Genomic DNA, 110048 nt, shown 5'->3' on the forward strand with positions numbered 1-110048 from the left:
CTTCCCCACCATTGATGTCAGGCTAACTTGTCTGTAATTCTCACTTTTCCTCCTTTTTCAATAATGGGGTTACATTTGCCACCCTCTGATCTGTAGGAACTGCTCCAGAGTTTATAGAATTTTGGAAGATGACCACCAATGCATCCAATATTCTCAGAACCACAATATGGAAAATGACCTGACCATAACAATGAAATGTAGCACCGGTAGATTTAAAATGTGCAGTTCAAACATTATCAGCATGTATATAATGTGCCAGTGGAGGAGTTAGTTTATCTTATTGTTCCTATGTCTATCTGTGCTGGAGGCAAAACAAAACTTCATACCCATGAAGGAATTTTAGCTTTTTATTAATAAAAAGTGTAAAAAGCGTACAAAAATCAGTAAAAATTGTACAATATGATCACACATCCTCAAAGATATTTACAAATGTTCAGAGCAATAGAGTCCGGTGGAATATTGAAATATTCTGATGCTGGTTATTGCCAGTGACACCTATATCAAATCTGAAACTTTTCTGCTCAATGATTTAAAATCTGTGCATGTAAGGGGTGTGTTTCTCCAGATGATGAGCTGGGGAAGTAACATGACATTAGCTTTCAAGTTCTCTACACCAAATCTGTAACACTTCCTACACCCTTATGACTGAGCTTTAAGAGACCTAATACGATATTGGTGTCATTCACAATTGCCATGGTGCCTCAGATTAGAAATGGACAAATTCCACGCAGCAAGCACCTTTTCTAATCATCTCAGTGCAGTTGGTTGGTTTGCTCCTCAGCTGGTGAACAGTGAGATTTGCAACTGAGGAAAAGTTGAAGTTTATTTATTAGTCACTAGTAGGCTCACATTAACACTGAAATGAAGTTACTGTGAAAATCCTCTAGTCACCACACTCCAGCACCTGTTTGGGTACACAGAGAATTTAGCATGGCCAATGCACTGAACCAACAAATCTTTTGGATTGTGGGAGGAAACCCACGCAGACACGGGGAGAATGTGCAAACTCCCCACAGTCACCCAGAGCTGGAATTGAACCTGGGTCCCTGGTGCTGTGAAGCAGCAGTACTAACCAATATGCCACCCTGCTGCACCAAGGAAATAAATCTGTGAAAAATGGGTAAAATTAAAGTTTAGAACAAATCAGCAAAAGAATTTTGTGCTGTGGACTGAATTTTTTGTGGTGTATTCCTTCCACCCCCCCCCCTCCCCAGAAATGCTGGTTAATACCTCAATAAAGAAACTAATGTTGAAATGTTGTCCTTTTCCCTCTAACATACAAACAAAAAGATTTGGAGTTTTCCTATTCTGCTTACTTTCTCTCAATTTCACCAGGAGTCATGTTTCCTACTACTCCATGATAAATAATTTCGGGTACAAACATTGTATCTCTGACCTGCACTGTGGGTCTTCAGGTTCCAGATTTAGACCAAGCAATTCATTTAAAACTGATCATTGCAGTCAGCAGTAAAGAAAAACTGCCAGGGTTTTGATTGACAATTTTCAGTTCCCATTAAAACTCAATGTCAAAGTTGTTTTTAACAATGCGCAGAACATATTTTGATGGAACAATTATTTCAATCAGTTGAGTATGATATTGCTAAGACAATATGAATGGTTTCGTTATTCACCAACTATTTCCCCATGAATCTCTCAAATGAAAACTGGAAACACTACCACGTGCAGCTGAATCTGAACCTGAACCAGTACAGTGTGAGGTAATGTCTTCTGAGTTTGAATAAACTTAGTGGTGAGTTTGAAGCAAGGTGCAAAAATTGACATTTAAAGCCCACAGTTGAAGTGGGTCATGTACTCTGTCAGTCCACAAACATATTTATCATGGAGTATTAGAAGAGCAAGCCACACATTTTCCTCATTTCAGCCATGTCCTGGAGCCAACAGGTACTAATTGTGGAGGTTCCTTTCCTTATGATGAAAAAATGATCAATGTTGCGCTCACTGACTAAATTGCTTCATATTTTTCTCTTTTAAAACTATAGGCTGTCGGTGCCTCTTCGCTAGAGCATTAAACAAGAAAGAAGCCCAAAGAAAAGGTTGAATCAAAACCACTGTAGTCTTTTGACATTTTGTGGTGTTGTACATGAGTCGAAGGTGTAAATTAGGCAGTTTATGTCCAGTTGCTTTCCAGTGACTGATGTTGTAAAGTATATAAATGACTAATGAGGATAAGATTAAGCTCCGCTGTCCACACAGTTAAGTAGCTCACTAGTACTTGGCACCTAACCTAATGCAGCAAGCAAGGCTACTTGAGCAAAATAACAGAGAGCCACCCTTTCCCATACAATCACACCGCAACAAGAATCACTGCCCGCAGAAAAGGAGAAAAGAAAATGGAAGGAGGGGAAAGCTAACTTGGTGTATTTTACTTGTAATTAAGGTTGGGATCATACTTAAATTCTCTCTTTCGTTTGCGACAACAAATGGCAATGGCTGCTGCACCTTTCCCTTTTCCTGAACAGATTACCATGCATGCATTATTCACAATGTATGCCCCATGAGTGTGAGAACCATGGGAATATGCACTGCACCCAGTCAGTGTCCACTCTTCTTCACATGACACCATCACCTGGAAATTAAAACACAGGTCAGTCAAACAACAAACTATTCAACTCAATCTATCTGGAAAATGTACAACTTGCATATGCCTGCCTGACAGAACCAACTGCCTTAGGTGCAGTGGCCCATTTCCAGTGGGTCACTGAAAATGGGTTAGACTAAACCAAATTTCACTGGGTTGCAGCAAATGTTCACTTAGATGTTTTACTAATACATTAAAAGCAAGAGAATAGCTAAGGGAATGATGGGGCCTATTCAAGATGTACATGGTAACTTGTGAGCTGACCCAGAAGATGTGAGCAAGATTCTCGGTGAGTACTTCATCTCTGCCTTCGCTAAGGAGAGGAATGACTCAGACATTCTAGTTAAAAAGGAGTGTTATTAAATACAATAAGCATAGTGAGAGAGGAAATACTGGAAGACTGGCATCCTTAAAGGTGGATAACTCACCAGGGCCAGATGAGTATACAGTGAAAAGTATTGTTTCTTGCGCACTATACAAACAAAGCATATTGTACATAGAGAAGGAAAGGAGAGTGTGTAGAATGTAATGTTACAGTCATAGCTAGGGTGTAGAGAAAGATCAACTTAATTGTATCCCAAGCTCTGGCAGATGGAGTATAATGTTAACAAATGCGAGGTTATTCACTTTGGAAGAAGTAATAGCAAATTGGATTATTATCTAAATGGAAAGAAATTACAACATGCTGCTGTGCAGAGGGACCTGGGGGTCCTTGTGCATGAGACGCAAAAACCCAGTCTGCAGGTGCAACAGGTGATCAAGAAGGCAAATGGGATGTTGGCCTATATCGCAAGGGGGATAGAATATAAAAGCAGAGATGTCTTGCTGCATCTGTACAGGGCATTGGTGAGGCCGCAGCTGGAATACTGTGTGCAGTATTGGTCCCCTTATTTGCAGAAGGATATATTGGCCTTGGAGGGAGTGCAGAGAAGGTTCACCAGGTTGTTACCAGAGATGAGGGGTGTTGATTATGAGGAGAGACTGAGCAGATTGGGTTTGTATTCGTTGGAATTTAGAAGGCTGAGGGGGGATCTTATAGAGACCTATAAGATAATGAAGGGGCTGGATAGGGTAGAGATGGAGAGATTCTTTCCACTTAGAAAGGAAACTAGAACCAGAGGGCACAGCCTCAAAATAAAGGGGGGGTCAGTTTAGGACAGAGTTGAGGAGGAACTTCTTCTCTCAGAGGGTGGTGAATCTCTGGAATTCTCTGCCCACTGAAGTGGTGGAGGCTACCTCATTGAATATGTTTAAGTCACAGATAGATGGATTCCTGATCGGTAAGGGAATTAGGGGTATAGGGATCAGGCGGGTAAGTGGAACTGATCCACTTCAGATCAGCCATGATCTTATTGAATGGCGGGGCAGGCTCGAGGGGCTAGATGGCCTACTCCTGCTCCTATTTCCTATGTTCTTGAAGGAAGCCAGGAATGAAATAGCCAATGCTCTGACAATTGTTTTCCAATCTTCACCAGATACAGGTGAGGTACTAGAGACCTGAGATCTGCGAACACTGCACCATTATTTATAAGGAGTGCAAGGGATAGGCCAGAAAACTATAAGCTGGTCAGTCTGATTTTCAATGGTGGGCAAGTTATTGGAAACAATTTTGAGACAGGATAAACTCACATTTAGGCACGGATTGATCGGGAATAGTTGGTATTGTTTTGTTAGAAGATCATGTCTTACTGACTTAGTAGAACTTTTTGAGGAAGTAATGAGGATTGATGAGGGTAGTGCAGTGAATATTGCATACATGGATTTCAGGAAGGCATTTGACAAGATCCCACATGGCAGACTGGTCAGAAAAATGAGATCTCATGGGATACATAAAATGTTGGAGCCAAAATTGTTCAGTGGCAGGAAACAAGAGGTAATGGTTCATAGCTGTTTTTGTGAATGGAGAACGATTTCCAGTGGTGTTCCAGAGGGCTCAGTGGGGCCCCTGCTGTTTGTTGTATATATTAATAATTTTGCCTTAAATGTAGGTGGCATGATTGGTAAATTTGCTGATGACAAAAATTGGCTGTGTAGTTGATGGTGAAGAGGATAGTTGTTGACTGCAGAATAATATCAATGGTTTAGTAGAGTGGACAGAGAAGTGGCAAATGGAATTCAATCCATAGAAGTGTGAGGTAATCCCTTTCGGGAGGGAAAACAAAGGAATATTCAATAAATTGAGTTCAATATTGAGAAGGCTTGAGGAAATGCACTCCTTATAAATGGTGCAGTGTTCGCAGATCTCAGTTCTCTGGTACCTCACCTCTATCTAGTGAAGATTGGAAAAAAATTGTCAGAGCATTCACTATTTCATCCCTGGCTTCCTTCAACAGCTTGGGATACAATTAAGTTGATCTTTCTCTACACCCTAGCTATGACTGTAACATTACATTCTAAACACGCCTCCTCCTCTATGTACGGTATACTATGTATAATGCCCAAGAAACCATACTTTTCACTGTATACTAATACATGTGACAATAAATTATATCAAACAATTCATCTGGCCCTGGTGAGTTATCCACCTTTAAGGATGCCAGTCTTCCAATATTTCCTCTTTATGCTTATTGTATTTAATAACCTTTTTAACTAGAATGTCTGAGTCATTCCTCTCAGTGAAGGCAGAGATGAAGTACTCACTGGGAATCTTGCTCACATCTTCTGGATCAACTCGCAAGTTACCATGTACATGTACCTTTGAGCGCATGTCCACAGATTCTTGAAGGTAGCAGGACCGGTGGTCAAAGTATATATGGAATGCTTTCCTTTATTGGGTGAAGTATTGAATACAAAAGCAGGGATGTAATGATCGAACTGTATAAAATGCTGGTTAGGCCACAGCTGGGGTTTTGATCACCACATTACAGGAAGACACGATTGCTCAGAGAGTACAGAAGAGATTTACAAGAATGTTGCTAGGACTTGAAAATTGTGGCTATGATGACAGATTGGATAGGCTAGGGTTGTTTTCCTTGGAACGGTGGCAGCTAAGGGGTGACCTAATTGAGGTATACAAAGTTACAAGGGGCCTAGATACGGTACATAGGAAAGACTTCCCCTGGCTGAGGGGTCAATTACCAAGGGCCATAGATATAATGTGATTGGTAAAAGGATTAAAGGAGACACGAGGAAAGGTTTTTGGGCATCTGGAATTCACTGCCTAAGTTGGTAGTTGAGGTTGCAACGCTCAACTCATTTAGAAAAGGTACCTGGATCTGCATCTGAAATGCTGTAACCTGCAAGGCTACGGATCAGGTGCTGGAAAATGTGATTAAAATGAGTGGATAGTTTATTTTTCTTTTTTTCGGCTGGTGCAGACACAATGGGCTGAATGGCCTCTTTCTGCACTAACGTTTCTATGGTTTCCTTAAAGGTCAGCATTATTAAAATTACAGGATGGCCCACCCAAACTAGTACAAACCAAACAAAAACAAATCAAAACAAAATTCCAAATCTTATTTGAAGTTGGGTTAAAATTGTAGGAACCATCCTTTCCCACTTTATAGGAAGATGGGAGTTGTAATAAAATAATGACAGGAATCTATTTGCTCTGCTGCCAAGCACTTCTGTTTCTCCAATGGATGGCTGAGTTGCTTATTCAGCTTTCAGAGGAACCTCAAATCCAACCCAGAGTAAGAATCCTTTGCAAAATATTTGAGGCATCTTCATGCCAGTTGCTTATTATGAGAGCTCATATTGCCCAGTTAAAAGTGGTTTGCCTAGTGTACAAAATATCTTGTGGCTTACCAAGGAGATGCAAGCTGCGAACACTGTAGAAGCAATACCGGTAAAAGTAATGTTTCGTTTTAAAGATTTCTCGCCTCCCAAAAACTAGCTTTGCTTGAGCGGTATCAATGATACATTGACATCAATCTTCTACTATACCCTTACTACACCTGACTCTATTTGCTCACCAAATAAATTGTGTTGTGATAAATGTATCTACTGTAAAAGTTTGACAATTGTATGGTAGGTGCTGATCTCATAAATCTAATACTAATTATATCTGATTTTATTATTTTACAGAAGTAGTTAAGGATAGACGTAAACTGATGAACGATCAGTCAGACTCAACTTCTGTTCTCTCTCCACAGATGCAGTCGGACCTGCTGAGATTTTCCAGCATTTTCTGTTTTTGTAAACTCACTAAGATTAGGACTACAATACTGGAATCCGGCATGGTACTCTGCTTGGGAATTGAAAATGTTACATTGTTTGTATCGTCTAATAGGGTGCACTGAGGTAGAATTAAGGAAAAGTACTGGAACGTGACAAACATGGAATGCAGCTGTTGTATATTGTATATGTTGTATGTAGGCGGCACGGTGGTTAGCACTGCTGCCTCTCAGTGCCAGGGACCCAGGTTCAATTCTGGCCACGGGCCACTGTCTGCGTGGGTTTCCTCCGGGTGCTCCAGTTTCCTCCCACAGTCCAAAGATGTGCGGGTAAGGTTGATTGGCTATGCTAAATCTACCCTAAAGTCAGGGGGATTAGCAGGGTAAATGTGTGGGGTTACAGGAATAGGGCCTGGGTGGGGTTGTGATCGGTACAGACTCGATGTGCCGAATAGTGGCCTCCTGTACTGCAGGGATTCTATATTGGAGAATCAACTGTTGAATGTTTGATGCAAGTGAAATTAAGGGCTGTTGATTATTTGCCTGTTTTCTTCATGAATCAATCAGGCAGTGTTCAGAAAATTACCAGTAGTGAAGATTTGTTACCCTGCAAATGTAAACATGGATGCTATAGTTTGACTTCAGTAAAACTAACTTTAACATCGGAATTTGGAATCTTCCAGATTTACCTATTGCTCTTCCAGTCATTTTACTTTGGCCAACACCTCAAGTAGCCCTCAAGCTTAACCTTTAAATAAAATCACCCAATATTTAGAATATAATTTCACCTTTTCCATGAAACCTGTGGAGCTCTCTTCCTTCACTTTACACTCAAGACTTGGTGCTTGGCAACAGGTGGCATGCGAGGTTGTCTCCATTTGTCCGGTACACTGCTTGTTTGCTCGAGGCATCACTGTATCGCTGAATTTTGTGTAAGAGTGTGAGCTGCAGCCTGCAAGAAAAAATTGACGGTTTATTTCTTACTGGGTTTTTTTCAATTCACACACACGCTTATGGAAAGTAGGTCAAGTGGAATCTGTCTGCATCAATTGCCTTTCCTAGCTTGAAGCAGTCTTTATAAATAAGCAGTATTATAACATTTGCACCAATTTTTAGATTGTCTGAACCTCTGCCATGTGTGCATCAGAGGTTTTATATGGACTGTAGAATTCTGATACTTATGGAGTCTATCAGGTCCTCCCACGATTGGCAATTCTAGAGAACTTCAGGAACTCTGTGCATGGGTAGCATTTCCCCCCAATGTACAGATCCATAGATAAGTGGTCTCCGAATTATATAAGTTCAGGTATGATTCATGCTGGTGCCAAATGGTCCCCTATTCTTAATTCTCCTATACTTTAACAATGTTGTTCATAACTGCAGGACATTCCGAATGGGGAAGGTGAACAGCTAGAGGTCATGGTTCATATCGGTACCAACGACATTGGTATAAAAAGGGATGGGGTACTGCTACGAAATAAATTAAAAGCAGGACCCCAAAGGTGGTCATTTCAGAATTACCCCCATGTGCTGGTGAGATCAGGAATAGGAGAATAGACCCCATGAATGCGTGGCCGGAGGGAGGTATTTGGATTCCTGAGGCATTGGGACCCATTCTGGGGGAGATGGAATCTGTAGAGTTGAACAGGTAGCATCCCAGCAGGATTGATTTGATTTATTGTCACATGTATTAGCATACAGTGAAAAGTATTGTTTCTTGCACGCTATACAGACAAAGCATACCGTTCATAGAGAAGGAAACGAAAGAGTGGAAAATGTAGTGTTACAGTCATAGCTAGAGAAAGATCAACTTAATGCAAGGTAGGTCGATTCAAAAGTCTGATGGCAGCAGGGAAGAAGCTGTTCTTGAGTCGGTTGGTATGTGACCTCAGACTTTTGTATCTTTTTCCCGATGGAAGAAGGTGGAAGAGAGAATGTCCAGGCTGCATGGGGTCCTTAATTATGCTGGCTGCTTTTCTGGGGCAGCAGGAAGTGTAGACAGTCAATAGGTGGGAGGCTGGTTTGTGTGATGGATTAGGCTACATTCACGACCTTTTATAGTTTCTTGGGCAGAGCAAGAGCCATACCAAGCTGTGATACAACCAGAAAGAATGCTTTCTGTGGTGCATCTGTAAAAGTTGGTGAAAGTCATAGCTGACATGCCAAATTTCCTTAGTCTTCTGTGGAGACATTGGTGGGCTTTCTTTACTATAGTGTCAGCATGGGGAGACCAGGACAGGTTGTTGGTGATCTGGACACCTAAAAATTGAAGCTCTTGACCCTTTCTACTTCATATCCTCGCAGGGGCACTTGCTGGTACTGTGGGGGAGGGTTTGAACTAGAATAACAGGAGGATGGGAATCTGAGCAGGGAGACACGAGAGGGAAACAAAGATAGAAATGAAAGATAACAAAGTAGAAAGCAAAAGTGGAAGGCGGAGGAAACTAGGGCTAATAGCAAATAAGGCCATAGTACAAGATGTTAAGATAAATCTAAAGGCACTGTATCTGAGTGCACAGAGCATTTGCAATAAGGTAGATGAATTAACGGGGCAAGTTGTTGTAAACAGGTACGATATGATTGTGATTACAGAGACATGGCTGCAAGATGACCAAGGCTGAGAACTAAAGTTTTATTTTAAGTTTATTTATTTATTCATCACAAGTAGGCTTACATTCACAGTGCAATCAAGTTACTGTGAAAATCCCCTAGTTGCCACACTCCAGTGCCTGTTCGGGTACACTGCACCTAACTGGCTCATCTCTGGACTATGGGAGGAAACCGGAGCACCCAGAGGAAACCCACGCAGGCACAGGGAGAATATGCAGACCCCACAGAGACAGTGACCCAAGCCAGGATTCGAACTTGGGTCCCTGGCACTGAGGCAGCAGTGCTAACTACTGTGCCACTCTTTATATATCCAATTGTGTTCAATATTTAGAAAGGATAGACAAAAAGAAAAAGGAAGTGACCTTCACCTGAACTTGAGCAGTGAGTATTCACAGCAGTATAATCATACAGCAAGCCATAATGGTCAAAGTGGACCTATATCTTGGGCCAGGTATACACAATCCTGCCCTTCCAGCAGGGATCACTCAAGAATTAGAAGTAGCAATCAGTTTCTGGGTCTAGAAGCATAGGAACAGGAGTAGGCCATTCAGGCTGTCAAACATGCTCCACCGTTTAATATGGCTGATCAGACACTTGAATGCCTTTTACACCCACTATCCCCATAACCCTTTACGTTATTGTTAATCTCAAATCTATCAATCTCTACTTTAAACATACTCAGTGACTGAGCTTCCAAAGCCCCCTCGGGCAGAGAATTCCAAAGCTTCACAACCCTCTCTTTAAAGAAATTTTTCCGCACTTTCATCCTAAGTGGCATCCCCCTTATTTTGAAATTCTGCCCCGATTCTAGATTCCCCTACCAAGGAAAACATCTTACCTGCATCTATCCTGTCTATTCCGTTAAGTATTTTTTAGGTTTCAATGAGATCACATTCTTCAAAGGTTCAGAGAATACAGGAGAGGATAATTAGCATGCTCCCATCACTGCAATGGCTGGAATTGCCTTGATGCAGATTAAGAATGTAAGCCTACTTGTGATGAATAAATAAAACTTTAATTCCCAGCCTTGGTCATCCTGCAGCCATGTCTCCGTAATCACAATCATATCGTACCTGTTTACAACAACTTGCCCCGTTAATTCATCTACCTTATTGCAAATGCTTTGTGCACTCAGATACAGTGCCTTTAGATTTATCTTAACATCTTGTACTATGGCCTTATTTGCTATTAGCCCTAGTTTCCTCTGCCTTCCACTTTTGCACATTATTTGGTCCGATTATCCACGCAAGCTGCTTGTAATCCAGATAAGAAATAGTAACATTTATTCCATGTAAGTAGACTATTTAGAAGCTCATTCAATGCCATTTAGGTGCTCCGACATTCTGTTACTACCAGTCAGTCCATGTCTAACGTTCTGACGACATTGCTTACCAGTAAGGAGGTAGTCCTTATGTGGACAGCCTGCCATTTGCATAGTGCCATCATCAGCCACCGAGCTGCTATTAACAACACATTCAGTTCTTGGCCAAGTGCAGCACCTAGCAATTGCATAAACTCCCTGGCTGTCGACGGCATTGTGAGCTATACATTTCTTCACCCCTCGGGTTTCCTAGGATGCAAATAATAAAAAGAATTAGATTTAAAATGTAATGACTAGGGCAATGTGAAGGTGAAATTGCAGGTCTTCGTAGAACCCCTACAGGACAGAAGGAGGCCATTCAGCCCATCGAGCCTGCACCAACAATAATCCCACCCAGGCCCCCTCCCCATAACCCCATGTATTTACCCTGCTAGTCCCCCTTACACTAAGGGGAAATTTAGCATTCCCAAACAACCTCGCCCTCATTTTTGGTGTTGCAAAAAATATTTTTTAATCTCTGCTGTAACAAAAGGAAAACCAGTTTTGTGCCATGCGTTTGCCATGAGAACAGCACAAACAATAAACATACTCCCACAGCAATCATCTTTCAACTCCAAACTATGCCTACCCAAGACTGCACAATAAGACATTACCCCTCTATTCATTGTTACTCCACTCTTAATCTATTTGTAGAATTGTGTCCATTTCTCTCCAAATAAGTCCAACAGTCAAAGTAGACTCAATACTTTAGCTTCAATACAATATTAAGCATGAGCCATAAAGAGACGTGTCAGTGCGCCTAATCTTAAGTGCAGAATTTCTATCCTCATCTCTTGGTTTCCTGATGGATAAACTGGGCATCTCTCAGGCAGCATGTGGATGCCATGTTGAAGCCCGCTTCATCAGGAAGATGGACTGGAAAATTGTGTGGAATCTATGACATACATTGTGCTGTCTGTCCAATCGTAAACTCGCTAACATTTTCCTTGCTGGAAAATCCAAAACACCATAAATCACACCCATCTCTGAATCTACAATTAAAATGATAATGCATGCTAAGAGTAATGTGTTCCCAGATTGTTTTCAGGAAAGGAAGCTGTTGCCTCTTATTTTTACAACGTACCAATTATATATGCAGGTAATTGACAATTCCTTGTCTAATTTCTCTTGCTCAATCCTTTCAATGATGCATTTTGATTTTCTTTCCTGTTGTACATTTTTGAACAGATCTGTTGTTGTTCTGATTATATTAATGTAAGTATTATCCCTGAACCTCATCTCTACTGTCCTCTATATCCTAATGAGCCTTTTACAAATATGGCTCCTGCCCTTTATTGTTCCAGTTTAATTGTAGTCCTAATCTATTGAAACCATTATAAACACGCTTCATCTCTTACCTCTATATGTTCACCCCTTCTTTTCCCATTCTTGGAAAAACTTGAACAGCTGAACATTTCCTCATTCTCATTGCAGTGTGCTGTGGCTTTAGCTGAGTGTGCGAGCCCAGACCTCTTAGACCATACTGTCCGGCACAGCAGCTGGTTCTCTGTGTAAAAATGATTCACAATGATTGAAGTTTAACCATCTTAGTATATTTTCCCCTTTCCCTATGCCTTGGGTGCGGCTGAGAAATGTTTCTATGAAGCAATGATACATACCATGTTTTAAAATGTTACTCCATAGTAAGCTCTGGTGACCCGAGCTGATATATTAATATAGTGTTGAATTGTTGTGGCAGCTACATTCGCATTTTATTAAGAATGAGATCTTGGTATGAGGGTTCTGAGAAACAGCACTGCAGGCCGGGATGTCATGTGGCAGAGGGATAATGCCATGGTGATGGCTAGAATTGTAAAGTCCCCGTGCTCTCCGAATCGGTCTTGATTAGTCATTTTGAAGGTGGCAAAAAAGATTTTAAAACTGTTATTAAAGGTCATACAGACACTGCCACTTTCCCTGAATGGAATCTGTTGGTACATTGAACCATGCTCCCAGTGGCAGCCATCTTGTGTTGCCTTGTCATAGCTGCATAAAGGACTGCCAAACTTTCCAATGGGCAATATAAAGTAATGGACCATTAGTGTTAACAAGTTTACTAGTTTGTTGGTTAGTTTTATTTTTAAATGGCAGGCAGCTTGCTGATTTGTGCCCACCCGACTTCCTTATTAGACACCGCCACCAGATTTCTTTCTCTCCCACCTTCTTCCAGGAAAAGGATAAAGTCTGAGATCACATACCAACCAACTCAAGAACAGCTTCCCTGCTGCTGTCAGAATTTGAATATATCATCATATGATAATATGACTATCATATTAAGCTGATCTTTCTCTTCACCCTACCTATAGCTACATTCTGCACCCTCTCCTTTCCCTTTTACCCGATGTACTTCATGAGTGGTATGTTTTGCCTGTATGCAAGAAAAAAATGCTTTTCACTGTATCCCAGTACCTGCAACCATAAAATCAAATCAGATCTATGCAAATATGGAGGGATCAGTTCCCTTGATTTCCAAACGCAAAATTCGCCTCCACAAATTTTCTCTGCCCCGGAGTTAAATTCAAAAAATCCTAACTAGCTGATTAAAGTGGCTAAGACCCCACCGTCATTTTATCTGGTGCTAATCCTTAGAATAAAATACCTACAGTGCAGAAGGAGGCCATTCTGCCCATGGAACCTGCACTGACAACAATCCCTATCCCCATAACCCCACATATTTACCCTACTAATCCCCTGACATCAAGGAGCAATTTAGCATGGCCAATCAACCTAACCTGCACATTTTTGGACTGTGGGAGGAAACCTGAGGAAATCCATGCAAACACGGAGAACGTGCAAACTCCACACAGTCTCCCAAGCTGGGAATCGAACCCTGGTTCCTGGCACTGAGAGGCAGCAATGCTAACCACTGTGCCACCCCTTTCAATCACCCAATTCAATAGAATTTGAGCTCAATCTCTGGCTTGTTAGGCCAACTCCATATCCATTCGGTTACCACACATTGTGTGATTGTTACAAAATATAGCAGGGCAGGACTTTTCATATATTATTAGCAGAGGTATTTTCTTCTTCATCTCAACACATCCAGCTGAATTAATAAACAAACTGGCTGATAATCATTGATTTGAATCTGCAACCAAATGGTAGCTGGGTGAAATACATATACATTGAAAGATTGGTTTGTGTTGTCTGTTCCTGCTTTTATGCACCGTGTGTGTGTTACATCAGTGATGGGTAACCTGCAGTCCATCCAAGTGGGGCGCACGAGACAATTTTGTTGACCGTTGCCCATGTACAGGGTTGTCACATTAGGTTTCCCATCACTGTGTTATATCCACATTGTGTACACTTTGAGCAGAAACACATCTAAATGCTAGAATATCCTGCAGCAATAGATTGCTAACAAATGCTTTTAGGATTTAAAAAATATTATAATGCTATCTTGGATTCTATACATTTTGAAACAAAAATACTACCATTTCAATCTATTAAAATAGATGGGGTGGCACAGTGGTTAGCACTGTTGCCTCACAGCACCAGGGACCCTGGTTCAATTCCAGCCTTGGGTGACTGTCCTGTGTGGAATTTTCACATTGTCCACGTGGGTTTCCTCTGGGTGCTCTGGTTTCCTCCCACAATCCAAAGATGTGCAGGTTAAGTGGATTGGCCATACTAAATTGTCCCTTAGTGTCCCAAGATGTGTAGGTTAGGGGGATTAGAGGGGTAAATATGTGGGGTTACGGGGATGAGGCGGGGTGGTGGGCCTGGGTAAGATGCTCTGTCAGAGTCGGTGCAGACTCGATGGGCTGAATGGTGCCCTTCTGCACTGTAGGGATTCTATGATTAAATTTGGGAATTACAGACTGATTCGATGCCAGCCACCGACTTACCTGTTAGTACAGGAGACGCCAATTGTGCAATTCTGTTGGGTGTGATGAGTCGTTGTTCCTCGGGAAACCACATGTCATTAATCGCATTCTTTGTGGAGTAATGAATTAGTTTCTGACGTAATTCAGATACAGTTATATTGGGATCCGCATTCATTAGCATTGCTGCAATGCCTGTCAAGGATAAAGTAAGTCAAAAAACAATCTTATATACAATGACGAGATATTAAAATGCCCATTTATCAATTGGCTTAGGAATAAAAAAAAAAATTGCAGCGATCTCATTTGTGTTACCATGTAGTAAAGGCAGGCTGATTTGAAAGGGGTGTTTAACTTCCTTGTGGATTTGGATAAACAGTGGTGCTCATGTCAAAGAAGTGGTGAAATTTTTTTGAGTATCCACAAGATGGTTTTTTTTTTGCAAGTGTCCCTGAACCAATATAAGAAATAGAAGCATGAGTAGGCCATTTGGCCCTTTTGAGCTGCTCTGTCTTTCATCAAAATCATGGCTGATTATCTATCTTAATCCCACCTTCTCGCACTCTCCCACAATCCCCTAATTTCCTGAGTACCCACAATCTATCAATATCTGTTTGGGTTATGCTCAAAGACCAAGAATTCTTTCCTTTCTGGAGTAGAGAATTCCAAATATTCACTGAATATTTTTTTCCTCATCTGTTATAAATGGTCAATCTCTTACTCTTCGACTATGCCCCAGTATTCTTCAAATATTCCAGTCAGGGGATTATATTCTCAGCATCTACCCAATCAAGCCTTAAGAATTTTATGTTCAATTAGATCACCTCTCATTCTTCTAAACTCCAGCGAATATAACCCAGTCTACTCTAATCTCTCCTGTAACAATCCTTCACCCCAGGAACCACTCCAATGAATCTTTGTTGCATTCCCTCTAGGGAAAATATGTCCTATCTTAAATAGAGTCAGAGAGGTTTACAGCATGGAAACAGGCCCTTCAGCTCAACTTGTCCATGCTGCCCTTTTAAACCCCAAAGCTAGTACCAATTGCCCGCATTTGGCCCATATCCCTCTATACCCATCTTACTGTCTAAATGCTTTATAAAAGACAAAATTGTACCCGCCTCTACTACTACCTCTGGCAGCTTGTTCCAGACACTCAACACCCTCTGAAAAAATTGCCCCTCTGGACACCTTTGTATCTCTCCCCTCTCACCTTAAACCTATGCCCTCTAGTTTTAGACTCCCCCACCTTTGGGAAAAGATATTGACTATCTAACTGATCTGTGCCCCTCATTATTTTGTAGACCTCTGTAAGATCACCCCTCAGCCTTCTATGCCCCAGAGAAAAAAGTCCCAGTCTATCCAGCCTCTCATAACTCAAACTATCAAGTCCCGGTAGTATCCTAGTAAAACTTTTCTGCACTCTTTCTAGTTTAATATCCTTTCTATAATAGGGTGACCAGAACTCTACACAGTATTCCAAGTGTGGCCTTACCAATGCCTTGTACAACTTCAACAAGACGTCCCAACTCCTGTATTCAATGTTCTGACCGATGAAACCAAGCATGCTGAATGCCCTCTTCACCACTGTCCACCTGTGACTCTACTTTCAGGGAGCTATGAACATGTAGCCCTAAATCCCTTTGTTCTGTAACTCTCCCCAATGCCCTACCATTAACTGAGCAAGTCCTGCCCTGGTTCAATCTACCAAAATGCATCACCTCTCATTTATCTAAATTTATCTCCATCTGCCATTCGTCAGCCCACTGGACCAATCGATCAAGATCCCGTTGCAATCCAAGATAACTCTCTTCACTGTTCACTATGCCACCAATCTTGGTGACATCTGCAAACTTACTAACGATGTCTCCTATATTCTCATCCAAATCATTCATATAAATGACAAATAACAGCGGACCCAGCACTGATCCCTGAGGCACACCGCTGGTCTCAGGCCTCCAGTTTAAAAAACAACCCTCTACAACCACCCTCTGGCTTTTGTCATCAAGCCAATTTTGTATCCATTTAGCTACCTCACCCTGGATTCCGTGAGATTTAACCTTATGCAACAACCTACCATGCAGTCGGAAAACAAAACTACACACACTAATCCAGGTATGGCCTCGCCAATTCCTATGATTGTAGTAAGATTTCTCGGCTCTTATGCTCCAATGCCTTTGTAATAAAGCCTTAACATGCCATTTGCTTTCCTAACTGCTTGCTGTACCTGCATGTTAACTTTCTGTAATTCATGCATGAAGACTCCCAGGTCCCTCTGAATGCAAACATTTCTCAGATATTCGTGATTCAAAAATATTCAGTTACATTCTCAAAAAAAACCCCAAGATTTGTCAAATACTATTTCTCTTTCATAAATTTGTGTTGACTCTGGTTGTTAATATTATGATTGTAAGTGTTTTGTTACCATGTCCCTAGCAAGAGATTTTAGCAATTTACCTGCTACTGATATTTTAATTAGGCGACACATTCACCATTTTCTCTCCTCCCTCCATTCTTAAATACTGGTGTTCTATTTACTACCTTCTAATCCCTGGGAATTGTTCTTAGAATTTAAGGAATTCTGGAAGATTAAAAGAAATCCATCCATTATCTCTGCAGGTAGCCCTTTTAAAATCCAAAGATGTAGGTTGTCAGCTCCAAGAATTTTGTTAACACTTAATCCTCTTAATTTCTCTTGTACTTTAAAAAAAATGATTTGGGTTCCACCTCTCTCTTCTAGATCCTTAATGCCCATTATTTCTGAAATGTTCCTGTGTCTTCTACCCTGAAGACGTATGAAAAAATATTTGTTTAATCTCTTTGCCATTTCCTTATTTCCATTAAAGTTTCTACCATTAATGGGCCCACCTTTACTTTCACTAATCCTTTCCCATTTACATACCTATAGAAATTTCTATAATCTGCTTTTGTGACTCTTGCTGGTCTACTCTCATTCTCTTTTATCTTATCAATCTCTTGGTCCTCCTTTGCAGAATTCTAATTTACCTCCAATTCCCAGGCTCACAACTTTGTTTTGATGGAATGCGGGCATCACTGACAGGGCCAGGATTTGTTGCTGGGCCATTTCGGAGGACAATTGAGAGTCAGCCACACTGCTGTCGGTCTGAAATCACTTGCAGGTCAGGCCGGGTAAGAACAGGAAGTTTCCTTTTCTAAAGAACCTCAGTGAACAAGATAGGTTTTTACGACAATCTACGATAGTTTAATGGTCACCATTACCGAGACTAACTTTGAATTCTGATTTTTAAAAATTAATTTAATTTGTTAATTAAGTGAATTTAAATTCCACCAGCTGTCGTGGTAGGATGTATATGATGTCCCTAGAGCAAGAGTTTGCGACTCTAGATTACTGGTCTAGTGATATTACCACTATGCCACCATCTCAGTTTTTGACAACGTAAGTCTCTTCGTTTGATCTAATATTCTCTCTAAGTCCACTTGTTAACCACTGTTGGATGGCTTTTCAATTTTGTGCCTTAAAATAATGCATATTTTCAACAAATTATGTATTACTTAAATGCTAGTCTTCGCTTGTCTCTTGCTTTATCTTAGTGTGGTTTCCTACTCTACCTTAGCTAATATGTTGCTGACACCTACATAGTTTGCCTTGTTTAGATTTAAGATCCTAGTTTCAGACTTTATATTGAGTTTGAAAATGATTTAGTAAACATCTATCATTTTGCTGTAAAGAGAGACATGCAGTCAAAGCTCTTCATAAACTCATCAGGACAGAAAGAAGAATGCCAAATTTCAAAGGGAACAACAATTTATATTGCAAGAAGTGCTGATTGGTATGTGCCAGTGTAATGCCAGGTATGTAGACCATACGTCCCAATGACTAGAGAGTGCATCAAACAGCATTTTGGCTGTTTGCAATAGGAAAAGTACCGACTGTACTTAACCAATCCATACTTGCAAAACTCTGATTCTGCAATTGGGCAGCACTTGCTGAACAATTCCGAGTATGCTAGGAATTAGATCAGTCAGGCTCGCAATGTGGCTCACTTAGACATGCTAGAAGCAATAGCCAATAGGACTATGTTTGACATTTCACCTTTGTGTCTGAATACACAAAAACAGGGGCAATAGCTCCCTAGTGGGTTGTCCAGGCAAATACCTTGGCCAATAAGAGCTGATGTACAAGACTAACAGTAAAGTAGGACGTAATGGTGCTGGAAAATGATAAATCCCCAGAATCAGATGGTTTTCACTTCCGGGTTTATAAGAAATAGCTGAGTACATTGCAAATGCCCAAACTATGATCTTCCAAAGTTCTCAATACAGGAATCATTCCTTTAATGTGGAAAATTGCATGTCACTCCATTAAGAAATGTGAAAGGAAATTATAGACCAATTAGTCTAACATTTGTTTGGAAATTATGTGAGTCGATAATTAATGATGAAGTGACTAAACATCTTAGCATTTCAACCGATCAGCACCAACTTGCACAGGATAGGTTAGGTCTGGAGAGACTAACCAAGATTTTTGAACAGGTGACTAAAGTAGCGGACAGGACTGTCAATGGATGTTATTTACATGAATTTCCAGAAATCATTGAATATAAATTTCTGATAATAGCTAAAGTAGAAGCCCGCGACCTGATTAATGGCTGAGTGGTGGGAAATAGAGAGCAAGGATAATGTGCAGGATATGACCAGTGATAACCCACAGGGATCTGTGTTGGAGCTTTAATGTATTTATTGATAGCTTAGAAAGTAGGATAGAGAACTAGGTTGGCATCACTAAGCTGCGCAAGTGAGAGAATAAAATTACAGATTAAATGAATGGGAAAAACTGTGGCAATTTGAATTCATTGAGGAAAAATGTGAGGTCTGCCTCTTTGAACCTAAAAATGATGGTACAGGATACTTTCTCAATGGTGAAAAGCTAGTCCAAGTAAGCTTGGGTATCCAGATACACTGATCACCAAAAGTCATGGACAGGCACAAAAAAAAAATCATCAAAAAGCTAATGGATTGCTGGTCTTTATATCTAGAGATCCAGATTACAAGAAGTTAGATGCCATACAAAGCCATTTTAAACCATACTAGAATATTATATTCAGATCTGCAGACCACACCTTAAGGTTAAATTAATCTTGGAGAGAGTGCGGTGTAGATTTACTGGAATAAGACTCCAAGGGTTAAAGGAGAGGTTACATAAGCTAGGGTTGTATTCCCTGGAATTTAAAAGACAGAGGGAAGAAAGAAACTATTTCCACAGGTTGAGGAATCTAGGATCAAGAAACATAGCCCAAAGGTTTGAGTCAGACATTTCCAATGTGAAGTTAGAAAACACTGACACACACAGGGTGGTGGAAATTTGGAACTTTATTCTGCAAACAGCAATTGATGCTAGATCAATGGTTAAATTTTAAATCTGAGATTTAAACCTGTTTAAGTTTTAGTGTCACAAGAAGGCTTACATTAACACTGCAATGAAGTTACAATGAAAATCCTCTAGTTGCCACACTCCAGCACCTGTTTGGGTACATTGAGGGAGAATTTAGCATGGCCAATGAACCTAACCAGCACATCTTTCGGACTGTGGGAGGAAACTGGAGCACCTGGAGGAAACCCACGCAGACACGGAGAACGTGCAGACTCTGCACAGACAGTAACCCAGGCCCCTTGAGCTGTGAGGCAGCAGTGTGAGCCACTGTGCCGCCCCCTCAGTTTTTGTCAAACAAAAGTTTTAAGGGATATGGGCAAAGGTGGGAATGAGAGGTTAAGTCATAGATCTGTCATATTCCAATGAATGGTGGGTGGAATAAGGGGTTAAATGGCCTATTTCTATATCAATACAACTGAAATTGGCAATTTGCTTGGAAGCTGAAAACTATGATCCAATGCCACGCCCCAAAATGCTATGCCAAATTCTTTGGACCAGGTTTTTAGTTCCATTTTGCCATTGTTGCTAAATCTCATTCTTACTCTGTACCTGCCACATGAGCTGCTGCCTGTGACGTTCCACTCCTGGAGGTGAAACAGGTGAGGCAGTCGCTGGAAGCACTAATGATGTCATCACCAGGAGCAAAAAGGTCAACGCAACGACCAAAATTAGTTCCCATGTTTCCAGTGATGCTTGGCTGGTCGTTATTATCAGTGGCACCAACAGTGATAACCTAAAAGTTTAGTGTGGAATGTGAAGGGAAAACAAACTGGTTATCAGATGTTTACATGTTATCTTTTACCCCATATTTTGTTCTGTTGTTTCCTCCCATTCTAGGTTGCCCTGATGTGACACATACACCCCTTACCTACAATGACGGAAGAGCCAAATCCAAATCAGTCTGAACTGACTTAATATGCATTGTTTTTGAGTCATCCCCTCTTCTGAACCTCATCACAAATGTTTCTTGGAATCCCCACTAGTACCTCAGTGTAGGTTGTGAATTGGAATGACGAATGTACCTCTGGTTCTGAAGCAGGTGAATAGAAGCAGGCATCATCCTTGTAGTTACCAGCGGCTGCAATTAATGCCACACCTGTTTGTGTCAGTAGTCTGCATGCTGTGTTCAAGATGTGACTGAAGCCCCCTACAAAGGGCAGCAGCACAATCAAAGGTTGGTAGGGCTGAAGAATTAGAGTTTTCCTGATGAACTCCAAACCTGAATAACAGAGGAACGGAAACAGTGTCTGTGAGGGTCTCCCATTCTTCTCTTTCTGCTCTATCATTTCACCCGTTTGTATCAATCTTTATTCTTTTGTCTTTGGGACACTCCCTCTTAAAAAGGAAGAATCCATACTAATATTTAACAAACATAAATGTAGCACTTCCCCTTTCAGTCTGACATATTTGTTGCTACATACTAGAAATAAATCCCAAACCAGATACACACACGTGTTTAAACATTTTAGATGAAATAAGTTATTTTTAAAGATGCAGGGCGATCCATAACAAAAGGCGATCATTGTAGAGGCGGCAGATGTGAAAATGCAAAATAAAAATGACGATATTCAGAAAAATGAGTAACTACATGTTCAGTTTTAGGCTTCAGGCAAGTTATTTATGAGTTTTGATCATATAATTTACTTAAACATAAATGTGTCAGAGAAGTATGCATCCCTTAACACACGTATGCAATGTGTTACGATGATGAAGCAAAACCTTGGAATTGTACATGGAAAAAGGACCCGAGTTGTATATTTTTCAAAATGGACTTGGATGAGAATGATGACTGTGAACGTGCAACGAGTCACTGATAGGAATGGCTGCAGGGGGTTCTCTGGAGGGACAGTGGGACACCTGTGTGTTTCCAGACAAGATACGTGTAAAATCATCCAAAGACTGATTACCATCTTTGGTAAAGACAAAGAAACATAAGTACCCTGGGTATAATGGCTTAGAAGGGCTAGTACATTCCAGTCCCCTTGAAATACACATCCGAGGATTAAAAACCTGCTTCCTATCAGCCTGCTGGGCTATCTGTCTATATGTGCTGAGAAACAGCAGCTGAAAGAATGTCATACTGAAAAGGATACAGTAACCGAGGCAGGGCCCCTGTAAAATAGCTAGTTTTGCAGGACCGTCGAAAACTCTGAAAATCGATAAGCCAGCGGAAGGATCATGGCTGGAAAAAGAACTGAAATCTCTACCAAGCTACAGCTCACTTGAACTGAAGAATCAAGTACTCGCCAGCACAAACCAACAATACTGAAAAGAATCGTATCGACCACAACTTTCGACAAGCATTTTTCTGTATATTAATATATATATTTACTTACTATTGGACTTGATTTTTATTGATAATCCACATGAATGTAGATGTATATGCATTTCTCCTTTTTTAATAATCTTACTCTATCTTAACTCAAGAAAGACTAAACTGCCTCCTTTTCAAACATAGCTATTGGATCTGGAAAAGGTATCTGAGGGAAAGGGAACCTTTGTTAGATTAAATGTTTTTTGTGACCGCAGAGGGTGGGTTGAATAAAGATACAGTAAGAAGTCTCACAACACCAGGTTGAAGTCCAACAAAAACCTGTTGGATTTCAACCTGGTGTTGAGAGACTTCTTACTGTGTTCACCCCAGTCCAACGCCGGCATCTCCACATCTGGAATAAAGATACACAGCCGGTTATCCGGGTTTGTTACAATTTGGGGATATCCCAGTCGGATGGTGACAAATCAAGGGGTCTTGCAAGGATCAATAACTTTTGGGGAGCCCCATTTAGGGCTGGTCATAAATATTTATTGGGTGGGATTTTCAACCCCACCCATGTATTGTGGCGATACAGGTAGCCCACATTTGGCTGATGGTGGGATCTTCCAGTCCCGCCGCTGTTAGTGGGGTTTCTGAATGTTCACACCCTCTGGAGGGAACCTGTTTGGGGGGGGGGGTGCTGCTGTTGGCAGGACTGAAAATCCTGATGATTGTGTTTTTTTTAAAATCACCGAAACCTTTGCATTCTAAAGTATGCTCACATGTAATGCAATCAAAGTCCACCTTTTAAAAAATAAATAGAACTAATCCAAAAAATACCTGCACCATAGTGAAAATAATTCCGCAAAATTCATCCCAAATTATAAACATACATGACAACATGCTGCCACTCGGTCATTCTGGCAGTTTGGTCCACATTAAATTAGGTTACAAAAAAATACACCTAGCCAAGGCTTCCTTGGTCAACAAGAAAAATCATATTGATTATTTGTACCAAGCCTCAGGCCACAATTTTAATTGCTCGAGATATTTAAAAATTCAGTTTTCACTTGTCTCCTCATATTTCAATGTTCTGATCCCTCAGTGTTCTTTTAAGATTATTCTCATTTAGACTCCAATTATCGATACCCTGTGTGTTTTCTGCTTGATATAGTTTTCCATCTTTCTCTTAAGCTCCCCTATTTTGTGCACCACATCCCTACTAAGTTGGTGAGCATGCAAACTATCCCTAGAACTGTGCAATAGCTGGACAATTTTTAAAAAATGTGCAAAGGACCTGTGTAGCTCACCCTGTTTTTGTCCCTGCTTGTGGCAAAGTGCCCACCACCACTACCCACCTCCTCAAAGCTAGCAATTCAATCTGGTTTAAGATTAAAGATGTCACTCACCAGCCAATGCTCCACTTACAGTGCCCCTACCCTGACAGTTGAGAATTTTCACACTGCGAACATTTGCTCCTTTTGCTACCCCAGAGTCACGCCCATTCACTATTCCTGCAATGTGCGTTCCATGACTGTCACACTTATTAGCCTAGAAGGGACGAAGAGCAAAACAATTTGCATGTTAGAAAAGACCATCAGTAAGCACTGCGTAGCACACTTTCTTACAGCTCCACTCTCGCAATTATTTATTACAATTAACTTCCAGACTTCAGTAATTGAACATTTTCTTGGTTTTTTACTTCTATCTTTCTGCAGCAGGAAATAGTACCAAACATATCATGCAAAAAATTAATTTTGTCTCTAGAAAGAAGTCTATACCCACACACACACGTCAATAGTGATGGTTCTGGCAGTGTGTCTGAAACAGGATAGAACCATTGAAAATTACAGCTCAGAAACAGGCCTTTTGGCCCTTCTTGTCTGTGCCGAACCATTTTTTGCCTAGTCCCACTGACCTGCACTTGGACCATATCCCTCCACACCCCTCTCATCCATGAACCCGTCCAAGTTTTTCTTCAATGTTATTTAAATAGACCACTTTACCACTTTTTTACCACTTTTCCAAATTTACCACTTTATCCGGCAGCTCATTCCACACTCCCACCACTCTCTGCGTGAAGAAGCCCCCCCTAATATTCCCTTTAAACTTTTCTCCTTTCACCCTTAGCCCATGCCCTCTGGTTTTTTTTCCTCCCCTAGCCTCAGCGGAAAAAGCCTGCTTGCATTCACTCTATCTATACCCATCAAAATCTTATACACCTCTATCAAATCTCCCCTCAATCCTCTACGCTCCAGGGAATAAAGTCCCAACGTATTCAATCTCTCTCTAACTCAGCTTCTCAAGTCCTGGCAACATCCTTGTGAACCTTCTCTGCACTCTTTCAACCTTATTTACATCCTTCCTGTAACTAGGTGACCAAAACTGTAATTCGGCCTGACCAATGCCTTATATAACCTTACCATAACACTCCAACTTTTATGCTCGATACTCCGATTTATAAAGGCCAATGTACCAAAGGCACTCTTTACGACCCTATCCACCTGTGACGTCACTTTTAGGGAATTCTGTACCTGTATTCCCAGATCCCTCTGTTCAACTACACTCTTCAGAGTCCTACCATTTACCCTGTACATTCTACTTTGGTTCGTCCTTCCAAAGTGCAATATCTCGCACTTGTCTGCGTTAAATTCCATTTGCCATTTTTCAGCCCATTTTTCTGGTTGGTCCAAATCCCTCTGCAAGCTTTGAAAACCTTCCTCACTATCCACTACACCTCCAATCTTTGTATCATCAGCAAATTTGCTGATCCAATTTACCACATTATCATCCAGATCATTGATATAGATGACAAACAACAATGGACCCAACACTGATCCCTGCAGCACTCCACTAGTCACAGGCCTCCAGGATATTGAAGGTTGTCATACCTCTCCCATATCACAGACTGGCTTTTCTCTGGACTCTAATAGCCAGATATCCAAATAATTCTAGAAGCTAATCTATCAATGAGATATATAAAAGAGGCATTCAATGGCAATAACATAATTGAGCACTTCCAAGCCACTCATCAATTGGGTCCATAGTCTCCAGAGTTTAGAAGAATACAAGGTGATCTCACTGAAGCGTATCAGGTTGTGAAGTGGATTGACAGTGTAGACACAGAGCTTGCTTCCCCTGGCTGGAGAATCTAGAACACGGGCACAGCCTCAGAGGAAATATTTCTTCACTCAAAAGGTTGTGAATCTTTAGAATTCTCTACCCTGGAGGTTGTGACTGCTCCATTGCTGATTGGAGAGACCGATTCTCAGGGAATCAAGGGATATGAGGAGTGGGTGGGAAAGTGGAGTTGAAGACAAAGTTCACCGATGAGCATATAGAATGATGGAGCACGCTAGATGGGCTGTATAATCATGCAGTCATAGAGTCAGAGGTTTACAGCATGGAAGCAGGCCCTTTGGCTCAACTTGTCCATGCTGCCCTTTTTTTCTAAAACCCCTAGGCTAATCCCAATTGCCCGTATTTGACCCATATCCCTCGATACCCATCTTACCCATGTAACTGTCTAAACGCTTTTTAAAAGACAAAATTGTACCCGTCTCTACTACTACCTCTGGCAGCTTGTTCCAGACACTCACCATCCTCGGTGTGAAAATATTGCTCCTCTGGACACTTTTATATCTCTCCCCTCTCACCTTACACCAATGCCCTCTAGTTTTAGACTCCCCTACCTTTGGGAAAAGATATTGACTGTCTAGCTGATTTATGCCCCTCATTATTTTATAGACCTCTAAGATCACCCCTCAGCCTTCTACGCGCCAGAGAAAAAGTCCCAGTCTATCCAGCCTCTTCTTATAACTCAAACCATCAAGTCCCGGTAGCATCCTAGTAAATCTCTTCTGCATTCTTTCTAGTTTAATAATATCCTTTCTATAATAGGGTGATCAGAACTGTACACAGTATTCCAAGTGTGGCCTTAGCAATGTCTTATACAACTTCAACAAGATGTCCTAACTCCTGTATTCAATGTTCTGACCAATGAAACCAAGCATGCCGAATGCCTTCATCACCACTCTGTCCACTTGTGACTCCACTTTCAAGGAGCTATGAACCTGTACCCCTAGATCTCTTTGTTCTGTAACTCTTCCCAATGCCCTACCATTAACTGAGTAAGTCCTGCCCTGGTTCAATCTACCAAAATGCATCACGTCGCATTTATCTAAATTAAACTCCATCTGCCATTCAGGAGTCCACTGGCCCAATTGATCAAGGTCCCATTGGAATCGGAGATAACCTTCTTCACTGTCCACTATGCAAACTTAGTATACATACAATATTCCTTATGCTCATGACTTGCATATATATAGCAACTATTTTCCATTGTCATTCGGTCAAAGTTCTGGAGCTCCTTATGCAGCGGTGCTGTTGAGTACTTTTAAGACCATAAGACCATAAGACATAGGAGCGGAAGTAAGGCCATTCGGCCCATCGAGTCCACTCCACCATTCAATCATGGTTGATTTCAACTCCATTTACCCGCTCTCTCCCCATAGCCCTTAATTCCTCGAGAAATCAAGAATTTATCAATTTCTGTCTTGAAGACGCTCAACGTCTCGGCCTCCACAGCCCTCTGTGGCAATGAATTCCACAGACCCACCACTCTCTGGCTGAAGAAATTTCTCCTCATCTCTGTTCTAAAGTGACTCCCTTTTATTCTAAGGCTGTGCCCCCGCGTCCTAGTCTCCCCTGTTAATGGAAACAACTTCCCTACGTCCATCCTATCTAAGCCGTTCATTATCTTGTAAGTTTCTATCAGATCTCCCCTCAACCTCCTAAACTCCAATGAATATAATCCCACGATCCTCAGACGTTCATCGTATGTCAGGCCTACCATTCCTGGGATCATCCGTGTGAATCTCCGCTGGACCCGCTCCAGTGCCAGTATGTCCTTCCTGAGGTGTGGGGCCCAAAATTGCTCACAGTACTCCAAATGGGGCCTAACCAGTGCTTTATAAAGCCTCAGAAGTACATCCCTGCTTTTGTATTCCAAGCCTCTTGAGATAAATGACAACATTACATTTGCTTTCCTAATTACGGACTCAACCTGCAAGTTTACCTTTAGAGAATCCTGGACTAGGACTCCCAAGTCCCTTTGCACTTTAGCATTATGAATTTTGTCACCGTTTAGAAAATAGTCCATGCCTCTATTCTTTTTTCCAAAGTGTACGACCTCGCACTTGCCCACGTTGAATTTCATCAGCCACTTCTTGGACCACTCTCCTAAACTGTCTAAATCTTTCTGCAGCCTCCCCACCTCCTCAATACTACCTGCCCCTCCACCTATCTTTGTATCATCGGCAAACTTGGCCAGAATGCTCCCAGTCCCGTCATCTAGATCGTTAATATATAAAGAGAACAGCTGTGGCCCCAACACTGAACCCTGCGGGACACCACTTGTCACCGGTTGCCATTCTGACCACATGGACTGCAGCCACTCGAGAAGGCAGCTCACTCCCATCTTCTCACAGGCAACTAGAAATGCACAATAAATGGTGGCCTTGGTGGCAAGGCCCATAACCCAAGAATGAATTATTTAAAAGTTAGAATCTTAAAGGTGATGCATTTTTGAGAGCTTGCTCTGTAAACACTGCTATATTATTGATTCATAGACATCTTCTTAAGCACCTCACTATTTATTTCCTCTATTGTCAATCTTACAACATGAGTGACTTCTGGACCAAACCTTAAAGGGAATCAAATGTCAAAGCAATATGATCCAAAAGTAATTTCCCTAATTCTTCACTCCAAAATCCTGATCCAACCAACATCAATAAATTAATATAAAAGCAAAATACTATGGATGTTGGAAATCTGAAATAAAAACAGAAAACGCTAGAAAAACTCAGCGGGTCTGGTAGTATCTGAGGAGAGAGAGAACTAGAGTTAACATTGAGTGCATATGACGCTGTTTCTAGATAAATTAATACGTCTGCAAATGGAAATTTCTAAGCTATTTCTGAGTCAGTGACAGTTGAATTACCTGACGGTAGAATCGAGTGCCATCTTCCTCTGGGACATTCTCAAACTCTGTAACTAAGACTTTCCCTTCAATCTCTCGATGGTTTCTCTGCACACTAGTGTCAAGCAAATAAACTTCCACCAGATCACCATTATCTAACAAAACATTAGAAGAATAACAGTCGATATATTGTTCATGTTCCAATCAATTACAATTTAGTGGGTGAAGAGTGCAAAAAAAATGTTTTTTTTCCATCATAAGTGAAATTAGTTTAGGTTTCTACAAATTGCCACCACAGTATCACACACACAAGCCAGATAGGTGGGAGAAATGATAAAGCATGTTGCAGTATAGGCTGTTCTGAAATTACAGTAAATTTACATTGTTAGGAAGAGCAGAGGGATCTTAACCCTGCATTTGATGTTGATACTAAACTCAAAAGTGAAAATTGTATTCCATTAACACCTTAATGAGTCCAAATCAAACAGTAAACAATAAAACATGCAAATAATTTTAAATCTAATTATTGAAACTGTTTTGAATGCCAAGATGCAAAAGGAACTTACTTGGAGGGTTATATTGTTCCACTCTCTGACCTGACGGAGCAATCCGATTTAGGTTCCAGGGAATAGTCTGAGCAAACAAGGATGAGTCCTCTTCGATATATTCAACATGAGGTAATCTCAGAGCCTATGCAAAAATTTCACAAAGTACGCTTATAGACATGTTTGCTACACAGAGGCTATTTACATAAAAATAAAAGACTTGCATCTATATAGCGCCTTTCATGGACATCAGATATCCCAGAGCACTTTTGAAATGTAGTCACTATTGTAATGTTGGAAATGCAGTAAGCAATCTGTGCAAAACAAACTCCTACAAACAATGATATGATAATGGCCAGATGTCATTGATTGAGAGAGAATTATTGGTCAGGACACCAGGGATAATCCCCCTGCTCTTCTTCAGGATAGATTTTTGTACATTTGCCCAACAGGGCAAATGGGGCCTTGATTTACTCTGACAGAGCAGCATTCCCTCAGTATTGCACTGGAGTATCAGCCTTGACTTTCATGTTCCCTGGAGCAGGACTTGGAATAATAATCTCCCAACTCAAAGTAAGAAGTCTCACAACACCAGGTTAAATTCCAACAGGTTTATTTGGAATCACGAGCGTTCGGAGCGCTGATGAAGGAGCAGCGCTGTTGGACTTTAACCTGGTGTTGAGACTTCTTACTGTGCCCATCCCAGTCTAACACCAGCATCTCCACATCATCCCGACTCAAAGGTGAGAGTTCCATCAACTAAGCCATGGCTGACACCTAAAAAAAAGACATTTATATAGTGCCTTTCACAACCTCAGGACAGTCCCAGATTGCTTCACAATCAATGAAGGCCAGTGAGTCAGGCTTTGAAAAAGCTTTTCTGTTTTCACCCACCAGATGGACTAGCCCAGGTACTCGAAGCAGTTTTAAGTGGACTGCCCTCTTTCAAGACCAAACATTAACAACTGACGCACATTGGTAGGTAAAGCTTGGTCCCATTGCTTTCTCACTTATATATTTACATTGAACACATTGCTCTCTCTCTCATATTTAACAACCTCACTCCGTCTCACATTTAACACAAGACTGGCTCTTACCATGTCTAACAGATCGCTGCTCATTTTGATGACAAAGCCCCTGAAGACCTCATGGAAAACAAGAACAAGTTCTGTCATATAGCCATGCTTGGCTGCTTTAGTGCGGAGTCTGTGCATGGTGCGCTCGGTCTGGGATTTGTGAGCGTTTCCTTTCAACACCACTATGTATTGACCAGGCAATCTCCAAGCATCCTGGAAATACATTAAGAAAGACTTGCAGTTTAGTCAAAGTGAGATATGGTTTTTAAGCTGAATTGTAAATCATAACATTGATCAACCGGTCACATTCAATCATCACTCAGTGAGCAGCTAGGCTGCTTTCTCTAATTCATCAAACTGTCCTCTAATAATGCTCAAAAATTGGGTCCTGATTGCAAGAAACTAAAAAGGTTGTGAATGTAGCCCAATCCATACAGAAGTCTGAGGTCACGTACCAACCAATCCAAGACCAGCTTCTTCCCTGTTGCCATCAAACTTCTGAATGGACCTACTTGGCATTAAGTTGATCTTTCTCTACATCCTAGCTATGACTGTAATACTACATTCTGCACTCTCTCATTTCCTTCTCTATGAAGAGTATGCTTTGTCTGTATTGCATGCAAGAAACAATACTTTTCACTGTATACTAATCATGTGACAATAATAAATCAAATCAACTTCACTGCAGCAAGTGAGATTTTACTTCTCCAGGGATTCATTTTATTACTGAGAGGAAGCTGTATCCCCTTACAAAACTTGTAGCAAGTTTAATATCGTAACAAAATTGCAAGACAACTCACAGGAACCTGATCAAACAAAATTTAGCACTGAGCCACACAAGGAAATATAACATGAAGTGACCAAAAACTTTGTCAAAGAGGTAGGTTTTACGGAGAGGCTTAAAAGAGGTGATGGAAACAGAGAGATGGAGAAGTTTTGGGAGGGAATTCCAGAGCTTAAGGTCCAGGTAACATCTAATGTGAGGTGATAAAAATCAGGGCACACAATAGGTCTTGGTTGGACAAAGATCCACTGGGTTGCAGACAATATTCCCTTTAAAATTTGGTTGCTGTGTATGGTCCTTTTAATTTTGTTTTTTGCTTGGCCACACAATTGCATTATTTATCCCAATGCCCGCACATACTTGTTCTATCATCCTTTTTGTCACTTAATCATTCCTGCGCTTCCTTCATCCATTAGACCTTCCCCTTTTTCATTTCAGACTTCCACCTTTCCCTAGCTGTGTACCAATTTAAAACCTGTTCATTGTCAAGTCCTGAAACGCTAACTCTATCTCTCTCTGCCCTGAACATTTCCAGCACAATCTCTTTATTTTAGATTTCCAGCATCCAGTGTTTTGCATATATCAGCAGGTATCGGGAACTTGAATCAGAGGTACAAATCCCTACGGTGGAATTGGTTGGGGGTGGGTGCTGAATCGTGCTCCTGTGAGCTAAACTCAAATCTCGGATTCAACATAAAACACAGCAGGAAATTATGCGTAGATCATACAGAAATGCATATATCCTATACATATTTTATAAACATCTTCTGCAATTAATCCATTACAACTATAATGCAGACGTTTTTATTTTAAAAATGGCAGGAATTATTTGCACCAAAATTGCCAGGGTGTAGGTGATGTCACACTAATTCAAGGATTTATTTTTAAAATGAGACAGCAAGCAGGATGCCCGGGGGGACTCAATCCTGTAATCAACCCTGATTCACCCCTATGATCTATCATAGTGCTGGGCATTTCTCTAAGATCATTTTTTACAAACACACATTGAACGTATCTTTTTTTTGTTATGGTACAGCACACCCGTTTGCTCTGTCAAGTTTAGATGACCTCAGGCACAACTTGTTCTGGAATCCTCACAACATTCAGCTCGAAATAAAATATTATCTCTTTCAAATTCAAAATAAGAACCCACCACAATAAAAAAAATGGGACATAACGTTCCTTTTCTAGAGTGGCAGCTTGCATTCTTTAAAATGCTAAATTTTACACAGTGAGTTTACACAATGAGCAAAGAACAAAACAAAAAACAGCTTGTAATTCCAACCATGTGAATAGAAATGGTAGTATTTACAAAACAAGTAAAACTCAAATCAGCTTACAAGGTCCAAGGGGACAGGTTACACAGCGGAATGAACTGAAAGCAAGTTCCATGCTGAATGATGCATTTTCTTAAAAGGTAGTTGCTTACGATATTGGAGTGGTGGAAGAGAGAAGGCTTCTTCTGGTTCTGGCTCCATGTCTCAGAATCTTGAAGGGACTTCTCATTGAAGCCTAAGGACAGATCGATTTTCTCTGCTCTTTCCAGCTCTGATGTGAAAGATAGAAAACAGGAGAGGATCAGTAACTTCGCCCAGAGTGTGAGATCACCCATGGTGTATGGTGCTGGTGGAGACAGAGCTTCAGTGAGGGTGAGGAGCCCGGAATCTCTCCCTTTCCTCCGCCGCTCTCTTAGTGCCGGTGGCTCCTCCAGTGAACGGAGCAGAAACACTTCTCAGTCACTGGCTTTCTGGCACATGTGGCTCTTTTAAATACCTGTTCAGACAGGTGTGTGGTTACCGCCCTGACATCACGAGGGTCCCTGGTCTGAGGATCACGCCACTGATTTCACATCGGACCATCCATTCATATTAATCGTTACCTGCCTGCGGAAAGCCCACAGCGATCAAATTACAAGCCAAAAGTTGAGAAAGACAGCCCCTTTCCAATCAATGCTCAACCCAAACTCTTCCAACGGAAAGAAAACCTTTTATCACAGTGTATGAACAAAAAAAAAATCCCATGTACAGATTGTGCATCATCCTGCTGCCCAAGGTTCCCACAACCAATGTCTATAATTATTGCATTAAGTGAACGCTCGGTTATTCAAGTGAAACGTTATTCCGCACTGTATATTTAGAGAGAATATATTTGTATGAATTTTATTTTCCTAAAGTGAGGTTTGTCAGTGCTTTGGGATAGATTTTCTTTGTAACATCCCTGTTAGGGTGAACTCCCTCCAGCTGAATTCTAGTCTGGGGAAGCTTTTTGCCCTGGCTCAGTTTGTAAGAACTCTTCTAAACTCACCAGGTTTTGGGATTCCAGTCCTACTCTAATCAGGGCTGGCATGCCAGTGCTGGCGTGCCAGTGCCAGTATTGAGGGAGTGCTGAACTGCTGAAGCTGCCGTCTTCCAGATGAGACCAATTAAGCTCCATCTGCATGTTCAGCTACATGTCTATCCCACCGCATTGTTTCTAATGAGAGCTCTCCACATCTCAAAAAGCAGGTGATCTGATTATTATCACATTGGTGAGAGTGTAAAGTTTATTTATTAGTCACAAGTAAGACTTACATTAACACTGTAATGAAATTACTGTGAAATTCCCCTAGTCGCCACACTCCGGCGCCTGTTCGGGTCAATGCACCTAACCAGCACGTCTTTCAGACTGTGGGAGGAAACCGGAGCACCCGGAGGAAACCCACGCAGACACGGGGAGAACGTGCAGACTCCAAACAGACAGTGACCCAAGCCGGGAATCGAGGCAGCAGTGCGAACCACTGTGTTGTGTGTAACATCACCTCCTGTGTTTTCCACATTTTAAAAAATGACTACACTTCAACAATACTTTGTTGGTGTATGGTGCTTTGAGATGTCTGCCAGTTGGGAAATGTGCTATGTAAATTTCTTTTTCTGTCTCAAAACTGTCCCTTCAATTCCAATTTCCAACCAGCTGTTATTGTAGCCTGGAGCCAGCAGTTTCCATTCTGCCGATTTCAATTACCTTTTAAAAAGAGGAACTGAGTGTGTCATAACAGTCTTATACTTGATTATAGAATACCTACAATGCAGAAGGAGGCCATTCAGCCCATCTAGTCTGCATTGACTCTCTGACAGATTATTTTACCCAGGCCCTCTCCCCCGCCCTATCCTGATAACCCCATGCATTTACCATGGCCAATCCACCTAACCTGCACATCTGTTGAGGAACAGAGGGACTTAGGATTACAAGTACGTAGTTCATTGAGAATGGCCTCACAGATAAACAGGGTGGTGAAGAAGGCATTTAGCACACTGGCCTTCATCAGTCAGGACAATGAGTATAGGAGGTGGGACATTATGGGCAGGATTTTACGGTCTCACTTGAGCAAGACCGGAAATTCCCACCTGACGTCAATGGAAGTTTCCAGTGTCTGCCCCTCACCCTCTCCAATTCTGTGGCGGGTGGGACAGTAAAATTCCGATATATGTTATAGTTGTATAAGTCATTGGTGAGGCTGCACTTGTGTAAAGTTTTGGCCACCCTGTTATAGGAAAGACATCAGTAAACTGGAAAGAGTGCAAAGGTTTACAAGAATGCTGCCAGGACTAGTGGGCCTGAGTTATAGGGTGCGGTCGGCCAGGCTAAGACTCTTGGAGTGTAGGAGAATGAGGGGTGGCCTTATTGAGATGTACACAATCATGACAGGCATAGATAGGATGAACACACACAGTCTTTTTCCCAGGGAAGGGGAATTGAAAACTAGAGGGCAGAGGTTTAAGGTGAGGGGGGAAAGATTTAAAAGGGACCTGAGGGGCAACTTCTTCACACAGCGGGTTGTCCGTACATAGAATGAGCTGCCAGTGAAAGTGGCTGAGGCAGGCACAATGCAACATTTAAAAAACATTTGGATAAGTATATGGATGGGAAAGGATTAGAGGGATATGGGCCAAATGCAAGCAATTGGGACTAGCAGGGAGGGCACCAGGGTTGACATGGACCGGTTGGGCCGAAGGGCCTGTTTCCGTGCTGTATTGCTCTATGACTCTATCTTTGGACTGTGGGAGGAAACTGGAGCACCTGGAGGAAACCCACGCAGACACAGGGAGAATGTGGACATTTACAGTGCCAGGGACCCGGGTTCAATTCTGGCCTCGGATGACTGTGTGGAGTTTAGACGTTCCCCCCATGTCTGCATGGGCTTCCTCCGGGTGCTCTGGATTCCTCCCTCAGGCCGAAGATGTGCGAGTTAAGTTGATTGGCCATGGAATATTGCCCCATAGTGTCAGGGGGACTGGCAGGGTAAATACATGGGGTTAAGGGGATAGGGCCGGGGTGGGATTGTGGTCAGAGCAGCCTCGATGGGCTGAATGGCCTCCTTCTGCACTGTAGGGATTCTATGATTCTATGGAAACTCCACACAAGACAGTAACCCAAGGCCGTAATTGAACCTGGGTCCCTGGTGCTCTGGGACAGCAGTGCTAACCACTGTGCCACCCCATGCCACCGTGCCACCTTGTGCAAGCTTTTCCAGAAATTGCAATGAGGAAGGCATAGTTGGGGCACATTTCCTATTGGTTCCAAATACTGTACAGCCTCTGTATAAGGATCCCAATGAATCCCAACATGAGAAAAGTAACTGGGATTCTTCCTTACTGAGCACAATGAGCAGAATCAGATGAGCTCTGTGGAGGTGAGGGTTGGAGGTGGGACTGGGAGGGAAAACAGAATGGTTCATGACATACTGATTGACTCCCTATTCCTGTCTCTGAGCAACCTTGCCATTGGGAGGGTGAGATCAGCATCAGCTGCCCACCACCGCCAGGCTGATGGCTACAGCTGCAATTAGGTGCCCACTTAAAGATAAATTGGTAATGCAGAGATGTGCACCAGTGAGGCTGGAGTCTGGCAGGTGACTAGGCCCAAGTGGGGCCTCCCCCACTTCCCACCCCAAAGCCACAGCTTTGAGAGGGCCACCGCTGCAGACGTCACCTCCACCACAGGGGCCTGGCAGTTGTATCCACAGTTTATTTTATGTTTTTATTCCATTTTCAGACTCCATCTTGAGGTGGTCTCGATGTCTCCCACCTGCAGTACCAGTTTCCACCTCTTCTCGAGGCACTGCTGTCCCCCCAGAACCTCAGGCTGTCCCATTGACCCTCCCGGCTTCCATAATGACCCACCGTCCTTTATTGGATGGTAAACACAGAAGCAACCTGGTGGTTCGCCGCTCCAAGAACTTCTCCCCTGGCAGCGTGCCACAAGGTCAAGACCTAGAAATACTTCCAACACATGAAGCTTTTATTAATGAAGAAGGTTCTGCCCAATGTTTCATTTCACTGGTGTGACAACTGATTAAATGTCCTCAGTTGAAGATTATTTATTAGTATTACAAGTAGGCTTACATTCATACCGCAACGAAGTGCAAAGATGTGCAGGTTAGGTTGGTCGGCTATGCTAAATTGTCCTTTAGTGTCCCGGGATGCGTAGCTTAGAAGGATTAGCAGGGTAGATATATGGGGTTATGGGGATAGGGCCTGGGTGGGATTGTGGTCAGTGCAGACTCGATGGGCCGAATGGCCTCCTTCTGCACTGTAAGGATTCTATGATTCCTGGTGTGAACTTCCACGAAAAAGACCAGCGTGAATTACTCGTTTTCCCGCAAATTTGAAACTTCAAATGTTTTGGGAGAATCATAGAAATCATAGAAACCCGACAGTGCAGAAGGAGGCCATTCGGCCCATCGAGTCTGCACCAACCACAATCCCACCCAGGCCCTACCCCCACATATTTTACCCGCTAATCCCTCGAACCTACGCATCTTAGGATTCTGAGGGGCAATTTTTAACCCGGCCAATCAACCTAACCCGCACATCTTTGGACTGTGGGAGGAAACCGGAGCACCCGGAGGAAACCCACGCAGACACGAGGAGAATGTGCAAACTCCACACAGACAGTGACCCGAGCCGGGAATCAAACCCGGGACCCTGGAGCTGTGAAGCAGCAGTGCTAACCACTGCGCTACCGTGCCGCCCTCGTTCACCCCTGTTCTTGATTTGGTTGGTACGTGACCTCAGACTTTTGTATTTTTTTCCTGACGGAAGAAGGTGGAAGAGAGAATGTCCGGGGTGCGTGGGGTCCTTAATTATGCTGGCTGCTTTTCCGAGACAGTGGGAAGTGTAGACAGAGTCAATGGATGGGAGGCTGGTTTGAGTGATGGACTGGGCTTCGTTCTCGACCCATTGTAGTTTCTTTTTATAGTGGCTGAACAATGGCTGAAGTATGGCAAAAACAGATTAGCCATATATCACCTGTAATCTCTGACAACTGTTCTTTAGATATCACAAGTGCATTGTTTTGTAGGAACAAATCAAATCGAATTTCATTTCATGCAGTTCTAGAATCGTTAACTGCGTTCCAGGGATTGAATTCTGTCAGTATACTAATTTATAACTAGGTTCCTGATTTATAATGTTAGAATAAATTAAATTTTATTTCTATTACTATTTCTATTATTTAGGGTGGCACGGTGGCTTGGTGATTAGCACTGCTCTCCACGGCGCCAGGAACCCGGGTTCAACTTCAGCCTTGGGTTACTGTGTGTAGTCTGCATATTCTCCCCATGTCTGCATGGATTTTCTCCGGGTTCTCCAGTTTCCTCCCATAGTCCCAAGATATGTAGGTTAGATGGATAAGCCATTGTAAATGTGTGGGGTTACACGGATAGGGCAGGAGGGAGGGCCTGGGTAAGATACTCTGTCAGACAGTCAATGCAAATTTGATGGGCCAAATGGCCTCCCTCGACACTGTATGGATTCTATGATCACATGTAATGGAAGGTTTTCTGGGATGTTAGGGTATTTTGAGGATAGCATTCTGCAGCTCTAATTTTCTCTCAGTAATTAGCATTGTGCATAGTGTTATGTAAATAGGATAATGTTATGTGTACAAAAGCAGTGTTAATTTGCTCTTGTATAGAGACTTGATTGTGGGAAAATATTCTGAGGGAATCCAAATCCTAAATTAGAGAGGAATGGAAGTTCTACGGTCAGCAGTTTAATGGAACAAGTGCACCAATTGACCAATTCCAAAAGGAATGCATCGTTGGCCCACAACCTGCGATTTCTCGTGGCGTAAACACTAAGTATGATCCTATTCAATGGATGTATAGGCTTTAAAGACTGAATGGTCTATTCATGCTCCTTCCTTCTGTTCTGAGTGCAGTGCCCCACTGGGAGCGTGGGATCATGGAATAGATATTTACATATTGTCCCCAAACATTAGACAGAATGAAGTTATTTACATTCATTGAAAAAACTAGAAAATGCTTATTGTATGAAATCTTGGATTTAAATCCATCAAAATGCATTGTTCGGGCTAAATATATACAGTGCAATCTTCCCCCAAAGATTCTAAGGGTGCAATCTTACAAAAAGAATTCTAAGTGACGAACAAGCAAAAGAAGGGAGAGAATCGCGCCGGTTATTTGGGTGAGCTGCGAGTCGCAATCTTATGTGCCAGGATGTGATGCTCGGCGGGGGGTGGAGATGGCGGAGCCAGAGCTTGTCAGTGAAGCCAGCTGCAGAGTTCTTGGGTGCCTTTATGCAGGGCGCCCTGATCTGACAGTGAACTGGGAGACCTCATCCCATCCCCCCCCACAGACTTCAGATTCCCCCCTCCCCCGAACATCATCAGCAGTATTGTCACCCTCTCCAGCATCGGGGAACCAACACCCTCCCAATGAGTCACTTTGCAGACCCCCAAGGTGCTGCCCCCCATGTCTTCCCTCTTGCATAACCCCCCTTGCATTGCCCCGCCTGCATAGTCTCCCCTTGCATAGCCCCGCTTGCACGACCCTGCCTTGCATAGCCCCCTTTGCATAGGCCTGTCTTGCATAGCCCCCCTCCATAACCTCCCTTGCATAGGTCCCCTTGCATGCCCCACCCTGCATGGCCCCACTTGCACAGCCCCCCCCTTGCACAGCCCCCCCCTTGCACAGCCCCCCCCTTGCACAGCCCCCCCCTTGCACAGCCCCCCCCTTGCACAGCCCCCCCTTGCACAGCCCCCCCCTTGCACAGCCCCCCCCTTGCACAGCACCCCCTTGCACAGCACCCCCTTGCACAGCACCCCCCTTGCACAGCCCCCCACCTTGCACCGACCCCCCCCTTGCACCGACCCCCCCCTTGCACCGACCCCCCCCTTGCACCGACCCCCCCCCTTGCACCGACCCCCCCCCTTGCACCGACCCCCCCCTGCACCGACCCCCCCTTGCACCGACCCCCTCTTGCACCGACCCCCCCTCGCACCGACCCCCCCCTTGCACCGACCCCCCCCTTGCACCGACCCCCCCCCCTGCATGAGCCCCTCCTTGCTGAGCGCCCCAGTGCCGACCACTCCCTTGCAGAGCTTCCCCTGAATGCCCCCCCCCCCGTGCATAGCCCCCGTCGACCAACACCCTTGCAGAGTTCCCCCCTGCATAAGCCCCCCGCGTCATCGTGCATGTGCACTCCCCATCATAGCCCCAGCCCCACTCAGGCCCCACCACCACTCAGGCCACACCACCACTCAGGCCACACCCCTTTGGCACTGCCCCAGCACACTTTTGGTGGTCAACTGGGCACTGCCAGGGTGCCAGGTGGGCACTGCCAGGCTGGCATTGCCAGACTTGCACTGCCCGATGGGCACTGTCCGATGAGCACTGCCCGGCCATGACCCCAATGATCCGGAGGCTTCAATGGCTTCCGAAACACCCAGTGTGGCCAGGTCATCTGGTCTCCACTGGTGAGGACCAGTAGTGATACTTGCTGGTGTGATATCGTACCAGTGATTCCGGAAGGCGGGAAGAAGCTGTGCTGAAGCAGGTAGGTGGTTTTAATTTGGTTACTTTTATGTTAATCGGCCCTTTCTGGCAGCGATGCTGATTTCACTGACAATACAGGAGGATATGAGACCAATACCAGCCGTGAATAGTTTTTTTATCCTCACTCATTATCTTCCCGGCTCATCACGCTGATCGACCGGCGTGGCGAGCTGGTAAGAACGCACCCATAAAGTTAAATAAATCATATCCATGTTTGAATTATTTAGAGTGTACCAATTAATTATTATCTATGTGAACCTTTAAAAGTAGCAAAAGGATAGTATATCTCACTGTTCAAAGCAATTAAGACATCAATTGTCAATTATAATGAGTAATATAATAATTCATAGACTCTGAAGGCAAGTGACTTGGACAGGCTTTTGTAAACTACATGAAGAAAGATGGTGGCATAGTGGTAATGTCATAGAATCATACAGAAGGAGGCCATTCTGCCCATCTAGTCTGCACCAACCACAATCCCACCCAGGCCCTATCCCCATAACCCCATTCATTTACCCTAGCTAGTCCCCCTGACACTAAGGGGCAATTTAGCATGGCCAATCCACCTAACATGCACATCTTTGGACTGTGGGAGGAAAACGGAGTGCCCGGAGGAAACCCACGCAGACACGGGAATAACGTGCAAATTCCACACAGACAGTGACCCAAGCCGGGAATCGAACCCAGGTCCCTGGTGCTTTGAGGCAGTAGTGCTAATCACGCCACCGTTACTAGTTTTCCAGAGGCTAATGCTGTGGGGATATCGATTTAAATCCCACCATAGTAGAATTTGAATTTAGTTGTTAATTCTGGAATTGAAAATTAGTCTCAATAACAGTGACCATGAAACCACCATTGATTGTTGTAAAAGCCCATTTGGTTTACTAATGTACGTTAGGGAAGGAAATCTACCAACCTTACATGGCCTGTCCTACATGTGACTGCAGATCTACAGTAATAGAACATAGAACAGTACAGCACAGTACAGGCCTTTCGACCCTCGATGTTGTGCCGAGCTTTGTCCGAAACCATGATCAAGCTATCCCACTCCCTATCATCCTGGTGTGCTCCATGTGCCTATCCAATAACCGCTTGAAAGTTCCTAAAGTGTCCGACTCCACTATCACTGCAGGCAGTCCATTCCACACCCCAACCACTCTGAGTAAAAAATCTACCTCGGACATCCCTCCTATATCCCCCACCATGAACGTTATAGTTATTGCCCCTAGTAACAGCTACATCCACCCGAGGAAATAGTCTCTGAACGTCCACTCTATCTATCCCCCTCATCATCTTATAAACCTCTATTAAGTCGCCTCTCAACCTCCTCCGCTCTAAAGAGAACAGCCCTAGCTCCCTCAACTTCTCCTCATAAGACCTACCCTCCAAACCAGGCAGCATCCTGGTAAATCTCCTCTGCACTCCCTCCAATGCTTCCACATCCTTCCCATAGTGAGGCGACCAGAACTGCACACAATATTCCAAATGTGTGCTTGACTCTCAACTGCCCTCATTTATGGATGAGTAACAAATGCTGGCCTTGCCAGTGGCACCCATGTCCCATGAAAGAATTTATTTAAAAGGTGAGTTCCTTGTCCATCGAGGCCGCATTTGATAAATTAGAGAAATACATTTTGATGTACTATGTCACACAACACCAATTATCAGATATGATCAGAACCAAGACTCTCTGATAGAACTCTAGAGTGTAAGCTTTTTTTGTCTGTCATTATTGGGTTTTGCTGAATTGTCGATTTAATATTGAGAAATGACTTGAATTAAGATTTTAGAATGCATAATTTTCAAAATATTTTAAAATATGGCATGCATCATTTTGGTTCCATAATCTTTAAATTAAGAGCCTATTCGGAGTTTGCAGAAGGTCAAATAGTGATTCAATGAAGCAAATGATAGAATCCATAGAATTCCTACAGTGCAGAAGGAGGCCATTCAGCCCATCGAGTCTGCACCAACCGAAGGTGTCCAAAGATGTGCGAGTTAGGTTGATTGGCCATGGTAAATTCACCCTAGTGTTAGGGGATTAGCAGGGTAAATATATGGGGTGACGGGATAGGGCCTGGGTGGGATTGTGGTCGGTGCAGACTCGATGGGCCGAATGGCCTCCTTCTGCACTGTAGGGATTCTATGATTCTATGAACCACAATCCCACCCAGGCCCTATTCCAGTAACCCTATATATTTACCTTGCTAATCCCCCTGACACGAAGGGGCAATTTAGCATGGCCAACCAACCTAACCCGCACATCTTTGGACTCTAAAACACAGGCATACTCTGTGTTCTGCCTTACCATTTTCCAACAAACACAAGAAAGGTTAAAAAATGGGAATGGGGCACAAATTAAGGATTATTCATTCAATTTAGATAAGAATTCCTTTCCTTGTTCTAATTTGAATGAAATTAAATCAACAAACTAGATACTAAAATAGAGTTGTGATACTGCTTTAGATTTCACTGTTGGGATAATTGACATGTTTAATTTATAAACTTATTGGATGTGTGTTTTGGGTCTATCCTTTATTCATATTGTCCAATCCATTAGCCACTCACTATATGTAGCAAATTGGGAATCCAGAGGTAGCTAATTACATTTCTAATTAATAAATAAAAACAAATAAAAGTCCCCGTTGTAGAGCTGTAATCTCCATCCTGTGTGCCATGTGTCTGCGTACTTTAACCTTTCTTTGTGTTTGTTGGCAAAGCGGTAAGGCAGAACACAGAGTATGCCTGTGTTTTTAGATTGATGTGATTGCTCTACTTACTTCAATACTGAATAGAGGCAGGTAAGTAAATATACAGATATGAAGTATAATCACCTGTATTGAGTGAGTGTATGTAAGGCGTTTTCTACTGAAATTAGTGGCTGAAACTGTATCACTGATAACCACACCTGTAACTAGTCGGCAATTTCTATTCGACAACACTACCACTTGATATGAAATAAAAAGTATACGATGCATTTTTCCACCACTGTTGAGTCACATCATCACCTTCATTGTCATAGCACGTTGAGAAATAGATGCTTAAAGAAACAGGCTTAAGGGGTCATCATTGGTTTTATTTTATTTATTAGTCACAAGTAAGGCTTACATTAACGCTACAATCAAGTTACTGTGAAATTCCCTAGTCACCACACTCCAGCGCCTGTTCAGGTCAATGCACCTAACCAGCATGTCTTTCAGACTGTGGGAGGAAACTGGAGCACCCAGAATGTGCAAATTCCACACAGACAGTGACCCAAGCCGGGAATTGAACCCTGGTCCCTGGCACTGTGAGGCAGCAGTGCTAACCACTGTGCCGCCCACAATTGTAAAGGATTTACAATTTGTGTACATTTCCACTGCAGTTTCTATAGAGAGATATGTCAAAATGTTAATATTATTTAATAACACATATTGATTATAATTATTATTCAACCTAAATAAATAACAGCCCTAACAATACATCCGTAGTACCAAATTCACAATTTAATTTCTTTCTATAATTTATAACATAAAATGTTTTTTTCTTTTGGACATAACACTCTCAAAGGCTAACCATATACTATGGAGGATTAATTCTGTAAAAAGTAGAAAAAGGTTAAATACTAATTGACATACTTATCTCAAAAACAACTTAGCAAGCACACCCATGAGTGCTGTGTGTCACTGAGCATTGACTCAATGATATAACCTGATCAGAATAGCCCTGCTGCCATCAGACCTTTGAATGGACCTCCCTCGCACTAAGTTGATCTTTCTCTGCACACTAGCTGTGACTGTAACACTCTCTCCTTTCCTTCTCTATGAACGGTATGCTTTGTCTGTATAGCGTGCAAGAAACAATACTTTTCACTGAATATACATGTGACAATAATAAATCAAATCAAATCAAACCTAGTATCATCACCATCAGTCAAATGATCCTTCCTTTACTGAATGCATTCTAGAACTTACCTGAGAGTGTCCCTATCTCACAGGCTAAATTCTCAAAGGCACAACTTATTTTGAAGAGTTATTAGGCATGTTGGATCAAGAAGTTATGATTTTGACATGAACATAAGAGACAAGATGGATAGGAACATCATATTAGCCAAGTTAATTCCTTGTAACATGTAAGAATCAGGTTAGGTTGATTGGCCATGCTGAATTGCCCCTTAGTGTCCCGGGATGTGTAGGTTAGGGGGATTAGTGGGGTAAATGTGTGGGGATGTGGCGATAGGGTCTGGGGTGGGATTGTTGTCAGTGCAGACTCGATGGGCCGAATGGCCTCCTTCTGCATTGTAGGATTCTATGATTCTAGCCCTTTTAAAACCAAACAAAAGCAAAAGACTGAGGATGTTGGAAAACTGAAATATAAACAGAAAATGCTGGAAAAACCCCAGCTCTGGCAGCACCTGTGGAGAGAGGACAGAGTTAATGTTTCAAGTCTATATGACTTCTTCAGAGCTAAAGAGAGGGAGAGATGAGATTTGATTTGATTTATTATTGTCACATGCATTAACATATAGTGAAAAGTATTTTTTCTTGTGCACTATACAGATAGAGCATATCATTCATAGAGAAGGAAATGAGAGAGTGCAGAGTATAGTGTTACAATAGTAGCTAGGGTGTAGAGAAAGATCAACTTAATGCAAGGTAAGTCCATTCAAACGTCTGATGGCAGCAGGGAAGAAGCTGTTCTTGAGTCGGTTGGTACATGACCTCAGACTTTTGTATCTTTTTCCCGACGGAAGAAGGTGGAAGAGAGAATGTCTGGGGTGCGTGGGGTCCTTAATTATGCTGGCTGCTTTTCTGAGGCAGCGGGAAGTGTAGACAGATTCAATGGATGGGAGGTTGGTTTGCATGATGGGGTTGGGCTACATTCACAACCTTTGTAGTTTCTTGCGGTCTTGGGCAGAGCAGGAGCTATACCAAGCTGTGATACAACCAGAAAGAATGCTTTGTATGGTGCATCTATAAAAGTTGGTGAGAGTCGTAGGGGACATGCCAAATTTCCTTAGTCTTCTGAGAAAATAAATGGATTAGATGCAATGCATCGCAATGCAAACTGGAGCAGCAGCAGCTCATCTTTCGATTAGGCTTGTTACAGTCCTTGGCACTCAACACTGAGTTCAGCAGCTTTAGACTGTGAGCGTTCTCCTCCATCTTGACCCATTTTTAAAATCCAAAATACTTTTTTGTCCCAACACAATACCACCCCTCTCCCCTTGGCCCCACACTGGGCTATCTGCAATTATACAGGGTCTTGATGAGGCCACAGCTGGAATATTGTGTGCAGTTTTGGCCTCCTTATCTGAGGAAGAATGTTCTTGCTATGCAGAGAGTGCTGCAAAGGTTTGCCAGACTGATTCGAGGGATGGATGGGTTGGTGTATGACGAAAGATCAGTTAGGATTATATTCGCTGGAGTTCAGAAGAATGAGGGGGGAATCTCATAGAAACCCATAAAAGTCTAACAGGACTAGACAGGGTAGGTGCAAGAAGGGTGTTCCCAATGGTGGGGATGTTCAGAACCAGGGGTCACAGTCTAAGGATATGGGGTAAACCATTTAGGACTGAGATGAGGATAAATTTCTTCACCCAGAGAGTGGTCAGCCTGTAGAATTAACCACCACAAAAAGCAGTTGAAGCCAAAACATTGCATGTTTTCAAGAAGGAATTAGATATAGCTCTTGGGGAGAAGGAGATCAAAGGATAAGGGGGGGGGGAAGGTGGAATCAGGCTATTGAGTTGGATGATCAGCCATGATCATAATGAATGGTGGAGCAGGCTCAAAAGACCAAATGGTCATTCCTGCTCCTATTTTTTTATGTGTCTATGTCACTTTTACTTTAATTTTGCTTGCATTGAGTACTGACCTTTGTTCTCCCGTGAACACATTCTGCTATCTTACTTTTATGCCACTACCAGCACAATCGACAGTCCTTCACACTGCCGTCAACGCTTCCCCTATCTCATGCCTTACACATATTTGCTACCATCTCTCCAAGCTCCCACCAATCACTGACCTTCTACTCTGCTCCAGTTGCTCCACCCCATCCCCTTATACAGGCTAAAATCCATCACATTTCTCTCTCTCCTTAACTCTGAAGAAGGGTTATGTGGATTCAAAATGTTAATGCTATTTCTTTCTCTGTCAGACCTGCTGAGATTTTCCACTATTTTCTGTTTTTGTCACAGAAGTTATTGCTTGCTTGTAAGCCATCATTCAAAAGATCTTTATGTTGTCCTATGTTGAATAAAGCTTGGGATAGTTAACTTGGTGCGGCTTTTGTGTTGCTGCCTGAAGGAAAGATTTGTTTCTCAAGGCATGTTTGATGCAAATCTAATTACATTGTAGAAAAATAAAGGGGATGGCAGTGACTGCATCCGAGACATCTCCTTGTTAAGTATTATGGGGAAGGTCTTTGCTCGCTTTGCTCTGAGTATGTTGCAGATCATGGCATTATGCATTTACTCCTTTGATTTGATTTGATTTTTTATTGTCACATAGAACCATAGAATCCCTACAGTGCAGGAGGAGGCCATTTGGTCCATCAAGCCTGCACCGATAACAATCCCACCCAGGCCCTATCCCCATAACCTCAGGTATTTACCCTGCTAGTCCACTTGATAATCCCCTGACATTAAAGGTCAATTTAGCTTTGCAAATCCACCTAACCCGCACATCTTTGGAGTGTGGGAGGAAACCAGAGCACCCGGAGGAAACCCATGCAGACACGGGGAGAATGTACAAATTCCACGCAGACAGTCACCTGAGGCTGGAATCGAACCTGGATCCCTGGCGCTGTGAGGCAGCAATGCTAACCACTGTGCCACCATGCCACCCATGTATTGGGATACAGTGAAAAGTATTGTTTCTTGCATGCTATACAGAAAAAGCATACCATTCATAGAGTAATTAGGGGAGAAGGAAAGGAGTGAGTGCTGAACATAGTGTTACAGTCAATAGCTCGGGTGTAGAGAAAGATCAACTTTATATGAGGTAAGTCCATTCAAAATCTGATAGCAGCAGGGAAGAAGCTGTCCTTGAGTCTCAGTGTGGCTTCAAACCTGGCAGGGATTAACTGCTGACATAATTTTCTCACTTTGGCAGCTAAAGGAGAATGGCCATAAACAGTGCAAACTGTGCTACATTGCTTTCACAGTCTTCACCAAGGCCTTCGATCTTGTTGGCCTTTAAACCTTTGCTGACAATAGACTGCCCGGCTGGACAGCTGGGTGCTGTCTGGGTCTGGGTGACTCCTTTCCATGAAATCATGTACAGTTCTGTCAATTACGATGGAGCAACATCTGGCCATTTCAAGATCGTAAGAAGTCTCACAACATCAGGTTAAAGTCCAACTTGGACCTGGTGTTGTGAGACTTCTTACTGTGTTTACCCCAGTCCAACGCCGGCATCTCCACATCATTTCAAGATCGGCAGTGGGTAAATAAGGGCTGCATCTTTGCACCAATGCTCTGTCGCACATTTTTCTCCAAGCTGCTGTTATACACTTTCAGCGACTCAAGTCAGAATTCTACCGACATTCCGGACCTAATGACTACCTGTTCAGCTCATTTCACTGGTTGTTCTTTTAGACAAATGCAAGACATTTTTTAAGTTCAGTCTCTGCTTTGCATTTAGTAAGCAAATATGCAGAAACTAATCAGAAGGCATCACATGATTGCCCATAAGACACCCCTCATGTTCGGAAGCAGATATACTCAGCTTTGCTTTTCGTATTGTCATCACTGTGTGTGCTCTATTAAAATGGAAAAATATAGAACTCAACAATAGCAACTTGCATTTATATAGCGCCTTTAAAATAATAAAACATCTCAAGAAACTTCACGTGAGCAGTCAAAAGAGATTTGACATCGAGACACATAAGGTGATGTTAGGCAGGTGGCCAAAAGCTTTTTAAAAATTTTTATTAGTCACAAGTAGGCTTACATTAACACCGCAATGAAGTTATTGTGAAAATCCCCTAGTCACCACACTCCGGTGCCTGTTCCGGTACACTGAGGGAGAATTTAGCATGGCCAATGCACCTAACCAGCACGTCTTTTGGACTGTGGGAGGAAACCGGAGCACCCGGAGGAAACCCGTGCAAGCACAGGGAGAACGTGCAGACACTGCACAGACAGTGGCACAAGCTGGAATCGAACCCAGGTCTCTGGTGCTGTGAGGCAGCCGTGCTAACCACTGATCAAAGAGGTAGGCTTTAAGAAAAGCCTTAAAGCAGGAAAGGCTCAGGGAGGGAATTCCAGGTTATTGGAGGAATGACCATGAATAGTGCAGCAACTAAGGTCACTGATGCATAGGAGGGCAGAATTAGAGGAGTAAAGAGATCTCTGAAGATTGAGGGACTGGATGTGGTTACAGAGATGGGGAACGGCAAGGTCATGGAGGGATTTTTAAACAAGTATGTGAATGTTAAAATCAAAACCTGGTCAGACCGAGTTAGCAAGCCTCTAAATGTGAATATGTCTACCGCACTACAGCACTTTCCGCATGACAACATTTCAGAAGTACTTCATTGGCTGAAAGCATTTTACGATATCCTGAGATAATGAAAGATGCTTTCTAAATACAATTCTTTATACGTGTATGTTTAAAAAATAGGATGTCAGATAAACTACTGTTGAAAATATAAAATTTGCAGTAAACAATAGCACGATGGGATTATTCTCCCTTGAGTAGAGGAAGTTAAGAGGGATTTGAAATGCTCCAAATTAAGATGGGCTTTGATAAGAGTTAATAGGGTTGAAGAGTCAGTTATGAGGGGACACAAGTTAAAAGTGAGGGGTGGGAAGTTTTGCGGGGATTTGAGGAAAAACGTTTTTACTCAGACAATGGACGGTCTGGAATGCGCTGCCTGGGAGGGTGGTGGAGGCGGGATGCCTCACATTCTTTAAAAAGTACCTGGGTGAGTACTTAGCACGCCACAACATCTAAGGCCAAGGGCCGAGTGCTGGCAAGTGGGATTAGGTGGGCAGGTCAGGACATTTTGTGCGTCAGTGCAGACTCTATGGGCCGAAGGGCCTCTTCTGCACTGTAGTATTCTGTGATTCTGAATAAGGAGAATGATTGCAGGGTGTTACCAGAGGTCACATTTACATCATTTGCAAAATAAGTCAGGCAGGAGTTAATTTTTTGTCAAACTCAGCCAGTTGTTATGGTTTGCCTTAGGAGAGCGAGTGATGGATTGTAACCTTCAGAAGGGAATTCGATATGATTTTAGGAAGGGATACTTAGCAGGGCCATGGGGGAGGGGAGAAAGCAGGGTCCTGTGACTAGTTTTTAATATAGAGCCGGCGGGGTCTCTGCGTGGTGCTGATCCTACCACTTCCTTCAAGGCAGGGACCCAATAACAAACCATTTAAAAAAAAACATGATGTGAAAAATAATTTACATGCTGACAAAATATTGATACAGCTGAAACCTCAAGGTAAGGTGCCGGGAGCAATTTTTGCTGAGGGTGTCAGTAATTTAAAAAAGGAAGTTAATTTGGGCTGGTGGAAGTTTTTGGACTGTTGCAATCTGTTTATCCCGTGCGTTGTACCCAACATGTTTAATACGTCTGTGTTCAGGAACAAAACAGGCTGAATAAAGACACCGGCAGAAGATGGTTCACTGTACGGGGGAAGAGGGTGGGAGTCATTTATTAATATAAAGCCTGAAGAGCGAGCCAAGGCCGGAGTCAGCGGAGTATTGTATTTTTGTATTGTAGCCAATATTCCGGGACACTTGGTGGTGTAGAGGGGAGAGCTTTGTTTTAAAGGCGCACCCTTTAGCGATCCTTCTTTAGCAAGTTGCAAGCGGTGGGATAGAGTGCAGAGACTATGAGAAACATTCAGGACAAACCCACGACTGGGCAGGGAGGGAGAGAGACAGGCACACGCACAGAGATATAGACACACACGCACAGCGAGCCCAGACTATGGCGAATCATTCAAACAAGTCTAAGACTGGACAGAGAGGCAGAAGGAGCCCAGACTATGGAGATCGATTCAAACAAACCCAGGGCTGGACAGGCAGACAGACAGAGAGAGAGAGAAAGGAAGCACATTCAGTGGAGAACGATTCAGGGCAAACCCAGGACTAGACAGAGACACACACACACAAAGGGTGCACAAACAGTGGAGAATGATTCAAGACACACCCAGGGCTGGACAGAGAGAGGAAGTCATGATGTGGAGATGCCGGCGTTGGACTGGGGTAAACACAGTAAGAAGTTTAACAACACCAGGTTAAAGTCCAACAGGTTTATTTGGTAGCAAAAGCCACACAAGCTTTCGGGGCTTGAGTGGCTTTTGCTACCAAATAAACCTGTTGGACTTTAACCTGGTGTTGTTAAACTTCTTACAGAGAGAGGAAGTACAGGCAGTGGAGAAAATTCAACCAAACCCAGGACTGGAAATAGGAACAAGAATAGGCCATTGTCTGAAAAGTGCAGACAAAGCATGCCGTTTATAGAGAAAGAAAGGAGAGAGTGCAGAATGTAATGTTACAGTCATAGCTAGGGTGAAGAGAAGGATAAACTTACTGCAAGGTAGGTCCATTCTGAAGTCTGATGGCAGCAGGGAAGAAGCTGTTCTCGAATAGGTTGGTACCTGACCTCAGATCTTTGTTTCTTTATCCCGACGGGAGAAGGTGGAAGAGAGAATGTACGGGATGCCTGGGGTCCTTATTAATGCCGGCTGCTTTGCCGAGGCAGCGGGAAGTGTAGACATGGTCAATGGATGGGAGGCTGGTTTGCGTGATGGACCGGGGCTATATTCACGACCTTTTGTAGTTCCTTGGGCAGAGAAGGAGTCATACCAAGCTGTGATACAACCAGAAAAAATGCTCTCTATGGTGCATCTGTAAATGTTAGTGAGAGTCATAGCTGACACGCCAAATTTCCTTAGTCTTCTGAGAAAGTAGAGGTGTTGGTGGGCTTTCTTAACTATAGTGTCGGCATGGGGGGTCCAGTACAGTTTGTTGGTGATCTGGACAGCTAAAAACTTGAAGCTCTCTTGAAGTTTCTACTTCACCCCCGTTGATATAGACAGAGGCATGTTCTCCACTACGCTTTCTGAAGTTGATGACTATCTCCTTCATTTTGTTGACATTGAGGACGAGATTATTGTTGCCGCACCAGTTCACCAAATTCTCCAACTCATTCCTGTACTCTGTCTCGTCATTGTTTGAGATCTGACCCACTACGGTGGTGTCATCAGCAAACTTGAAATCGAGTTGGAGGGGAATTTGGCCACACAGTCATAGGTGTAATGTCTGAGTACATTAAAGTTCCTCGTACTCTTTATCCATCTTGCTTGTTGCATCCTCAAGGTATTTGAATTAATTAGTCAAACTCCAATGCCCTTTCCACTTAATTGAAACCTTTTAAGATCCAGAGGGGTATTAACCGGGTGGATGTGAAGACGGTGTTCCCTCTTGTGGGAGGATGTAGAACGAGGAGTCACTGTTTTAAAAAGTAAGGGGTCACTCAGACCGAGATGAGAAGGTGGTGAATCTCTGGAATTTTCTTCCTGAAAAGCAGTGGAAGCAGTCTTTCATTGTTTTTATGGCAGAGCTGGATAGATTATTGATTAATCAGGGGCGTAATAACTTGAGGGCGACTTGTAGTGACTTCAAGTTCGGAAGGGTTTATATGTATATACAAGCAACGGTCAGACAATCTAAAGACATGATTACACTCTGCTCCCCAGCTCCAACTGAGGTTCCTCCCAGGTCCTGATTGGTGCAGCTTCCTGTGCTGGCTGGCTCTCCATAGGGTCTGGACCGGTCACATGGCTGTCAGGGATCGCCCTCTTAAAGGGGCCATGCTACCACACCCTCCCCACCCCCTGCTCACGTTGAAGTTTATCTATGAATGAAACAGAAGGAACGTCATTAAACACAGGCAAGCGCAACTCAACAAGACAAGAAAGGAACCATCGGGAAAAACTAATCACAAATTCAATCTGTCTGGAACTTTCCCGACTCGCGGAACATCACAATTCAGTATTCCGATCTTCAGTGAGAAGGCATCTGGGCAGCTGTTGCAAACGGTAAACTCGTCAGCCCGGGGTCGAGCCCAGCCTCAGTAGCTGTTGTCTCATTTTCAACAAGCGCTGAGTGTCCCGTCTCCAAACTTACACAGGGAACCCTGTGACAGCAACTGCTAAACACGTGTCCTCCACAGGAGGTGCCTATCCATCCTCAGTATCAACCCCAGCTCCTTTCCTCACATAATCCACATGTCGTTTTACACGTCGACCTCGTGCTTCGAAAACGTAGGAAAACCGGTCCACTTCTTTCCACAATTTTTCCAGACACCCGTGTCAGTCCTGCTGCTAGGACTGGATCATCAACTTGGAAAACTCTGTCCTTCTTCCTTGAATCATGCGTTTGCTTCTAGGAGGCTTATCCAGCCTCCCAGCAAAGTCTGGAAATACTAAATCCGACTGGGTCTGCAGGCGATATCCTGACAGTGACTCGGCTGGTGTGACCCACGTTGTTGCATTTGACATGATATTGTATGACAGTAAGAAACTTGCTAAATATAAAGGCAATGGCCTTTGAGCTTGCTTCTTCGTTGATGATTTGAGCATTTATACAGCTGGTTCTGCTAACCATTTGGAAGCTGGGTGATAAGGTGCCGAGCGAACATGATGAACTGTAGATTGTCTGACACTAAGATCTCTGGGATGCCACGGATGGCAAAATTCTGCCTCAACTTATGAATGGTGGCTGTGGCCAGGGATCTGCAAACTCTATGTTTAGCCTTGCCCAAGGCCTACCTGGCCATTGGGTGCATATTTGCCGGTGGTGGAAATGCCCCTGGGGCTTCACAACTTGGGCGGTGACTGACTTCTTTTGATTTCTTTATCAATACCCAGCCACCAAACGTAACTTTGGATGAGTGCTTTCGTCCTGTTTTGTCTTGGGTGTGCGTCATGCATTTCTTGTAATAAAAGCTGTCGCCTTTGGGTGGCATTATATCACGAGCCCCCCCATAATAACATGACATCATCATGTGTTAATCTCCATTCTACATTGCTGGTTTAAGTTGCTCTGACATAGCATCACCATCCTTGCATTACCATCCTCTTAACCTTAGACAGTACTGAGTCTCTTTAGGTCCAAGTCTTAATGTGATTTGCTGAAACTGGCAGGTTCTTCCATCAAATGTAGCGCCAACATGATTTCTTGTGGTGCTGGTAGTGTGGGGATTGTTTGAGAAAGGGGTAAGAAGTTGAGTAAATCGCATTCCATATTTGTGTTCCTGGACAATGCTGGAAAGAGTAGCTGTACACAGCTAGCAATAGTGCCCATCTCTGTACCCTCACAGAGGCAATTGGTGGCACGGGTTTATCCTCTTACAATAAACCCAACAAAGATTTGTGATCTGACACTATGGTGAAATGTCTACCATGTGTGTGTATGTGTATATATATATATATATATATATTATACATGAAACTTTTTCACCGTATAAATTACTAAAATATTTTCCTTGTCTATCTGAGAATACTTTTTTCTGCATCTGATAATGTCCTAGAGGCAAATTTCCAGCCCTTCCAGCATCTTCTGGGACTAAGCTGCTCCCACTCCATAAGGTGAGGCATCACATGTAACTACTAATGGTTTGGTTGGATTGTAGTGTAGAAGCAGTGCCAGTGAGTGTAAAGCTTGCTTTACTTTTGGAACCACTGCCATCAGGACTAAAATTGTAGATATATTTTTCAGGAATCTACCATAATGGTACCATTCCCAGGAATGATTTTAATTCAGACACATTTTTAGGCTGAGGAACTTCCTTTATAAATTTAACTTTATCCTCCAAAGGATGTAAACCTTTCGCATCTACCCTTAAGAACCCTGGCAGAACTCTTAAGAGTATTGATAGGCAGAGATATCTGGGTTTAAGGTACACATATCACTGAAAGTGGCAACGCAGGTGGAGAAGGTAGTCAAGAAGGCATATGGCATGCTTGCCTTCATCGGCTGGGGCATTGAGTTTAAAAATTGGCAAGTCATGTTACAGCTTTATAGAACCTTAGTTAGGCTGCACTTGGAATATAGTGCTCAATTCTGGTCGCCACACTACCAGAAGGATGTGGAGGCTTTGGAGTGGGTACAGAAAAGCTTTATCAGGATGTTGCCTGGCATGGAGGGCATTAGCTATGAAGAGAGGTTGGAGAAACTTGGTTTGTTCTCACTGGAATGACAGAGGTTGAGGAATGACCTGATAGAAGTCTACAAGATTATGAGAGGCACGGTCAGAGTGGATAGTCAGAAGCTTTTTCCCAGAGTGGAAGAGTCAATTACTAGGTTTAAGATATGAAGGGTAAGGTTTAAAGGAGATGTATGAGGCAAGTTTTTTACACAGGTGCCTGGAACTTGCTGCCGGGGGAGGTAGTGAAAGCAGATACAATTGTGACTTTTAGGGGCCGTCTTGACAAATACATGAACAGGATGGGAATAGAGGGACATGGTCCGCGGAAGGGTAGGGCATTTTAGTTCAGTCAGGCAGCATGGTCTGTGCAGGCTTGGAGGGCTGAAGGGCCTGTTCCTGTGCTGTAATTTTCTTTGTTCTTTGTCCTTTGTACCCTGAAACCCAGGTATGTAACTTCATCTGCCTGGAAAGTGTATTTCTCACCTTTCAGACACACTATCGCCTCCTTAAATCTTCTTAAAACTTCCTCCACGTTTGACCTGCGTTCCTCAGATAAGGCTCCCATAATTAGGACGTCATCTACATTCGTTAGGGATACCCTGTAACAAATTTTCCATCGTACGTTGGAAAATGGTACAAGCTGATGAGACTCATGAAGGTAAATGTGTGTACTGGTATAGATTTTATGGGTGTTGATAGTAACCAACCTTCGAGAATCCTTATCCAACTCCAGCTGCTAGTAGGTGTGACTGAGGTAGAACTTGGGGTACTTCAGGCCCCCTGCTAATTTAGCATAGAGGTCCAATATTTTAGGAATAGGGTATCTGTCTATCTGAGTTCTTCGATTAGCAATTAATTTTGTAATCCCCACGTATTCTTACAGTTTGGAGACAGGGACTATGGGTGCAGCCCATTCCCAGAACTGCGCAGGTTTTATAATACCTTCCAGTCTCCCCAGATCTACTTTAACCTTGTGATGCATATGGCACTGGGTGAGCCCACAAAAACATTTGGTGTTGTCCTGGGATTCAGTTAGATTTTGACTTTGACTCCTTTGATTTGTCCCAGTTTCTTTTGAAAGATCTCCAAGTATTTACACAATAACTCTTGAAAACCTCCATCCCATAGGTTTAATCTTTCCAACCAATTTAATTTTATCTGCATCAACCAATCCCAACCCATTCGGCAGGGTCTGTGACTCTTGATTACTAAAACAGGCAGTTGAGCCGTTTAGTTCCTGTAGGAGACCACTGACCCTACTATCTTCAATGTCGCTTCTGTATAAGTAAACAAAATGGCTCCTCATTCACTCAATCCCATTGGTTGAAGACCTTTTCACAGGTAACGAAATGCCTACTCTCTTGTGACTGTGGTCGCAGCTCCTGTGTCGACCTCCATTTTAAGGGATTTTCCATTTATAGAATCCCTACAGTGCAGAAGGAGGCCATTCGGCCATCGAGTCTGCAGCGACCACAATCCCACCCAGGCCTTATCCCCGTAATCCCATGTATTTACCCTGCTGATCCCCCTGACACTAAGGAGCAATTTAGCATGGCCAATCCGCTTAACCTGCACGTCTTTGGACTGTGGGAGGAAACCGGAGCACCCGGAGGAAACCCACGGGGAGAATGTGCAAACTCCACACAGAGAGTCACCGGAGGCCGGAATGAACCTGGTTCCCTGGCACTGTGCGGTAGCAGTGCTAACCACTGCGCCACCCAAATAAAAATGAACACATGGCAACTTTAAAAAAAAATTACCATCAGAGATATCGCTGGGAGGCACTTTGTTTAGCTAGATCTGGTTTAGGGGCTTGGGTCCCTTGTCAGGCTCCTTATCCAGTGTTTTTGATGGAGTTGAACTAACCATTGGTGTTTTTTTCTCTTTGCATGTTCACACTTCACTTCACACTGTGCTTGTAAATGATCCTTCCAATTACATCAGAAATGCGCACAATTCCTGCATCGGCAGGTTTCTTGGGAGCGCTCTCTACCACAATGGAAACAAACTTCCCCTCCCCAGTATTCCCTTCTCGGGAATTGCTGCGCCCTCACTTGGGCTGTTCCTTACAGCACCCATTTCCTGCTGCAAATGGTTCCCCTTGTTGGGCACGCCCTGTAATTCGCTAATGCCCTGCTCAGTGCATTCATAGAAATCATCATAGAAACCCTACAGTACAGAAAGAGGCCATTCGGCCCATCGAGTCTGCACTGACCACAATCCCACCCAGGCCCTACCCCCATATCCTTACATATTTACCCACTAATCCCTCTAACCTATGCATCTCAGGACAATAAGGGCAATTTTTTTTTAGCATGGCCAATCAACCTAACCCACACATCTTTGGACTGTGGGAGGAAACCAGAGCACCCGAAGGAAACCCATGCAGACATGAGGAGAATGTGCAAACTCCACACAGACAGTGACCCAAGCCGGGAATCGAACCCAGGCCCCTGGAGCTGTGAAGCAGCTGTGCTAACCACTGTGCTACTGTGCCGCCTGGGCCATCTCCACAGCTTTTTCTAAGGAGATTTTGGTCTTAGCCAGCAACTCCTTCGTCTGTATTACAAGGCTGTTAATTCCACAGACCAAACGGTCCCTTAACATCTCTCCTAAAGCTGGGTCAAATTCACAGCGCTCTGCTAACCCTCTCAGTCTGGCCGCAAAATGAGAGACTGACTTCCGCTGGCTCTCGGATGGCAGGATGAAATTTATACCGCAGCATAATTATTGAGGGTCAGGGCTTAAAATTATTTTTGACCAATTCGACTATCTGGTTAAAAGACTTTGTGTGTGGAGTGTCTGGTGACGTTAAACTCCTCACGAGGCTGTAAGCCTGTGAGTCACAGACTGTTGGAAGAATCAACTTCCGTTTTTCTTCTGTCATTATGTCCGAAGATGTGCGGGTTAGGTTGATTGGCCAGGTTAAAAATTGCCCCTTAGAGTCCTGAGATGCGTAGGTTGGAGGGATTAGCGGGTAAATATGTGGGGGTAGGGCCTGGGTGGGATTGTGTCGGTGCAGACTCAATGGGCCGAATGGCCTCCTTCTGCACTGTAGGGATTCTATGATTCTATGATTATCTCATTTGTTACAAAGAGGTAACGCAGCCTTTTGATATATTGCCCCTAGTTTTCCATCTCTGGGTCAAACAAGTCAATTTTTCCAATTAAAGGCATTTTATGTGGCTTTTGTACCTCTTTGTAGCTTTGATGCTCGGTCCCCTCCCTCCCTAGCTGCACACTGTGAACTTCTGAGGACTATCAAAAAATAAAATCCTCGTTGCCAGTGTAATTTCTTGAGGCTGACTCGTTATGACTTCAAGTTAAGGAGGGTTTATTATTAACAATATAAATATGTGTATATAAGCAATGGTCAGACAGAACTAGAGACACAATTACACTCTCTGCTCCCTGGCTCCAACTGAGGTTCCTTCCTGGCCCCAGGCATATGCCTTGCTCCCAATTGGATCGACTTTCCAGGCTGGCTCTACATAGCATCTGGCCCGATCACGTGGCCCTCAGAGATCACCCCCTTAAAGGGGCCACACAACCACAGGGGGTAGGTGGGAAAGTGGGATTGAAGATACAATCAGATTAGCCATGATCTTACTGAATGGTGGAGCAGGTTCGATAGGCCGAGTGGCCTACCTCAGTTCCTAGTTTGTATGTCCGTATGTAAAACCATTTTAACCGTGCCCAATGGCGGTAAGATTTTCTAAATGTCCACTTGTGGTGCTGCAACCCCATGGGGTCAGGAATAACTCAACTTTGTGGAGTCATGACCTGGGTTAGGTTATATTATTGTGGCTGGTGTAATTTGAAAGTTGCTTCATCATGTTCCTGACACCCCGCTCACTCTCCCTCCCGCTCACTCTCCCTCCCGCTCACTCTCCCTCCCGCTCACTCTCCCTCCCGCTCACTCTCCCTCCCGCTCACTCTCCCTCCCGCTCACTCTCCCTCCCGCTCACTCTCCCTCCCGCTCACTCTCCCTCCCGCTCACTCTCCCTCCCGCTCACTCTCCCTCCCGCTCACTCTCCCTCCCGCTCACTCTCCCTCCCGCTCACTCTCCCTCCCGCTCACTCTCCCTCCCGCTCACTCTCCCTCCCGCTCACTCTCCCTCCCGCTCACTCTCCCTCCCGCTCACTCTCCCTCCCGCTCACTCTCCCTCCCGCTCACTCTCCCTCCCGCTCACTCTCCCTCCCGCTCACTCTCCCTCCCGCTCACTCTCCCTCCCGCTCACTCTCCCTCCCGCTCACTCTCCCTCCCGCTCACTCTCCCTCCCGCTCACTCTCCCTCCCGCTCACTCTCCCTCCCGCTCACTCTCCCTCCCGCTCACTCTCCCTCCCGCTCACTCTCCCTCCCGCTCACTCTCCCTCCCGCTCACTCTCCCTCCCGCTCACTCTCCCTCCCGCTCACTCTCCCTCCCGCTCACTCTCCCTCCCGCTCACTCTCCCTCCCGCTCACTCTCCCTCCCGCTCACTCTCCCTCCCGCTCACTCTCCCTCCCGCTCACTCTCCCTCCCGCTCACTCTCCCTCCCGCTCACTCTCCCTCCCGCTCACTCTCCCTCCCGCTCACTCTCCCTCCCGCTCACTCTCCCTCCCGCTCACTCTCCCTCCCGCTCACTCTCCCTCCCCCTCACTCTCCCTCCCCCTCACTCTCCCTCCCCCTCACTCTCCCTCCCCCTCACTCTCCCTCCCCCTCACTCTCCCTCCCCCTCACTCTCCCTCCCCCTCACTCTCCCTCCCCCTCACTCTCCCTCCCCCTCACTCTCCCTCCCCCTCACTCTCCCTCCCCCTCACTCTCCCTCCCCCTCACTCTCCCTCCCCCTCACTCTCCCTCCCCCTCACTCTCCCTCCCCCTCACTCTCCCTCCCCCTCACTCTCCCTCCCCCTCACTCTCCCTCCCGCTCACTCTCCCTCCCGCTCACTCTCCCTCCCGCTCACTCTCCCTCCCGCTCACTCTCCCTCCCGCTCACTCTCCCTCCCGCTCACTCTCCCTCCCGCTCACTCTCCCTCCCGCTCACTCTCCCTCCCGCTCACTCTCCCTCCCGCTCACTCTCCCTCCCGCTCACTCTCCCTCCCGCTCACTCTCCCTCCCGCTCACTCTCCCTCCCGCTCACTCTCCCTCCCGCTCACTCTCCCTCCCGCTCACTCTCCCTCCCGCTCACTCTCCCTCCCGCTCACTCTCCCTCCCGCTCACTCTCCCTCCCGCTCACTCTCCCTCCCGCTCACTCTCCCTCCCGCTCACTCTCCCTCCCGCTCACTCTCCCTCCCGCTCACTCTCCCTCCCGCTCACTCTCCCTCCCGCTCACTCTCCCTCCCGCTCACTCTCCCTCCCGCTCACTCTCCCTCCCGCTCACTCTCCCTCCCGCTCACTCTCCCTCCCGCTCACTCACCCTCCCGCTCACTCACCCTCCCGCTCACTCACCCTCCCGCTCACTCACCCTCCCGCTCGATGAACTTCACCTTGTGTTTCCCACTCACGGACAACAAACTGTTGATACTTTTGTTGTCTGGGCTCCAGTTATTACTGCTTGGCTCCTTGTGCTGGGCACACAGAGAGAGGGAGAGTGCTGCCTCCTAATAATTAGAAATATAAATGTACAGAGAGAAGGGAGTAGAGAATTTCTACACTATCAGCATGTAAATGTAACTGGATTTCACAGAGGGTCAGAGTCTAACATTAAACATTTTATAACAGGAGTTTACACAATCTTGTAAAGTGCTAAACAAATGTCCTCCCACTTGCTTCAACCCAGAGTGAGGAGAAATCCTCAATCTTAATTCCAGATTGACGGTGCAAGTTTAGCATCAGTGCATCTCCTGCATTTACATCAAACCTGGTGTGTGAGTGCATCCTAAAATTCAATGGAGTTAGTGAGAGGGAACCTGACCTACAACCTTAACGTTTGCATAAAGGTACTGCCATAGTAGCTAACATGTAAGCAAAGTTTGGGTTTATGAACCTGGGTTCACAGGGTTAAAAATTGCTATTTTGCACTTCATTAGCTTTCGTTTCTCGTTCGATTTCGGAAAGCCAATCAGAGTTGTGTGTGGGCTGAGGGAAGAGGCACATCCTGACTGCGCGAGTCTCTACAAGCCGAACGAGGGAGGAAATTCCTACCTCATCATTGAAATAAAACCAACTTCAGGATTTGAACTGGGTTCTGCGGGTGGGCTTTGCAGGACAGCTGTACACATCCCCCATCGGGTAGTTGCTGAGGGTGTGAGCTATTGCCTCTTCCACAACAGCCCATAAAATTACGCTCCCGCTCCCCCCTCCTGCAGGCTGCCTTTCAGACACTTGTAAACAAGCTGCTGCTTAATTTATCCTTCCTCACAGATTGAATTACTGGGTTTTATGTGCAATGTGTGAGATGTGGGTGGTTGTGCAAGGGATATGCTTGGGAAAAGTTCGCCTGGACAAGGATCTGGTGAACTGACCAGGCTGATACTTAATCTCTAGGATTTTGATTGTAAAATGTAATTTTGTACAGACAACAAGGACCCACAGGGTTTGGTCTCTTTCCTGTATTGTTGGTCAAGTCTCAGTCAGGTGACTGTAGAGTCTCTGGAATCATTTCTGTTCCTGTCAGGAAATTTGGTTGCTTCATGATAATTCCTGTTGTGTAACCCCTGAATACTGGTATGTGCTGCCTACTATTTGTTGCTAAGTGACTTTGATGCTGAATAATTTTTTTATTCTTTCATGGGGTGTGGGCATTGCTGGCTGGGCCAGCATTTATTGCCCTTAAGGGGGGACACTTTTTTTCAGAGTCAACCACGCTGCTGTGTCCCTGGAGTCACATGTAGGCCAGACAAGGAAGGATGGCAGATTTCCTGCCCTAAAGAAATGAGTGAACCAGATGGGTTTTATATATTTAATATTATTGCATCAAAGTTCAGAATCCTAATCAAACTACCTGTAACTGTAAGAAAAAGCTTGCATTTATATAACATAGGGGCAGGAGAAGGCCACTCAGCCCATTGAGCTTGCAGCGCTATTCAATACTGTCATAGCTGATCATCCACTTCAATGCCGTTTTCCCACCGTATCACTGTGTCTCTTTATGTCATTGGCATTTAGTAATCTGTCAATTTCTACTCCAAACTGACCGAGTTTCCACAACTCCCTGCGGTAGAGAATTTCAGAGATTTACAACCCTCTGTGTTAAGAAATTTCTCATCACCTTGGTACTAATTGGTTATGTTGAAGTTGTATCCCCTTGGTTCTAGACTCTCTAACCAGGGGGAAACATCTTACCTACATCTACCCTGTCTGTTCCTTCTAAGTATTTTGTAGGTTTCAATGAGATCACCTCTCATTCCTTGGAGAGTACAGGCCCAGCTTTCCCAATCTCTATTCATAGGACAGTATTGCCATTCCGGAACAAGCATGGTGAACCTTTGTTGCACTCCCTCTTATGGCAATAATATCCTTCCTAAGATAAGGAGACCAAAGCTGCAAAGAGTATTCTAGGTGCAGCCTAACCAAGCTTCTATATAATTGAAGCAAGACTTTGCTACTCCTGTACTCAAATCCTCTTACAATACAGATCAGCGTACCATTAGCCTTAGTAATTGACTGTTGCACCTGCATGCTAGCCTTCAGGGCCTTATGATGAGGACCCCTGGGTACTTTTGTACATCTACATTTTCTAATCTCTCGACATTTAGGAAATACTCTACACATCTGTTCATTGTACTAAAGTGGATAACCTCATTTTTTCCACATTCTATTCCATCTGCCAGGTTCTTGCCCACTCTCTCCAAATAGGGAGGCAATGGCCTAGTGGTATTATTGCTAGACTATTAATCCAGAAACTTGGCTAATGTCCTGGGGATCCAGGTTCGAATCCTGCCACTGCAGATGGTAGAATTTGAATTCAATAAAAAATATCTGGAATCAAGAAACTACTGATGACCATGAAACCGTTGTCGATTGTCGGAAAAACTCATCTAGTTCACTAATGTTCTTTAGGGAAGGAAATCTGGTCTGACCTACACATGAGTCCAGAGCCACAGCAATGTGGTTGACTCTCAACTCCCCTCAGACAACTCTGGATGGGCAATAAACACTGGCCAGCCAGCGACGCCCATGTCCCACTAATGATTTTTTAAAAATCCTCTTGAAACTGCTTTATGTCTTCCTCTCACCACACACTGCCGCCTAGCTTTGTATCATCCATCAACTTGGAAATATTGCATTTGGTCCCCACATTGAAATTGTAGACACATGTTGTGAACAGCTGGGCCTGAATAATGATCTCTGCGGCACTCCACCAGCCACAACCTGGCAACATGAGTGAGTAGGAATAAACAGGTCATCGTGTTTTCTGTCTGTTAACCAATCCTTACTCCATGTCAGTATTTAACTTCCTATCACATGTGCTTTAATTTTGCTAAAGTGCTTCCTGTGGGGGAGTCTATCAAAAGCCTTTGAAAATCCACTGTTTCTCCTTTATCCAGTCTGTTAGTAAGATCCTCAAAAAGCAGGTTTGTCACACATGATTTCCCATTCGTAAATCCATGCAGGCTATGTCGAATCAGACCATTATTATCCAAGTGCCCATTTATTACAACTTTTCTAATAGATTCTAGCATTTTTCCCTACTACTGATATAAGGCTGTAGTTCCCCGTTTTCGCTCTCCCTCTCTTTAAATAGAGGAATGACGTTTGCTACCATCCAATCTGCAGGAATCATTCCAGAATCTATTACATTTTGTGCAGTGTTACAGGAATAGGGTGGGAAGTGGACCTGAGTAAGAGAGTCTGTGCAGATTTGATGGGCTGACTGGCCTCCTTCTGCACTGTAGGGATTCTATGGGAGATGATCACCAGTTGCCTCCTTCTGCACTGTAGGGATTCTATGGAAGATGCTCACCAATCCACTATCTCCATCGATACCTCTTTGGGATGTAGATAATCAGGTCAGGGGACTCATCAAGAATCAGTTCCATTAATTTCTCCAATACAAATTTCATTTAATTTCTCGTTCTCCCCAGTCCTTGGTCCTCCAATTCTTAGAGATTTCTTGTATTTTCCTCAGTGAAAATAGACACAGGGTAATTCTTTAGCACATATGTTACGATCCCTGTCGAGATGAATAACTCTTTAAAAGTTATATGAATTTCTGAGTGACATAGTGCAAAGAATACCACACACCGCGGACATTTTCTCTTCCACCTTCTTCCGTCGGGAAAAAGATAACAAAAATCTGAGATCACGTACCAACCGAGTCAAGAACAGCTTCTTCCCTGCTGCTGTCAGACTTTTGAATGGACCTACCTTGCATTAAGTTGATCTTTCTCAATACCCCAGCTATGACTGTAACGCTACATTCTGCACTCTCTCGTTTCCTTCTCTATGAACGGTATGCTTTGTATAGCATGCAAGAAACAATATTTTTCACTGTATGTTAATACATGTGACAATAATAAATCAAATCAAATAACCCAATATTTCATGTTTTACTATAACAAACAAAAACCAACATTGACTAAACATCGCTTGGTAAGCAACTGATACACTAAAATAGAGTATCTCCATTAACTTCTTAATACAACCAAAACCCCCATGCCACATTTATACTTTATACCGCACTCTCAATGGATGTAGTCTTGAGCATAAAGCCCCAAGATCCTCCTGGCTTTAACAGATCTCTTCTCCCTGCCCCACCAGGATGCATAGTCCAATGTCCTTTTAAAATAAAGTCCCATCACTCAATCTTCTGAGCATTACCAAAGGGGCTTCCAGTTGCCTCCATGGTCTTTAACTCTCTTGAATTTAATCTGATTTATTATTGTCACATGTATTAACATACAGTGTGAAGTATTGTTTCTTGCGCGCTATACAGACAAAGCATACCGTACATAGAGAAGAAATGCAGAATGTACTGTTAGAGTCATAGCTGGGGGGTTGAGAAAGATCAACTTAATACAAGGTAGGTCCATTCAAAAGTCTGATGGCAGCAGGGAAGAAGCTGTTCTTGAGTTGGTTGGTACGTGACCTCAGACTTGTTCCTGACGGAAGAGAGTGGAAGAAGGTGCGTGGGGTCCTTGATTATCCTGGCTGCTTTTCCGAAGCAGCAGCAAGTGTAGACAGAGTCAATGGATGGGAGGTTTGAGTGATGGACTCGGCTTCGTTCACAACCCTTTGTAGTTTCTTGCGGTCTTGGAGAGAGAGGGAGCCATGCTAAGCCGTGATACAACCAGAAAGGATGCTTTCTATGGTGCATCTGTAGAAGTTGGTGAGAGTTGTAGTGGACATGCCAAATTTCCTTAGCCTCCTAGAAAGTAGAGGTGTTGGTGGGCTTTATTAACTATAGCGTCTGCATGGAGGGACCAGTAAAACGTCTCACGACACCAGGTTAAAGTCCAACAGGTTTATTTGGTAGCACCAGCCTTTGGAATATCGCTCCTTCTTCAGGTGAATGAAGAGTTTTGTTCACAAACAGGGCATCTATAGACACAAACTCAATTTACAAGATAATGGTTTGAATGCGAGTCTTTACAGGTAATCAAGTCTTAAAGATACAGACAATGTGAGTGGAGAGAGGGTTAAGCACAGGTTAAAGAGACGTGTATTGTCTCCAGACAGGACAGTTAGTGAGATTTTGCAAGCCCAGGCAAGTTGTGGGGGTTACAGATAGTGTGACATGAACCCAAGATCCCGGGTAAGGCTGTCCTCATGTGTACGGAACTTGGCTATCAGTCTCTGCTCAGCGATTCTGCGTTGTCATGTGTCGTGAAGGCTGCCTTGGAGAACGCTTACCCGAAGATCAGAGGCTGAATGCCCTGTGACTGCTGAAGTGTTCCCCAACAGGAAGAGAACACTTCTGCCGAATGATTGTCGAGCAGTGTTCATTCATCCGTTGTCATAGCGTCTGCGTGGTCTCCCCAATGTACCATGTCTCTGGACATCCTTTCTTGCAGCGTAACAGGTAGACAACGTTGGCTGAGTCACAAGAGTATGTACCGTGTACCTGGTGGATGGTGTTCTCACGTGAGATGATGGCATCCGTGTCGAGGGACCAGGACAGGTTGTTGGCGATCTGGACACCTAGAAACTTGAAGCTTTCAATCTTTTCCACATCCTCTCCATTGATGTAGACAGGGGCATGTTCTGCACTAAGCTTCCTGAAGTCAATGACTATCTCCTTCGTTTTGGTGACATTGAGGGAGAGATCATTGTCCTCACACCAGTTCACCAGATTCTCTATCTCATTCCTATACCCTGTCTCATCATTGTTTGAGATCTGACCCACTACTACAGTGGTGTGATCAGCAAACTTGAAAATTGAGTTGGTGGGGAATTTGGCCACACAGTCATAGGTGTATAAGGTAAAAAAATACTTGATGGAGGTACAAGTGGGATGAAATCTGACTAGATTCAAACAGATTTTTCCCGAGCAACAGATCAACTTCATTCAAATGAATAGCAGGAACAGGAGCACCATCTGATGGTGTGAACTGGTATTGCAGGGTGCAAGTAAGATACTGCTTTGGCCTGGGATTTCCTGTCAACAAGCAGTGGTGTTCTCTGCTGATTGCACAAAGAAATGTGTACGTATCCTAGTCCCTAAACTGCAATGAGAGCTTGCACTTTGTGCTGCAGCATGGTTCAACATTAAAAGCATCAGTGAAGTCTAGCAGCCTGGTGCATTTGGACAAATCTGTGTCCCCTAATGACGTTACAAGTGTAAGACCAACCCCTTGAGTCTCTCTTCGGCTTAATGGCAGGTGGGTATTATATTATGGCTTTAAATACTTAAAGACTGAATGCTTTTAAAAAAAAAACTTTTTAAACAATTTTAAGAACCTTTTGAAAAACTATCACCAAGGTCCCTCATGGCAGACTGGTGCAGAAGATGGAGTCGCATGGGATCAGAGGTGAGCTGGCAGGGTGAATACAGAACTGGCTCGGTCATAGATGACAGAGGGTAGCAGTGGAAGGGTGCGTTTCTGAATGGAGGGCTGTGACAAGTGGCGTTCCTCAGGGATCAGTGCTGGGACCTTTGCTGTTCATAATATATATAAATGATTTGGAAGAAAATGTAACTGGTTTGATTAGTAAGTTTGCGGATGACACAAAGATTGGGGGATTTGCGGATAGCGATGAGGACCATCAGAGGATACAGCAGGATATAGATCGGTTGGAGGCTTGGGCGGAGAGATGGCAGATGGAGTTTAATCCGCACAACTGTGAGGTAATGCATTTTGGAAGGTCTAATAAAGATAGGAAATATACAGTAATTGGCCAAACCCTTAAGAGTATTGATAGGCAGAGGGATCTGGGTGTACAGATACACAGGTCACTGAAAGTGGCAACGCAGGTGGAGAAGGTAGTCAAGAAGGCATACGGCATGCTTACCTTCATCGGCCAGGGCAATGAGTTTAAAAATTGGCAAGTCATGTTACACCTTTATAGAATCTTAGTTAGGCCGCACTTGGAATATAGTGTTCAATTCTGGTCGCCACACTACCAGAAGGATGTGGAGGCTTTGGAGAGGGTACTGAAGAGATTTACCAGGATGTTGCCTGGCATGGAGGGCATTAGCTATGAGGAGAGGTTGGAGAAACTTGGTTTGTTCTCTCTGGAATAATGGAGGTTGAGGGGCGACCTGATAGAAGTCTACAAGATTATGAGAGGCATGGACAGAGTGGATAGTCAGAAGCTTTTTCCCAGGGTGGAAGAGTCAATTACTAGGGGGCATAGGTTTAAGGGGCAAGGTTTAAAGGAGATGTACGAGGCAAGTTTTTTACACAGAGAGTGGTGGGTGCCTGGAACTCGCTGCCGGGGGAGGTAGTGGAAGCAGATACAATAGTGAATTTTAAGGGGTGTCTGGACAAGTACATGTATAGGATGGGAATAGAGGGATATGGTCCCCGGAAAGGTAGGGGGTTTTAGTTCAGTCGGGCAGCATGGTTGGTGCAGGCTTGGAGGGCCGAAGGGCCTGTTCCTGTACTGTAATTTTCTTTTTTCTTCTTTGCTCTTTGTTTAAATACTTGTAAACATTTTTAATACTTGAAACATTAAAATCCTTAAACAATGTTTCAATATGCAGGGGAACATCTTAGACAAACTAGTTTAGTTTTGAACAGGAGCAGCGACTCCACAGCATGAAGACGATTGTAAAAGTGTAAGTGGTGATTTGAAAAGTCTAGAAAAACATGGAAGTATTACAGAAACATAGAACATAGAACATAGAACATTACAGCGCAGAACAGGCCCTTCGGCCCACGATGTTGCACCGACCAGTTAAAAAAAAACTGTGACCCTCCAACCTAAACCAATTTCTTTTCGTCCATGAACCTATCTACGGATCTCTTAAACGCCCCCAAACTAGGCGCATTTACTACTGATGCTGGCAGGGCATTCCAATCCCTCACCACCCTCTGGGTAAAGAACCTACCCCTGACATCGGTTCTATAACTACCCCCCCTCAATTTAAAGCCATGCCCCCTCGTGCTGGATTTCTCCATCAGAGGAAAAAGGCTATCACTATCCACCCTATCTAAACCTCTAATCATCTTATATGTTTCAATAAGATCCCCTCTTAGCCGCCGCCTTTCCAGCGAAAACAATCCCAAATCCCTCAGCCTCTCCTCATAGGATCTCCCCTCCATACCAGGCAACATCCTGGTAAACCTCCTCTGCACCCTCTCCAAAGCCTCCACATCCTTCCTGTAATGTGGGGACCAGAACTGCACACAGTACTCCAAGTGCGGCCGCACCAGAGTTGTGTACAGTTGCAACATAACGCTACGACTCCTAAATTCAATCCCCCTACCAATAAACGCCAAGACACCATATGCCTTCTTAACAACCTTATCTACTTGATTCCCAACTTTCAGGGATCTATGCACACATACACCTAGATCCCTCTGCTCCTCCACACTATTCAAAGTCCTCCCGTTAGCCCTATACTCAACACATCTGTTATTCCTACCAAAGTGAATTACCTCACACTTCTCCGCATTAAACTCCATCCGCCACCTCTCGGCCCAACTTTGCAACCTGTCTAAGTCTTCCTGCAAACTACGACACCCTTCCTCACTGTCTACCACACCACCGACTTTGGTGTCATCAGCAAATTTGCTAATCCACCCAACTATACCCTCATCCAGATCATTAATAAATATTACAAACAGCAGTGGCCCCAAAACAGATCCCTGAGGTACACCACTTGTAACCGCACTCCATGATGAATATTTACTATCAACCACCACCCTCTGTTTCCTATCCGCTAGCCAATTCCTGATCCAATTTCCTAGATCACCCCCAATCCCATACATCTGCATTTTCTGCAGAAGCCTACCATGGTGAACCTTATCAAACGCCTTACTAAAATCCATATATACCACGTCCACTGCCTTGCCCCCATCCACCTCCTTGGTCACTTTCTCAAAAAACTCAATAAGGTTAGTAAGGCACGACCTACCTGCCACAAAACCATGCTGACTATCACCTATCAATTCATTACTCTCCAAATAACTATAAATCCTATCCCTTATAATTTTTTCCAACATCTTGCCGACAACAGAAGTGAGACTCACCGGTCTATAATTCCCGGGGAAGTCTCTGTTCCCCTTCTTAAACAATGGGACAACATTCGCTAACCTCCAATCTTCTGGTACTATACCAGAGGCCAACGACGACCTGAAGATCAGAGCCAGAGGCTCTGCAATCACTTCTCTTGCCTCCCAGAGAATCCTTGGATAAATCCCATCCGGACCAGGGGATTTATCTATTTTCAGACCCTCCAGAATATCCTGCACATCCTCCTTATCAACTGTAATACTGTCTATTCTACTCCCTTGCAACCCAGTGTCCTCCTCAGCTATATTCATGTCCCCTTGCGTGAACACCGAAGAGAAATATTGGTTCAATGCTTCACCAATCTCCTCCGGTTCCACACATAACTTCCCTCTGCCATCTATAACTGGCCCTAAACTTGCCCTAACCAACCTTCTGTTCTTGACATACCTATAGAACGCCTTAGGATTCTCTTTAACCCTATCCGCCAAAGTCTTCTCATGTCCCCTTTTAGCCCTTCTAAGCTCGCTCTTCAACTCCCTCTTAGCCAATCTAAAGCTTTCTAGTGCACTACCCGAGTGCTCACGTCTCATCCGAACATAAGCCTCCTTTTTCTTTTTAACCAACAAAGAAACTTTTTTGGTGCACCACGGTTCCCTAGCCCTACCAATTCCTCCTTGCCTGACAGGGACATACCTATCACAGACTCGCAGTAGCTGCTCCTTGAAAAAACTCCACATGTCGGACGTTCCCAGTCCCTGTAATCTCCTAGTCCAACCTATGTTTCCTAATTCTCTCCTAATAGCCTCATAATTACCCTTCCCCCAGCTAAAACCACTGGCCCGAGGTTCATGCCTATCCCTTTCCATCACTAAGGTGAACGTAACCGAATTGTGGTCACTATCACCAAAATGCACACCAACTTCCAAGTCTAGCACCTGGTCTGGCTCATTTCCCAGCACCAGATCCAATATAGCCTCACCTCTAGTTGGCCTGTCTACATACTGAGTCAAAAAACCTTCCTGCACGCTTTGAACAAAAACTGACCCCTCTAACGAGCTAGAGCTATAACAATTCCAGTCAATATTAGTCAAGTTAAAATCCCCCATAACAATTGCCCTATTACTTTCACTCCTAAGCAGGATTGACTCCGCAATCCTTTCCTCAACCTCTCTAGAACTTTTAGGAGGTCTATAAAAGACTCCCAACAGGGTGACCTCTCCTCTCCTATTTCTAATCTCCGCCCATACTACCTCAACAGATAAGTCCTCATCAAACCTCCTCTCTGACACTGTGATACAATCTCTGACCAATAATGCTACCCCTCCCCCTCTTCTACCTCCTTCCCTACTTCGACTAAAACATTTGAACCCCGGGACCTGCAGCATCCATTCCTGCCCCTGCTCTATCCATGTCTCTGAAATAGCCACAACATCGAAGTCCCAGGTACTGATCCACGCTGCAAGTTCACCCACTTTATTGCGAATACTCCTGGCATTGAAGTATACACATTTCAAACCCTGCTCCACCCCACCTCTGCAATGCCGTGCATTGCAGTCCCCATCCATGCATCCCTCACTTTCAGCCCCACTACTCAGGATCCCTCCCCCCCCCCGAATCAGTTTAAACCTCCCTGCATGGCCTTAGCAAATTTACCCCCCAGGATATTGGTCCCCTTCTGATTAAGGTGTAGACCATCCTTCTCATAGAGGTCACACCTTCCCCAGTACGAGCCCCAATTGCTTAAGTACCTGAACCCCTCCCTCCTGCACCATCCCCTCAGCCATGAATTCAAACCTTCCCTCTCCCTATTCCTCTCTAAACTATCCCGTGGTACAGGCAAGAGTCCAGAGATAACCACTCTGTCAGTCTTGGCCTTTAGTTTCCACCCCAACTCCATAAATCCCTGCCTAATATCCCCTTCCCCTATCCTCCCTATGTCGTGTGTCCCCACATGTACAATAACTTGTGGTTTATCTCCCTCCCCCCTAAGAGTCCTGAATACCCTGTCAGACACATCCCGGACCCCAGCCCCTGGTAGGCAACACACCAACCCTGAGTCCCTACCTTTAGTTCCGACCCTCCTATCTGTCCCCTTAATTGTGGAGTCCCCAATCACAAGGCCCAGTCTTTTACAGCCCCTAACCACCTGAGCTTTCTCACTCGGCTCACCCCCAGAGATCTGCTCTCTATGCTCAGTTGATTCCTCCTCAACTGTAGCCTCCAGCACCGAAAACCTATTATGGAGGGGAACCGCCCCAGGGGATTGTCTTCCCGATTGCTTCTTACCCCTCCTCCTGGCATTGACCCAAGCCTCATTTCTAGGAGTTACTATTTCTCTATAACTCCTATCAACTTCCACCTCCGCCTCCCGAATTATGCGGAGTTCCTCTACCTCCCCCTCCAGCTCCTTTACACGCTCCTCCAGAAGCTGCAATCTAATGCACTTCTTACAACTAAAATCTCCTGAAACACTACTGGATTTCCTCACCACATACATCCCACAGGAGATGCAGCATACTGCCTGAACTGCCATCCCTGAAGCCATTACCAGCAAGAAAAAAAGAAAACAAAAAACTTCCCCACACTTATAATTAGGTTAGAGGAGGATGGAAGGGTGGGATCCTCTACCAGTGTAGAGGATCGGGTATCTCCTCTGCACCAATTTATAGGGCTAGGGGCCCGAGAGAAAAAAAAAAACTACTACTGAGGGGGAACCACCCAGGTAACTGACTTTTAAAGTTAAAATAAAAACCCTTCCCAGACTCCTTTGCTGCCCACTTCTAGTTTTCACATTAAACTTGAAAAACTGCTGTTAAAGTAAAGGCCAAAAAAATACACACACTCGCTGACTAATTAAATAAATAAACAATTCAATTAATCCAATTAATCTCTTACCAGCACTGCTGCTTTTCAATCACCCCTCTCAGCTTGCTCCAGTGGATCAATGAGGGGGAACCTCCCAGGTAACTGACTTTTAAAGTTAAAATAAAAACCCTTCCCAGACTCCTTTGCTGCCCACTTCTAGTTTTCACATTAAACTTGAAAAACTGCTGTTAAAGTAAAGGCCAAAAAAATACACACACTCGCTGACTAATTAAATAAATAAACAATTCAATTAATCCAATTAATCTCTTACCAGCACTGCTGCTTTTCAATCACCCCTCTCAGCTTGCTCCAGTGGATCAATGAGGGGGAACCTCCCAGGTAACTGACTTTTAAAGTTAAAATAAAAACCCTTCCCAGACTCCTTTGCTGCCCACTTCTAGTTTTCACATTAAACTTGAAAAACTGCTGTTAAAGTAAAGGCCAAAAAAATACACACACTCGCTGACTAATTAAATAAATAAACAATTCAATTAATCCAATTAATCTCTTACCAGCACTGCTGCTTTTCAATCACCCCTCTCAGCTTGCTCCAGTGGATCAATGAGGGGGAACCTCCCAGGTAACTGACTTTTAAAGTTAAAATAAAAACCCTTCCCAGACTCCTTTGCTGCCCACTTCTAGTTTTCACATTAAACTTGAAAAACTGCTGTTAAAGTAAAGGCCAAAAAAATACACACACTCGCTGACTAATTAAATAAATAAACAATTCAATTAATCCAATTAATCTCTTACCAGCACTGCTGCTTTTCAATCACCCCTCTCAGCTTGCTCCAGTGGATCAATGAGGGGGAACCTCCCAGGTAACTGACTTTTAAAGTTAAAATAAAAACCCTTCCCAGACTCCTTTGCTGCCCACTTCTAGTTTTCACATTAAACTTGAAAAACTGCTGTTAAAGTAAAGGCCAAAAAAATACACACACTCGCTGACTAATTAAATAAATAAACAATTCAATTAATCCAATTAATCTCTTACCAGCACTGCTGCTTTTCAATCACCCCTCTCAGCTTGCTCCAGTGGATCAATGAGGGGGAACCTCCCAGGTAACTGACTTTTAAAGTTAAAATAAAAACCCTTCCCAGACTCCTTTGCTGCCCACTTCTAGTTTTCACATTAAACTTGAAAAACTGCTGTTAAAGTAAAGGCCAAAAAAATACACACACTCGCTGACTAATTAAATAAATAAACAATTCAATTAATCCAATTAATCTCTTACCAGCACTGCTGCTTTTCAATCACCCCTCTCAGCTTGCTCCAGTGGATCAATGAGGGGGAACCTCCCAGGTAACTGACTTTTAAAGTTAAAATAAAAACCCTTCCCAGACTCCTTTGCTGCCCACTTCTAGTTTTCACATTAAACTTGAAAAACTGCTGTTAAAGTAAAGGCCAAAAAAATACACACACTAGCTGACTAATTAAATAAATAAACAATTCAATTAATCCAATTAATCTCTTACCAGCACTGCTGCTTTTCAATCACCCCTCTCAGCTTGCTCCAGTGGATCAATGAGGGGGAACCTCCCAGGTAACTGACTTTTAAAGTTAAAATAAAAACCCTTCCCAGACTCCTTTGCTGCCCACTTCTAGTTTTCACATTAAACTTGAAAAACTGCTGTTAAAGTAAAGGCCAAAAAAATACACACACTCGCTGACTAATTAAATAAATAAACAATTCAATTAATCCAATTAATCTCTTACCAGCACTGCTGCTTTTCAATCACCCCTCTCAGCTTGCTCCAGTGGATCAATGAGGGGGAACCTCCCAGGTAACTGACTTTTAAAGTTAAAATAAAAACCCTTCCCAGACTCCTTTGCTGCCCACTTCTAGTTTTCACATTAAACTTGAAAAACTGCTGTTAAAGTAAAGGCCAAAAAAATACACACACTAGCTGACTAATTAAATAAATAAACAATTCAATTAATCCAATTAATCTCTTACCAGCACTGCTGCTTTTCAATCACCCCTCTCAGCTTGCTCCAGTGGATCAATGAGGGGGAACCTCCCAGGTAACTGACTTTTAAAGTTAAAATAAAAACCCTTCCCAGACTCCTTTGCTGCCCACTTCTAGTTTTCACATTAAACTTGAAAAACTGCTGTTAAAGTAAAGGCCAAAAGAATACACACACTAGCTGACTAATTAAATAAATAAACAATTCAATTAATCCAATTAATCTCTTACCAGCACTGCTGCTTTTCAATCACCCCTCTCAGCTTGCTCCAGTGGATCAAAACCAACAACATGCTGCCAATGTAAGGCCCAAGATAAATATTGTGTTGTGAGCAATTAAAGTTTTGTAGTGTACTCCCAGAATTCTCCCATTCCAGGCAATGAGGCAAAATTTAAGTCAATGGATCAGAATTGTTGCTTCGAAATGGTGAAACAGAACAGACTCCTGACACAGGGATCTCATTACGATCGAGTTTCCTGACATGGGGATTCTCATTACGATTGAGCTTTCTGACAGAGGGATCTTATTACTATTGGGCTTTGTGACTAGCAGGGCGGACCTCGTTACTATCTACCTTCCTGACTTAGCAGTGGGGATATCTTCGCTGTTAACCCCTGCAGTGCAATTCTATCCTTGCAGTAAACTTTTAAAATTGAGACAAATGTTCTTCTTGGTGTCACATTTGCCACTATATGACCTGGTGAGTATGTCCAGCACTTCCCGTCTTGTGTCTCAGTCCCTGCATCAGCCATATTCTGCTTGTTTTATTTGCACTTTTTTGAGGATGTGTCCCTAATGTGCAGGAAAGATAGTTGGAGGAGCTGGAATTTAAATTTTCATTGAGTTTTGCTCTTTGTTTAGGGCTCAGTTGTTTACATTGATTTATTTTCACGTTCAAACGTATTCTAATTAGAGTAGCAGAGAATTCCTGCGTATTGAGTTCAGACAAATGACCGGACAACATCTGGAATGTGTTCCAAATTCATAGAATCATAGAAGAATCATAGAAACCCTGCAGTGCACAAGGAGGCCATTCGTCCCATTGAGTCTGCACCGACAACAATCCCACCGATGCCTTACCCCCGTAACGATGTGGAGATGCCGGCGTTGGACTGGGGTAAACACCGTATGAAGTCTCACAACACCAGGTTAAAGTCCAACAGGTTTATTTGGTAGCAAAATCCACTAGCTTGTGGAGCGCTGCCCCTTCGTCAGGTGAGTGGCAGTTCTATTCACAAACAGGGCATATAAAGACACCAACTCAATTTACAAAATAATGGTTGGAATGCGAGTCTTTACAGGTAATCAAGTCTTAAAGGTACAGACAATGTGAGTGGAGAGAGCGTTAAGCACAGGTTAAAGAGATGTGTATTGTCTCCGGACAGGACAGTTAGTGAGATTTTGCAAGCCCAGGCAAGTTGTGGGGGTTACAGATAGTGTGACATGAATCCAAGATCCCGGTTGAGGCCGTCCTCATGTGTGCGGAACTTGGCTATCAGTCTCTGCTCAGCGACTCTGCGTTGTCGTGTGTCGTGAAGGCCGCCTTGGAGAACGCTTACCCGAAGGTCAGAGGCCGAATGCCCTCAACCGGGATCTTGGGTTCATGTCACACTATCTGTAACCCCCTTTTTAATATGGTACATAGCAAATGGTCTGACGCATACATCTTGGTTTGGCAGGTCTGATATATGAACAGAGACTAAGTCGGTTAGGATTATATTCACTGGACTTTAGAAGAGTGAGAGGGGATCTCATAGAAATTCTATCAAGATCAGACAGGGTAGATTCAGAAAGAATGTTCCCAAGATGGGGGAGTCCAGAACTAGGGATAGGGGTAAACCTTTTAGAATTGAGGTGAGGAGAAATTTCTTCACCCAGAGAGTGGTGAATGTAAGTGTAGCGGGATCTTTCTTTTTACTCCACTTACAGGCCGGTATTTGGGGGTCTGCCGATAGCTGTGAGTGTCTCTCTCTTACAGGCCTTGAAATTTCAAAGGCCGGGGAATGCTGCACTGGGGCAAGTCCACAGGAGAGAGCGCTGAACCAGGCTCACCGTTTATACCTGACCGGTAACCTGATACTTATATCACACAACCATCCCAAAACCGCCACCAAGGCCTGAGTGATTCTCTCCCTTGTCGGTGGGACAACGGCCACCCTGCACCCACTCCACTCGAGTAGGTCTCCAAGAGAGAGAGAACAGAGAGACTCCGTCCTTTTTATCTCCTGACCAGCAGTCTCCCTTGAGTGAGCGGGTTCGAATCGCTCAGATCACCCTCGGTTCTAGACTCCGGATTTATGGTAAGGGATATTGAAACTGTGACCTCGCCAGAGTGCGCTGATGAGAGAATAAGAGGCAAGACGAACTCCAAACGAATTTCAAAACTTAGTGATTTATTTAACAATAGAATCAACCTTTCCAATACCCCACCACACATGAATAAAATTTATACTTTATACTATCATTATGGGAGTAAAATCTTACTTTACACAGTTCAAAACAAGATTACTGAACTTTAAACTTACAATGCATCACCCCTCCCCTTGCCTCAACCTCTATCCTATCCTCGGGAGCTTCACAAGGTTGGCTGGGATACTCACAATTCTAAAAGAGGCTCCTTTGTGGTGGGCTCGAATGTCTCAGTGCAGGTCGAAACTGGGCTGTTGTTGGTCTGCACCTCTGCACATCAGCTTGCGATTCTGGAAGAGAGCTCCTTCTTGCTTGTCTGGTTCTCTTGCTTGCGATTCTGGAAGAGAGCTCCTTCTTGCTTGTCTGCGTCTCTTGCTTATCTGCTTCTCTTGCTTGTCTGCCTGGGAGAGAGCTTGGTCCTGCTTGTCTGTGTCCCCGCTTGCGATTCTGGAAGAGAGCTTGGTCCTGCTTGTTTGACTCTCGGCTCAATTTAACAAAACCCTCCCTGACCCCAATAGGGGATTTTCAAGGACAATGGGGCTTTCGATCACCGGCAGTTTCAGTTTAATTTAGTCAAGTCCACACACAAAAGGCTGGAACTGCCTTGGCCCCCGTGGGTCGTTATTTCAATGTCTTCTTAGTGCAACTCTGGAACTTCCTGAACGGTATCCCATTAGTGGGATGGGTCTTCTTGTCTTCTGTGGATGGGCCGACAGGTTATGTTTGTCCTGCCGAGCCTTCTGGGAGGTTTTCATCAGCCAGCAGCCAGAGTTGGCCACTTTTAAACTGTCAGGTTTCTCCTGAGTCCTTTTAAAATATGGAGGATTGCCCTGAAACTTAGTGTGGAATTCACTGCCGCAGAAAGTAGTTGAGGCCAAAATGTTGTGTGATTTCAAGAAGAAACTAGATATAGCTCTTGGGGCTAAAGGGATCAAGGAGTATGGGGGGAAGGGGGGATCAAAGGATATTGAATTTGATGATCAGCCATGATGATAATGAATGACGGAGCAGGTTTGAAGGGCCGAATGGCCTCCTCCAGCTTCTAGTTTCTATGTTTATATATTTGCTTGTCCTGGAAATTTTGTCAGGTGGACTTTAAGAAAAAAATGGCTGGCGGAATCCGTTCTGGTATCTCTATACCATTCCCGTCGCCAGTGGTCTTGAACAGCGTGGGATAAGGGAGCGGGTCACAAGCTGGCATCCAGCTGTCCCAAAGTCATCCGCTCCATTGTGGAAGACAGCATTTCAGACACCATGAATGTTTCATGGAGGCAAACCAACACTGGAAGGCGACATGGTTCACATCAGCTCAAAGGTGCCATGAACCATGCGGAAGGATATATTGGCCTTGGAGGGAGTGCAGAGAAGGTTCACCAGGTTGATACCAGAGATGAGGGGTGTTGACTATGAGGAGAGACTGAGCAGATTGGGTTTGTATTCGTTGGAATTTAGAAGGCTGAGGGGGGATCTTATAGAGACCTATAAGATAATGAAGGGGCTGGATAGGGTAGAGGTGGCGAGATTCTTTCCACTTAGAAAGGAAGCTAGAACTAGAGGGCACAGCCTCAAAATAAAGGGGGGTCAGTTTAGGACAGAGTTGAGGAGGAACTTCTTCTCTCAGAGAGTGGTGAATCTCTGGAATTCTCTGCCCACTGAAGTGGTGGAGGCTACCTCGTTGAATATGTTTAAATCACGGATAGATGGATTCCTGATCGGTAAGGGAATTAGAGGTTATAGGGATCAGGCGGGTAAGTGGAACTGATCCACTTCAGATCAGCCATGATCTTATTGAATGGCGGGGCAGACTTGAGGGGCTTGATGGCCTACTCCTGCTCCTATTTCTTATGTTCTTCTGTTCTTAGATCCCTGGTTTGGAGCCAGGAACCAAATGACGATGAAGCTCAAAAGATATCTACAACTTGGCATGTCATGATGAAATGCTGTATGATAAGTTGTATTTGTTTCCAATAGAGTGATTGATGATAGGGGTTTGTTTTGAAAAGGTTGGTGGCCATTACATTTTTTTATTTATTAGTGTCACACGTAGGCTTACATTGGGCCCGATTTTACCATTGCGTTGTGCTCGTTTTTGGGCGCGAAAACTTGGTAAAGTCGGGCGTGAGGCGATTAGCGTGATCCGCGACCGCGCCCGTGCAGGTGCCCACTTTACCAAGGCCCAAAAATAGCCACGATCCGAACCACGTCCAAAATCCATGCATTTAAATTGAATTAATGGGCTGCCCGCCCAACTTTACCAACATTTCTCCCTTTACCATCGCGTTCGCGTGTCCCGATTTGGCGCGAACCAGACATGCTCGGCAAAGATCTGTTTGAGGCGTTCCAGCTTCTGAAGAGTAAATCCAGAGCTTCCAATTCTGATATCTATGGGGGCCATCGCTCCCGCTTTTTGCTCCCGTGCTGCTTTATCCGCTTTCTAACTCAGATCAGTGGTGGGGGAGGAGGGAGGCGGGCTAGATTATTCTCTGGTGGGGGGGAAGGGAGGAGGAGGCAGGTCAGATGTATCTCTGGTGGGGGGAGGGGGGAGGAGGGAGGGCCAGATCATTCTGTGGTGAGGGGGAAGAGGAGGGAGGCCTGATCGTTCTCTGGTGGGGGAGAGGGAGGTGGGAGGTGGGACAGATGTATCTCTGGTGGGGGGGAACGAGGGAGGCCTGATTATTCTCTGTTGGGGGGGGGGAAGGGAGGCCCTATCATTCTCTGGTGGGGGTGGGGGGGGAGATGGGTGAGGAGGGAGGCCAGATCATTCTCCGGTGGTTGGGGGTGGGTGGGGGAGGGAAGACCGATCATTCTTTGGTGGGGGGGAGGGAGGTGAGATGGATCTCTGGTGGGGGGTGGCGGGGGTGCTGGGGGGTCCGTTGCCACTCTGCGGGTGATCAGTGGGGGGGAAGGAGGCAGAGGGTCGCGATCTGTCTGGGTAGCGGGGGGGTGGGTGGATAAGGGGGACAATTATGTTGTAGGGGTAGGGCAATATCTGTGGGGGCTATCGCTCCCGCTTTTTGCTCCTGGGCCATTTTATCCGCTTTTTGCGGCCCGGGAGCAATTTGACAGGGGCGCGTTTTTCAAATTTTTTTTCACCACGCATGTGCAGTTCAAAGCTCCAATCGGAGCTGCAGCGTTTCGGGCACTATAAGCCCCACCCACAGTGCGATTCAGACCCGCGATTTTTTTATCAGGCTAAGTGCGTATGGGAGCGCCTGAGAACAGATTTCCAAGTCGGATCTGAATTGCGTCCAGATTCAGCATTCAAAATGGTAAAATTGGGTCCATTAACACTGCAATCAAGTTAATTGAACAACATTGTAAAAATAGAAACTTTGTCAAATGCATTAAAGCACATTATCCATTGTATAAAGTGCTGTTTTCCATTGCATGTTGAAATTCAGATTGAACCATGTCAGTTGTCCCTTCTGCTTTCATGGTTTCATTGTTTCACCATCTACTTGACTGTTTCAAAGCTTAAATAGATGACTGAGCTTCTGGCTGACTTCAAAGGTTTTAACATATTCAGCTTTGGAAGCTTTGTTGTCAGAGTTGTTGAATGGAATCTCATTATGAATGATTGCTTGACTTCCAAATCCACTAAAGGATTTGGCTTGCAGGAGTTGCTTGTACAGTTGTGCAAAGGGATCTCATTATGGATGGTTGGCTGACTTTCAAACCCACCAGTAGATTCAGCTCAGCAGGGTCTATTGACACAGTTGACAAGAGGACTGTGAGCTGGTGTGTTCTGTATATTGTGGCTAGTGTATGAAGGGTTATGGAAGGGATGTGGTGGTGAGGGACAGCAATATATATGGGAGCATTGAGGGAAGAGTTGGGGCATGAGACGGTTAAGGAGGTGTGTTAGGAGGCCTCACACATCTCCAGAAGTTGATCAATATCCCAGCAAGTGGAGGGGGCCCTTTTAACCTTGCTGCCTCTACATTGACCCTACATTGACATTGACTCTATGCCGGCCTCAGACTTGCTGCAGTGGGTGGCAGCCCTGACTCCAGTCTATCCCCACTACCCCACCAGGTGGAACAGTTGGTCAGCAGGTAGGATTGCAGTGTCACGCATGGCTGGACAACCAATTCCTGGCCTTGAAGATGAGAATCTGGTGCAGCACGTGGAGGATTTCCTCTGAGGATTGTGAATCTTTGGAGTTTTCTTTCCCAGGGAACTGTGGAGGCTGATTCATTGAATATATTCAAGAAAAATTAGTTTATTAAATTACAGGAAAGTTAAAGGGGAGCAGACTGGAAAATGGAGATGCAACCAAGATTCCATGCTGGAACAGGCTTAAGAACCTACTCTTGCTCGTAGATAACAATTATTTCTGTAGTGCTGATGATCATAGAATCCCTACAGTGCAGAAGGAGGCCGTTCGGGCCATCGAGCCTGCACCGGCAACAATCCCACCCAGGCCCTATCCCTGTAACCCCACATATTTACCCTGCTAGCCCCACTGACACTAAGAAGCAATTTTCCATGGCCAATCAACCTAACCTGCACATCTTTGGTCTATGGGAGGAAACCAGGACATCTGGAGGAAATCCACGCAGACACGGGGAGAATGTGCAAACTCCACACAGTCACCTGAGGCTGGAATCAAACCTGGGTCCCTGCGAGGCAAGAGTGCTAACCACTGTGCCACCGCGCTGCCCATGTGAAAAGACTGCATGGACCAATAATGCTGACCCTGCTTCACTGGTTTGTACAAAGGTCGGTGGGAACCTAGTGACCCTATTACAGTTTTTAGCCACCTTGGATTCCTGCAGCTCGTGAAAGGTAAAAATAGTTTGCTGTGTGTTGAAATCAGCTGTTTTATGGATGTGCACTAGCTCTGACTTGGTGCACTGGATCCTGATTTCAGCCAGAAGTCTGACATTCCCAATGAACTAGCACAAGCCGTGAGCTGTTAACGGGGTTGCCCGCAATGGGAAAATACGTACTTTGAAACTGGCTTTGGGGAGATGAGATTACACCAGTGATTCTGACCTGCAAACAATAGAGGGAAATAGAGTTCAGTGAAATCAGTAATGTAGAGTAAGTACTAGGAGTTGTTATCTGTCAATTAACTCGGCATATCTTTCTTGCGATTTGTCCTTTGCTCCGCCCTTTAGCTTTGGCCCACACTTCCCCTCGGAGGCTTAGTCTGAGTGGTGATCATAAACAGAACATCTATCGGAACCGATTCATCAGATATCGACAGACTTGGAACAGAGCCACTTGCTATATAAGAAGTTTCTGATCGACCCGACAAACATCTGGATGTAATTTTTAATGATTTCTCTCTTTGTCATGGTGATTCTGACAATGCTGGTGTGAGTCCCGCCGTAGTTGACAGCAGCTCTCACCCCCGAGAAGGTTGACACTCCGTACACCGAGAAGTGCTGCAGTCGAGAGATGCAGTCTTTCAGATGAGACATTAAAGCAAGTCTGCAGCCTCGTGTCGATGTGGACGATCCCATAGCATTACTTAAAGAAAGAGCAGGGAAGCTCTCCCCGGTGTACCTGCCGGTCCTTATCCCTCAACAAACGTGGCTAAAACAGATCATCTGGTCATCTAATCATGTTGTTTTTTGTGAGACCTTGTTATCTAAAAATTGGTTGTTGTGTTTCCTGCTTTAAGATAGTGATGACACTTCAAAAGAATATTTAATTGACTGTAAAATGGTTTGAGATGGTCTGGAGGAAAGACTTGGTCAAAAATGCAAATCAGTCTTTCTTTCTTCCATAGAAGGCATTCTGCTTGAATGAAACTCGGTCAATTAATCAGCAAGGACTTGTTTAACTATCAAAATCTTTCAACTTGAACTTGTGCAACAGGTAAGGTGACACTACACTGCACAGGGCAGTGACTAATTAAAGCTAGGTGCACTTTGGACTTACTATTTGGTAGGTTTGGGAAATGTGATTTTAGAAGGTGGGGTTTAATAGCATTGTTGCTGATATGATTCACCTATTTCAACATTTGATTAACAATCAGTGTAAGGTTTGACTTGCGAAGAATCTCTCCTATTTTCTCACCATGCCCCCACTGCTTGGTCTTATCTTCAACCCTTTGTCTAAAGCAGTTCATTCCACAAGAGGCAACTGGGGGAATGAATGGTAACTGTATTTATTATTGTTTGAGTGCTAATACTGGGAATTGTTTTTGGGCTGTCAGATTCTCCAGTGTTTGAGTTACCTGCACAGTTACGTTATTTAGTAAAAAGCAAAGGATTACAATTACTGGTAATAGTGGACAGGTGCTTTTATGCATTTCTAAGGAAAAACACGGCATCAGTGCTTGCATTTGAAGTACGCCACATGTTTGTCCACTGTTATCAGCAATGGTGATTTGATGGTGGCTTTTAGTATTTTTATAATTTACTTCAGTTATTTTTTAGTATTTTAGTATTTTTATAAGGAATTGGGCGGCACGGTAGCACAGTGGTCAGCACTGCTGCTTCACAGCTCCAGGGACCTGGGTTCGAATCCCGGCTCGGGTCACTGTCTGTGTGGAGTTTGCACATTCTCCCTGTGTCTGCATGGGTTTCCTCCGGGTGCTCCGGTTTCCTCCACACAATCCAAAGCTGTGCGGGCTAGGTTGATTGGCTATTCTAAATTGCCCTTAGTGTCCCGGGATGCATAGGTTAGAGGGATTAGTGGGTAAATATGTTGGGATATGGGGAAGGGGCCTGGGTGGGATTGTGGTTGGTGCAGATTCGATGGGCCGAATGGCCTCTTTCTGCGCTGAATTGGTAGGGTAAACCGTGAGACACCTTTTGTTGCTGTTGGGGGAGTCCAGACAAGGTGCACAAGCTTGAAATCAGCGTTAGGCCATTCGGGAGAGCAATGAGGAAACTCCTCTTTGCATTAAGAGTGGGAGTAGTGAAGAAACCCCCTCACACAATGTTAATCATTTTAGATCTATGTATTATTTACTGGTTAAGGGTTTTGAAGGATATGGACCAAAGGTGAATAAATGGATGGAGTTGCGATACAGATCAGACAAGATCTCATTGAATTGCAGAATAGGCTGGAAGGCCCGAATGGCCTACACCTACTCTTATGTCCTGCGTAGAGAGTGGGTTGAAACAAAAGTGGGGTGTGCTGACATGATCACCTTGCCTGTTCTTGCTTCTTTCTACCCTGCGTTTGAAGGAGTTGGGAACTAACTTCCTACATATGGTATCTGGATTGGTGAACATCTCCAAGAGTGTGAAGCTCTTCTTAAAGGAGGGCTTCATCAGGAAAATCAGTTGCGCTTTTCTGCCTGCTGCCCTTGCCTGGTGTCTAGTGGGCATAGCTGGCACCAGTCTGGGAATGTTAGCGCTGACCTGAACTGAAACTGTAAGAGATGCCATTGGGTGAACTGGTGGAAGTAGTCAGCGAGACCACTTGTTTTCTGCACACCATGTTTTGTGGGGCCGTATTCTGCTGCTGGGCATCTGAATCGTGCTTTTAAAGATTGACACTGTTGTGGCACAGAAATGGGAAAAGGGGTGGGGGGTGGAGTTAATGGTATTCTTCAGCGTGGAGGTGGGTGGTATTCTTCAGCGTGGGGGTTGGTGTATTCTTCAGCGTGGGGGTGGGTGGTATTCGTCAGCACGGGGGTGGGTGGTATTCGTCAGCACACACACAGTTTCTGCTCCTGATTTACACCAGAGTGGCAACACAAGTGTTTAAACTAACCGATCCCAAAAAAAGCTTGCTTAAATCTGTTTGGCAAATGGCGTAACCTTCCATTTTAACAATGACCGAATTGACATTAGGGAAATTCAGGGTGAATATTACATCAATTAATTATAAAACAAAACATGAATGTTGAAAATGAGGAAAAATACAAATTGCTGGTAATGAACAGGTCTGGCAGCGTCAAGCCGAGATGTATGTCTTGGGTGGTGCTGCATCAAAGTCAACTCAACAGGAGTGAATGATTGCCTTACACATGTTTTTTATTAGATTCAAAGGAAACTGCAATGCCAAAGGAACTTGGGGCTGCTGACTCTGCTACTGAGGAGCCCGATGACACCCCCCCCGCTCCGAAATACACAGACGGTGGATACGGATGGGTTGTATTAGCATCATGCTTTGTTATAACCGGGCTGGCGACCTCTTTTGTGAAAACATTTGGAATCTTTTTCCTTGACATACAGGAGTACTTTGGCGTACTTGCCTTTAAGGTTTCCTGGATCACTGCCATCACCGTGGCAGTGTTTCATGTGGGTTGTAAGTATCAGTCACTGATCTTGATAATGTCACTTTCCAAATGTAACCCCACCCACATTTCATTAATCTTAGACTGTTTACAACACAGAAAGATGCCATTTGCCTATTGTTTTGGTGCCATCTCTCTGCGAGAGAAACTCAGCTAGTCATCCCCCTTCCTGCTCAATTTCTAGGCCAGCCTAGATTGCGTGCATTTTTGCCTCCAAGTTGATGCATCCAATTTTAAAACAAAAATTAGAGCTGTATGTGCAGGAAAATCTGCACATGTGTGACCATGATCTCAAAATACTTTGGTGTTTTTTAATATGTTTTTCCAATAGGTGGGGACTAACTAGGAGAATGAGATTAGGCTTGGTGGCTAATGTGGAGAAAGGAGATTAGCATGACTCAATGGTCAAACAACCCATTCTATGATGCTTATTTCATGTTTGATTACCTTAATTCACACCAATTCAGTCAAGTTGTTTGTGGGTTATGTTAAACTTTGTTATTAAATCTAATATCAATCAAAATGAATGCTTCAGAATCGAGATTGCTATTTTGCTGCGTTTCTTTGTTGTTCCTGCAGCCCCATTGGCCAGTGCTCTCAGTCTCCTGCTGTCTCACAGAGCTGTCATCATCATCGGTGGAATATTGTCCTCGCTCGGACTGCTGCTTGGATCCTTCGGCTTCAGTTTGTTGGCAATGTATCTCACAACAGGCTTTCTCATAGGTAAATGAGTGAGTGAGTTAAAGTTACACTGATGAGTACACATGTGGATCTGGAGAGTGAAATTCTGGAGCCATTCAGACGACCGATGGAAAGCGGTCAACTTTAACCTTTCCATGATCTTCACATTATCTAGACCCCTTCATCCACAGATTCGTAATAACTTAGTACTGTTTTTTATTCATTCATGGGACATGGGCATCACTGGCTGGTCAGCATTTATTACCCATCCCTAGTTGCCCTTGAAAATGAATGGCTTGCTAGGCCATTTCAGAGAGCAGTTGAGAATCAACCACATTGCTGTGGCTCTGGAGTCACATGTAGGCCAGACCGGGTAAGGACGGCAGATTTCCTTCCCTAAAGGACATTAGTGAACCAGATGGGTTTTTCTGACAATCGACCATGGTTTCATGGTCGTCAGTAGATTCTTAATTCCAGATTTATTTTTAACGAATTCAAATTCCACCAACTGCTGTAGCGGGATTTGAACCTGGGTACCCAGAACATTAGCTGAGTTTCTGGGATTAATAGTCTAGCGATAATACCATGGGTTGTAATTATTAAAGTTTATCTTAATTAACTTCAAGTGGACTAATATTCCAATGATTTTGATGAGTAGCATTTTAGTTGAGTGGATTGTAGTTCAGTTTATATCCATTTATCCGACCTCAATTAACTTCCGGGTAGCATGTTGTGTAGCATACAAAGATGACTTGATCACTCTAGTTAATCATTGAAAGATGTACTGCCAAGTATTTTAGACAGCTGCTGGTATGGTTTAGCAAAATTAAATGGAACTTGTTCTTTTAGACATAATATAAAATCGACTAAACCTGAGGTGTATAAGCACAAGACATGGAGAGAATGCCAAACTATACAAATCTTTGGTTAGTTTGCGGCTAGAATGTTGTTTATTGTTTTGGGTGTCTTTATTTTAAACCAATGCAATGGAGAAGATGCAGAGGAAATTCACTGATTCTGAGTGAGCGGCTTTACTAATCAGGACAAGAGAAAGTTGGGGAAACCGACTCCAAGGATTGTGTCACAATGATGTGACGTGTGCATGTGTGATATTAGTCTTTCATTTCATTGGCTGGGCAAATAGAAACTGTTTTAAAAGGACTTTTGAAACAGCAAGCAAAGACACTGACTTAAGATGGCTACCAGGCCACCTAACATCTGGTATTACAAGCTGACCAGTTTCTGGAGTTCCAATGTCAATTACAATTATGACCTGCAAAGACAACGTTCTATGGAATTTCACACCCGCTTTGCGAACCTCCAGGTCGTCCCTTTACTCTGAGGCTGTGCCCTCGGATCGCAGTCTCTCCTACTCATGGAAACATCTTCCCCACTTTCACTCTCTCCAGGCCTTTCAGTATTCTGTAAGTTTCAGTGAGATCCCCCCTCATCCTTCTAAACCGCATTGAGTACAGACCCAGAGTCCTCAAACGCTCCTCATACGTCAAGTTTTTCATTCCCGGGATCATTCTTGTGGAACCTCTTCTGGACCCTCTCCAAGGCCAGCACATCTTCCTTTAGATATGGGGCCCAAAATTGTTCACAATATTCCAAATGTAGTCTGACCAGAGCCTGGTAAAGCCTCAGCAGTACATCCTTGCTTTTGTATCCTAGTCCTCTCAAAATGAATGCTAGCATTGCATTTGCCTTCCTAACTACCAACTCAACTTGCAAATTAACCTAAAGAGAATCCTGAACTAGGACTCCCAAGTCCCTTTGCGTTTCTGATTTCTGAATTCTCTCCCCATTTAGAAAATAGTCCATGCCTCTATTCTTCCTACCTCACAGTTTCCCACATTGTATTCCATCTGCCACTTCTTTGCCCGCTGTCCTAACCTTTCCAAGCCCTTCTGCATCCTCCCCGCTTCCTTCAATACTATCTGTCCCTCCGTCTGTCTTTGTATCATCTGCAAACTTAGTCACAATGCCCTAAGTTCCTTCATCTAGATCATTGATATATAAAATGAAGAATTGTGGTCCCAACACTGACCCCTGCGGAACTCCACAAGTCACCGGCTGCCATCCTGAAAAGGATCCCTTTATCCCCACTCTCTGCCTTCTGCCAGTCAGCCAATCTTTAGTGGTTCAAGTCCCAGTATCTTGAGCGTATTGGACCTCATCAAAATGGTGTATGGTATTTGCCCTTCGCGCTTTGCCCTTTGTGTGCCCAAATATAGATGCTTCTCATTTTCTGAGTGCCTTACTAGGCTGTGGTGAAGCAGAATCTATAACATATATTTAAAGGGAAGACATTTGCAAAAATGAGGATTAAGAATGTGGGAAATATACCAAATGGAAAGCTCTTATAGAGCGAGCATAGGCACAAATGGGCTGATTGACCTCTTTGTGTTGCTCAGTTCTGTAAATGGCTGGAGTTTGAGGGAAAAGTACCCGTCTTTCCACATTATTTACTCTTCCAAACAATTTCTTCATTAATGCCATTGCAGTTTTATTTCTTTACACATGTCCACTTTTCCAATGAAGTTAGCAAAAACAGAAAAAGTTAGACTTGAGTGATAGATTGGTTGTGTCAAATGCAATCGGCAACAAGATGGCAAAAGGCCATTGTCAACCCAGTCTCCACTGACTCCTATCACAAAAAATAGCCACAAACTATTTGCCTACTTAATAGACACAAGTTAATAGTTGATTTTATCTGAAGTATTTTTAATTTTCCTTTTTCCTTTCATAAGAACATAAGAATTAGGAGCAGGAGTAGGCTATCTGGCCGTTTGAGTCTGCTCCGCCAGTCAATAAGATCATGGCTGGTCTTTTCATGGACTCAGCTCCACTTACCTGCCAGCTCACCATAACCCTTAATTCCTTTACTGTTCAAAAATCTATCTACCTTTGCCTTAAAAACATTCAACGAGGTAGCCTCAACTGCTTCGTTCCACACATTCGCAAGCCTTTCCTTCCTCTTTCTCACTTTCTTTATCCCTGTTTCATTTGAGTTTCCTTTTTGGTTCTTATCTTTTCAATTATACGGTTTAAATAAATGGAAACATGAGGAGAGGATTTCCTGAATTTGCTATTTATGGTGAATTTATTTTATACATTTTATTTTAAATTTAAGCATTTATAGCTTAATAAGAGCGAAGAAAACACATTTTCCCTCAGTTGCTTTTCAGATCTTACAAGGTGCATATGGAAAAGCAGTTGAATCACTTTCCCATGGAGTCCATGCACACTTTCTGATCAGTCTGTCATGTGAATTCTTGTCAAAAGCATTGCTAAAAACCATGTAGACGACATCAAAAACGCTATTCTCATTCACCGTTTTAGAAAATGCTCATTTGTTCATGGGACATCGACTGCGCTGGCCAGCTTTTCTTTTCCCTTCCTAATTGCCCTTGAGAAGGTGGTGATGAGCTGCCTTCTTGAATCGCTGCAGTTCATATAGTGTAGTTACACCCACAGTGGTGTTAGGGAGCGATTTCCAGGATTTTGACCCAGTGACAGTGAAGGAACGCTGATATATTTCCAGGTGAGGGCAGTGAGTGACTTGGAGAGAAACTTCCCATGAGTCTGCTGCCCTTGTTGCAGGGTTAGAATGTGCCATCGAAGGAGCCTTGGTGAGTTGCTGTCGTGTATCTTGTAGATGGTATATACTGCTGCCACTGTGCATCCATGATGGAGGAAGTAAATGTTGAAGATGGTGGAAGAGGTACCAAGCAAGTGGGCTGCTTTGTTCTGGATGGTGTCAGGTTCTTGAGTGTCATTGGAGCTGCACTCATCCAGGAAAGTGGAGAGTATTCCATCACACTCCTGACTTGTGTCTTGTAGATGGTGGACAGGGTTTTGGGAGTCAGGAGGCAAATAACTCACTGCTGAATTCCTAGCCTCTGACCTATCTCTTGTAGTGGAGATGCGGCGTTGGACTGGGGTGAACACAGTAAGAGTTTTAACAACACCAGGTTAAAGTCCAACAGGTTTATTTGGTAGCAAATACCATTAGCTTTCGGAGCGCTGCTCCTTCGTCAGATGGAGTGGAAATGTGCTCTCAAACAGGGCACAGAGACACAAAATCAAGTTACAGAATATTGATTAGAATGCGAATCCCTACAACCAACCAGATCTTAAAGATACAGACAATGTGGGTGGAGGGAGCATTAAGCACAGGTTAAAGAGATGTGTATTGTCTCCAGACAGGACAGCTGTCTGGAGACAATACACTGGGTGTCCTGCCTGGAGACAATACACATCTCTTTAACCTGTGCTTAATGCTCCCTCCACCCACATTGTCTGTATCTTTAAGATCTGGTTGGCTGTAGGGATTCGCATTCTAATCAGTATTCTGTGACTTGATTTTGTGTCTCTGTGCCCTGTTTGAGAGCACATTTCCACTCCATCTGACGAAGGAGCCGCGCTCCAAAAGCTAATGGTATTTGCTACCAAATAAACCTGTTGGACTTTAACCTGGTGTTGTTAAAACTCTTACTATCTCTTGTAGCCATAGTATTTATACAGCTGGTCCAGTTCAGTTTCTGGTCAATAGTAATCCCTCAGGATGCTGCTAGTGGGGGATTCAGTGATGGTAATACCATTTAATGCCAAGTGGAGATGGCTAGATTTTCATGTTGATGATGGTCATTTTCTGGCGCTTGTGTGGTGCGAACTTTACTCGCCACTTGTCACCCCAAGCCTGAATGTTGTTGAGGTTTTGCTATATCTGGACATGGACTGCTTCAGTATCTGAGGAGTCATAAATGGTGCTGAACACTGCAATCATCAGTGAAGGCCCTCACTTCTGACTTGGGGCACTATCCTGAGAATCCCCTGCAGTGATCCCCTGGGATTGAGATGATTGATCTCCAACAACCACAACCATCTTCCTTTTGTGGCAGGTATGACTCCAACCAGTGGAGATTTTTCCCCTGATTCCCAATTTTGCGAGGAGTTCTTGATACCACACTTGGCCAAATGCTGCCTTGATGTCAATGGCAGACACTCTCACCTCATGTCTTTGTTCAGCTCTTTAGTCTATGTTTGGACCAAGGCTATAATGAGGTCAGGATCTGGTGGGACATAACTAGCACGTCAATGATCTGGCTATTGCTGACAGCGTTGCTGACTACACTTTCAATCACCTTCCTTGTTACCTCCTTAAAAAATTCATTCCAGTTAGTCAGCCATAACCTTCCTTTTACAATTCCATGCCTACTGTTCTTGATTAATCTCTACCTTTTCTAAGTGGCAACTTATATTGTCCCTCAGACTTGTTTCTAGCCACTCACCCACCATTGAGGTTAGGTTGACTGGCTTGTAATTACTCAGTGTACCCCTTCCTCCATTTTTAAACAGCGATGCAATGTTGGCAGTCCTCTAGTCTTTTGGAACCATGCGCATAGTCAGTGAAGATTCTATACTATTTCCTCCCTTTTATCTCTTATAGTCTGGACTATGTTCATCCAGGCCTGGCAATTTAAACACAAGATGCTGATCATAATATTTACTCTCTCATTACGTTAATGCTACTCAATATTTTACACTTGTCCTTAACTACAATGATTGTGTTGTCCCGCTCTTTTGTGAAGGCAGACAAAATGTATTAATTGAGAAATCATGCCCACGTTTTCCTCATCGAACAAGTTGCCTTTTTGATTATACTCTGGGTCCTAAACATTTTAAAGTAAAAAGTTTATTTATTAGTCACAAGTAGGCTTACGTTAACACGGTAATAAAGTTACTGTGAAAATCCCCTAATCACCACACTCCGGCGCCTGTTCGGGTTACACTGAGGGAGAATTTAGCATGGCCAAATTCTCCCTCAGAATTTGTCTTTCAGACTGTGGGAGGTAACCGGAACACCCGGAGGAAACCCACGCAGACATGGGGAGAATGCACAGACACCGACCCAAGCCGGGAATCGAACCCGGGGTCTCTGGATCAGTGAGGCAGCGGTGCTAACCACTGTGCCGCCCCGTATTTATATTACACATCTTGAAGTTTTCCTTGAAATTAACTGTCAATATCTTTCCATGCCCTTTGTTTGCTCTCTTAATTTTCATTTTAATTTCATCACTGCATTTTCCACACTAGGCTTTCTGCTTAAATAAGGAGGTATGAGTCCAAATAAGATGAATGATGTGCTCATGTAGGGACTGTCAGGAAGCCCTGCACAAGATACAGCAGTGAAAAAAGCTCAATGCTTCAAGGAGCAGTTGGATGCCGAGATGGGATGATCGTAGGATTTCTCTGAATAGATGAGTTGTGATCAATTCTTCTTCCCAAATTTTATGTCGTACCATTTTGAAATGCTTTTTCCTGTGAGGTTCATATCTTTTTCAACTCTGTACGATATTCTAAAACATATATTTCTGTTTCTATTTTCCTTCAGGTTTGGGTAATGGATTTGCTTGGATCCCGTCAGTAAGCCTAGTCACCCAGTACTTCCGAGAACGGAGGCCATTGGCCAACGCCATTGCCAGCTGTGGAGAATGTGTCTTCACCTTCATCTTCACACCTTTCTTCCAATGGCTCGTCGATCAGATGTCATGGCGACAAGCAATGATGATCATTGCTGGTATCCAGCTGAACCTCTGTGTCTGTGGAGCCCTGATGAGACCGTATCAGCCGCCCAAGAAACGTCGTCTGAATTCTCCATCATCATCCAGGGAAGACCTGAGTGACACAAGTCCAGTTCAGAAGAAGAACCTTGCTCAATTTTTTGATTTACACCTTCTGAAACAACCAAAGTTTATTTGTATGATCTTCTTTGGTTTTTTCTCTGTGGTGGGCTTCTTCGTCCCTACCATCTATTTAATTCCCCATGCTCAAAACATTGGGATTGAGGATTTTCAAGCAGCTTTATTGATGTCCTACTGGTCGGCAGGGGACCTCTTTGGGCGACTTGGCTGTGGTTGGTTAGCTAACTTGCGCCTGATGAAATCAATCCGCCTTACAGCAATATTGAGTACGATTTTAAGCATAGCTCTCATGCTCTTGCCTGTAGCTAAGAGTTACACCCTCCTTGTCATCTTCAGCTGTATTTGTGGGTTCTTCTTCGGGACCATGTTGGCCATCATTGTCACAGTCCTGACAGATGTGATGGGAGTTGAGAAACTGGACAATGTGCTTGGGCTGATTATGTTCTTCAGGACTATTGGATGCCTGATTGGACCGCCCCTGGCAGGTAATGCCCTTTACTAGTAACCGTCAGATTGCCTTTACTTTGCACAGGTGCTATATCTGAGATGACAGAAAGTGAAGTAGGGTGATAGGGATTCGCCTCCTCTTGCAGAATCTTGATGCCGCTGCAGCAAGTAGGTACAACTGTCCCAGTGTAGAATTTGTGACATTGTGAGGATTATGCAGCTGGCTTTCACCTGACTCTTGATATTTGTCTCATTATTTCAGGCAACATTGATCCACTTCTCAGATGGTGGCACAGTGGTTAGCACTGCTGCCTCACAGCTCCAGGGACTCGGGTTCGTATCTGGCCTTGGGTGACTGCCTGTGTGGAGTTATTCCCCCCGTGACTGTGTGGGTTTCCTCTGGGTGCTCCGGTTTCCTCCCACGTTCCAAAGATGTGCAGGTTAGGTGGATTGGCCATGCTAAATTTCCCCTTGGTGTGTAGGTTAGGGGGATAGCGCAGCGGGGTGAGCCTGGGTAAGATAATCTGCCAGAGAGTCAGTGCAGACTCGATGGGCCGAATGGCCTCTTCTGTATTGTAAAGGTTTTATGATTCTATGACAAAGTGCCCTTCACTTGACCTCACTGGTTAATATGAGTGACTAACTTTGAAAGGGGCAAAGTCCTCCCCGATGCAAAGAAAGGACAGTCAAGGTTGTGATTGGGTTCCTTATTGGGAGAGCAAATATAGTGTTTTGCTGTAGTTATTTAATGCTCTGTTGGTACTGGGTGGCAAAATAGCAAAAGATGTTGCATTCGAAACGTTCGACGCAAATTACACCAACAATACATTTCTTATTGTAGGGGCGAGATTTTCATTTTTGTGCCTGTTAGAAATGTACCAACTAGAGACCTATCATTTTATCTTTCTTGGCCAGCTAGTCCCTAGAATAATGATCTGTTGAGTTCTTGGGCATCTGGCTGCAGTGAATCTGTATCCTTTGTGGTGTTGGGCCCAAAATGAAAAGGAATTTAAGAAGCTGCTTATTGCATTTTAGAAAGTATTTCCTCTTCAGGAGAAATGCTAGTGATTAAAATACATACAGTGGGTGAACCTGTATCATTGACCAAGTCAGTCAGAAGAAAGATGTTGGGAATGGATGTGGTCATCAGAGTCCAGTATGAAAATTCTCGCCCACAGAGGACAACCCTGGGTAACTCTGGAATTTCATGTTTCCTGTCATGATGATCCCACCTCCTACGGTCAGTGGGATGACCGGGGCAGCCTGGAGACTAACAATGGGCCTGAGTCAGAGGCCTGCCAAAAAGAATCCTATGGAGATTATTTTGAGAGAATTCAGTCACCTTGATTTCTGAATAACCAAGTCCAGCTCGCCTGTTGACAATGTAGATTGTTACATAGGTGACAAAGATATTGATCTGCTACCAAGGTGCTAAACAACAGATTTTAGACTGGATTTATCCTTCCGTGCAATCATTTTCTCTTCCACAAATAATCCTTTAAGTGGGGTAATAAAGGTTCCTTGTTGCATGCGTATTAACTATAATTTAGGGATGGACATTTTATCCAGAAAAAAACATTTGGTTTGATTTATTATTGTCACATGTACTGAGATAGTGAAAAGTATTGTTTTGTGTGCTATCCATACAAATCATACCATACGTAGCTTGCAAAGAGTTGCCAAACATGAACCAATATTGGAGCTTTGGCAACACTTCATCCCTGTTGCCATCAGACATTTGAATGGACCTACCTTGCACTAAGTTGATCTTTCTCTACGCCCTAGCGATGACTGTAACACTACATTCTACACTATGTCCTTCTCTATGAATGGTATGCATTGTCTGTATAGTGCGCAAGAAACAGTACTTTTCACTATACTAATACATGTGACAATAATAAATCAAATAAAAAACTTTAGGCTGCCTTGACCATTAGCTCTGAAATTCCCTAAACGTCTCCAGCCCTACCTTGGTCTAGTTTGAAGAAGCAGTTTAAGATTTACATCTTTAAAGAAGCTTTTGATCACCTAACATAATAACTTCTGTGATTTGATTATGGGGTTTTGTCTAATAATACTTTGGTGAAGCAATTTGGGATGTTAAGGGATGATTAAATACAGGTTGTTGTGATAAACGTAGAGATTTTTGTTTAGATGAGTGTAATAGTGAGAGGAGGTCTTTGACAGAATTTGATTCTGATCTCAATTACAGAAGTTTAAAGTTTATTTATTAGTGTCACAAGTAGGCTTGCATTAACACTGCAATGAAGTTACTGTGAAAATCCCCTAACTGCCACACTCCGGCGCCTGTTCAGGTTATCAATGGCATAACATTTCCTGCTATACCTGGCAAAGCAAGCAATGGTTTATTTCAGACTGGGAATGACTGTGTGTCTCTCTGTTGTTGCAGGGTTTCTGGTGGACATTACAGGAGACTATGGCATTGGGTTCTATGTTGCTGGAGGAGGGCTGCTTATTTCAGCTTGCTTCCTCGTCCTTGGTGACTACCTCTTGAGTCATGAGCAGAACTCCAGCCAGGACACACAGAAGGAGATGGAAACGTTTATTTCTCAATGCCAACCTCGGGAAGAGGCAGAGGGAAAACTTGGCGCCGACGGAACAACAGATCCAATGAATCAAGTGTTTGAATGAATGAAGATCACGTAATGTTTAAAGTTTTACTTAGGATGAATCCGTCCATTTGGGGATCTTGCTGGCATGGAGGCTCAGTCGGACATTCCTTGTGTTAGCACACAAAAGGATGCAAGCTCAACATGCAATGAAATATGTTGAAACTCAGACACTACTGTGTGTCACAGGTCTTCAGTGAGTGCCAGGCAGGGCGATTGAAGACTACTTGTTTAACAATTTCACTAAATGCACCATTAAAACAATATATAATTTATTTTTAAAAAATAACATTTTGGGTGGGATGTTTTTTATTCCTGCTGACTTATTTAAGTAGGCCTGTGAACAATCTCCCTGCAATCATGTTACAGTTTTTAAAAATGTGGAGATGCCGGCGTTGGACTGGGGTGAACACAGTAAGAAGTCTCACACCACCAGGTTAAAGTCCAACAGGTTTATTTGGTAGCAAATACCATAAGCTTTCAGAGTACTGCTCCTTCGTCAGATGGAGTGGAAATGTGCTCTCAAACAGTGCAAACAGACACAAAATCAAGTTGCAGAATACTGATTAGAATGCGAATCCCTACAGCCAGCCAGGTCTTAAAGATACAGACAATGTGGGTGGAGGGAGCATTAAACACAGGTTAAGGAGATGTGTATTGTCTCCAGACAGAACAGCTAGTGAGATTCTGCAAGCCCAGGAGGCAAGCTGTGGGGGTTACTGATAATGTGACATAAATCCAACATCCCGGTTTAGGCCGTCCTCATGTGTGCGGAACTTGGCTATCAGTTTCTGCTCAGCGACTCTGCGCTGTCGTGTGTCGTGAAGGCCGCCTTGGAGAACGCTTACCTGAAGATCCAAGGCTGAATGCCCGTGACTGCTGAAGTGCTCCCCCACAGGAAGAGAACAGTCTTGCCTGGTGATTGTCGAGCGGTGTTCGTTCATCCGTTGTCGTTGCATCTGCATGGTTTCCCCAATGTACCATGCCTCGGGGCATCCTTTCCTGCAGCATATCAGGTAGACAATGTTGGCCGAGTTGCAAGAGTATGTACCATGTACCTGGTAGATGGTGTTCTCCCGTGAGATGATGGCATCCGTGTTGATGATCCGGCACGTCTTGCAGAGGTTGCTGTGGCAGGGTTGTGTGGTGTCGTGGTCACTGTTCTCCTGAAGGCTGAGTAGTTTGCTGCGGACAATGGTCTGTTTGAGGTTGCGTGGTTGTTTGAAGGCAAGAAGTGGGGGTGTGGGGATGGCCTTGGCGAGATGTTCGTCTTCATCAATGACATGTTGAAGGCTCCGGAGGAGATGCCGTAGCTTCTCCGCTCCGGGGAAGTACTGGACGACGAAGGGTACTCTGTCCACCGTGTCCCGTGTTTGTCTTCTGTATCTTTAAGACCTGGCTGGCTGTAGGGATTCGCATTCTAATCAGTATTCTGCAACTTGATTTTGTGTCTGTTTGTGCACTGTTTGAGAGCACATTTCCACTCCATCTGACGAAGGAGCAGTGCTCCGAAAGCTTATGGTATTTGCTACCAAATAAACCTGTTGGACTTTAACCTGGTGTTGTGAGACTTCTTACACAGTTTTTTAAAGCAGAGGATCTTTCAGTGATCTGGTTTACCAGGTGAGTTTCCAGCTTTGAGATAATTTCTTCCACACTTTTGGATGATCACACTCAATCCGTGCTAAACATGTGAACTATTAGTAGCCGTAGCAACCTCAGCAACCAAGACCAGTAGCAGCAATGCTTTTTTTAATTCATTCATGGGCATCGCTGGTTGACCAGCATTTATTGCCCATCCTTCGTTGCGAAGTCAGTTGAGAGTCAACCACATTGCTGTGGGTCTGGAGTCACTTGTAGGCCAGACCAGGTAAGGACGGCCGATTTCCTTCCGTAAAGGACATTAGAGAACCAGATGGGTTTCTTCAACAATCAACAATGGTTTCATGGACATCCATAGATTCTTAATGCCAGATTTTAAAAATTGAATTCAAACTCCACCATCTGTCGTGGCGGGATTCAAACCCGGGTCACCAGAACATTAGCTGAGTTTCTGGATTAATAGTCCAGCGAAAATACCACTAGGTCACCACCTCCCCTCATATCAGAAGACAGCAGGTAAGTGGAGACCGCAGTCAGTGTGCACAAGCTGTTTTGAAGGTCAGTGAATTAGGCAGCTGTGTTTCTCCAGTTGGACCCCTGCATCCTCCTATACCAGGGCCTGATAGGCAAGGAGGGCCATGCTTTGTTAGTGGATTTCTAAGTCACCACACCCCTTAACCTCTTTTGCCCTGATTTCTACCCGCCTGATACAGTCGATGCCAACTTCAGCTCCCAGTTTGCGATATGCAGTTTCATTAGGCAGCTTGTCAATGCTCTTCCTGTCAGGTCTGAATCTTACATCAACTTCCCCATTGACCGCAACAGTCAGCACCTGTTAGCTCAGGGATTTGCAGTAATATAAGGAGGATATCATTGACTACACACATGGCATTAGGGCATCATTTTAGCAACCAGCCACATTCGTATATAGAAAAGGCTGCCATTTGATGAATACCCAGCTAGTAGCCAAGCGGGCTAGTGACCCAGCTCATGCCCACAAAGAGGCCAGTGGATATGTTATGCACCATAGTGGGTACCATTTGAGGGTGCGATGAACAAACAGATGTGCAGATAACACAAGAAAATGTGCTGCTCCCATTCTGTAGGATAAACCTTCCTTCCAGTAAAGCCATTGAGTGTCTGCACTCAGCAAATGAGCCACCTCCTTCATCAGGATTTTGGGTGTGCACTAGCTCTGATGTGGGGCTACCAGTTTGGTGAAATGTGCAATTGGATCTTATTGGGACAGCAAGAACCAAGCTGTTGACTTCAAAAACAACAATCATGTATGTGCAAGCTCAGGGATATACAGCTGTTCTGATACAGTAAGCAACAATTCTTTCTGTAGTGCTGATCATTATTCTCTGGGGCTGTGAAGGGACTGCCAACAATGGTGTTGTTACTTCACTGACTTATAAAAAGATGGGTGGGAGCCAGACCATTACAGTTTTTAGCCACCTTGCAGCTTGTAAAAGGTAAAGGTGTCTGTTGTGTGTGTGTTGAAATCAGCTGTTTAACGGGTGTGCACGAGCTCTGACGTGGGGCTGCCAGTTTAGTTAAATTTGTAGTTGGATCCTGGAAGTTTGACATTCCCAGTGAATCAGGACAAGCTGTTAACGGGGTTGTCCGCAATGGGAAAATACTTATCCTGAAACTGGCTTTGGGTAGATGAGATTACACCAATGATTCAGCCTGGAAGCAATATCAGGGTGAAATAGAGTTTCCCTATCAATGAAATCAGTAATGTACAGTAAGTACCAGGAGTCGTTATCTGTCAATTAACTCAGCATATCTTTCTTGCAATTTGTCCTTTGCTCCGCCCAGTAACTGTGCCCCACACTTCCCCTCGGAGGTTTCCTCTGAGCGGTGTTTATAAACATCACATCTATCAGAACCGATTCATCAGATATCGACGAGAGTTGGAACAGAGCCACTTGCTGTATAGGAAGTTTCTGATTAACCCGACAAACTTCTGGGTTTTTATTGTTTGCCCTGGCGATGCTGAGAAAGCTGGTGCCAGTTCCCGCTTATTTACTAGTGACTCTGGCCCCTGAATCAGAATCGAGTTTGACGTTTCCAATTAATCAGGACTTAGCCACATTAAATTTCATCTGCCAAATTTTGGCAGATCATTTATATAGATTGTAAACAGTTGAGGCCTGAGGACTGACCCCTGCGGCACCCCGCTAGTTACATGTTGCCAGCCTTTTGAAAGGCCAGCACTGACGCAATAAGCCAAATGGTCTCTTCCTGTGCTGTGTGATTCTGGGAGCTTGATATGGACGAATTGACTGCTGCGTTTCCTACAATATAACAGTGACCAAAATGACAGGACGTTGCGAGAAGATATCTAGCACAGACTGGGAGATGTCCTGTCTCTCAGCAGTATACCTCACAGTTTGATGTCTCTGACGCTTCCAGAGTAAGAGGTTTAACAACACCAGGTTAAAGTCCAACAGGTTTATTTGGTAGCAAAAGCCACAAGCTTTCGGAGCCTTAAGCTCCTTCTTCAGGTGAGAAGGAGCTTAAGGCTCCAAAAGCTTGTGGCTTTTGCTACCAAATAAACCTGTTGGACTTTAACCTGGTGTTGTTAAACTTCTTACTGTGTTTACCCCAGTCCAATGCCGGCATCACCACATCATGGCTTCCAGAATGAACAATGGCATGAAACAGGGCAGTGTCCTAGCCCCCCATATCATCTTGTTCTCTACGCTCCTGACCTTTGCCTTCCTGTAACTATGGAAGGCGCCCATTAGCACACAAGGTCAGACAGCAAACTCTACAATGTATGTATGTCAAAACATACATACGAACTAGGAGCAGGGGTAGGCCACTCGGCCCATTGAGCCTGTTCCACCATTCAATAAGATCATCACTGAAAGTGTAATCAAAAACACATTGTACCCTGATCAGGGAACTCCTGGATGCTGATGGTGCTGCATAGTCGCTCATATGAAAATTCATGGCCTGTCTCTCCCACGCCTGCACCTTGTTTTCTCTGACTATAAGCATCAATAAACTATGGTCGTCAATCCTATGTTGCCATATGGTCATGCATCTCCACCCCTGATTACGTTCAATAAGACCCGAATGGAAGTGGTTAGCTAATCCTGCTATTTTGACTCTATGGTGACAGACAATCTGTCCTTTGCTGCAAAACATGATACACATGCAGGGAAAGCAGCTGCCACCTTTGGCTGACTCTAACAAGGGCATGAAATAGCATCAAGCTGACCATTGGGACCAAGTTGATGGTTTACCAGGCCTGTCTTCTCAGCATCTTGCTGTGTGGCTGTGAAACATGGATAACTTACAGCTATCCAAAAAAAGCTCAACAAATACCATTTCTTTCTTTGGCACATTATGGGTAGATCCTGACAGGAATAAACCACAAATGTGGCAGCCCTTTCACAGGCACAGCTCCCAACTTTGTTGGCAGCCATCAGATTGGGGGGTGGGGATGGTGGAGGGATGGGTGTGGGGGAGGGGTGGAGGTGGGTAGACCTCTTTGGTTCATGAAAGTCAGTCACATACCCAAGGACCTAACCAGAACTGCCAAATGACCAGTCGGACACCCAAGACTTCACCTCAAGGATTTTAGTGAGTTCAACATGAAAGCCCCAACATGAAAGCCAATGATCACACCTGGGAAACACATGCTGGCAACAGAGGAAAATGGCAACATCTGCAGGCTGGCGTGCACCATCCAGATGACCAGTGGCTACAGCAGCTTCGCAACAGACACCAATGCCTTGGACAACAACAACTGGTAGCTTCATGTGTGACACTTGTGGCAGGACCTGCCTCTCGAGAATTAGCCTTCTCAGTCATCAGCACCATATGAAGTGATCCCATTGGAAATTCAGAAGCTGATTGCTGCGTGCCCATAATTTTTGGTGATCTGGATACCTAAAAGGTGCTAAAGTCAGTTCAGAATGAAGTGAATTGAAGTGCTTCGTGATGTTGTGTGATTGCAAAGGGCACTATAAAAATACAACTCAATCAGTGTTTCTTTCAAAGCAGGAATTCTGCTTTGAATCAGTCATTTGATAAACAAGAACATTGTTGATCAAAGTCTTGAACTTGAGTGACAGTAACAGCTGGTAATGTGGGATGACAAATGCACATTGCGGTTACTATTTCAACTAAAGTTCACTTCAACCTCACTGATGTGTGTGCTTGGCAAAGACTTTAGTCGTATTTTTAGTAGGTGGAGCTTAATATATCTGCTGCTGACCTGATTTATGAATTTCTACATTTGCAAACTATTTCCAAGGTTTGACGTGGGAGGACAATCTCTGTTCCCCACACGAACTATCTGCTGTTATCCTCAACTCTCTGAACAGCTTATTCCACAAGAGGCAACCGGGCTGAGTGCCAAATTCTCTCTTCTCGCTGGCAGCAGCAACGGCTGCAGAATTCTGGCCCACATTTGAGATAGCTGTTCCTTTTTTAAATTAATGAACAAGTATTGTTAAACTGCACTTTGTAAGGAGTTGAGGATTGTTCAGTATCACATTAACTAATTTGAACGGTAGCACAGTGGTTAGCACTGCTGCTTCACAGCTCCAGGGACCTGGGTTCGATTCCCGGCTTGGGTCACTGTCTGTGTGGAGTTTGCACATTCTCCTCGTGTCTGCGTGGGTTTCCTCCAGGTGCTCCGGTTTCCTCCCACAGTCCAAAGATGTGCGGGTTAGGTTGATTGGCAATGCTAAAATTGCCCCTTAGATGTCCTGAGATGCTTAGGTTGGAGGGATTAGTGGGTAAAATATGTAGGGATATGGGGGTGGGGCCTGGGTGGGATTGTGGTCGGTGCAGACTCGATGGGCCGAATGGCCTCTTTCTGTACTGTAGGGTTTCTATGAATATAAAAAACATGAATGTCAGATAAAGAAATCCTGTTGCGTTTGGGATAATTGAATCTGTACCAATAAGTGATGAAGCCAATCAGTAAAGGGTAGGTTTTGTAATTTGGGAAATGATTGATTGGTACAAACACAGTCTTTTGCTTCATTTACTTTCTATCACTTCTTCAAAATAATTTTCAATTAAATATCATTTCTATGGCACAATTTACGGAAGTGAAATGTAATGAGTAGAAACACAGCAGCCAATTTATACACAGCAATATCCTCTAGACACAAAGTTTTAAAGTATATTTATTAGTCACAAGGAGGCTGACATTAACACTGCAATGAAACTACTGTGAAAATCCCCCAGTCACCACACTCCGGTGCCTGTTTGGGCACACTGAGGCAGACTTTAGCATGGTCAATACGCCTAACCAGCATGTCTTTCAGACTGTGGGAGGAAACAGGAGCACCCGGTGGAAACCCACACAGACACGGGGAGAATGTACAGACTCCACAGACAGTGACCCAAGCCGTAACCCAAGAAGTGGGTTAATGACCAGAACAGATATTTGTTTTAGTCATGTTCATTGACGCACCTATATTTCAGGACATTAGGGATAACTTCCCCGCTACACACTGAAATAGTGCCATGGGATATTTTGCATTTGGGTTTATTTTCTTCTCTGAAAGATTATGCCTTCACTCCCGTGCAACATTCCCTCAGTACTACACTGAAATATCCACTTAGATTTATGTGCTCAATCTCTACAAGTGTGACTTGAATCCACAATCTTCAAACAGTGACGAATCTCAAACAATCTCAAACAATGACGAGACAGAGTACAGGAATGAGATAGAGAATCTGGTGAGCAGGTGCGGCAACAATAATCTCTCCCTCAATGTCAACAAAACGAAGGAGATTGTCATTGACGTCAGGAAGCGTAAAGGAGAACATGCCCCTGTCTACATCAATGGGGATGAAGTAGAAAGAGTCGAGAGCTTCAAATTTTTAGGTATCCAGATCACCAACAACCTGTCTTGGTCCCCCCGTGCTGACACTATGGTTAAGAAAGCCCACCAATGACTCTACTTTCTCAAAAGACTAAGGAAATTTGGCATGTCAGCTATGACTCTCAGCAACCTTTACAGATGCACCAAAGAAAGCATTCTTTCTGGTTATATCACAGCTTGGTATGGCTCCTGCTCTGCCCAAGACCACAAGAAACTACAAAAGGTCGTGAATGTAGCCCAATCCATCACACAAACCAGCCTCTCATCCATTGACTCTGTCTATACTTGCCGCTGCCTCGGCAAAGTAGCCAGCATAATTAAGGACCTCACCCACCCCGGACATTCTTTCTTCCACCTCCTTCCGTCGGGAAAAAGATACAAAAGTCTGAGGTCACATACCAACCGACTCAAGAACAGCTTCTTCCCTGCTACTGTCAGACTTTTGAATGGACTTACCTTGCATTAAATTGATCTTTCTCTACACCCTAGCTATGACTGTAACACTACATTCTACACTCTCTCGTTTCCTTCTCTGTGAACGGTATGTTTTGTCTGTATAGCGCGCAAGAAACAATACTTTTCACTATATTAATACATGTGACAATAATAAATCAAATCAAATCAAATCAAACTCAGACGTGAGAACACTACTCAGTGACTGGCACTGCAATGGGTTAAAGAAATATCAATAAATGACAGGGCTGTGCGTCCTGGGTCACGGTTCAAATTATTTCTTTTAATTTATTCTTCTTCAATAAATCTTAATGATCGATTAAAGATGGTTCAAGTTTAATGCGGTTGTCAGAGTTGTCAAATATTAGTGTGTGTGTGACTATAAATCTTGTTAGGTTAATATGATTTCTGATTCCTTTATTGTGTTAATTGTGTGTGACCTCAAAACTGTTGCATCAGTTGCCCGGGAAATATAATAATTTTTGATTACGGTGGAAATATTCTATCTGCCATGTAACTACATTTAGATTAAGCAGTTCATAGAAAGATAGAAGACCTACAGTGCAGAAGGAGGCCATTCAGCCCATTGAGCCTGCACCGACAACAATCCCACCCAGGATCTAATTTTAATTTAATTTTTAAATTTATTTATGGGACATGGGCATGGCTGGCTGGCCAGCATTTATTGCCCATCCCTAGTTACCATTGAAGGGCAGTTGAAAGTCAACCACATTGCAGTAGCTCCAGAGTCACATATAGGCCAGACCAGGTAAGGATGGCAGAGAGCCTTCCCTAAAGGACATTAGTGAACCTATTCCTGTAATGCCACATATTTACCCTGCTAATCCCCCTGACACTAAGGGACAATTTAGCATGGTTAATCAACCTAACCCATACATTTCTGGAGTGTGGGAGGAAACCAGAGCACCTGGAGGAAACCCACACAGACAGAGGGAGAATGTGCAAACTCCACACAGTCATCCGGGTCCCTGGTGCTGTGAGACAGCAGTGCTAACCAAAGTGCTGCCCCACATAATTTGTTTTTTTCTGATCAACTGGATGTTGACAGAAGTCAAAACCTCTATAACCAATGTACTACCACAACCAATTAAGGGAGTTTCTGTTTACCAGCTGCATATTCTTTCCCTCAGGGTATACACTCCACCTAATCAAGCCAAGAGGATTAGGGCAAGCGTTAGCCAAAGCCAAGGTTTAAGGGCTCTCGAGTGTTTATTGTGATACCACTACAGCACAGAGCATCAATTTCTTACCTAATAAAGAAGCTTCTCACTATTTGTCTCGTGAAGACCACCCTGGATCATATGGTTACCTGTAACTAAGGCAAGAGAAGAATCCCAGCTGCTAGTAATTAGGTTTCTTACAGGTCTCAACAGACGCAGCAGCACAGCCATGAGAGGCTGGAGTTTATTCCGTATGAGCATCTCCCCATCAGGAACAAACCATTCCCTTGCGGTGATGGGACGCACTCTCTCTTCCACAATCCCCATACTAATGCTCTGCTCACCGGCTGGGAAGATGTAGAGGAACACTGAAAATTTGGAGCTGAGAAGACTGGCCTGAGTTTATAGACCGTTCTTTCAAGCCTAAGAATTATGTAAATGTGCACATTATTTTAAAAAATAAAAACAGATGAATTATGAAGCAAGTGTTCACCTTCGATGTAACACCATAATTAATATACTGTGGAAAATTGAGTGATCAACAGTGCACTGGAGAATTCCCTAAGTCTGATTAAGGACTAGAAGTGGTGAAATTTCATTGAGGTTCACTTGCTTTTCCACCATCACTTCAATGAAAGCTTCATGAAAAAAAATAGGAAGCAAATGGAGTAAACACCATTTCCTCTGATGGTTTTCTATAGGGGGATTTTACGGCCTTGTTCGCCCCAAAATCGTAAAATCCCGCCCGGGATCAGCGGACCTTTCCATGGTCCGCCCCTCGGACCGATTCCCATGGCAGGCAGGATGGTAAAATTCCGGCCGACATTATGGGGGACCAACCAGGGAACTCTCAATGAAATTGGTCACAAACAGTTTTTCACAGATGATTGACAGGGCTACAGTCTCCCACTGGCAGGTGTGTCACCTTGGACATCAAAGAGGCCTTGCTTATCAGCATCTAAGCCCCTCCTCCTCCAAACCACCCCCCTCCACCCCACACCCCTCCCCCCCACCCTCCCACCCCCCTCCACCCCACCCCCCACCCCCTGCACCCCCCTCCACCCCACCCCCCCACCCCACCCCCCCACCCCCCTCCACCCCACCCCCCCCACCCCCCGCACCCCCCTCCACCCCACCTCCCCACCCCACCCCCCCACCCCCCGCACCCCCCTCCACCCCAACCCCCCACCCCACCCCCCGCACCCCCCTCCACCCCAACCCCCCACCCCACCCCCCCACCCCCCGCACCCCCCTCCACCCCCCCCCCACCCCACCCCCCTCCACCCCACCTCCCTCCACCCCACCTCACCACCATCAGGATCATTATTAATTGATCATTAGGCAGTCATGGACTCCTCCTTATGGTGATATATTCCAAGATTTTTTTGTTATAATTAAAGTTTATTGATGAGGGAACTGGCTTTAATGAAATTGCAACTTTCAGCAAAGCAGAATATATCAATATATTAAAATTAGGGATGCACAAGAAGTCAGAATTAGAGAAGAACATATATCTCAGTGATTTATGGGGCTGGGGGAGATTAGAGTGATGGGTGGGGTGGAGGTGGCAGGGGGGGGAGGGGGGTTGGCAGAGAGCAAGGCCATAGAGAGATTGGAAAACAAGGATGAGAATTTTCAAATTAATGTTATTTGACTAGGATATGGTGTAGGCCAGCTGAAAGGGGAATGGGTTTTAGAGTTTTAGATGACTTGGTAAGTTTACAGAAGATTGAATGTGGGAGAGCAGCCAGGAGTGTGTTAAAGTGGAGATGCCGGCGTTGGACTGGGGTGGGCACAGTAAGAAGTCTCACAACACCAGGTTAAAGTCCAACAGCTTTATTTGGAATCCTGAGCTTTCGGAGCGCTGTTCCTTCATTTTTCACCTGATGAAGGAGCAGCGCTCTGAAAGCTCGTGATTCTAAATAAACCTGTTGGACTTTAATCTGGTGCTGTGAGACTTCTTAAGAGTGTGTTGGACTAGTAAAGTATAGTGGCAGTGAAGGTATGACTGAGGGTTTCCGCAGCAGATGATCTGAGACGGACAAAGTTGAGCAATGTTTCTGGCGGCAGAAAGAAGCAATCTTGGTGATGGCATGAATGTAAAGTTGGAAGCTGATCTAGGGATCAAATGTGACACTAAAATTGTGAAGAGGCTGGCTGAATCTCAGACTGTTGTCAGGGGGATGGATGGAGTTAGAATTCAAGGAAGAGTTTGGAGCGGGGAGTAAAAACAATGGCTTCAGTCTTCCCAATATTTAATTGGAGGACATTTCTGCTCATCCATTTCTGGATGTGGGATAAGCAGTTTGATAATTTAGGTAGCTTTTGCTACCAAATAAACCTGTTGGACTTTAACCTGGTGTTGTTAAACTTCTTACTGATAATTTAGCAACAGTGGAGGAGTTGAGAGAGGTGATGCTAAATTTGAGCTGAGTGTTATCAGTTTACGTAAGAAAATGAATGCAGTGCTTTTGGATGATGTTGTTGAGGAGCAGTGTGCGGATGAGAAAGAGGTGGGGGCCAAGGAAAGACCCTTGGGGACACCAGAGATAACAATGTGGGAGCAGAAAGAGAAGCCATTGCAAGTGATTTTCCAACTATGGTTTTTTTATTATTCATTTGTGGGATGTGGGTGTCGCTGGCTAGACCAGCATTCATTGCTCATCCCTAGTTGCCCTTGAAAAGGTTGTGGTGAGCTGCCTCTTGAACCGCTGCAGTCCATGTGGTGTAGGTACACCCACAGTGCTGTTAGGGACAGAATCCAGGGTTTTGACCCAATGTCAATTTAGTGAGATAAGAATGGAACCAGGCAGAAGCAGTCCTACCCAGCAGGGAGGTGTTGGAGGAGGATGGTGTGGTCAACTGTGTTGCAAATGGGCCAAGAAGGATGATGAAGGAGAGTTTACCGTTGTCACGAATGATGAAATTTGAGAGTTTAGTGACAGCCAGTGTGGCAGAGCCAGAAACTGGAGGATTCAAACATGGAATACCTAGAAAGTTGGGGCTTGATTTGGGAGGCAACAGCATGTCCATGAACTTTGGAGAAGAAAGGGGGATTGGAAGTGAGTCAATAAATTGCAGGGATGAAACTTCTGCTGATCCATTATTGCGTGTTGGATGATCAGGGGTGGGGGGGTGAAGATTTGTTGTTTTTTGAAGAGGGACGATGATGGGCCAAAAGCTGAAGAGAGAGAACTCTTTACAATATCAGTGAGCAAAAGGGAAAAAATATTAGCCAGCCAGAGGAAAATCAACTGTCGATAAAAGAGGGCGAGTGATTTATTTGCCTTTAGTGTGTGAATAGGATTATGTGACATCTCCAGGTCAAACAGTACATTTCTTCTACAAAGAGCCCACAATTTGCTTGAGTGGGGCATCCAATTGTGTGCCATGTTAATTAAACTTCTTTCCTCACTCTTCAGTTCAACATGTTTTGTCCCGCAAATTGCTGGAAGTGTGAACAGAAAATGGTCCAACGAGGGCAACGCGTGCACCTTAGTGAATGATGGGACTCAAAAATGTGCTACTGTTTGATGTGCCAGTGTCAGTTGCTACGTCAGCTGCAATATGTCCTCTAGCACCTGTCTGGAACTCAATAACGAATAAGTTGCCTGTTTACTATGTGATCATACTGTGTCTTTAAGAAATGTATTTATGTCATGTTTCTTGTGAAGGAGATGTTAAAATTCAATTCTGTTTAAACAATGCCACTTTGTCTGCAACTGGCAGCCCACATTGCTCCTAATAATAGGACTGTTGGTTTTAATCTGCGTTAATGCAGTTTTGTTATTCTTAGAGTTGTCCACTGGGGTTTCTGAGTAGGGTTTAATTAGATTGATTGACAAAAGAAAGTCATGTGGATGGGCAGGCAGCGATAGTCTGGCAGAGAGACAAGCAGGCATTTGCTGTTGAATTTATACAGAGCAGTAGTCTTTCTATCCCTTTCCCACTCTCTGGAAATAGAAATCTGGGAGCTGTAAGAAAATAGGTATCTCTCCCCAGACGTCTTCAAAAGGCAAGAGATACTTTCTCTCTTGCTCCCTCTCTGTATCTCTGTCCATAGGTGTTAAAAGGTGGGAGGACTGGCAACTCACATAAGCCTATGCATTTTGCTAACTGATTCTGAAGAGGAGTTTATATCTATAGGTATATTGCTTAAATTGGAATTAATAGAGATAGCAGTTAATTGTCAAGTTTAAATATTTCAGTTGGTAAAAGTAATGCTACTTATTTTTGTTATAGTTAAACTGTATTGTTAAATAAAGTTTGTTTCAATAAAAGCTTCCTAGTGGGTTAATATAATCACACCTGGAGTGAAACACCTTGTGCTCACACTAATGCCAAAAATCAAAAATAGTTGGGGTCTAGTCTAATTTCATAATATACCTTGGAGTTTCTGATCTGGTCCTAACAACTATGAGCAGTAATAGGGGCTGAGTGTATATTCTTAATCTTTCTCATATATACTAATCTTATTATAGAACAGGAGAGGATAAATAGAACTTGAATGCTTCAAAGCATTTAAATCATACTTCTGTTGTTGAAACACTGATCAGGAAGTGGGTGCACTGCACTGTTAGTGTTTCTTTCATGCATGGGATGTGGGCTAGGCCAGCATTTATTGTCCAATCATAATTGCCCTTGAGAAGGTGATGGTGAGCTGTCTTCTTGAACCGCTGCAGTTCATGTGTTGTTGCAACACTTACAGTGCTTTTAGAGAGAGATGCCTCATTAAAATAAACCGGCAGGAATAAAAACGAGGACTGGTGATAATAAATGTTGTATACAATTTGGATCGTAGCCTAAAATTACTGAGTGCATTGTTCTAAATTCATTTTAATTGTCTAATTAACCTTAGACCTGCCTTCAGGGAGTCAAAGATGTACAGGAAATTTGCTTTGGTTCACAGCATCATTTGTTAGGCAGCTCAGAGGTGAGCAAGTGAAGGGAAGCCAATGGAAGCAATGCTTTGAGAAATGAGTAAGCAATCAGCTTAATGTGGGGCACCTAAAACTGACCTTCAGGTGAACTTAGCAGATGCAAAAAGGAGATATCAATCTGGCATTTATTGCTTAGTTTCTGAATGTGTTGTGCAGTGCAAATTCCCCGCAATTCATGAACAGATCTCAACTCTGACACGGTTCCAAATGCAGTGAAAGGGCAAGGTGGGGATTTTGCATGTTATTTTCATTTGCTTTGCATTGATATTAATGCTGTCTGTGTTTCTTGTTACAGATGAGGCTACGTGTAAATTGCATTAATGTCATGGGAATGAGTGCTCAATGCATTCATGGAGAGATGCATATGTTCTTGTAAATGTATAAGAGAGTTTCTGGCTGCAGAGCAATAGTGAAGTGGGATTATAGTTGGGTCGCTCTTTCAAAAAGCTGGCTTTGGCATGATGGGCTGAATGACCTCTTCCTGTGCTCAGTGATTCTGTAAGTAACAATCTTGTAATTATTGCAGGTGTCAGTTAAATATAAAACACAAACTCTCTTAATTTGGTGGGACAGTTTTACTTCATTTTAATGAGTAGTTTTTTTTCTGTGAGCATCTTTTACAGTCAGCAGCAGTTCTGTGCCACATACACTGAAGAATTCAAATGGCATTATAATGAAGGGAATTTATATATCATGTTTCAGAAATGCCCCAAAACTCATCACATAGAGTGAATCAGTTCAAATTGCAGCGATTGTTGATACGCAGGCAAATGCAATAGCCATTCTCAAGGTTGTGCCAATAGACCAATCAATTAATTTCTGCCTAAGGGAGGAATGCTAGCCAGGACACCAAAGTGAAATCTGACACTGAGTAGTGTTGTGGGAATTTAGTAAATGACCAGACCAACTTGATGTAGAATTCATGTCTTGCCTGAACAGTAGCACCTCTGACAATGCAGCACTCACTTAGCATTGCACAAAAGTGTCTGCTTAAGCGTTTGAGTTCGAATTCCTGAAATGAGGGTTCAAAGCCACAATCTCTTGACTGGGAGGCAACAGGAATACGACCAACTGAACCAAACTACAATTCGAATGTCTTGGGGTGTTTTACATTATTAAAGGTGGTAAAGGCACTATATAAATGCAAGTTGTTGACCGACTACCGACTGAACCAGATGGCTACTTCAGTATTGCAATCTGATCAGTTGATGATTATCTCACAAGGTCATTAAATATTTCATAGATTGAGGGCATCTGACACATGCAAAGACTTAAAATAATACAGAAGTGTGAAAGTGAAGCTCAAATGCTTTACAAAGCCATTAAGAACCAAAGAATTTGTTTAACCTTGAACATATTATTTATTTTTACTGGTGTACATATACTAGGAATTATTTGCACCTTTATCTTGGGTAAACCTTGTTACAATGCAATTATTCATAGGCTGGCACATTGGTTTTGAGTGGAGGTGTGGACAACACGTCAGGAATGCATACCCTATGACAGAAGTGCGAAGCTCATTCAGAATTTGACCACAGGCCTTATTTCCATAAAACCAACAAACAGCGGATACAATTGGGTATTCCAATGTAGCTCACTAATTAGGGCTTTCTCAAAGCTAACTGTCTCAGATGCCGAACAGCCCACAGTCAAGTCATCGGAGGTGGGGAGTGTGAATCAGATGTGCCAGAACGTGAATAGAAATTGCTCTCGCAACTTAATTTTAAGCCTAGAAAATGGGTATAATTGGGGCTAACTGCTTCTCCATAGTGCTTGAGTGTTTAAGTGCAATACCACACTAGTATGAAGGAAATCTTGTTTGTTGAAGTGCATACTGTTTGAGGAAAGTTATTTTGTTTGACAATCTGTGAAGCAGTGTAGTAGCATTTATGTGTGTATCATTCAGATTGCTCTTATAATGTTGTGAAGGAAGAGCTCAGGCTATAGTGGATCGAATACTGACAGTCAACAGCCGACAGCCAATGTTACAAGGCTGTAAGAA

At 43.9% G+C, this 110048-nt stretch overlaps 2 protein-coding genes across 3 annotated transcripts; one reads left to right on the forward strand and one right to left on the reverse strand.

Annotated features, from left to right (window-relative positions):
- Window positions 1–334: 334 nt before the first annotated feature.
- On the reverse strand, window positions 335–50071 carry pcsk9 (proprotein convertase subtilisin/kexin type 9). Of its 2 annotated transcripts, XM_078218713.1 has the most exons (13): window positions 49927–50071; window positions 31990–32108; window positions 29798–29989; window positions 28722–28845; window positions 28177–28310; window positions 23585–23726; window positions 20944–21140; window positions 20471–20654; window positions 14533–14703; window positions 12043–12191; window positions 10717–10894; window positions 7503–7666; window positions 335–2587 (listed from the first exon to the last, which is right to left on the reverse strand). In XM_078218713.1, exons 1-13 carry the CDS (start codon window positions 49940–49942, stop codon window positions 2384–2386), a joined length of 1974 nt encoding a protein of 657 aa, XP_078074839.1. In that variant the 5' UTR covers window positions 49943–50071; the 3' UTR covers window positions 335–2383. The 2 variants fall into 2 exon arrangements, with proteins under 2 accessions (XP_078074839.1, XP_078074838.1); XM_078218712.1 differs by lacking the exon at window positions 49927–50071 and having other exon boundaries at window positions 31990–32286.
- On the forward strand, window positions 48701–94295 carry LOC144497440 (monocarboxylate transporter 13). The gene is made up of 5 exons (XM_078218714.1): window positions 48701–48828; window positions 83283–83549; window positions 84118–84261; window positions 90620–91414; window positions 93787–94295. The coding sequence occupies exons 2-5, from the start codon at window positions 83300–83302 to the stop codon at window positions 94026–94028; spliced, it is 1431 nt and encodes a 476-aa protein (XP_078074840.1). The 5' UTR covers window positions 48701–48828; window positions 83283–83299; the 3' UTR covers window positions 94029–94295.
- The last annotated feature ends 15753 nt before the right edge of the window (window positions 94296–110048 follow it).

The sequence above is a fragment of the Mustelus asterias genome, chromosome 8 (genome assembly GCF_964213995.1).
Source record: "Mustelus asterias chromosome 8, sMusAst1.hap1.1, whole genome shotgun sequence".
Classification (NCBI taxonomy): domain Eukaryota; kingdom Metazoa; phylum Chordata; class Chondrichthyes; order Carcharhiniformes; family Triakidae; genus Mustelus; species Mustelus asterias.

What these genes read in the sequence shown, in the direction of transcription:
- pcsk9 (XM_078218712.1), bottom strand. Translation starts at nt 32,172, where the DNA reads ATGGGTGATCTCACACTCTGGGCGAAGTTACTGATCCTCTCCTGTTTT. An exon ending in TCTTCCACCACTCCAATATC is followed by an intron (nt 29,990 to 31,989) that starts GTAAGCAACTAC and finishes ATGTATTTCCAG; the next exon opens with GATGCTTGGAGATTGCCTGG. An exon ending in GGCGTCTCCTGTACTAACAG is followed by an intron (nt 12,192 to 14,532) that starts GTAAGTCGGTGG and finishes ATTTTTACACAG; the next exon opens with AGAACCAGCTGCTGTGCCGG.
- LOC144497440 (XM_078218714.1), top strand. Translation starts at nt 83,300, where the DNA reads ATGCCAAAGGAACTTGGGGCTGCTGACTCTGCTACTGAGGAGCCCGAT. An exon ending in CACAACAGGCTTTCTCATAG is followed by an intron (nt 84,262 to 90,619) that starts GTAAATGAGTGA and finishes ATTTTCCTTCAG; the next exon opens with GTTTGGGTAATGGATTTGCT. An exon ending in GATTGGACCGCCCCTGGCAG is followed by an intron (nt 91,415 to 93,786) that starts GTAATGCCCTTT and finishes CTGTTGTTGCAG; the next exon opens with GGTTTCTGGTGGACATTACA.